Genomic DNA, 137545 nt, shown 5'->3' on the forward strand with positions numbered 1-137545 from the left:
GTCTTAATCACCATACAAGTGATCACCTCTACTGGCCATTTTAATCTATAGTCTGTATATCTACCGCGAGTCACCGGCACTAGCTTCAGCGTGCCCGTGTTGGCTTAGCATGATTTCTTGCATGTACATATGCGGCACGTTGATCGCGTGCATAAAAGTATGTACACGCACCAAGTAACTCTAGGCTAACGCAGAACACGCTGAACTTCAAAGCTAGTGCCGGTGACTCGAGGTAGATATATAGACTGTACCTGCTCTTATTCTTGCATGGTGATTCTATCTGAGTCTCCGATATTGACAATAGGTAATATCTATTAGACAAACTATGGCAATAATATTCAAGGTGTAGACAGTGATTAAAAGCATTAGCTGTTGTTTGGTAAACATTTCCTATGCTTTAACTCTTTTCAATATATATTATACTTAATGTGTTGAATTGCTCAGACACCAAGAACAATGACAAGATGACATGAAAACTAGGAAAGGGCAGGGTTACCCTAAATTTTCAGTCTGAATCAAATGATTAGATATTCACTCATTTTTTCTCTTTAACCATTGGTTTCTATGTGTCATGAAAGTACCAAAAGTTGCAGGATCCAATGTCGTAAAGTTGTCCAATTGTGTTCTTACATGCATTTAAGAGTGTTTTTCGTATGCTGTGACAATCAAGCCCAAAAACTTGTACTTAGACTAGTTTCAGGTTATGCACTCAAATTATTGGGAAAAAACATTTTCTAATATCTTTCATAAAATATTATCAAAATTAATATAAAATATTAAAATGACGAGTTAGCCTATAGAGTTGCCTTATAATTTCCGCCTTCCAGCCATTGATGGTGTTTTGGCCCAGCTAACTCTCATCTGTTGTTTTCTATGAGAGAAGTCATAATTATGGATTTAAAGTCATAATTATGACTTTAATTCAAACTTGCTCTGTTGTCCCAAAAACACAATGAATTTGGCTGAATCCAATTGCCAGCGGTGACTAGCGGCAAGCAGGCAGTAAGTTGGGACATGTGTAAACATTACAAATATGCCAAAAAATCAATAATTGTTCAATAACTACAAGACAAGACAAGGTATTACAACTTATTTCTGTACCAAAGTTTTAAACCAAACCAAGAATAATGTTAAAGCTAGGCATGTGATTCGATTTTACAATGTATTCATAGTACTATAGACTTTTATAATGTATTTGATTAATATTTCTAAAGCATGACATGCATGTATTTCAAAGAAAATGTTATTTAAAAAATGATGTAAAATTTTTTCAATAAATAGTAATTTATACATAACATGTTGATAAGCATTTTGATATAAAAATAATAATGAAATGAATGGAATGAAATGTGTTTATGATGATTACATTATGTGGTTTGTGATTTAATTTCAATCTTGGTTTATTCATCTGTTTGTTAATCAGACAGTGTATTTTGTCATAATGTCAAATTATGCTGGTTTCATACTTTCTGCCGCTTGTCGCTGAGCGGCATGACGCTTTATCATGCTGCTTGTACTTTTCTGCAAGCGCAGCGGGACACCGCTGAGCGGCAGCAGCATGACTCTGAAAGCCAATGTTGCTGTTCTACGCCGCTCTAAAATCGTAATTTGTTCTAATATGTCAACTCGGAGTTGACTTGAATTCAACTCCCAGTGATGCTGCCATTTGGGCAAAGCAGTAGTGTGATAGATACATTGCCTTGCTGCTAGTCACCACTGGCATTTTTGCGCAGTGAAGCAAATTTGTCGTCAGAACGGCAAGCGGCAGGAAAGTATGAAACTAGTATTAGGGCATCACTTGGATTTGGTTGAGTTCAGTGTTCCTGTAAAGGCCATATGGGATTGAAAAGGAGAAAAAGAAAATAATTAAGACATTTATAGTTACTTTTAATTACTTACTGGGCCAATTTTGTCAGGAAATTGCTAAACTGGTCTAACCTCGAAAGGTTGGTTACTTTCTAATGCTGGAAAGTGGATCAGAGATTTATGCATATTTATCTAGCAGAAATGGCATAATGGAGAGAAAGTTATACTTTGGCCATATATTGTCATCAGGAAAGATGGTGGAATAGAGGAACTATGGACGATCAGCATGGGAGGTGGATGTCCAACAACACCTTGGACTGATGATGTGAAGCTAGTTTCTAACCAGGGTGTTACATACTTTGCATTCAGTTAGATGGTGTGCCCTTGGTGAAGATCACAGCAGTGCCATCACCTAACAGGAAAGGAAGAGGAAGAAAGAGCAGAAAGTATTATAGGGTTTAATATTCAAGTCGCAAATGATTTGGTCAATTATGAAATTCTAATCCAACATTTCCAACACATTGTAAAGTTACAATCACTCTTCACTCATTGTAACTCTATGGTTGATGTACCGGTAAATACATATCTATCACTTGCAGAAGCTTAAATGACATATCATTGCAAAGTTACCATTATTTTTCACTAGTTGTAACTCTTATTTTGTTTTCCTTTTTTTATGTACCTATACAATAATGCATGTTAGTTATCTATTTACTTAGCATATCAGTCGTAAAACCTATTCATGAAGTGGAATAATTTACAATGCTTCCAAAATGTGATGAAGTTACACATTTGATGTAGGTTGTGAGAAATTAAGTTGATTTTCCGCCATCCCAGCAAACACAAAAATTTTTCAAACATTTGTGTGGTCACATTTTTTAAATAACATTAAATGTTGGGTTATATAAAGGTCAACCAAAAACACTACACCGACAAAAAACACTACAGCAACAGTTTTGAAATGTTGTCAAAATGTTATTGTAAAATATTTTCGGCAAACACCAAAATAATGTGTTAGTGTGTTTTGCAGCAAATTACAAAAAATTGAAATGTTAGGCAAGTAATTTAATCCTTTGTCTCAAAGCCCTTCCCAAGTTAAAAACCCAATGTGCGGAATGCATTTTTTTTTTTTACTTTTCAGTTGTTTTTTCATCAAACTGTTGTATAAGCTTTTTGACAAGAATAGACCACCTTTCATCTCTCAAGGAGGTTTCACTGTGAGTAAGATGAAGAATTTCATTAGTATTTATCATTATTTTATGTGAGATTTTTGTATGGTAGATTTGGAAAAAAAAAAGAAAATTTTCTCATTTCTCAAATTATAAAGTTACAAGTGTTTTTCATTTGCTGTAACTCCACTTTCAATTCCTTTTATGTATGTAAAATAATACACAATATTCTCTATTAGAGACTGTCATTCCTTATTTTAAGCATGTAAGTATGAATATTACCTTCATGTAAGCATACTTGATGGATTGTATGGCTTATGGAATAAAGCTGTCTAATCCCTCAATAAAGTCTTGACAGGAGGCTAATTAATGTATGCCTACATTGAGGATAGACCTGAATGTGTGTTTCACTGTAATATTAAGCAATCACAGTTTCTTCCTAATGCATCCATTATTAGTAATATGCTCAGTTGTATTCCAGTAATGTTGACAGAAGCATAACTTCCACACAGTACTTCTTATTACTATTTATTTAATTCATTGGTAGAATTATTTAGAATTATTCTTTTACTTGCATGTTTATTTTTGAAACACTCAATAACAAGCATGTTTTTTTTTAATGTCTATTTCTTATGTATTGTGTGTTCTGATTCATTTTCATGTAAATGCAATTATGTTGCAATATTTAAAAATTGAAAGATCTTATATTGATGATGTATAAGTTAGAGAACAACCCAAAAGATTGATGAAGGCCTATGAAAGGAACAAATTTTGTTAGGGAGGAGGGGCATTTTGTGATCATCCACCACTTTCTTCAAAAACATTGAATTTTTTATACCACTGAAAACATCTGGCTACATAATGTTTGTGTGCAAAATATTTCTTGTAGATTCATTTCACTTAGCAAAAATGTTGACAAATTTGTATTTATCTTCTGTTAAAGCCATATGGTAACATTTCTATAAAAAATAGATTAGTATTAATTGTTTTCCATAAAATGCTAGTTTTTCCTGTCAGATATGTCCCCTTTTAATTTTGAGCCGAACAACTGAGGTAAACAAAGAAACTTGCTACCAGCGCAGACAAGCCAACGCATGTCACTGTGTCGGTCATCATGCTACAGTCCTTTGATGTGTATATGACTGTCCCACACACCATGTGCATACTGTGTTATCAACATTGCATACAGGTTCGATTTATATTTCCATAAACCGTCTTGTTCAGACAATTTACTCAAAATCTCAGATTTTGACAAAACTACAGAACAGTAAAGTCTTGATTTTTGCAGAGTATATTACATCAAGTAAAAACAGAATTTTGAAAGATATTGAGGGCGTCCTCCTCAGCATATCAAGTTACGATATGGCTTTACAGAACAAAATTACAGCACAATGGTCTATGGAGCAATGTAATATACATGGATATCTACTCAAACATACCGTAAGGAGGATGCTAGAATCACAAAATACTCCCTTTCAAATCATTTACATTTTTCCTATGCTCTTGAAAAACATCAATGTTATTTTGACCCATGCATCCAGTTTTATTCCAGACAGGGGTCAGAATTTAAAAAAGCATCGAGTGGCTGCAAAAGCTGTGTATACCAACCAAGTGGCAACCAACCATGTAACCAGAAGTTGGTAGAATAAATGTATACAAAACATAGCAAGAAAAAGAGTATCAACCTCGGGTATCAACAGTCAAATATTATTTTATAACAGAAAGGTGTAGCAACAAGTTTTTCACACGGAAGTGACCATTTAAATTATAGATCACTTATACAAAATGATATATAATTTACATGAAACAGCCTCTGAATATTTAAAGTGTACCATGAAGAAACCTTTCAATTAAATCTATGTCAAATTTTGATGAAAAGGATATAGTTTCACAAATGTGTGTGGCTTAATCTTGAACCTTACTAGACTTAATACCATACTACTTAATAACCAATTATTTCAATATTGGTAAGTATTAAGCAAAAGATTTCAGGCATTAAAATGCCATGACAAGTTATAAATCTGTTTGATAAACTACTATTCTTTATCCAACTTATAAATGGCAAATTTCATAACATCATGGATTGATAGAATGGTGTGTGCGCAGCTGGCGCAGCACCTGTAGACCTGTAATGCTTGACTGTCGTGAATTTACATGAGTGTAAAGTTTGGACTTTATTGATGTGAAGTACAAAAACCAAATAATTTTTGCCATTTATAAGTCGAATCAAAGACAGGTTATCTGTACAATCATAGAAAAGTGTAATTTTTGACATATTTGATAAGCAATATCAATATATTTTATTTTGCGAATTGTCTGGTGACATCTAGCAAGAAGCATCAAAATTATTAAAGTCCAATATGTTGTTTGTCTTCTTTCTTTAACACAAAAAATGTAGACGACACATGTCAATTATATCACGTGTGGGTCTACTTTTTCGGCATAGTTGTAAAAACCTAACAATTGCCGCTAATTAGGAGCTGATCAAACAGTAAGACACTTCAATTCCTACTGTACCACCAACGTCAGCTCTGCCAAGTGAAATATTCAATCAGAGAACACAACAACAAATTAACTGGCTAATTGGTGATGTCATTTGACTAGAGTCAGAAGTTTTCTGTTTTTCGGAAAACAGAAAAAAATCATGGAATCGGAGGTACAACACGGAAAATGACATTTTTGTATGCTGTGACAAAAATTGTTGAAAAATAAGAGAAATAAATTTTAAAGACAATGAGTTGTGTGTGTCAATTTTTATGTTCAAACTGTTTAATAATACCGAAATAAAGGTAGATTACTGGCATGAACCCCCTATATGCCTCTAAGCATCGTAACAGTCGGCCTATTATCGTGAGAATATTTCAATCAGAGCATATTGATCGGGATATTGAACACTTTATTATGACATTAATATCATTGTTTATACATTTGAAGCTTTATTCATGAAACACGGATTTACAATTTTACAACACGGATTACAACACGGAAAATGGATTTTTGAAAACGGTAAACTTCAGACTCTACATTTGACCCAGTTTCTCACATTTATTATCTTTTTATTTTATTTTGTTTGATTTCCTGTCTATTATCCCGGGTCATTATCTAATGTTTATTTTCTTTTTTTAAAGACGACAGATGTATGTACATTATTAACTTTGATAGATTTGTATTAAATCTAGGCTTTGTGCAGGTAACTGAAATAATCTTGATATGCCAGCCTATTCTTTTGTAGTCTCAATACTGGTTAAACTGTAAAATGCAGTCAGCCATCCAATTTGACACACACCACAACCCCCAAGCCCCCCCCCCCGTTGCACACACACCCCACCGACCAGCTACCCACCCCACCCAGACACAAACAACACACACTTCCGGGACACACTCCATCCATAAAACATGAATTTTGTAAAGACTATGTGGTCTCTGCACATAATGTGTTCAGGAGCGAGTTTACACAATTTGCTGTCTACTAAAGATAGCACCATAACAATTTGCTATCTACTGAAGATAGCACCATAACAATTTGCTGTCTACTAAAGATAGCACCATAACAATTTGCTATCTACTGAAGATAGCACCATAACAATTTGCTGTCTACTAAAGATAGCACCATAACAATTTGCTATCTACTGAAGATAGCACCATAACAATTTGCCGTCTACTAAAGATAGCACCGTAACAATTTGCTTTATATATACTACAAATAGCTTGTTACAGTTAGCTATCTACTGAAGGTAGCATCATAATAGCTTTTTTTCTACTGATGATAACTTAGTATAAGTTTGCTATATGTTGCATATAGCACCATAACAAATTGATATCTACTGAAGATAGCTTGTGTCAGTTTGCTATAATGCTGAAGATGTCCTATAACAAGCGGTATAACAAATTGCTATATACTGAAGATATCATCATTCCAGCTTACTAGCTACTGAAGATCACAATCACAATGTGCTATGTACTGAAGATAGTATCGTAACAACAGCTATCTACTGAATATAGATACTTTCTAGTGCAATAAATATTTCTACCGAAGATGGCATCATGACAAATTTTGCAGCTTTGCTAGTATTATTTCAATTTACGATCTTCTGAAGATAGTGTCATGACAATTTTGCTATGCCATGCGAAAAAATATTTTCAGGTAAAACACGGCCAAAAAAGTAAACAAGCATTCTAGGTAAATGTCATATCCGTAAATAAATTCATCAGGATTCTCCATAATTCATCATTTGCAAAAGTTCTTCAAATCCAACAGTATTTGGGTATAAAGATGTTAAATATACCTCAATGACGTTTCATACTACATCGTTACATACAGAACTTCTTCATAGCATCACTGGTCAGTCAATTAAGAAAGTACTACGATGTGGTATGAAATATCATTAAGGAATGCTCCAACATCTTTATACCCAAATATTGTTGGATGCAAGAACTTTTTCCAAATTATTAAAAAGCACTGAAAACCATTCTGTGTTTAATTAGAACAAATTATGACTTGCAATATGTCTATCAACACTCACCTGAATATCAATTTTACAACATTGTAAATAACTGCACAATCAATAATTGTTTTTGCAATAAATATTTATTTCATAAATTAAGTGATATTTTACACTCAACCTGCAGGGAGAAAGCAGGGAATAAAAATGCCGTTATCACATCGCTTCAAATAACAGCAAAAAAATAATTCAGATTACTACATCAACAAACTTTTTACAAATTTAAACACAAAACTTTGGAAACTGAAAAAAAATTGCTTGTGTGCTTTTTATCACATAACGAAATGACTTCTTTCTTCATAATTCATTTTGTTTTTGTACAAAAATATATATACATGCGGAATGAAATGGTGTATAATGTACTTCTTTGTTGGCGACTTTGAGGAGGGGGGTAAGATCCACTGATGGATTGGCTATTCCAGTTGAAGCCCACACAACATCTATGGGAGATATGACATTCTAATCTCCTACACAGGGAGTGTATATTTCAAATGGAGTCACCCAATCAGGTAACCCCATTTCAAATTCACACCTGTGTGGAAGGTAATATCTTCTTCAGTTAATTTAAATCTTGCCAACCCTGCTTTGGTGAATCTCTAACTTCTAATTGATCTTTCACCTCATACATTTACTCTGCCAAAACGATGTTAAAGATGACAGCTTTGATAAAATCTATCAAATTCGTTTGAAATCGAATAACTAGTTATGTCAGAGTGTTCTATAAGTTCATGATGCACTTTAACATTTTTCAAGAAAGTACCAAAGTCAAAACCAGCAATGAAGTACACTAAACGTGCTGCATGCCAACAACAAAACTGACAGTGTGCACTATGATTTTGGATATAATTGTGTATTACCAATTATTTGAATTAATGTAGTTTTGGTTTTAGCCTTGTAAACTCTGTAAGCATATTTGCAGCAAGTTGTTTAATGAACCAGTAGGATCAATAGGATAAATGGGCACTTTCCAGATGCCATCATGTATCAGTACTCTTTAACAGTCATGCGAAGATGTGTCACAAACGTGTGTGCTACACACACTGTGACTGTTCCATGGTCCAAAAAGTACTAATTGGAACAAAAACTATGCTACTGGGCTAATTAATTCATCTGAAATCTGCACTCTCGCTGAGGATGGCTTTGGAATTCCAACTTCAACAGTTTAAGGGCTCAAATAGCGACATTTTCACATATTTTTTGAGGGACCTGAGAGCACATCAGACATATCAAATTGAATATGAGGAATGTCCTTCTGATATCAAATAATTTTGATTTTTTGAAATTTGTGATGTTATACACATTTTATGGCAAATGATTAAAAATTTAAATTTACAGTTCTCGAAGTAAATTGTATAAATCTCATGAAATAGTGTATGAAGCTGGGATGAAAAGTCGTCCCTTCATATGAAAATTTCATATGAAAAATCTTTTGTATTGAAGATATAGATTTTTTTTACCAAAACACCAAAATTTTTGGGGAAAAATGTGTATCTTCAACATGAAAGGTGAAAATTTTCAATTGATGGTTGGCTTTTCATCCCAGCTACATACACTTTAAGTACATATCATTATATTTATACGGACTGTTAAATATCAAAAATATTAAATTTGAATAATTTGCCATAAAATTTGTACATGTATCATATCACAAAATTCAAAATTATTTGATATCAGAAGCACATTACTCATATTCAGAATGCAATTTGATATGTCCGATGTACTCTCAGGTCCCACAAAAATACTGTGCAAACGCTGCTGTCTGATTTCCTTAAATAATTCCAAATCCCACTATATAATTCCAGATCCAAACTGTGTACAATTTAACTGGATTTTAACTGCACTTTCTAGCTGGATTGAAGGTGCGACTGGTATGTGGATTTTAAATCAAACATCCCATTTCTGCCTTGGCTTGTAACAGCATTTCATTCCTTATACACCACATTTCTTTACATCATGAGCCCTACATGTGTGATATTTTTGCAACAGCATGTATCCATTTCACATGCCATATGTGTGTTAAATCTACCATATTTGTGTTAAATCTACCACATTTGTGGTAAATCTACACTATTTGAGGTAAATCTACCATATTTGTGGTAAATCTACACTATTTGAGGTAAAACTACCATATTTGAGGTAAATCTACCATATTTGAGGTAAATCTACCATATTTGTGGTAAATCTACCATATTTGTGGTAAATCTACCATATTTGATTGTCATGCATGGGACCAAAATAGTTTACCTCCAGCATTTATTGCCAAAGGCCCAAAATCATCAGAAAATTGGCATCTTTTAGCATGTACAGCATATTTGCACAGATTTTCCACTTGCAAGCCACAACACATTTGCCAGAATCATAGAAGCATTCACTTGAAATCAGTTTGCTAGGTGCATGATGAACTACACTTGTGCATGGGGTACACTATTTTATCCTGGCAATGGCTGGGCTCTCTATATAACCTCTTTGAGATGGTTTTATCTCACTCTGGACTGACTTGTCCAACCTTACCCAGCCAAGAACAGAAAGAGTGAATAAGAAAACAAATGCCTTGGTAGAAACAAAATCACATTCTTGCAGCTTTGTTTCCAAATTTCAAAAACTGTACAATAATAAATTGTTAAATTACATTTTAGCATAAAAGTTAATTACAGTTGGTACAAAGGTATCTTATATTTTTCTTCTTTCTGTTTTCAGATAAAAAAGGAACATTTCTTTGTCAAAGTACAAATTTTATAAAGTGTAATCAAGAATTTGTGGATTCAGCTGGTAAAGCTGAACATGCAAAATGATTTGAAAATCAAGAAATGGAACAAAAATTCAGCACCTTGACAGTTATTAAAATGTACATATTGAATCACTCTCTATATATGCAATACATACAGTTATGTTAATAACAAAAATGACTACAATTAATTCTTGAATTTCTGGTATCAAAATGCAAACAAGATGTACAAATATCATCAGTAATAGAAATAGGTCATCCAAATTTACAAACAATAAAAAACTGGGTTTTTTGGCACTCACACCACAACACAATAAATATACCTAAAATAGATATCTAGGTTTTTTGAATTGAGAAACATTTTTGAAATTGTTGTAGCACAAGAAATTATTTGCCAATTTTACAGTAAATTCAGAAAAAAAGCCGACATGAGGCAAAAACTGGATATGTCAATTTAGATAGTTTTTACTCAGGTATACATAATGGCTTATATCCCTCAAACAGACATTATGAAGGTTGGCACTAACTAACAAAGACAGGAAATTCATCCCAAATTGGATTCTTCGTTACACCAAATAAGCCTATTGTCACGATTATACAGCTTTATTCTGTAAGCTGGATCCCTGTTTTGATACTAATCTAACTCCGAGTACCTTATTTCGTCAAATAAACGCCCCGGGGGCGTTACATTTTCCAAAGGGGGGGGGGGCGTTTATTCAAGGTCAATATTAGAACGACAATTCCCGTTAAAATCATTAGGTAAACTTAAAACTCACGCTAAAATGACGAACTATGAACTAGAAACACTGACTTCTGGTTCACTTCCGGGCTTCCAATCGAGATTTTTGCCAAAAAGTGATGCTATTATCGACCATGTGGGCAACTTACTACACAAGATAGCATGGAAATATCTGCATTTTTTGAAACATCTTGGTTGAAAAAAGTGGTGGGGGCGTTTATTTGAGGAGGCGACTATTTGACGAAATACGGAATGCTTATGTCACATTTTGACAGCATTATAACTGAAGCTGATCAAGCTGTAAGATAATAATGCAAACATCTGAAAATGGACTTTTCATGATACTGTCCTCATTTCACTTGATCAGGTAACATAAATTTAAGATGTACTCAGCACAGCACAAGGTGGATTGAATTTACAAAGTTTTTCACCCATGGAATTGAAACGTTTTATCCACCCATTTTTAAGGGAACAACCCAAAAGATTAATGACATCCTATTAACATATGTGATGTGGTATATTGAAAGCAGACACTTTTGGGCAGGATCGTAAATGGAGAAATAGCTTGGGGTGATTTTCTCACAATTTGGGGTTTTTGCAAATTTGTGATGCTAATAATGTTTAAAATATTGTCTGATAGTTTCAGACCGGAATATAACTGGCATCTTGTATTTTTTCAGACATTTTTCACTGTACATATGCATGTACATAATTGTCAATAATATTTTTGAAGGCCGATATCTCAATTTCCAGTTTTATAATACCATAACTAACAAACTCAATATCTTCACATATATAGGAATGTCCGATTTTATTAACAGCGTTGTGGAGCAAAATAAGATATGTAAAAACCTCAAAATTGATACCTGCCCAAAAGTGTTTTTGAAATGACACATCACTTATTTTAGTTTCAATTCAATTAACACACTGTGGACCTACCCTACACACACCCAACAACTTCCTATCCAGCCATCAACTGCAAATGTATTTTTACGTTATATGCGCTGTCCTAGTTATATCCAGCAACCGTGGACGTCCACGGTTTCAGGCATGTTCACGTTTGTGATGTGTGCATTCTAATGTAGATCCACATTCAGGTAATTACAAACGCAGAGTCTGAACACAGGAGAGCATAATTACATGTGGTCAACATTGGACTCGCATACTCATTACTTTAAAAGTGAGATTTTTCATTGTTCCAAAATGAAAATAAAACAAAATTCTGACCTATCCCTGAGTGTATAACAACAGATTTGTCCAATCATATCAATATTGGTACTCTTCTAATAATATTATGAGAACAGGAAGTGGGGCAAACTATATAAATTGAAATTGCAGCATTTTGTGATAATAAAACATGTAATCTTGACATTTTGTGGGAGTGTTCTTGATGGTACCAAATGGCAAATAGAGCCTCATTAGGAGTAACAGCTCAGCATTTGAGAAAAAGTCATTACAGGGCTACCACAACACCCCCTTTTGGTCTGTACAATCATACAAATTTTGACACATTTTGGCCCTCTTGGATCTTCCCAATTGAATACTGCCTCTCAGTTTCCAACCTCTCCTGTTTCTGATTGACAAGAGTAATATTAATATCAACAATAAACCTCTTCAAGCCTTTTTTCATGAAGTTTTATATGATTTGTTTGTTGTCATCCATTTCAGTTATATATGAATATAGGACCAAGAGGTTAGGGCTTGCATTAGGCAAAGGTAAAAATTGTTTCCAGTGGAATTTTTGGGGTGGTCAGTAGGTTGGCCGAGTTTGTTTTCTTTTTAACTTTTATCACATGGAATGATATGTGAAAGAATACATGAATCAAACTCATGAAAAGCAAGCTTAAATCTTGTCTCTGTGATCGAAAAATAAATAAAGATTTAAATATTGAGGGAACTGAATTTCTTTAGTATTAAACGCATAAACATTACTAGATAACCAATATGGTTGAGGAATACATCAGCTATCCCATATTTTTTTAATTTTGACACTTGACCGCTCCGTTTTTGAAATAATAGTACTTTACAAAACTGCCTCATTTTCAATCCGTTCCACTGAGTCAAATATCTATCAATGATAATAAACCTTGCATGCGCTGTTTGTGCGCAGTGATTAGCACTCCGAATGCAATTCATCGATTGATATTTGAATCTGTGAAAAGGTGTCAAAATGATGGACTCTCATAAAATTCTTATATTTCAATAATGGTGTGGTCAATTCAAAAAGTATGCAATAGCTGATATATTCTTCAACCACACCAGTTATTTTGTTATGTTTAGTCAATTAGTTGTAGCGTTAAAATATCCAAACAATTAAGTTTCTGACGATACAGCTCTTTTAGGGACATCCTGTATAATTATCTGATCCTGAGTAAAAGCTATGTAGTTTCTTTTTCTGTGTTAAAATAATTTTTTGGAATGGGAATTTATAGCAATGGAATTCCCAGCTACTCATGTGTTATCAAGATTAACACTATTCCACAAAACCGCTGCAATAACAAAAAGTCAAAATTGACACTTTAAGATTTCAGTACACAAATCATGACACAACGATACAATTTATTTCAATTTCACAGGCAGAACCTAGCAAGATTGCCCATTTACTAGAAAACAAAAAAAAATGGCAGAAAACCAAAAACAAAGAAAATGTGAGGAATTTCTTTTTCACAATAGTAATTTCTACAGGACTGACTGATACAAATCAACTTAATATCTACAAGATCATAATCAGATTCACTTATGTACAGCAATATTACAGACAAACAGAAAAACAAAATCAAAATGAAATCAACAGCTTTTGACTGTACAATTGGAATTGCGTATTATTTCCATACAGTTTTACTTCAGAACCACTTCATGCTTTTATGAAACAGGATTGCATACAGAGGAGGGAAAAATCTAAAAGAGATAAAGAAAAAAACACATCGGAAACTACAGTAACATACATTTTGTCTACTGTACTGATCTCGACTGCCAGGTTCTATATACTGGGTCTCAAATCTGGGGTATTTGTATCCGAGTATGGGCTAGTATATAAAAGACAATGTGTGCATTTTGCGCTGCGACAAACACCTGTGTGTTCTATTCATCGCTGAGTTTATCAGTCTGGTAACTTCCGCTGCTATTCTCAGCTCAAATTATCAGCTCTTTTTCTTATTGAGCACTGTGGCACATTTATGAAATAAGGAAATATGCTGGAGCACAATTCCCGCTATGTTTGTCACAACACAGAATACACACAAAATGTCAACTTAAATTTGGTTCACCTCAAGTTTGGTAGTGACGTCAATGCTACTTCACAGTTGCGCAACAAGCGTGCTCGATTTGATACTGCGTCAAGCGAAATACCAAACTTGAGATGAACCAAATTATAGCAGCCTTAACTGGAATCAACTCAATGAAAACAAAATGCTGTTCAACAAAGGTTTCAATACATAATGTGTGAAACAAAGAAAACTTGAATTTAGCCAAAAATTGTGAAAAATAATGAAAGAAAAACAAAAATCAAAGTGCTACAAAGATGATTTCAACTTATTGTACTTTCTTGTTTCAGGACACCAGTATAGGATCTGGCAGAGAATGATCAACTCATTCCTTAATCACCAACTCTTTCCTTATCTTCCCTTGGGAATATTACTGCCTTATATTGCACAATTATTCTATCAGAACAACAACATTCCCTCCAATAATTCATGAGAGAAAAATCTTTAGGAAATATATGTACAAGAACATTACATACGCCAACGAGATGAAGAACGAACAAACAAGGACGTGAACAGCAGTCATTCAATGTTTACAAAACATGAACTTTTGACCTGCAATATATTATAAACAAAATCTAATAATTTATGAAAAATTATACATAAGTCATATTTATGTTAATTTCAAGTATCAAAATTCAGCAATTTCTTTCTTGCTACCTGGATAAGTCTTCTTCATAAGAGTCATTTCTAGGAAAGCTCATATCTACACATGATTATGATTTTAAATCATCTAAAATATGTTTAGTGTCAATTCTTTCAAAAAAAATCACAAAAAGGTAGGGCAATAACCATGTTTTGCCCTATAATTCATTTTCAATCTTAGCATAAACTTCAGACTATACTTACAGAATTCTTTCTCTTATTAACATTTCTTAAAAATCCAATTAGAAAACAAACAAAAAATGTAAAGAAACTGATGTTACATAATATCAAGTTTGATGATATCATTCCTGATCAATTTCCGATATATCTTAACTTTAGACTTATCATGTTACACACTATGGGCTATTCCATTTGAATAAACACACCCCTATGGAAGACATGACCTTATTCTCCCACACAGAGGGAGTAGATTTCAAATGGAGTCACCCATTCAGGCAACCCCATTTTAAATTCATGCTGTTTGTGTGGAAAATTAATGTCATGTCTTCCATAGGGAGAGCAGATTTCAACTGGAATAGCCCAAAGTTAACACAAGACCATTTCTGTTGCACACAATCTTTATACATTGCTATTAGAGAGGTATTTGGATTCCTGTCAGATTAAGGTATCCAAGTGACTACAATCCCAAATTCAGTTGTTAAAAGCATCGCACATCCAAGCTTTTTCATGTTTGTTAGAAATTTTTTTATCAAAGCAATTAGAAAATGACATTCCTAGAATCTTCAAAAAGCCTGGCAAAACCAACTCATCTCAACACAATGCATGGTATGTCGTATGCATGTGTCACTTTTAGGAGTTTTTAAACCCTTAAAGATTATTTGCTGCATTTCAAGTGTGATGTTCAATCACGGTTAACTGAATAGTTAACGTAACAACAACAAAAACAGTTCATCTTACTCATGCACATTAGAATCCCTGACGTGCATGCATTGCTGCCTTGTTTAAGAACACCACACTTTGGTAACTCAGTCATGACTAATGCTGATTAGATGATCTGTGAAGGATTTTGATAATTACTGTAGTTATACCATACATCTTTGCTAGATGAAATGTTTGCTTTCGATAATGTGAGGTGAACTTTCATAAATGTTACACCCAAGTTTTTTAATCTTAAAAATTGCAGCATTATGTGAGGAAAGCTAAAGGGAAAACTAACCAATGAATCAGTTTTTTCTTTTCCCATCTAGTTTTAACATAATACACTTGCTGGAAGAGAAGAACAGCGCTTGTTTAAATTTTGAGAGTGTGCACAGCATAAACACAGAAGTGGGGTTCTAATTACCTCACAATCATAACAACACACCGATAATCTGATTGGCCAATTACATGTCAAAATGTTGGTCGGTGCAGAGCAGTGCTCATGAAGGGAACACAAAGCCCCATGTATCTCGTTCATTAACAGTGGGCTCACATTGATCGGAACAAGAGAGTGCTGTTCTTTTCCGAAAGCTAGTGTAAATGTCATTTAAGCTTACATGACATATGTTCCACCCCTCTGTGTACCAGGACATTCGTGACCCTAGGACCTAATCAAACAAAATTGTAGACAAAGTTCAGTAAACTTCCAATTTTGGCATACGAACACTTTATCATCTGCATGTTTTGTTTGATCAAGTCACATTTATTTCTTATAAGGACAATAGTGCAAACTGGATCGATAGGATTGACTAAGGTTGCAGCCATTGATATCAATGCTAGAACCTGGGCAACTTCACCTTCAAAATCTCTAGTTTGCAACATTTTCCCATTAGGCCACACAAAAAAAAGGTTAGTCTCAAAGCTCACGAGGGTTTGAAAACAAATGCGAAATGCGATTTTTTTATGATATTTTGAGAAGAAAAGTCTGATTTTCGCCTAATTTTTCCAAAAAAAAAATATAAAAAATTTCTGCATTTCTTTTTTGTCAAATCACGCGATTTTACAAATGCGCGCGCAAGCTTTGAGACAAACCCTTTTTTTTTTTGGCCTTATATATCAACTCATTTAGATCAACAGTTTGGAGGATGGATGGATGGAAGGGTGGGTGGGATAATGTTTCACATTATGGTTAACATGGGTGAATAATATTTCATCTACCAGGCACTGACTGAGGTATAACAATGGGGGAAAGGAAACAACAGATCATTTTTATTGCTTTAAATATGAAAACGACTCTTTATGTTATCATAACATACTATTTTATAATTCGTATCAGAATAATAATAAAAAGGATATCTTAACTTATTTAGAAAATACCTGAAGATTCTTTTTCACCCATAAATATCTGATCATCCAAAACATAGGATATATTGGTATAAGGTTTTTGTAAAGCAACTTAATTTTGCCAACTTTTCTTCTTTGGCATATTTCATAAGAGGCTTTGATTCACAAAACATAATTTACTTATAATCAGGGCTCTTACATCACAAGGCCTCACTTGTGTGAAAATTTCTTGCGGTCAAAAATTAGGAATTTGTCAAAATCGCATCAAGAGAGTTGCAGCAAAATTAAGTGATTTACATTACTAACCACTGTGTATTTGATATAAAGTCACATATTTTCTTGTAAATTTTCAAATGTAAACATAAGACATTTTGCAAGAATAAAATGAGGACAATCGCCTTTCAAACAGCATTTCCAATTGGTTAATCACAATTTTTTCAATTGTGAGTGACCAATGAAAATACAGCTTCTAGATATCTAAGCTCAATACTCTTTACCCCTACCACCATTCTTACAATGCTGGTGATTGGCTCAATAAATAATAATTTTTCTTCTTGTAACCAATCAGCATGTAGTAGTAATGGGGTTTAATAATGTTACCATGTGACAAATCATGCTTCTATTGTTATTTACCAAATCTTAGCATTTCCTCCCTACTTTCTCAAAATTAGGACAGAAAAATGTGAAATTTCATATTCCTGATTGATATTGGTCAGCCACAACGTCAGTTTTAATGAAGATAAAGAATACAAAATATGGATGGAAGTTGTTCATCACATGGTACCAATTTGGTACACTATATCTTCCTTGTTATGTTGAAAACTTCAGTTTCTGTACTTTCTAATCTTGTCAACAATTGAACAAAAAGAGTTGCATCCTCCATTTTGAAGAGATCTATTTCAAGTACAATCTTTTTGGAATCAATCTTTAGAAAGAAATTTTCTAGCTTTTCCACACTCCTACCAAGATACAAAAACATTTCAAAGGATTTACATAACACCACAGATGTAAGCCTAACATAATCTTGCCACACTGAAGCAAATATCCCACAATGCTGTTCTACATGAGTCTTCAATCCCATAATGCCACACTCAGGCAAATATTCCGTGTTGCCAAACAACAGCAGCTACCTCAAAATATGGGTTTTCACACTCCGTAAGTCACGTTTTCAATGGATAAATGCAACTTGTGTAATCCAACTACAAAAAGTGCCATTTAGTGATTTAAAGTAAGGTATTTTGCTCCATGAATTGCTTTATCAGCATAAAAAGGTCACTTTGATTTTAATAGCCAATGCTTATATCATAACACTCCAAATTCAACTCTTTTGGTTGATTTTCAAATTTTGACTGCTTGTGTTGGTGTCAAGCAAGATTTCTGAATTTGACTGCCTTGCTTGTACAAACAAATTGAAAACAAATTACTCAAATTTCATATTAATTGTCAGATCTTGTCTCTTACATTACATTCACATTCATCACTTGCAAGGCTTATAAATAATGTATGTTTGATTAAAGTGAGAATTTTGATTAATTTCAGGGTATTCATTTTGGTCAGGTATATACATACTAAATTCAACTTTTCCCGTTGCAATCCATACACCACAGTGGAAGCTATCACCTTAATCCCACACAAGGGGTGTTGATTTGGGGAATCGCCCATTCAGGTAACCTCATTTGAAATTCACATTCCCTGTTTGGAAGAATAAGGTCATGTCTTCCATAGGGTGGGGGTGTGTGGATTTCATCTAGAATAGCCATTGCACTTTCTGAAGTTGAATCCACTGAGCTCCTGGTCCGAAGTGTGAATACCCCTAATTTGATCTAGGCAGCTATAATCAAAAATGCTGAGCACAGGTGGCTTGCATAGAACTATGTGTATGTGAAAAAACAACAAAACATTTTTTCATCTTTTTCTTATCTTTTTTTTTTAATCCAAAAGAACGGAACAATCACATAAACAGTAAAACAACTGTACATATTGAGAAAGTGTAAACGAAAAAAAAATTACACAGGGCTTATAGTATCAAAATATTCATGTTGGGTGAAATGATTGCAGCATCGGTAAGTTTTGTGTCTTCACTGGAGAGCTTCCTTTGTGAGCCTTGTGTCATGTGTTCTTCGTTTCGCTCTGAAAAGGATGAAAAAAGAAAAGCATTATTCATAATGAAGTCTTGTATTTTATTCTCAGTTCAGTGCAGTTTTTCTACCAAAAGGAGTAAAACTAAAATTATTAATCACTCCCAATTATCCCCTGCTGATCCCCTATTGATAGAGCTATCAATATAGGTGTGAAAATAGTGCCAGCAAATTCCATCATTATTACATAACATGTTTTTATCAGTTTGTTTGTCCACTTGTGGTTTATCATTGGGGTGGGTGTGGCCAGCTAGGAGTGAAATTGGTCACAGAGGGAAATTACCCGTAATTGCATGTTGAGCATTGAATCAATGTAGTGCTTTTGCCAGTTACTGTGTATTCTAACCAACCTACACAATTCAAAGTATTAAAGGACCAGCCTTATTTATTAGCATACTCATTTATCCTGCTATGGTACTTCCACAATCATTAAACTTCTTTGCTGGACTGTTTCATCCATTTAAAAAAAATAAGAATTGTGAGCTTACCTCCTGTGCCATGTAAGTAAAATCATCATAAATCTTCATAAGCTCCTCCAGTTTATACTGTTCTAATACAACAAATCCGTCAAAGTTGCCGCTGGCCTTGCGCGCGCAATCCTGGCAGTGCACTTCATACTTCTTGTCTTTTTCTGTTGTGTACAATATGTTGAACACCTCCACCTGCAAAGCACAAAAGTATTATGTTAGTTTAAAATGTGGTACCGTGGTGCTAGTGGTATGGACTCAAAATCCAACGGTTGTAGTTTTGAACCCTGATGGTGCTATATTGTTGTGCAATTAGACTGAACATGTTGTCTCTCTCCACCCAGGTGCATAAATGGGTACCCGACTACCAGCATGTATAGTACTGTGGGAGTTTGTGGTCCAAACACTAAGAAAAAGAAATGGGTACTTTGGCCTGTATTGCTGCAGTATGACTTTACCTTATCTGTAGCTTAAATGTAAGCCATTTTTAAAAATCAGTACCATGTTCTATCAATGAAGCCAATTTGTCTCCTCTGAATATTAGTGAATTGTTACATTCGCACCAGGTCATATATTTTGTCTCTATATGATAGGTGAATTTGTATATTCGTACCAGTCACCTTCATTGGCAATTTTTCTATTTGCTGCATTTATGGAAATTAAGCTTATGCAGTTACGTGCAAATATATTTTACTTTTTCGTTCAAATTGTCATTAACCAGATCAAGCTATCATTAGCCCAGGCACAGCTAAAAAAAAAGAGAGTATTATTTCATTGTGTTGATGTCACTACAAACACTATACTTGAAGCTATATATCAATTATCATTGTCCTTTTCTAGTTGAAATCCATACACCCGCTATGCAAGACATGGCCTTAACCGCCTTAACAGGGGTGTGAATTTCAATTTTAATCAACACAGGGAGTTTGAATTTCAAATGGGACTACCTGAATGGGCGATTCTGTTTAAAATCTAAACGCCCTGATGCTTGGGAGATTCAGATGAATGCCTTGCAGAGGTTGTATGGATTTCAACTGAAATAGCCCATTGTCCGTCCCAATCAATCCTCTTACCTCACAGTTGACACAGTAGTGAGCCACTTCACTTTTACTTCTGCCGTGCCAATGGACCTCTACACCCACCTCTTTCAGCATATCATGAGTAAGTTGTGTCTGCTTCAGTGTACGAATCAAAGTATATCTATTGAAGGAAATCATGGGCAAAAGGAAAATGCAGTTAGGGTCTGGGGTATAATAGTGCAATGTTTCTTTCAACTGCAATTTGATGTTTGAAAAATAACCTGATTTAAAAATACGATAAAATTGTAACCATTCATTATATCCTATTGACTGGAACACTAAAGAAAAATAGGTACTTGTATATAAATCAACTTGGTATATTCATTTCAAACTGTTAAGGCAAAGACAGAAATTCTATTACCATCTTTCATGAGTTTATATATCATTATTCTTGCTGCAACTCAGTCATCACCAAACGGCACAATCAGACCAAAGTTAGTAATAATGAACAATACTAAACATAAGAAAATGGACATATAAAAAAATCCTAACTTTGCATCCAAGTACACCAGGGATGTGGCTATTATGAAGCTTGGGTACTGAGCAAGTTAGTAATTTAAAAAAATCCAACTGTAGCTTCATAGATGCTACTGAAGACCCACTTACTTCATCATTTCAAATAGTTTTGGATTGGTGACCTTGATATTCCTGGCAATACTCCATGACAGATGTATCATAGGCACAATAGACTTGTAGGTCTGAAGCTTATTCCACTCGTATCTCTCTACAGCCAGTTTGTACTGATTAGGACACAGTGGACCAATATTCCAGGCAATGTTATTGCACCAACCCTACAAATACAAGCAACACAATAGAGAAGTAGTCAGTCTTCTTCATTGAAAAAAGATTTGTTAACATTTTCAAGGGAGGGCTAAATTGGCTATCTCTTAATAAGACGAGTAGGAGGAGCATCAGCTAGTAGTGTTTGCATTCAAATATTGAGACAAATAAAGCTGACATACAAGAGGAATGGTATGGGTTCTATAATAGGAGACCCTAAGACTTGATAACAGGTGTCATTTCTGCCTCATTTGCATAATTTTCTAGTGAGGAGGAAAATGCCACTTTCATTTCAACATATTGGCCATATCTCAAGAACTGCAAGACCTATGGTAATATAAATGTGATTATGTGATTATTGGCTTCCTTGACTCATTTCCTATATGATCAGTGTATTAAGGGTAGACGAGGAGTTGTTGGTCGAAGCAACCAAAAAAATCGATTTTCATTCTCTAGATCAATAAATTATTGACAAATAACACCTTGATGTTTTGCAAAGGTTCATTCTTCAAATTATATAATTTGAAAACTTGCTTAATTTATTGATGTTAGTGAGTTATGTACATTTTACAAAAGTCTTGGTGTTTCAGCCCTCTTTACAACATAACTCAAGAACCACAGGACCTACAAAATTATTTCTGTGATATTTGAATTCTTCTACACGCTTTCATAAGGAAATGAGCAATGCAATTTTTGCCAAAGCTCATTACCATTCGCAAGATGTTGTGAACTACCAAATCGCAACACTTTAAAATAGTGTATTACCTTAATATCAAGAATACACTGCAAATGGCTAAAACTGGACAAATATGGCTTATTCCATATTAAAAAAACATGACAAGTTTGAAAAGGCCTGAAAGAGTGTGTGTGAAATTAGGCTAAACATGCCAAAAATAGGTTGAAATTAAAAGAAAGTACAGAAATTTTGGCAAAAAAAAAGCTTGAATTCAGGCTTAAACTTGAAAATTCTCATGCCTGTCCATCAAGTTGACCTCATTTGCTACTTTACAAAATTATTTCAACACTGTCTTCATGGGAATAATTGATAGTGTCTGTTTGTATTATGCCCCACCCCCCATGAAATGCAATAAACACCTGCCAGCAAATCTAGATTTTCTTGTTGTGTGTATGTATGTTTTAAAACAATCAGTGGTATATAGTGATATACAGAAAAATGATTGATGAGTTACAGAAAATAAGAGGGTACTTACCACAGCTTGTACCCAATGTACAGCGCCAGCATTGACCCATACCAAGTCCCCCGGTCTCTGAATAAACCTATACACCGGTACATTCTCTTCATATAAATCCTCTAATACAGGCCACCAAGAACCCTTCAGGTAGTTGATGTTACTCCTAAAATGTAATAAATGATGGAACAAAAAATAAAAAATAAGAGAACTTGCAAACAACACATTTTCTCACTCACCAAGATTTACAATATCAGCCATCATATATGTGATGTGATCAAGCAAAATCAGTCGGAAGTTGGCAATATTGATTTTGAGATATAGCCAAACGAAGGAAATATTTCATTTTGTTTCCTATTATTTTGGAAACTCTTTTAACTGTTCATATCTTTTGCACTGCTTGTCCAATTTCAATGGGGTTTTCTGCAAAATGTAGCTTTGCAAATGCTTGTTACAATCCAATAATAAACTGAAAATTGAATATGACCGACTTCAGACTGATTTTGCTTGATTACACCACATTATTTCAAATAAAAGCAGTGAAATTATGGGACAAAAAACAGGAAAAAGACATTGAGTGTTGATGGAAAAACCATTTACCTTGCACAAAGATTGTAGATAACTCCCCAATGGCTATTGGGCACAGCAAACCATTCACAATCCCCAGGTCCTATGTTGATGTTTGCAGAACAGAATTGGTTATTTTCTTGATGACCTATAATATAAACAATAACAATTTAATTTGACGGATTGTTTCCCACATCATAGAGCGAACAAATTCATTGTTTCTTTCAACAATATCAGGATGTAAATGACACATTTTACCAAAATAAGTACTGTGCACTAATAATAAGCCCAATCGCCATTCTAACTTCCGGTTTTTGAGAGCAGTTTTGGGACACTTTGACCTCTGACATATCGGGAAAATTGACGTAATTATTATTAATTTTCTTATTATTGTCATAATTTTGATCATTAAAAATACCAAATAATTAATTTATAAAATACTAATATTTTTTTTTTTTTTTTTAAATATTGTAAAACATTTTAGATTATATTTTGTACGTACAAAAGCCCAATATTTCTGAATTTTTTGAAAGGTCAAAGGACAAAGTGTCCCAAAACTGCAAAAACTGTCCTACAATGCATTGCAAACTTCCAATGCCGATTGGGCTTATTAGCACCTCTGTGTGGAATTTTCTAAGTTGCATCTGTTTAAGAGCCCCTTTTAAGGAAACTTCCAATTTTGAAATCAACTGAATCACAACAAATCATCCTGATATATGAATAGCTGTGACACTTGGTCTATACACATCTTGTAATAGGTCATTTTCAATGGAAAATAATCAGTGTCCAAATCATGTTCTTACCTGGTGTTCTACTTCCCGGTACCTTCATGTACAGTTGCACTGTGTTCATTCCCAGTATGGTATGCCCTACGTGGCTAAGCATGTTACCCGCTGAAACCACACGTACAAATGATGGCAATTTGGTGAGCTCTGATAACTGCTTCTTCCACCTGAAATAACACATGCAAATTGACTAGTAATATAGGCTCATGTGAGTGATCAGGACATTTCTATACTTTGTCCCAACTCATAATAGGCAACAATTATTTGCTCTTTTATTAATGCATGCATAAATAAATTTGCAACTGTTACTGCGCGTAGAGCATTAAAAGATACAGGCCTAGGGCAACGTAAAATCCCCTGTTCTACAGGAAGACAAGAGTGTCCAAATCAGAATTTTTTTTAATCTAAAATTTTTGCAAAATATTTTGAACTTTTCAATTTTAAAATTTCAATCAAAGGTAATCTTTTGTGATAATTTGTGAGAAAAAAATCAGGTAATACAAAAATACAAAATTTTAGTTGGTTGGGCTCGTAACAGAAATCTTGCTAATATTTTCACTATATTACAAATACCCAAAACTGTGCCATAAGCTTTTCTGGAATTGAATTAGAATATCACATTCACATAAAAAAGACAGAGTTTCCAAATCACGATTTTGTTGTTGCAAAATTCAGATTGGAGATTCTTTTCTGAATTTTTTTCATAAAATTTCAATCAAAGTCAATCTTTTGTGAAATTTTGTGGAAAAAAAGATACAAGGGTAAAAAAAAAATTTGGTTGGTTGGGCTCATAAAGGAAATCTTGCTATTTTCACTATATTACAAATACCTAAAACTGTGCCATAAGCTTTTCTGGAATTGAATTTGAATACCACATTCACATAAAAAAAGAATGTATAGATATTGAATTTGCTTTCATATAAGACGAATCCAACAAGCCAAGTCATGGTCAGGATTTGGTCGGCCATTATTGGGTCCCCGCAGCACCAAACTGGTGTTGTGAAGCTTTGTGACTGCCCAATTGGGTGGATTAAAGCCGCTTAAAAATTGATGTTAGATTCTATTGTGTTGTAAACTGTCATCATTTCACATTTTAGGTGAAATGGAGCCGACGGGGACCCAGCCATTGAGGTGTAGGAATGCGTGAAATTGGATTTGTCTATAAGCACAGACATTTACTTACTTCTTCTCATCTGATAAATCCACATTGGTGCCAAACTTGAGCATCTTGAATTCCCTTTCACCAAATCTCTTTTTCCTGAAATTCAAACAAAAATAGTTATTGTAAGTATCAGAGGTGTAAGTGAGGTAACCTCACCAAATTTCCGGAAGTGCAAGGGCGCTTGTCCGGGGAATAGGCTGCAGGGTATCACCCCCTTCAAAAAATAATTGATTGAGGATTGAATAGCATTATTATTACTGACAATTCCATTGTATTTTGTGTCATGCTAACAAGGCTAAGCCAAATGTCACAGATATGACTGCCTGAAAAAAAAACCCAATTTTAATTAAGTCAAAATGTAAATACCACACTGTTATTATATATAGTTCCCCGTCCAATTCTACCTTAGGCCTAAAAAAAAAAATTTTTTTGATTGGCGTAACATGAAATTTTTTATTTTTTAAAATTTTTTTAACACACATTTTAAGCTGAAAATCGCTAATTTTTTCTTTTTTTTTAATTTTAATCTTTTTTTGATTTTTTTTTTGCAAAAAAAATAAGAAAAAAAGTCTAGGGTCGGGCCTATTTTTAGGGTCGGTCAGGTTACGCCAATCAAACAATTTTTTTTAGGCCTTATAATCACAACCACTGTACTTCCCCATCTCATCCACTTACTTTTTAGCCGATGGCGATGACAAATCCCCATCCGAGTTATATTTTGAATTTTTTTCGGTTTCTTCCCTGAGAGACTCTTGGAATGAGGACGCCTGGTACTGGGCGTACTTGGCGATCGTCGTAAAAGACCGACTACTGTCGCATTTCCATACCTTCACCTGTCCTAATGCATCCCAGTTCTCATCTGGAGGCTGTTGTCTCTGTGTACACAAGCAAAGCAAAATCAGGTGTTATGCTAATCATACAAATCAATCATTTTATAACCAAAATTGCATCATTCTATTTTTCTTTTCAATGATAACAATTTCAATTAAAAATATCCTACTCCAAAATTTCATGATTGTGCCCATCTAAGATACAAAATATTGCTTAAATTCGGCTTTGCAAAAAAACTGTTATCACTTTTGATTGGTGTGCCAATCACTATCAGTGCCTGGTTAGGTACCGAAGACTCTTGCTATCACACCCTGGCGATATATTAGGAAATTGTATCAAGCATAATAATTAGCATTGGCTTGGTGTTAGCATTTTTCAAAATTAAAAAACAAAAGCGCTATGAAAATGTTCAGGGTACGATAGAAACAGCCATCGGTACCTATCAGGGCACCAATAGTGCGGTATAGGATTTTCGTGATAGGTGTTTGTTTGTTTGTTTTTATTTCGTTGATGGTAACATTTCTTTGTTAAAGGGGGTGACTCCCTCTGGCCTTACTGGCCTTCTGGTCATCCCCTCCATAATTTGTTGTTGTTTGATATTGCCCTTGTTTATTTGTTATTTAAAATTTATACTTGATTATTATGTGACTTGTTGTGAATTATGGGAATTTTTTAAAAAAGAAATTACAAAGAAATAGGACCAAATGTGTCTAACATCTTTATCAGTTAAGATGACATGCATTCACTCACCTGTGTCCTGATTTCCACCGGATGCTCACTCTGTGTCTCAACCAGTGTCTTGGTAGAAAACAGACCCAAGTCCAGCTTGAGAGCTGATGCCAAACCTCTGATCACTGTGATGGGTTGATTTGGGGATATGCAATACTCAGCTAGTGCTGGGGAATATGCATCAGCCTTTGTCTCCACCTGCAGGTCAGAGGTATACAGAAAGATTATTCAAAATTACATCACAACTAATTGATAATCTGGATACACTAGCAAATGGAAAGACACATATACCCATTACAAATACCATTATCTAGGGTTTTGCATTAATGTATCATTGTGCACAGCCCTTTTCAGAGCCACTGACCCAATTCAACAGTTGAATGCAAGAAGGATGCTAGTGCTTAGCTAGTATTAAGCAGGGGTTGTAAGATTTACTGGAAATCTATCACATCCCTGTCTAGGTGGCCTACAGCTTGTATGCAGCATTGAACATTTATGAGGGCTCGTCCAGGGAATAGGCTACCACATGTGTAAAATGAATACTCCCCTCATTTTTTTGTTGTTGTTGTTGCTCATTTTATGTTGAAATACCACATCCAGAAATGTAAAAAAAAAATGATTATGCAATTTCAACCTTCTTGTTTTAAAAGAGAAAGCGTACATACATATTTTAATGTGATGGGTTGATTGGTGGATTCTTGAGTTATTATTTTAAGAGTGCACTTGTAAGTGATCCTATGAAACCATTAACAAAGAATAGCAACTGAACCACACTTTGTATGTCGGACCAAAAACTTGTAGATCAAGATTGTCATAATGACCCGTATCAAAAGAGAGACTGTACTTACATGAACACTTGGCGTTGGTGGATTGAGTTGATGTTTAGGGAGTGGAGGAAAAGGTGGCGTTGGTGGTGTCGGTGGTGGCATCTTCTCTAGGAGAATGCTGCTATGGCGGAGACCATTCTTGCCCAACTTCCGACAAGCTTCCAGAACCTTAGCAGAGCTGGAGTAGATGGAAATGCCAGTTGGTGACGGAGTGGCGGGGCTCTGTTTGCCTGAGGATGTATTGATGCTCAATACCTACAAATTAAACCATAATTTCATTTTATTTAAATTCCCGATGGTGTGGATGTAAAACAAAGATAAGAGTTAAGAATGATGAAATGAGTGAAAATAAGATGAAAGAATCATTTACATCTGAATGAGTGCAGTGGTGTCTGGGCTTTGTGATCCTCTACGCATTTTTTTATGTAGAGAACAGCTAATATATACGAGGGGGTATCAAAATGTTTTAGAAATCGCCCAGAAGTGAAAGAGCTATGAAATTTTGTCAGTGCAATCACTGGAGTGGTCCTTATGTACACACTATGGTGCAAACCTGGTCTCATAAGTATGTTTACTTTTTTTACAGGAGCTAGATGTCACTACCTGCCTATGTAACTGCATAACCAGCAAAATGGAGAAAATTGAGGCATGCAGCATGATTAAGTTCCATTTAAGGGTTACAGTGCCCAGAAAATCTGTGATGAAATAAAAATTCCTTTTCCAAAAAGCGACAGTGACATATCACAATCACCACCGAAGATAACTTTCATTTCATCATCAATTTTCTAGGCACTGCAACCCTTCAAATGCAGGATCTTAATAATGCTGCTTGCCTCAATTTTCTCAATCTTGCAGTTTATGCGCAGTGACTGGGGCAGCAGGTTATTGGCATCTAGTGCGACCTGTAAAAAAAGTAAACATACCTATGAGACCATTTTGGACCATAATGTACATAAGGGCCAGTGATTGCACTGACAAAATTTCATTGATATAGCTTTTTCACTTCTGGGCGATTTCTAAAACTTTTTGATACCCCCTCGTAGGCTATCTGTTTTAATCTGCTTGTCTCACAAAATGATTTTTGTTTTGTTTGTGTTATACATGCAATCAAAATTAGTGTCTCAATATAAGTACCAGGCTGGGCTGTTTACCGATATTGAAAATTACACCTTGTGAGTATATTGCTAACTTCTGCATACCTTATTAATCCTTTCTGGTTTCAAATAAGCCCTGTAAACAACACTAATTTTGATAAAAAAAGTTCCTGGTTCCTGAAACTCATTACCACAAGTTACATTTGTCACGAGAAAAGTTACGTTTGTTAAGAAATGGAGCCCCTTTGTTACAAACCTCCTTTAAATTTCACACAGTAAACCTCATGACTTGAGTACAGTATTTTCAGGAACATTCAATACAGTGGTAGTGGACCCACTGTATAGTGAGCAACTTCCACGGTGGGAGACAGGGGGCTTGTTTTTGATGCTTTGAGGCCTTTTAGCTTTATAAATTTTACAATTAGAAACCCCTTCACATAAATTCCTGTGAAATTTTGCTTTAAAATGGTAATCATCTACTTACCTGGTCAATGCCATTCACATGGTGATTCTCCATTGTCATATTTGTTGTAATTGCACTGTTGACCTGGCCACCCCCTGTCCTCACAATATTCGGCTTACATTCACCAGTTTCCCCTGATGGGCTTCCATGCGCAGCAATAGGGCTGCCATCTAGCCTTGCAGTTCTTATTTCATTAACTGAGGTTTTACTGGTATTCATTGAGTCAACAGACTGGAATGTGCTGGAAGCTGGGGAAAGAACATCGTCTACAGTACCCGCCGAGGTCTGCACACCACCTCTGCTTGCTGCAGGGGTAGCTCCTGCTATAGTACTGTATACAGAGTTATTTGCGGAGCTCGGCCTCGGGCTCCCTACAAGTGATGCAGCATTAGAATTGGATGGTGTACCACCAAACGGCGGACTGGCACCTTTACTACTAGCAGTGTCTGTTTGGGAGAGTTGCGCCAACATTGTGTCGGCTATCTCTTGCGGAGACATAAGACTCTTATGCTCTCCGCCACCAGTTCTAGATTTGAACTCTGCCAGTTTCTGGTTCATACCAGGGTTGTGTGGGGCAATCACATTTGGTGCAGCTGGAAAGTCCAATGGGCTGTGCAGAGGTTGCCTCGGACTAGCCGAGGCATTACTTGAGGGTGTTTGCTGTCCTTTCAGAGTTTGCAACGGTGACGGAACACCTGAATAACCCTGCACTGTTGCCATAGAGACATTGTTAACAGGACTCGCCACTTTCTGAGGTAGGTCATACAATTTGGCGAGGTTAAACGGAGAAGCCACTCTATTTTGAGAGTTCGACCCTTGAACCAGACCAAATGCTGGTCCATTGCTATTCACCACTCCAGCTGCTGAAGAAACCGTAGCTTGCTGTTGCATAGCAGAATTCACAACCAATGATCCTACACTGGACACTGGTACTCCACGACTCGTCAAACCAACATTATTTTGTGCATCACTGCCGAGAGCACTGGCAAAGCCAGCCATATTTTGCAGGAGATGTGATGAACCAGCATCGTTTGCCTGCACAGCATTGCCCAATTGTGGCTGACCCGAAACTTGCTTTAACATCTGTGTGAATAAAATTAAAAGATCAACATCAATTCTTATGCAAAGATCAATCAAATACAAAAGCTGTGTAATGTATCAAATGGTTACACCTTACCATCCTGTACCATTTTTAATCATAAAAGCATCCCATCTGTCACCACTTATAACTATAAAACTTCACAATCTTTCACCATCATAAGCTTAGCCTGTTAGCACTTCAAGGTGTATTTTGCATGGCTGACATCTAAAAATACTCCAATACACAATATCTCCCATTTTCCCAAGTGACTGAACAATGAATGTATATTCAAAGTTAAATTCATTCAGCAGAGCAGAGCATAAACATCATGTTTTTAATCTGGTTTTTAAACTGTATTATAGTCTCTTTTTCCCTTTGTAGTATTTTGGTGTGTTTTCATACCTTGTACATTAGTTTGTAAGGCTCTCAGATCTGTGAATATATGTAGTTGTGTGTATAATCTACCTGTCATATATGTTACATCTATTATATCATATTTTACCTGCTGTTGTTGTTGCATTACCCAATATGCCTGCTGCAACTGTTCCATCACAAGACTCTGTTCTGGTGTCAAACTTGCTCGATTCTCCTGAAGTCTCTGCAGCAGCTGTATCTGCTGTGGTGTCATCACAATCTGCTGCTGCGGTGGCTGCTGTTGTTTCAGCAACTGCTGTTGTTGGTGTTGCTGCTGTTGTTGCTGTTGCATACTGAGTAGCTCTGCCACCGATGTGGAAGACTGGAAAGATGATGATATGATAGGAAAGGCGGAATACTGGAGATAATAATGAGTGATGAAATGAAGGAAGAAAATAATGAGAAAACATAGCTTACAGTCAAACTCACGCATGAGCTTGATACCACACGGGGTTAGTGTATCATTCCATTTCAGCGAGCTAGAGAGTGCTAGTCGCATGCAACCAAATGAACACCACCGATATCTGTCTGCCTGCCTGCCTGCCTGTCTGTCTATCTGTCTGACCAATCTCAGGTGTTGAAATATCAACAAGATCTGCAGTAAACAACCATTTGTCAATGTGACAAAATGTGCAGATCAATTCAGACCTGGGGAATGTTCAGTTGATTTGAATTAATCAATGCAGCACACTTATTTATTTCATTCTGGTTAGTCTGTGCTGCTAATTGAATGCTGTGACTACATCATTAGTTGTCTATTGTTACACTACCAACTCATACTGTCAGTGGTTCTCAATAGGTGTGTCACATAAGACCTACCCTTTGGTTCAAACTATTTCACCCCTAAACAAACTGTTGCCAAAGTATAATAATTGGAACGAACACAAGTTGGGCTTAAAACAGTCTTCATACAAAATTGTGTTTGGCTTATACTAGGTATCATTGAGAACCACTGGTCTACAATTCAAGTTTACTGCAGTTAGCATTCTTGCCTTATTGTTACTGTGCACAACAAAAAAATTCAATTAAAATACTTTTTACACTGTGAAGTTAAACATTTACGTTTACTAGTTCTATTCCAATAAATATGTTAGAACCCGGTCCAGTGTTTACTAGTTTTGATTTACTACTTCACTTTGTGGTACACAAATGATATGATAATGTGACCATGATATTTGAAAGTTCAACAGGTGGAATTAATGACTAAATGGTCTGGTTTCAATTAAAACCACATAATGTTAATGCTTTTCCAAATAATGATTTGCATGATTATGTACACGCAGTAGACCAGTGACTGTGAAAGCAATGAATATTATATGAAAAGTGCATGTGGTCCTATACTTCAAAATTAGGCTTTGTATAAATGATGCTGCCATTATATAATGGATTGCAATGTATCAAAATATCAAAAAAAGATGATCATTTTTGCTTCATATAGTTACAGCAAATCCTATTTCCCATTTTCAGTGGTATTAATGTATATCTCTTCTGCACTGTAATCAGTATCAGTGCTGATATTGCAAAACCGGATTTTGGGTTGAACAAAAACGATTCCAAAAGCATAGCATTAATTACTGAAAATGCCCCCACGAAAACCATGTGAAGCTGAATCAAGCATTTGCATAAGATCCTGCATGTAAGCTTTGAAACCATTTGCTGTATGATTAGTTAGCAAGACTTTTGAATAATTGGGCGCCATCCCAATAGATTAGGATTAGATTAGGTGTCAAGATTAAGGTTAGGATTAACACACATTCATTAGCGTTACGGTTAGGGTTAGGGTATTTGGTTCCGGGTGGCGACCACTATTCAAAAGTTCTTCTGATTAGTTTGTCAGCTTGATTAACATGTTATGATGCACAGCATTCATGCAATATCAATTGTAAACTCAAGTCCATATTTCTTGATTACACATTTCCAAAACTGTGGTAAGGGGTCTTACTGAAATGCCAGTGCAACTTCTTGGGATCAGAATTCATTTCCACATGGCATGGGTAAGTCCTGGTGATTATAGTCATACTTATTGTCTACGCACAGGTAGAGGCAAGGAACCCCCATCTTTCATCTGACGCATGACAAGAGGGAAGATTCCCGGCTCAGCCTTGTGTCAGGTATTTCAGTAAGTGCCTTGAAAGGTATGGATGGTGAGTAATTGCAATGCAACATGACACTATGTCACCTGCATGTTTATTACAGCATATGATGCAGATTGGCATTGAAGTACATGTATGAGTTTCAACCATGTAAACCAGTGAATCTTTACAAATGTGAATCCAATATACTGGTGAAGCAGCTACTGTCATAATATGACAATCAAATAAGTTGATGCAAAGACTCATAGATAACTATAATTCAATCAAAGTTGTAATCATTTTGGTAACATTGATACTGTCTCTATGGCTAATTTTTTTTTTTAAATTGAATATTGTCTTTGCATCTGGTATGGTTAAGTGTCTATATGACAGCAGCTTGCAAATTGTGCAACAAAAAAAACCCAACAAGGTTTTTTGCACAATTTTTTTTACAAACTTTCAAAATTCTCACCGATATAAAAACCTATAATCTATTGCTACAGTAACTGTAAATTGCTGTAAACCTCTAACAAGATCGCACATGAACTACTTCTGCTATGTTGACAAGGTGCAGCTCACAATGCGTACGGTGGCAGAATTAACATCGCTTTCGAGACGTACAGTACAGTACACTTTCGTCAAAGGTTTACAGCAAAATACTCCATCATTACTTTTTATTATACACATGGTGGACACCCAATGCTACAGAATAACTTTAATATGTGTGTGGGGGGCGCATGTGTGTGCAATCACCTTTAAATGGACATTCATTCACTTTTTCTAACACCTTGAGCTAAGAACTAATCTTCAACTAAAGAAGGCCTACAATCTCTTAAGATATGGTCTAGAAACACTGTAAAATTATATTTGAGTCCTATCTACCCTGTAATACACAAAAAATAGCGTAAAATATCCATGGAATGTAAGTACTATGATGCGATACTCTTTGCACTTGCATAGCTCTATACACCATCTGCAATGTGTGTGTGTTCTGTGTAATTCATGGAATTATATGTAAGCATACAGTATGAAACTTATTTGCATAAAACATGTTATTCTAAACATTAAGTCATGTGATCTATCACAAACAATAAGCAAAGTGAGCAAACTGAAGCCTCTCGATGTATGAAACACTATCTGGACCAACAACATTACCCTTGAGGTACACCTGTAGCACACAGCACTAACCTTTTTCTTGGAGCCAGTAGATTTTCTCCTCTTTGGGGCACTAGTCTGGGTTGACATAACAGGTTGTGGCAAGCAGTTGGCAGTGCCTGATGACAGAGAGATTTGGTTTGGAAGTACACCACCGGGATACGGGGGAGGGGGAGTTGGTTTGCTGACAGCATGTGACGGGTGGATCAGACGAGCCTACGGAGAGAAACAAAATGTTGGGTTAATGGACAATTCTGATTCTCTATGTACTGATAATACGAAATTAAATCTTACAGATTATCTCCAGAAATATCAGAATACACAAGCAACTCAATAGAATGCTGCTGTTATAATATGGTCAAACTTACTGAAAATTATGATGATTGAAATGACAGGCAGTTTATGTAGAAATCATTTGTAGTTTCACTGTAATTCAGAGGGAGTGGGTGCACTGTGCTACATACACATTCAAGTTCATCAGTAACACTTTGATAAGATCAAAACTCCTACACCACTGAACAAGACATTTCATTTTAATTAACCTTTTAGTATCTTCAAGTGGGTTTTTTCAACTTCCTGCTTCTTCTCTTTAAATATTGTCACCATAAAAAAACAATAATCAGTGTGTAGGTAAAGAATTACCTATCCTGATTTACAATGTATCCTAGCCTGTGGGTAGTACACACACACATCTTTCACAATTCAAAATATCAAAAGTCTACCGCCGCCTACACACAAGTTATTGACATGCGCATTTACAATCCTCATCAAACACACTGATGGTTTAATATCTTCCCAGAAGGCATCACAAATTGATTCTAGTGATTCTAGCAACAAAGGAAGTGTGTGGACACAATTCCTGCCATTTTAAGGTCTATTTTCTGTTTTGATTTGTTACACTCTCGGGGCGGGTCTAAGAATTAGAACATTTTCTTCAGATCACAATTAATATCATCCCAGAAGACATCACAAGTAGTGATTCTAGCAACAAAGGAAGTGTGTGGACACAATTCCTGTCATTTTAAGGTATATTTTCTGTTTTGATTTGTTATGCACTTGGGGGGTCTAATAGAATTAGAACATTTTCTTGAGATCACAACAATTAAAATCATCCCAGAAGGCATCACAATTAGTGATTCTAGCAACATAGGAAGTGTGTGGACACAATTCCTGTCATTTTCAGGTCTATTTTCTGTTTTGATTTGTTATGCACTTGGGCAGTCCAAGCATTAGAATTAGAAAATTTTCTTGAGATCACAACAATTAATATCTTCCCAGAAGTGTGTGTGGACACAATTCCTGTCATTTTAAAGTCCAATTTTCTGTTTTGATTTGTTATGCTCTTTGGTGGGTCTAAGAATTAGAACATTTTCTTCAGATCACAACTATTGAATATTGTTTCGCAAGACAACACTTGACATCACATTACAATGTCAACATTTTTCCAGCTCCCTTCCATCCCTCCATGCACAAATGACAAATGTAGTATCTGTTTAAAATAACATAGTTGATACTGTCACTTTCTGACAGCTCTTTCAAAATAAGTCTGTACCTAGTAAAACAGCAGTATTTACAAGTAAATAACATAGCAAATACTGGTTTATAAATTTTGTTGGGTAGCCAATATTGTTGAATAAGGAATATTGCTTATTGGCCAATGACAACATGCTGGGATACAAAAGGAAGCAAGCATCTACTAATAAACAAACAGACGGTGTGCCAACAGGGATGATCTGTTGTTTATTGCGGATGCTTGCTTCCTTTTGAATCCAAAGCGCAAGTTTGGTGATTAGCAATGTACATTATGGTTTTGAATCATTTCAAAACAAACTACTACCTTATAATTAGCAGAAAGTGTGTTTTTACTTTAGAGAGAAGATCTGATAAGTATAGTGTATCAGTATTGACATCTAGAGTCTGATTGGTATCCATAAATCTATATCTCTCTTTGTATCACATTCAAGATGGGACATGTACAAACTTGAAATTGTTAAGTAATAGTTCACAATTCAGCTTGTGATGCTTGATCATTTCTTCCAAAGGTATATTTTGTGGCATATCAGTTGTAAAATTGTATCCAATGTTTGACAGTAATGACTCCCGAGTAACCCCCACACGACCCTTTGAACCAATTGTGAAACTTGGGTAATGAACTCTTCTGTTATATATCTTAACCATAACTTCAATAAATACCACAAAATACCACAGGGTGGGTGCCTCCCCACATGGCACCTCCAATCACCCTCATCAGAGAGGTATGGTTAAGTGACAGCATTTATGTTACTAGCCAAACACAACCAACTTATAGCTTTTGATAAATGACCAACATAGTTGAATAACCTACATTAAACAATCATGGCCTAAAAAGTTAACCTCAACATGATGCGAGTTGTGGCTATTCATTTGTATGTACCCAATGTATTCATAGGTCAGTCCTTGAGTGCACAAGTCTATTGGGGGTTAAGAACTGTGCCCTGACAGATTGTGTTATAATTTAGTTCTCACCTGTTGAATGGTGTTCATATTACTCTGTCTGGATGTTAACTCTGCTGGGATGGGAAGACTCCACGCTTCCTCTATGCTAGGTAAGGTTTTGCTTCTATACAAATTCAAACATCAAAAATGTAGAGATTAGTGTTGCGTTAAGGGTTAGTTGTTATGTTATGTAGCTCCTATGTACAGTCACGTTCTTGTGTATTTCATGAACACAGGCAGAGGGAGAGACCCCAAATTTAATTGTTTATTTAGAAGCGACAAGTTTAAATAGCACAAAGGGGAAAAAAAGAATCTTTGTATTGCCAGACCTGGTGGGTTTTCTATCAAATGATTCTATATTTGAATACATCACAGTCTAATTCAATTTGGATAGAATTTTAAAGATAGGTTCCACTATGTCTGGCACTAGTTGCTATGGTTTAGATAGGTCACTGAGCCCTCTTACAGCTAAAATAGGATGAAATTGAACACAAGTGACTTCTGGAAAGTTACAGCTGCTATACAAAATAGAAAAACATGCAGAGTCTCATCATCTCATGTGTACAAATACTTTTCTTTCAAATGTTACATTTCTTGATTAGCAGAAAAGGTTCTACACCTTGCGAATTTAGTGCCTATTTTAGCATTTTTCAAAAAAAATATAGCACATTGGTGACAAGTAAGATATGTATATTATAGGGGCAAGGACTACAACTACTGTACTGAAAATTCAGCAACTCAAAGCAAGTAGTTATTGATCAAATATTGGTTTTCCCTCATTTTTGACTGTAACTCCACAACTGTTGTCTGTGCTGAAATAAAATTTCCAGTGTAGTAGTTGTGGTCCTTGCCCCTATAATATACATATCTTACTTGCCCCAATGCACTATAATTTTTGAGAAAAATGCAAAAATAGGCACAAAATTGGGCAGGGGTGTAGTACCCCCTTAAGCTTATTAGTTACTTAATTTAGGTTATTTTCAGAAAGTTAAGAAAAACATTAGAATTTTTACAATAACCACAAAGCGTCGACAAAGGTGTAGTATCTTGAGTGAACTACCCTTAATAGTTATATTCAACACTGGAACTGATAACCATGACTGATCTACATCTAATTTGAGTACAAATAGAAGTATCTTTGCAACACTTGAATTGCCATGAAAACAAAAGTACTGATTCTACATCTGTGATAATTTTTACAGACACTTGATTATGATGAAAACACTAATCTAGGGCAATCTTCAGTTTCCACAGTTAAATGCTCAACTTAACAACGGCTCCATGTTACAACTACCATAACATTTGGCACACTTACAAGCAATTATTTTTGTCTCCACTGATCATTTTAAAGCATCATTAGTTTGTTCTACTTTCCTTTTTCAAAACTTTACATTTTTAAGCATTAGTCCTCATGTATACAAGCGTGCTGTCAAGCATGTGCATAGGACCTTGCGCAAAATAATACTTGCTGGACGGTTAGCAGTATGCAGACCTTGTCAAATGAAATCTGCAAAACATTTTGAAAGTGACTTACTTGTTTTGCATCCGAGATGATGGCAGTGAGTTTGTCTGTACTTGTAATAATTTAATTCGTGATGACAAGGCAGTTGTCACGCTATTCTTGGAGCTTTTGGAAGCATTCAAATAACAAGTCAAAGCATCCCTACAAAAGAAAACAACAAAAAATCAATATTATCAATTTTTGATTAACAAATGCTGTATTTTTTTCAGGGCAATATTAAGGTATAGCAATCTTAATGCTCTGCGTGCTAGCCATACGCTTCAACAGAAAAAATTCAAGTTTTGAAATTTTTTCTCAAAATATTAAGAGCTATCTTAAGAACTACTGAACCAATACTAGGCTTGTTTGTACTCATTTTAATGCATTTTTCAAGCTGATTCCAAATATGGTCATGAAAATTCACATTTCTGAAATTTTTGAATTTTTAAATTTTTTTTAAACATGTCGTCTGCAGTTGACACCCGCGTGAAGAGAGTTAATATTTCTTCTTAAATGTGAATTAAGACAAGACGTTTAGTTGGTTAAATATAGCAAGCAAACTAACTGACCTGTACAATTATGTCTGCTCTAAGTAACAGATAAATAAAAATAAAATAAAGCATAGGGACTAATTGATTGCCCTATGCTGTGATGTGAAAAAACCTCAGGGTCATTGATGGTCTAAAGTTAGAGTTGCACTGCCATGCAAAAGGGCTTCAAACCTTACAGAAAGTCGCTGATCATGGTAGCCCAAATCATTCCATAAACCATTCCTAACTATTCCATAAACCATTTCAGAATGTGGTCATATTCAGATACACTTATTGCTAATTTAAATCATAACATACTCTGTCGTCTCTAGTGGGCATCTAAAAGCTATTGGTATGGGGAAAAGTTGATCAATTCTGACACAAATCCTTTGGCAGAATCAAACCGTTCAATGATCGCTGCTCCTATGAGGAAATTTCCTGTGTGAAGGGGTTCTATTAAAATATTTATCAAAAAAATCACATATTTTACCCTGAATGCACATACTTTGGCTGACTGCAAGCCTCGTAGAGAATGCCCAAGTCGGTCCAAGCCGCTACGTGTGTCTTATCTAACTGTACTGCACAAATGTACGCTTGCAATGCGTCCATAGGCTGGTTCTGCTGTTGATAGAGAACTCTGTAAATAAAAATAACACATTATCAGAGACGTATTCACAGATATATCACAAGGGCTGGTAGCTATCCGAGTTCCTGAAATGTGCCCAAATATGGTCAGACAAATGTGTGGTACAAATATACTGTTAAATTATGCTCACATAAACATATTAACATGAAATAGACTTGGGATCTGCAATGGGGGGTTCGTGAGTGCACCCCTTCATACCTGCCAACATTTGAAACTCAGAGAACGGGACACCTCCAGCCACAATATTTATATTATCTGCACACTCGGCAAAATGCAAAATTATTCCCCTTGCTCGATTCAGAAATGCATGGAAACTGCACTTTATAATCAAGCATTTACTTGGTTTCTGTGGAGTTTCCATATTCGATTTTGCCTGTATTAAATTCAAGAATCCACCATAGAAAGATAGACTGCACCATGAATCAATGCTGCCAACAAATAAGGTTCGTTATAAACATTGTTACCTACATGTACCATGAGATGAGAAACTGGACAAATCCGCGTAAAATGGGACAGTTAGCAGGTATGCCGCTTTTGGCGCATTATCACATTTCAAACGGCACATGTTGGCTAGGAGGGTGAATAAAGATGTGTTTATACTTCCCCCTGGACCACACCTGAGAGTTGCCCATAGACCCATCAGGGCCCATGGACCCCACCAGATGTCCTAAAGCAATGTTCCCCACCCATTTAGCCAAACCTCTCTGCTCGTGTGGATATAGTGGCGCTTTGGAATTCTCTACATTTTGAAGTGACACTTTAAGGAATTAAAGTTATGTACTGAACGGATGCTGCAGCCAAACAAAATTGTTTCGCTATCCCAAGATCACAATAGTTGGAGAAAGCTTGTAGTCTCCTGCTCCACAGCCGACTGATGATGATGATGAATCAAAGTTGTTTGAGGACACAATCGATAGTAACTATCACCAGGCAATAGTCGTAAGGCACTACCGCTATTAGTCACGACTAAAACTTTGACATTGATTATAGTTGGCATAGTCATGCAACAATATTTCAAGCCACTAATTCTTACCCTATGGAGCACCAAGTGTCTGCATTCGCTTCTGATTTGTCAATTGAATGTCTGTAGGAAACAAATGCATCATGAACTTTGCTGATACTAGAATAACATCTGCCCAAGAAGTACCACGCCTGACCGCTGTTCGGATCGATTTCCAATGATTTCAGAAGATACTTGATTGCATTTGCCTCGTCACCGTCTTTGTTGAGAAGCTCAGAGCTGTGATGCAACCATCCTGTAGGTGGAAAAAAACAAATGGTGTCAAATTTTGGAGTGTTTTTTTATTTTTGTGTTTTACTCAGTTCAATCCGGAAACAAATTTAAGGAATGGCAAAAATTTTATTATCCATACAGTAATAACTAAGTGTAGGGTGGAAAAATCCCGAAGCAATTGATCAGCACTGTTACATTCACACAAAAATAACATCGCTAACATATCTCGCTATACAGCCGCCTGAATTTTGTATTCTTTTCCAAGATATTTCCGGTAAAATTATCTTGCATCAAATCTGAAAAACTAGATCTACTAACATGATTAGTCTATAAAAAGAGTGTGTAAGGCGTGATAATTTCTATTTCAGTCATGGGCAAGCAATGCCTTTTATTCCAGACATAACAGTTGCAAAATAGGTTATAAGATTATCTTGTTTCTTCAGAAAAACTAAACAATAATTTTCATTGATTTAAACACAAAAAGAAGGATGATGTCCTAGAAACTAGTTTCATTACGGAGGGAAGGGATTTAAAATGTTGATGACGTCTATACAATGCTCTTAGAAAACATCCCTGTTATTATGACCCACTTACAGATGGAGAGGTAGGGAGTCAGGTGCGAAACTAAACTAGTTATATGGATCAGCAATCTTTTGATGCTCCCTAATTGACATGATTTGCTCATATATTTGTCTCATAAGTATTAAGTTTGCATGTGCTCATTAAAATGTACTTTTCCAGAATTAATGAATAAATAAAATTCACTGAATTGATAATTATGGAACATATGATCAGGATTCATACTTTTCTTGGCTGATACTTCTTTATCCATTTCAACATGAACGTTCTACTTCTTCAGTTAGTCCGATTAGATATTTAACCTTTGAAAAAGGTGCAAATAATTTAGAATTCAGTCAATAAAAAAATTCACTAGTTCCTAATTCCTAAATAATGTTTTTTCATTATATGCAAAATGAAATTGTTAGTTCTTCTACAAATAATATTAACTTTCAGAAATATGCAAATAGTCTAGATCCTTTTGTCAATATAAAAAAAAGTAAACAAAAAGCTGAAGTTTTAGATAGACTTTACAACAGTATCTACCAGTTCATCTCTACTACATTTCACTCCCTAGTGCATCCTCAGGCCCAGTACCTGATCAGCATTTTTTGCACCGCTTGTTTTCTGTTCTTCCACAGACTATTGCCTAGTGGGCTACTTGTTCAAGTGAACTGGTACAATACTTGTGTTTTGTGCTACCCACATTGCCTATGAGAGACGATGAAGAAGGATGCCCAACTCCCTCCCAATGGTTTTCTTTCCCCTGTCTTTTATGTTTCTAGTACTTACCTAGCTGTCTGAGTGAGTTGGCTTTAACTAAATCTGGTAGAGGTGAGGTGGTTAGGATCGCCTCGTATGCACTAACTGCTGATTTGATGTTTCCCTGATGAGACAGAAATGAGAAAAAAAACAATAAAATCATGCGGAATTGTGGTGAGATTATTCTAGTCATGCTCACAAACATTTGCAAGAATAGTACACAATGAAAATAACTCAAAAAACCTCAATTTCATATATGAATTTAATTGATTTCTTTTTTAAAATGCAATTTTATAATTTATAAACAAACCACCAAGCATGCACATACACACAAATACTCCAGTGTCAGAATTTTGTTGTTACATATTTCAAGAATCCATTTGAATTCTGGCAATATAATTTTATAAGATTTGGATTCACCCCCATTCAACAAGTGCATAAACCTAATTAGGACCGTCAACTTGAGATTCTTGCAAATCTAGTCAGGAGAATATTTGTGACACAATCTGGTCCATGGGGGCCAAAGGAGGCATTTTTTAAAATTAAGTTATGGTAATTATTACATTATACATACAATATGCTATCATTTACTGAAAATACCAAAGGTCTAGCATCCTTGGTTTTAAAGTTATGAAGTTTTTTTTACTCCATATTTTTGCCTTTACCTCAGTTTCAAATTTGCCCCCTTTGGCCCCCATGTACCAGATTGTGTCACATTTGTGATAATGGTTCCTCACCACATTGCGGACCTTAGAGTTACACTCGCACAACCACCCCTATGTGTGACCACGGCAAATGAGGATTTGAAAAACACAATACAGTTTTTACTATCCTACCATGGAAACACATTTTTTAATTTGTTCACTTTACTGTATGATGTATGTGGTGAAGTTTTTACAATCCAAGTGTGGATAACTTTGATCATTAGTTGTTTATGCTTTCTTGTGGTGTTTTACATCTAGAAACACTTGTCTTGGTTTTGGAACCGTGGATATCCATGTTTGCTGTGCATCCACTGTTGTGTAGATTTCTCATGTGTGCGGTGTGTCCTTGTTGGGTGTCTTAAAAACACACCCACATACATATAACACAGACATTTCCTCAACACATTATGATACTATCAATATCCTACAATTTTGTTTCAACTTGTTTATCTAAATTTAAACAAAAACACATTAGTCTTACCTGTATTTCACTGAGATGGGCTATGTGAAATTTTACTGTAAGTAAAGAAAGAAAAAACAAAAACACCATTAGCTATTCACACAGACACAGTCATAATACTAGAGCTCTGCTAATTATCCTTCGCCACGATTAAGTATCTGTGACAGCTTGCTTACATGTATAATGGGGATGTGATGATCGGGCAAATTGGGTCGGAATCAGATGTCGCCTATGTTCAATTTGAAATTTTTGTACACTGTTTAATTACACAATGTGAAGTCTATATTTTAATGAAACAAAATAATGATTTAGTACAAACATTATAAATTTCAATGTTTGTAAATTTCAAATGTTTGCAACTCAAAAAAAAAGTATTTATAATGAATAGCGTTTGGTAGACAAACAGAACTAGACATTTTGCGGCGCGTCGGTTGCAATGCCTCCAATTTAAAACGCTTCATTTAACAGAAGGCGATTTCACTAAAGAAAGAAAAAAGAATAATTAAATAATTGGGAGTCCATTTATATGTACTTAGATCCACCAGGTTTCGCTACCATTTGCCTTTGCAGTTCCTAAACACTCATGAGTTAAGCAAATGATACTGTGTGTGTGTGTCTCGTCTCAAGTTGAGAGTATGGTAACGCCATATTGGATTTCGCAGTGGCAGATTTGAATTAGTGCGTTTACGCGGCTGTCTTGCCAGCGTACAGACAAATCGCCCTTCTACATGTATGTATACGCCCGCAGCATTAGGTTAGCGCACACGACTAGAATCTGCCACTGCAAAATTCAACATGGTGTTACTCTCCACTTGAGACAAGATGGACTATAATGAGCATATTTTGCGATGAACATCTAATAGAATTTGAAGACTGCCAAATTCCACCCCTCAATATATGTCTAACTAGGAGAGTTTTCTCACACGAAACTGCGTATGTTCACAAGCTCGTACAGACAGAGTGACGGATAACCAGGAAACATGCTGCCTTCGGTGGAGGCATAAAAACAGCCAAATTATATTTTTGAATGTTCTCACATAAATAATGGCATACTTCTTTTGGCTGAATCTCAAAATAAATTTTCCTGACATGTATCTCTTTGTGCTTGATTACATCACAGTTGCCCTTTCTTTAATCAATGAATTGATTCAACAAATTTGCAAGAGGTGCATGTATCACTACAAAACACTCTTTGAATTTACTTAAACTTTATACTTACTTCCAATTTGTTACAAAACTTTATCCACTCTCTTACAACATTATAAGTATAATAATATCTTGTATAATAGTAACATCACCCAGGCAGGAACATCAGACTTTCTAAACAAAGCATCTACATGAATCTACATCCTTCCATGACAGCACTAGTTGTAAACTAATAGTGTATCAGTTTGAGGCGGACATATACACTTCCCTGTTACGTAAATTACAAAGACAATCAACAACCCATTTCCTAAATCAGTGTCTATCACTTGAATGTCTTGCTTCCTAGAACCGAATATTATGCATTATGTATCTGTGTCTACGACGACTAAATGTTAATTTTGTATCCTTTTAATTTCATAAAATTCTGAAAATGCTACAAAGTACAGACACACAATATCCAATGTTGATCTTGGCTTCAAGCAAGCAAGCAAAAATATAGGAATAATATTCATTATGTACGAATATTCCGAAAGAAATAGGACAAATATACAATGTAGGACAGCGGAAGTCAAATACAGTGGGCACCAGACACCACTATGGTTTAAAGTTAATTTTTGCATGACGTGTGCATTGCGCATCATTTTGGACATTGTATTATTTCTATAAATTTTATGGCAAAAACTAAAATAAAAGGAAATAAAAAATGATTTTTCTGTTTCAGCTGACATGTACGCGCAAAGAAAAACAAATGCGTGCGACGGCTTTTCTTCATCCACAGATGTCAATACTTCAGTACAGGCCTAATTGCTAATCAACCCTTACCATGTACCAATCATTGGATCAACACAATTACCAACATTGAAATGATAAACCCTTGACGCTGTTTAACCCTTTATTTTCTTAGCATGGGTTAAAAGCAGAAAAGACAGAAAGCCAGAATAATTGGGAGTAATGAATTGACAGGAATTAATGTTTTTTGCTGTTTCAGTGTGCAATGTGCATGTTCTCATCATTGATGGTTTGGTGGACTGTCATGTAACATGGATGTAAGCGTGATCCTAAAAGTTGCCTTTCACAGTGACCCAAACTAATTACAAGACCTCTTCTACATTGAGGCTGGCTTTCCTTTTTAAAGGGATTTTTTATTAAGGATTTTTTCCTCCCAGAACCATGCACACAAAATAAAGTTGCTACAAATAACCTTGCATAGACTCTGAAACCACTGCACAAGCCGAAATTTTCATGGTGGTTTTATTTTTGCATATTTCATGGTTTGACATAGGCCTGTGAATTCAACACCCCACAAATGAACACGATAACAAAGCTTAAGTTATATAATGTACTAAGCCTAATTACTTGGAAATCTACAACCGCAAAATCATCACCTTGAAAAAATATCAAAGCTCACAAATGCAAAAATATCTGTACGCAAAATTAATGGCTTACAGTATGTTATCAATGCAAGAATTGATAAGGCTAGTTGATATTTCCCCTCACTATCTACATTGATACAGGCTTTTTAATACAATATAAGGCATAAGGCTGAGCTGTGTAAACCAAACAGGCTCTAGTTTCAACTCCCTAAAGGGAAAGCCCCAAAATAGTAACAGCACACAATACACGTACAACACCACAGCATAGTAAGTAGTAAAGTCACTGCATGCACAGAGTACAATACAAAACAAAGCACAAACTTCCTGGATGGAAGATTGGAAATGTACACCCAACTGACGCACATGCCTGCAATAAATAGAACAAGGAGGCACAGAAAGTGCAACGGGATTTCCCCAAACTTGCATACCGCACAGGTATATCATCACTTCCAGTGTCATTAATGAAAAACCACATGTACTGACTCATGTGAAATACTAGACAACTGCAAGCATGCGTAACATGGGCTTGCATCCAAACCAGAAATTTGGGCCAAGAAACTGCATGTTAACCTGACTGTCCACCAACACGAAAAGATGTGCAGTTACAAACAAAATTAGGTTGAAAGTAGTTGAACTGCATGTCAATACAATTAAATGAAAACCATTATTTCTTCAAATGAATGCCTTCAAAGCCACACTTAACTGTGGATTTCAGGACATCACTAATATTGAGAATTACCAAGTCATACTACTGACAAACAGCGAACAAGGCTTAGTGTCACCTGACACGGATTCATGACACTTATTATAATAAATTGTGTTAATGACTACAAGGTTTAAATCAGAATGGCTGCCCCTTGCCTATTTATCACATGAATTCATACCTCGTCTTTTGATGCAACTCATTGCGACTATAGTTTGAAAATCATCAATTTTTGAAAAACAATTTGAAATTTGTGTTTGTAAAAAAAGTTCACCATATGTAGCCCGTCTAACCATAGACCATGGAAGATATGGTCTATGGTCTAACGTAACTATATACATTATGTTCAATACAATAAATTAGGACACTTTGTAATGGTATCCCCTTGTCCATTTCTTTTATCACAATTATTGGTTGTCACACAAAGGCCGCCAACATATTTTCCACTTTACTCAATCACTAAAAAAGTTCAGCTTTTCAACTTATTACGGTCTCCATGACAACCTCAAACTTGAGTGGGTTGCAACTTTTGGCAGACAATTCAAATACTACAGATAGTAGTGTATTCATTAGGAACAAATGAATGGGTATACACAACTGCCAAATCAAGGTCAATCGAGTTCCCGATATTTGGATCAGAGGTAAAAAAACCCGAAACAACAAACACACCCAAATTCCAGATCAATATTAGCTTTGATTGCAGTTTTAAGTGCTATTTTTGCCAAATGGTTTGTGCTTTATTTTTCAAGTTTTGTGTACCTGATCAGACAACTGACTCTTAAAATTGGTAGTCTCAGTCCCATATACTGTAAATCATGTAAAGATTCACATGAAAATTGCAATTCAGGTTTAAGCACTCAAGATTTACTTCTGGAGTACATTTCCAAGTAATTAAGCTTCTTGTAAAAGCAAAATCTGGGTTAAATACTGAGCATACTAACACAAAAAGTTTTTCTCATACCTGTATCATACTAACACTTACAGCAAACAAGAGACAAAGATGCTACCAGTGATTCAAATGTTATATATAGTCTGACCAGTATAAAGTTTAACCTGACCCATCTGTCAACCTTTGTTATCTCATATAGGTCATGCTCCCCGTTATACTGGATGGACTATAGCAGCTTTGATGTGTCGCTGTCAAGTTCACTTCACTTGTAGCGATTTGGCGCTGGGAAAATTAGAGACTTCTGATCAATATATCGGTGAGTTGCTTATTGTGACAGAGCGACCCGGAGACCCAACATGTCACCAAAACGCTACAGTCGTAATAAGTAACTGCTTACAGCGTTCGAAATTTTGGTTGTCCGGTTGCCCGGGACAACTAAAAAAGTCGCCGGACAACCAAAAATACTGATTCGGTTGTCTGCGGACAACCATAAATCTAGCCAAAAGTCACATTTGTAGGCCTCACGGACAACCAAAAACTTAGACGGACAACCAGAAATTGTAATCTGGTTGTCCGTGGGACAACCATTTATTTTTCCTAAATTCGAACACTGACTGCTTAGCATGGTACAACCTACATGCATACATAAGCAGCAGCCATTTGTTGCTAGTAATGTAAGTACATTCAGCTGACAGGATGCTTGCCGATGAATTGTCTAATGTTGACTGACATGAGGGATGAGTGATAGCTCAAAACAGGGTGTGATGAGCTCTTTGCTACAAGCACCCTATACATACAAACCCCTATGCCAGAACACAGTTTGTTACCCCCAATAAGCTTTAGAATGACCTTTCATGAAGATGAACATACATGTACAGCTTACCACTTTAAAGCATTTTATAAACCTATAGAATTCTTGATACTTCTACTATAATATCTAGGAATTTTAAAGTCACAATAATCAATAATACCAAATTGGCATACTTACTCTCTGCTTTAGACAATGAGCATGCACTAGAATCTATTAGTGCTAACTGATAGTGTTTCAAACTGGAGTCGTAGTCCGAGTTAACTTTGAACATATGCCCCAGCCTTAGTTGAACTTCATTGGCTCTGCTAAAGCCTGGGTCTGTATACAACACCTGCTGAAATGCTCTGATGGCCCTGCAAACAAACAAACAAAACAAACTTGGTTAAATTCAACAAATAGGAACAATCAAAACATGTTTATAAATAGCAATGTTGTCCTCTGCTGGAAAAAAAGATTGGTTCCATAGAAAATACCGAACTGTCCATTCTGCAGAATGGTCACATAAGAATTTCATACAAAGAGACACCTCCTTTTGTGTTCTCTATTTTGTCAAGTTTAACAATGACATTTGACATACCTATGAGGAACCCTCACCCAAAGATCATTTCACTGAAGTTACATCAAAATCCATCAAATTATGTGGACAAAAGAGCATTTTTGAACAATTTTGGGTAATGACCTCAACTGACCTTTGACCAAGAACATAGCTTACATAAATATACACCTCACTACTCATGGGCACCAAGTTTTATTGACAGGGAATCATACTTTGGCAGTGGGAGCCATTTCTGAACCATAAACACACATGTATGTACTACACTACCTGTCTGCGCCAGCAATAGTGAACCTTGTGTATTGTTATCAAAATGAGCACATCTGAATCGACATACCGAGGACCAAAATGGCAGATTTTGTGTGTGTATAGCTAGTATGATGATACAAAGGCAGTATTCAACAGTATATAATGTAAAAAGTCTTGTACATGTCTTCATTTACAGGCAAACACTGACATCCCCCACCCCCACACACATCCATACAGACAGCGTTTGGACTGGTCAGTGTCTCCATGCATATTCGCTCAAAAAAACCAACAAACTTAAAATCATTCACCATAATGTCCAGTCAATGACATAACATAATTACATAAAAACAGAAATTACGTCTGACGAAAGGAAGAAAATCCATTCATAACATATAAGGTTTCCCCCATTTCATGAATGAGTCATTGTGGTTTTAAAGGAAATACCGATATCGAGCCAAAAATATGAACATCATTCTAACAATAGTGTTATGTGTAAAGTGCAACAAGGAAGTGGTTTTGGATTGCATCCCACGTGGATGTGCTCATTACTACATTTAAGCAGTTTAATACAGAAACACCCTTTACTTTCAAATACAAGAACTTGCTTGTAAATATGACAATCTCATCAGACAGAAGCGACATTTTCCAGTACACATCTTTCCCTACTGTAGCAATTCATTTTGCACTAACTTGATTAAGCATTCATTTCTCATACATCTATTTACCTATAAAAAGCAATGAATCTTGTGATATACATGTAAGCAACAAACCTTGTGATAAGCAACAAACCTTGTGATGAACAAATACAATCAATGATTTGTTATATTGCATATAATTCAAATATGTTGATTTTATTACCACATTTCAATCAAGCAAATACAAAACCTGGAGTCTCCATAGAGCAGTAGAGCCCCCTGCTGTAGATAGACATTATAAACAACAAAATACATCCCTGTGTTTGGCACAGCCAGAAAGCCAGCCCGAGAGCGCAGAGAATCTCGGTTGTGAACTCCAGATGAACCCACTGCGCAAGCTAGCACTAGGTCAGTTTAAATGCCAAGGCATGTCTATGCTCCTCTCTCTGTCTCTCAACAAGCTGATGCCTTGCCTGTGCAGTGAGCACCAAGCAGAGCCTCTGAAGCAGAGCAGAGCAGTGTAGCAAAAACACTGTATGTAATACCAGTGCACCATCAAAAAATTTCAAAAAATAAAAAAACAACTAAAAAACCACTGTGGTTCACAAATTGATTGACATTAATTCAATTATTCTGTTATTGCGATGAAGTATTTTAATTTAAATTGCATGGCATGTTAACTGGTTGTCAGTCTTAACATGTTTGATAAAGTAACAGATTTCTGTACTAAATTTTGATGAAAATTGACTTGGATAACTCCTCCTATTATACCTTTGTACAGGAACCAAACATTGTTAACCGGTGATGAATCAACACTTTTCCAGTAGCGTATCATACATGTACGCAAATGCAAGTTAACAGAAGCGTGCATATACATGTATAATTATGAAGTGTTTGTACTTCCACCATGTTCTTCATAAAGAATTATATCATAATTGTCTAATTTGTCAAAATAAAACATTGATCTACCAATCTGGTCGTTGGGGGTATATGTTTCCAGTTATCTTGTTTTTTACCACCATTACATGTACAAATAACTACTATCACCCAGCATAAATAATGTGCATCTTGATGATGAGCGAAGTTAAGACTAGATAGAGTCTCTGAAATTACAAGTAAGCCAATATTTTTTTGTTTAAAATATTTTCATGATTTGAAGCATGATGATTATTTATCGATTGTTAATTTTGCGGTTGCCTAATACAGTACGTGCAAGGCATTATTGAGCAGTTCCTACATTTTTGCGGTGGTGCCTGGATTAGTGAAAATCACGAAAAAATAAAACCTTCACTAAAATAAACACTCACACATAGTAAGTTTTTTGTAACCCAGAAACTCATTTTCTTCAATGCTTATCAGCCAATGCTCTAAACAACTTCAAATCGGAACATCTCAGAGCGCACTACATATAGCTAACGGTACCCGTGTGTGCCTAGCTGCAAGCGTATATGCAACATGCGTGGGTGGGTATGAGGTACTCCGCATATTTGAATTTTGACAAGACTAGTTATATAAGTGAGCAAATCAGTCTATCATGATGATAATGCAGAATCCAAAAGAAGAAACCATGTGTCTGTATAGGACTGATCTCCATGTTAACATAAAATTTTAATGCAAGTACAGTGTAGCCCACAAAATGGGGAAAAGAAAGGTACTGTTTAGAATTAACACTACCCCCATGACAAAGTTGTGTTTTCCTTGCATGCATAGATTTGTCTGTCACAGTTATCTGCATGCTTCTTAAACAGTAGTGTAGCCAGCAGGGAGGGGGAGGGGGCAGAGTGTCCATTGTCACAGTAAAGCCCTTTTCATCCTGATCAGGGGCAAAAATAGTATAAAATGCAATATAGCACACACATCTTCTCTCTAAAAAACAAAACCGGTATTGTATGATGCAACTGCAATTTTTTTTGTCTGTGCCCCAAAATTGATCCCCCCCCTCGACCAAGAAAGCTGGCTACGCCCCTGTTCTTGAATCTATTCTTCCATCCTCAAACATTGACAAAAGGGGCATGTTTCCGTTGTGACACACAGTGACACAGTTGCAAATTTTCCACAGCAACAAACTTCTTGAAGAAGAGCCAAGTCCACAGCAAAAAATAAATAAAAATAAAAAATAAAATAAAATAAAATCATTTCACTCATCGGAACAATTGCAGCGGAGAACCAAAATTGCCGACTCAAAAGTGAAAAATGCCTGTAAAAAATATCATTTGGACTAAATACTGGTCTAATGAGACAAATGTCATATTCAAATGTGTTAACAAATATCATGATATTGTACCATCCCTAATGTTGTATTTGATGAAGCTATTCGTATAATACAGTATTGTCATACTTCAAGGTCATCAAGTGGGAGTATAAAATGTAGATGATCATTCACAAGATCTTGCTCAAAGAACCAGACAGGTGTAACAAAAAGGGGATTCCCCTCCTCCTACATGTATGCATCCCAGGAGTGTCATATCAATTGATTATAATCTAAAACATGTATTATTGCAGATGAAAAAGAGGGTGGCATTTTCAAAGGTCAGTAAATCAACTGAGATATTCTGGTCTCTGAAGAAAATGTTGGTCAATTATAGAAATCTTTCAATTGTCAAAACATTTTGTTATAAGAGGTACCAGCACATCTGGATTTATTCATAAAATGTTACACAAGCTTAGCATTTTATAGCATAACATAATCCATGATAATAAAATTGTCCAACTCGCCAAGGTCCTGACCATCTAAAAGAACATAGTGATATGTAAGGACAAGGTTACTTGCCCAAATCCTAGTATAAACATTTAGTAATTGTTGGTATTTAGTTCCTGCATAAACCTGCCAGTTGACCAGGCCAACAACACTATGTCAGAATGTTTTATTTGCAGAAAGTTTTCAAAATGTTTCGAAATGTTAGTAACTAATAACATGTTTTTTACATACATTTTATATAATCCTCCATTTTAAATGTTTTTTGTAAAACCTTTCATGTTTGCTGGGTATGTCAGATTGTCAGGAGTGTAAAGAAAAGTCCTGAAGAATGGTTAAAAAATTCTGGAAATCAGCTTTCTCCTAAAATCATATATTTGTAGGTAAGGAGAAACAAAAAATCATGAAATCTTTAAAATCCTGGAAAATTATTCCATGATTCCAGGAGAGGGTGAAAATCATCTTCGCACTTGAATTTGCTAAGTAAATGATAAAAACTGACAACAAATTATGTTAAAGAAACTTTTCCGAGAATAAAATCTTCTCCAATTTCAATGTCAAATTAAATTGTCTGCCCAACAGTAGAAAATTTCTTGACTCTCACCCACAACAATAACCTATGTTTCTGTCAACTCATCAATCCAAGAATAATATGAATACGTTGAATACGTTGATGCTGTAACCATGGAAGTGTCCTCTCACTGGATTCACTAGAATTCATCACCACTTGACTATCCTCATCCCCATCCATCCACCCACACATACGCATGCTCACTACGCTGTCTGTGCCAGATATTAGGGAAACCAGAGCAGCTGGTCTCTTACACAGTACTAGTCTCTCACCAGTTTTTTCAACTTGCAGCAGTCTTGCAGGTGACACAGCCCCTCAGCTATTTCACATCAATTTCTAATCAAATCTGCGGCATTTTGTACTCTCTTACACAACACGTCTCATCTTCACTAACTTCTTGCTGTCTTGTGCGCACTAAGCATGCTACATGTAAGTATGAGTGGTACCTTGTTCCAGAGTAGTACCTTGTTCCAGGCAGCTGCAGTCAATTTCAGACAGAATGAAATGCCGTTTCTTACGCTAGATCAATTCATACTTATCCGACTTCAGATTCAGTAATAATGGATGTGTACAGTGCATCAGCAAGCTGTGCAAAACTAAGCAAGCTAGCTGGCAATAAACTTATGAAAAGAACGTGCTGATATTATAATTTTACCTGAGCAATAGTATTCCTTCTGAATTTTTCATCATTTCACTAAAGAACAGCCTCCGTTCACTGCTATACTTGCATAGCCGTACATATATCGAATTTCTTCAAAAATAGATATTTATATTGCAAGAAAATAATGTAATTTTATATAAAATTAAAATTCATTCTATTTTCTTTTTTGTATAATTTAAGCAACTTAGAAATTTAACGAAAAACTAACAACATTTTGACTAATATCAATTTTTAATAATTTGCCATAAAATTGGTATTATATCACAAATTTCAAAAAATCAAAAAAAATCAAAATTACTTGATATCAGAAGGATATTTCTCGTATTCAGTATGCAATCAATTTGGTGTATCTGGTGCTTTCTCAGGTCCCACAAAAATACTGTGTAAACATCGCTATCCGATCCCTTAAATAATGTCAGAAGAAAAAGTAAACAGCTGCATAACAAAATATTTACCAAAAAAAAATATGTAAATCGTTTCCAAATTCATTATATGGAAAAGTAATTCACATTGATAAAATTAATACATTTTTCTACCGAAGCAGAAGCACAATTTTATGCAATATTTTATTATTTAGTATACATAATTTGCACTATCTACACATACCCATAAATGAATTCATATCATTTGAAACATGATTGCAGACCATTTATTGATTTTTTCAGCAATGAAAACCTAGCAAGCCAGTGATGTGGAGTAACCATGCCATGGGTCAATCAATGGGTCAGCTATATGTCAATCATCTGTCTCAACAATATTACCAAGAATGAATGCACACAATTCATGAAAATAAATGATCTGCATGTGAAAATACCTGGACAACAAATTTTCACCACAAAAAAATTATTATAATTTTTTCTTCTTTTGATTATCGCAGTTTTAATATTGGTAGCTGAAATCAGTAGTAGTAGACAACTAGACATGTACGAGAAACTGGGGAAAAGTGTTCATTTTTCATTGGCCTTTTTAAGAAATGAAATATTGTAAAATTTGCACATATTTTCAAATTTTTGTTGTTGCAAATTTGGCTTCATTTTTAGAAAGAGAAAGTACGGGTCCAAAACTCTAGGTTTTGGGTCTCTTCTTCATCCAATTTGGCTACTCCCCACACATCCCCACTTGAACCAAAATCTAGATTTCCCCCTCCCAAAGTTCAATGTACTATTTATTGGTACAATTACCGAATAGGGTGTAAATTGCTAGATTTGAGTCCAGTCCTTGTTTACAGAGTTTAGGTTGGGGTAGGGCAGTCTTGTAATAAGACTTGTTCATTTGCACCCTATTCGGCAATCGCTCTGTACTATTACATGTACCGATTGTACAAGTGATAGAATGAAACTTTATTATAAGGGGAAGGAAAATCTAGTAGAAAACAAACTTGAAAAATTATCGTGTGTCTGCAGCCCACACAAAAACCACACATGTGCCCCTTGTTTCTAAAATAAATTCAGAATGTCCTTATATAAAACCTCATTTGGCAAGTGTTTTCACACAGCCAAATATAGCCACAACTTCCTGGGCTTGTTAACAAGGGGTTAACCCCTATGGCACGTGGTCACAACCATGAACTTGGTTTCAAAGTTTTGTTCCTTATTACACCCCAGTAGAAAGGTTATGAGGAACGAAACTACGTAGCATGTACAATGATGGTGTAACAACAGCTCCTGGTACATATAATGCTGAACAAGAAATCAAAGATGTGTAAAAATTAAGAAAAGAAAACACAACTTGTTTTTCAGATCAAGAGTTCCATGAATATTTCATCATACATACACAAACATATAGTGCAGACACCCAACTAGTGAAAAGGAAAAGCAAACGGATAAAACCCGAGTTAAATATAACTCATGACAAGGTGCTAACTGCTGAGTATACATCCAAAGTTTTGAACGGAAAGTGAAAGTTATTTGGGAAGTTACTTCTTGCAAGACATTTTTGTGTATATGGTCTGTGGACACAATAATTTTAGTCATCGTACTACAATGTGCATTCAACAAGAACACAAAATTGACCATTCTTCCAGATTGCAGAGTATTATGTAAAGCTTTATCATTATGTATATGTACATCAGGAATATATGAATTAATGAATGTGAACACAATATAAAAAATATGCTAGTGGCCTCAAAAAGCCCTTACAATATGAATTGAGATCGAAATCACACAAAGAAAATTATTTTTCTTTATAAAAATACCCATGTATAAATGTAAGTCTTGAGGTTTAAGTGCAGGACTCAAGCAGTGCTGTACGGTGCAAAAACTGATTGAGGAGCCAATGTCTCCTAACTTTATAAATTTAGGCTCCCAAATTTTGCTCAAACTGAGGCGCCATCTCATCATATTCCAACCGCTCAAAGTCATTCTGCCACAATGGTTTAAATCTATGTTCAATTTAAAGTTTTTTTAGGCTTACTTCCATTTCCAGTTCTATGACCTTACATAACACCACTAGTACTATTAGCTTCATTAATAGTATCAATAGCTGTTGGATTCCCTGATTTTATTGTTTCATCACCCTTCTCCTCGTTCAAAAAGTTCATCAAATTCAAAGTTCTTTTTGACTTTGACACCATCTTGAGTATTTAAAAAACAATCAAAACTTTTAACCTATCCTATTCTATTTGCTGGCGATTAAAAGCTTCAAAAGTTGGTCGCCATTGGCGCCAAGGATTGAAGGTTTAGTCGCATCAGAAAAAATCTAGTCGCCAATGCAACTAAAATGTTTGCACCGTACAGCACTGGACTCAAGGAAACTGTTGTGACTTCTTACATGTATTAAGTGTAGTTGTAGGAAAAAAAATTTGCACTGAGAAAAATTAAAATGTCTGCAATTCAATGTAGGCTCTACATGTTCCAAGGTAAAAATTAGCCGCAGTCTGTGGCCCTCACGGACTTAGCGAACGTGTAGCACGAGGAACCGAGCGCGTAGCGCGAGACATTCAATTGAGTGCGTCAGCGCGAGACGCAACCTCTCTGGATAGTATACTACCGTACTGACGCGAGTATAGTCCCACCCCGTTTTTGGGTGAACATTTTTCAAAATTGGGGGGTGGGACTATACTCGAATTTAAAAAAAAAAAAAAATTGAATTTGAATGCATTTTGAAATCATTAATAGAGTATGACATGAATACAAGTTATCAATTTTCATATTAAAAATACAAAACATCTTGAACAACCATGAATGATCCTAGCATTTAGGTCTAGGTGCTGGGACACTCCAAAGCCGAAAAAATAAATAACACAAAAAAAAAAAAAAAAAAAAAAAACTTTTTTTTTTTTTTTTAAATTCTGAATTTTTTCAAAAACTTGGGGTGGGACTTTACTCGAAGGTGGGACTATACTCAGCGTCAGCACGGTAATAGCAACAGAGCCCGAAAGTAGTGCTAGGTAAAAATCTGACCTAGATTGCTGGAAGACCAAGCAATGTTTATGGAAGTAATAGTATGGTTACATGCAGCATACATGTAGTAAAAACTTGAAAACAATGGAAACTAATTAAAGCACTGTACAATGTATTTCAACCTAATTAATGCCCTTCTCAAATTACATGCAGCAATCCCTATGGAGTTTTCTTCTATCTGTAGCAGCACAGATACATGTATGTTCCAATATCTGTGGTAGAAGCATTCCCTTTCTTTGCACTTTCAGCATGAAATTGAGTACAAAAATGTGAAATAAATCAAATTACAGTCAATAATCAAAAATCTTTTCCAGAGTTTCAATATCAAAATTGTGTCACAGAAAACAGAAAATGTCAATTTTGACCTTACATATTAAATAACTCCCATTGTGGCCTGTACATCATCCGCGATAATCAACTTTTGAAAGCAACCCTAAACACGGATTTAACCTTTGGCTGAAATGATACCCTAAACAGGTAACACGCGCCTGTTTTCACACCCTAAACAGGGATGTTGCTTCAAATTTCATACCGTAAATTTCATTTCCGCATATTAGCAATTGCAATTTTGCTACCCTTTTTTCAAATTTGTTCATGTTTTTGACACCCTAAACACGATACACGCATATCGTGCCTACCCACGAAAAACTACCCTTTTTACGCATTTTTATTATCGCGGATGGTGTACAGGCCACAATGGGAGTGACCCCCTGGGAATAACTCAGCCCCCTCTCCCCGCGGTTTGGCTTCAAGCACCCCCGGTCAAAGTTGTTTTGGCACACCTGTGTGTATCTGCAGCATTGTTCATCAAAACATTAACTTTTAACTTAGGATTAAATTCTGGCACCAGTGCAGTTAATCTCAAAACAAAAATCATGACGTGTGTACACATTGTGCATAAGATTCAACTTTGAATGATATCAATTTTCAACCTTTGAAGTTTGATAATATGAAAACATGATTGTTCAAACAGTGCACTAATTTTATCTTTTCCCTGGAAAATCATGAAAACAACTTTCAGAATCTGCACGTAGTCCCTGATAAAGTCTGATATAGTGTGCTTCAGGATTGCAGCAAGCATGTCATCGCTGCCCCATTTTTGGGTTAATTTAATGTGTTTTCTTCACAAAATCACAATCTGTTGAAACTAAACTGTATTTTGGACACTCAAAACAAAGCAAAGTTATGACCTTTGCAAACTGTTATGGCAATATACATGTACAAGCTCAAATAATGTGTGTTTATTTGCTGTTGTTGTTTTGTTTTTCTTTCAGTGTGTGCGTAGGGAGGGGGGAGAGGCTTGCAAGTGCTCATGTAAATGTGTGAACACAATTCCACATTCATACATGTACATACTAGCCTCTATGCTTAGTACAACAATAGATATCAGCAAAGTTGGACATATATTAAAAAAAAAAAAAAAAAAAACACATTAGGCATTAGGTTTTCAATTTCTCTTTGAGACTCGGGATTTAATTAAGGCGGCCTAATCAGTGATCATCAATGTACAAATTCAATGGAATTTACTTGTAAATAATATATTGATTGTGTTGTCTAGTCAGTGTAATCTAGTAAAAGATCACTGAATGCTTTCATATACATGTGTATTATGTAGGTGACTGACTGGAACAAATACAACATCAACAAACACAATAAAGTCCTTCCAAGAGGAAACGTCAACATCATCAAGATTGGCCCCCCCCCCCACTCATTTTACCTCGCTATCATGGGTGTCAAGTTCTATCTAATGATATTTAAACATTTTGAGAACTGGAAAATGCTACAAATTGTATTTACAATAATAGTATACACTCAAAGTTGATAGTTAGGCTATCCTGGAGGCAATTACTTGTCATTGACATTTGACAACAAATAAATTTAGCACTTGAAGTGAACACCAAAACAAATGTTGTATACGTCAACAAACTTGCATTTAAAAAATATTATGTAAGTTTTACGATTTTGTTCAATTCCATAGCCTGTCCAGAATGACAGAATGACCATCTTCAAAAAAAATTAGAACACTCACTATGCACAGGTTAGTCAACTATTGACCTTGCTGAGCTGTACTGCGGTTTAGTGGTCTACGTGCAGTGCACATACCATACACACAAAGAGTCTATTCCTCACTCATTGAAAGAACCCAAAGAAGAAATCAATGGTATTTATGAATAATAAAGTGCTTCACACAATCCTCCTTCATGATGACTTTTTTTTCCAATACAACATAACAATTTTCTCTACTAACGAAAAAAAATCTATCATACTTACCACTATGTACAGTTACTTATGTTCCACAACAAGTTGAGACCAAGAGAGCTAAGCCGGCTGGGCCGGTGGAAAATCAGCCAATCAACAACACCGCGCAGCGCTTCCCTTTAAATAAGCCTGCCTGCTCGCCAGACGTATGACCTAGTATACTCGCTAGCACATTACATGTATATGGAACTCAAAGACTTGGCACTGTTCCATACAACTTTGCTGTATAAATATACCAACAGCCAAGTTCACTGTGTGGGCTAGTGCAAGTTGGTGGTGTTGTCAAGTGGGTTGTAAGAAAGAAGATGAGAAAATGCACCAGGTATGATGAATCAAAATGAGTAGGAAGAGATGGAAATCAAGCAGCTTGTCTACATTATAAAAATCCTCTTGATCAAATACTCCCAGTTACTACACACAGTGCCTGTACAATGTACATGTGTGTATAGTATGTACTCAGCAATCTACCATGCATGCATAATCAGCTGCTTTCCCATATCCTCTCTTTGTACTGTAGGGTACAGCACACAACACATAATGGTACAGTCCAGTAATAGGGGAAGGTCATCCACTAGCGCCAACACTACTTGAGGGGCAATTTTCTGAAGTGACAATTGAAAATGATCCCACAGTTACACAGGCCCCACACTCATCACAGTTTCATATCTATTCACATCCTTAATTTGCAAGTTATCCACAAGGGAATTATGTGCTTTTGACTTTCAGTAGAGCTAAAAAACAACCAAAGAGAGATTCACAAAAATACCCTGTATACCAATGGAATATCCTGTTTTAGCGCACAGCTTATTGAGCTCACAGGCTTCTATTATGATAAACACAGGCATACAGACACACACACATACACACCCCTCTCTAGTACTGGCTGTATACATAAATTACTTGACAACCAAAATACATTCTTATCAGTAAGGACTCTGGACCCAGGTCATTAACACACACAATTATTATTGACAATAAATATTAATAATAATGCAACATTTCTCATCCTCACACTTTTGTCCAAAAATCAACTGACACAATTGTTTTTCAGTATTAATAATATCTTGACATGACCTTAACATGACCTTATAGTAATACAGGTGGGCACTCTACTAATTGGAAATCCTGTCTAATTAACCTTCAATATAACCTTATTAACACTATGAACTGAACCCCTTTGTTTAGTAATACAATGGATATGTAGCACATAGCAAAAAGGTTAAATACATTTTCATTGCCACATATTCTTTCCACCCCAGTTGTCTCAAAACAAATAAACAGAATATTATTAAGTATAATTTATGCATTCAGTCACTGTACAAAAAACTACAATATACCTTTAAAGCCATATTGAAACATTTGCCGAGGAGATGCCGTCAAGTTATGTCAAAATTCTGATTTTAACATGACTGCAATAAAGTTAACTAACATACCCTGCACAAATCATGGCGCTACATTGTAGGTGCTGTAGTTGTGACAAAATCCGAGATTTTTAATAAAACAACTGAATACGTAGTGTAATTATTGTGATTGAAATAATAGTCAAACGCAAATGTGATCACGCCAGCGCTGCGTGTCTTCGCGTATACACGATAGAGCGTTGCATGCTTTCGCGATAGACCATGAAAATACGCGGTAATTACGTAGCAGTCTCGCCTGTTACATTTCATGGACTAATCGGATGATGCGGAGACTTTGACTGGTGGTACGGGCTCTGTTTTCTCTCTCCTCTGTGCGCACAACATTGGTGACATTATGCGAATTTCTTTGTTTTGCCTTATCTGTTATGGTCAAAATTAAAAAATGGACATATCTGATGGTGAAAAGAAACATAATCTACCAAGTTACAACATAAATTTAAGTCCAGAGGGTTCTCAATTATATTGGCTGGGAGGCCATCCATGGAGGGTCAAACACATTTCAAAGATGTTTGAGGTCCAAATACACCTTGTTTTGCTATGGGCCGGCCCGTGAGCCGCCTATTGAAAACCTAAATCAACACAATGAACCAATATGTTGAAATTTAAATATAAAAATACTTTCCACATTCAAACGATGAAGTACACAACAATTATGCTTCACAGATATAGCATAAAAACTATTCATGTCCAAAATCACTTTTTTTTCGCTGCTAATCTTTTTTTTTTCTTCATTGCCGCACCTTATGTAAAGATCTTCAAATCTCCATCAGGTCTAGCACCTCACTTGCACGTCTTGCAGTGGTCAAAAAATCTCTCAATTTTTGTTTGCAAACTAATTTATTTTGTTTCATTTGCTTATTTTTTATGTTTATTTTCTTGCTATTTTCTCATTTCCCATGCTTCAGCATCCCCACCATGCTGTGGATGAAATAACAGGTTTATACAAATTTACTGAATGCATTTATATTTATTTTTATCTCATTTCTATTACTTTGAAGTTTATTCAAATATGTCCAGATGTACACTAGGGATTTAACAGGAATCTGTGAATCCATTAGAGCAACGATTCTCCAAGGAAGATATTTGTATGAATTGGCTACTTCTTATAAATCTTACGCAGTTAGCAATTAGCAAGAATCAAAACAATTCCCATAATTGTTTTTCTGCAAGAATCAAACTTGTACTGTCCAAGGAAATGATATGGTGTAGTACCAGGTAGAACCTTAGTGTCTGTAAACTGCATAATTATTTTAAAGAGAGAGTCTTGAATTGTACAAAGAATAAGACGCCGTTTACACAAAGCCCGAAGTTTACTTTAGTCAAATTTGAACTTGACTCCATTTGTGTATAAACAGGGTCGCTGCGTTTTGGAACTCGACTTCAGCAGTCGACTTCTAATGTCCATTCAGAGCAACTTTTGTCAAATTCAAACTCGACTTTTGCAGTGTAAACAAACACGCAAGTCAAGTTTATAATGATTATAAATTATAATGGGTTATATATTGAGCAAGTGAATTGATGTTGCAACTGAAGTTGACTCCTCTCTGTGTAAATAGGGTATTAAATGATACTCAAATCATTTTTAATCTCTTTTATTCACACAAGTTGAGTTAAATGTGTAAGTTGTAAGTAGTATATACACAACTTGACTCTCGAAAGTATTGATTATGTAGAGACACTCAATATTAACTACTTGCTGCTACTTGCAAGTTAATTATTAATAATTATTTCTCATGTTCAGCACTTTACACAAGTTAAATATAAATTATAATGTATACATTTGTTATGTAAACTCTTGTATCCATGAATCTCCAAATTATCTGTCTAAATCATTAATTTATCAGTAAGACAACAACATGCTCTGAATTATCTGATTTCTGAGATTCTCCCCACGTACAATGTGTTTTGCACATATCTCTACAGAAAATATGAAATGAACTCATAATAAATGTGACGTACGGTAGTCCATTTTATGGAATAAAATTTCATCCCTCTTTCCACCCAGATTTCTTAGCATGGCTTATCATTTATGAGGAAATTATGGCACGCACAACTACAATGAAGTAAGATTTCAGATAAATCACAAACTTGTATGTCTTCTCCGGCCTTGGGGGATCAGTCTCAAGACAACTGTTGACGTAGACTTAAAATCACATTGATGTACAACTGCGTAACCACTACATTATACGACATATGATCACGAAATAATACTTTTCTTTGAAAACAATACTTAGTTATTTAAAGAGATAATAATTTGTATTGACTATGGAACAATCATCATGCAATAACTCTATGGCAACCATGGATTTGATTAATCATGTAAATAGGTTTGATCAAGTTGACTGCACTTTAAGTCAGAAAATTCAGGGAAAATATTGTAAACTTGCATACTAAGCCCTACTTTGATAATTTATTGCACGTTTTACAAGGCACTGTCAATTTGCAGTTCCCATTTCAATCAGAAACCAAGAACAAAATTGTGTGGAAGGTACAAAATGACTCGGATATACTCAACGTACATGAAACACTGAAGTGATCGAACCGTTGAGAACCTAGAAAAAAATTGTGTCAAGGCAACAAAAAACCCTGTTCTATGGGCGGGCGGACCTTTGAAGCAGGGTCGGTCAGGCATTTTTTTAGCAAATGACTCTCATTAAAACATTTTCCTTCACATCGCTCAATTTTTTCCAATTAAAATATATCTACATTTTGCATACAGCAAATTGAAGAAAATCCCCAAACATAAAATCTGGGTCAGTCAGGACCGTAAAACAGGGTTTTTTTAAGGTGATTCGGATATTCAGATGGACATTGGACATGAAACATTGAAGTATGAAATTTAAGTGCGCATGGACAAAATGATGGATCTTTTCAAATCTTGTGCCACAAAAATAATGTATTTTAAGGTACTTAGGACTGAATTGGGAGTGTATCAACTTGATCTGAGGAACACCATGACCTATCAACAGTTAAATTTGGAAGTTCATGTGAATTTTTTAATATTTTATTACATTTATTACATTTATTACATTTATATATGAAAAACATTTGGAGTTTGTGCAACTATATTACTGATACAGGCTGCTCTACAAGCATGCATTATTGTAAGACCAATATACTGTAATGTTTATGTGGAGGATTGTCTGCCTTTCGTCTCTTTCGTAAAATAAGCCTAATTTACAGGCATTATGGTTTTAAGTTGGAATTCTACAGCAAGTTTCATTTGGATGGTCACTCTAAAGTAACTACAATTTAGTACTTGATTTCAATCCCTGACTGGACCCCAACACAGTAACACTACTACTGTAAAACCAGAAATGTTTGCGTGCATTTTAATTTCGCGAATTTCGCGAATGATGTTGAGTCGCGAAAAATTTTATGCCGTGAATATTTTCATAAAAGTTTTAAATCATGCCTGTTTAAAACACCAGTGCAGTAAGCTTACATGTAGTATTGGCATACCTTTGTAAAAAACTAAAGCTAGAAGATCAGTTCTGTAATATTATAATACCTTTGTTTTCTTTGAAAATAAATGTTGAAGTTCATCAGTTTGATAAAAAAAAAATAATACCCCACCTTCTTGCGGTCGCATGTTGAGATGTTCCGACCACGACCGTGTGACGTGTCATCCGGTATCCACATCTGCCATTTTGTACCTATACCACTGCGAATGTGTGTAGGGGTCCAAATGTTGAATACATAAGTTTTTATTTTTCATCACAAATTTGCATAGAGTAAGTATTCAGCTTTAGAAGATCAGTAGACATAGAGAAACCCGATAAATGAAGCATTTAATCATATTTTGAAATCCATTTTGTCGAGTTTTAGCAAAAAATAATTCCCCATCTGCCACCACCCCCGTAAGATGAATGGAACATGCCAAAACTTTTCATTCATAATTATGCTAATTAGAAACAACAAAACAGAAGGATATGATAGTAAACAAATAAAGTAAACATGTAAGGATGTTTAGTAAATAATATTAAAACATTTTAATGACACAGGTTAATTGATAATAATTTTTTTTGACCACTACCGATGTGATGGTTACTTACTTTCAGAAAATGTTAATTTTTATTGCTAAAACCAAGATGGCTGCCAGCCTGCACCTGTTCTGGTGGTGGTGGTCTCACGAGGCAAATTTTGCGATTCGGAAAATATTTGAAAAAAAAATTTTGTTGCTCAGAGGTGATACCACTATGACTGCTGCCCCATGGAATATTACTCTAATAGATCCCAGTGGAATTTCGACATGCAGGGTCAGCATTTACAACAGAATTTATCCAAACATGTCTGAAGTAAGCTTAAATTTGCTATAGGCAACATGCACTATAATGTACATGCAATGCTTGAACTTGACAATCGCGAAATTTTCATGTCATGAATATGGCTTATATGGTTAATTCGCGAAATTTTAAACCCGCGAATATTTCTGGTTTTACAGTAATCCATACAAAACAATACAGCACAAAGCGACTGCAAGATCATGCATCACACATGATCCAATTGACCCATTCCATGTCAACTCCAGGGATGTGCACCGCAGCACCTCTTCAATTTTTGTCTTTTTCTGTGTGGTGGTAGATATTGATGAGAAAGTAAAATCCTGAAAATTTGAGCTTCATACTTCATTTCGCTTTTCCCGTGGCATCAATTTGAAATTTAGGGGGTCAGCGTAAAAAATGTGTCGCAACGCGAAAAACGACGTTTGGAGGTCCATAAATGTATAAAGGGAACCCTTTACAACTTTGAAAAGTATGTATCATGGGGTACTTATTTGTGTAGAATTCAAATCTGGCATCAGAAAACTTGTAACTCTTTTACTTTAAAAGATATAGGGCCCTCAAAATGCAACTTCGTCCACCCAGGACCAACTTTGGGGGGTCAGAACTCCAAAAGTAAAAATAATTCTATGGTCCATTTTTTTGCCAGTCAGAGCCCTTTGGTAGAACATTACTCTTTTCCAATATTGAGCCTATTAGAATACTTTTAGCTGAGATATTACCCATGCAAAACCCCAATTGTACATTTTTGTACATTTTGAACCCCCTGAAAACCAATGTCAGACATTTTGCCCCACCATCAACTTCAGGTATGTTTAAGGTATGTCCTTGGACAACATTTCTAAGAGATATTGGCTTGGGGTCTTGATGGCTTCAACTCTGACGTATGAGTGGCAAGAGTGGCTTTCAGAGTCATGCCGCTGCCGCTCCGCTTGCAGAAAAGTACAAGCGGCATGATGAAGCGTCATGCTGCTCAGCGGCAAGCGGCAGAAAGTATGAAACCAGCATTACTCTTCATCTTCTTTCTTTCTTCCTTCCTTCTTTTCTTCCACTTGGGCAAAAAGCAGGTTGGGAGTTGGGGTTAAGTTTTCCTGGTTTTTATCTCATAATCATACAAGAATAGTACCGGTTCAATAAAGATTTAAAATTCTTTTGTTTATGTGTTCGAAAATAATCGGCATCTTCACAAGATAATGGAGTTTGTGTCATCGTCTTCTTTTGTGTTCATCACTACTTTCAATTGACAGGAAACTACACAACAAGTTATGATATGCTGGTCCTCCTGGGAGATTAAGCACTAGCCACTAATGCATCTAAAGAATCTTCCAGAATAAAGATAGAATCTTCTTGTTTACATGTTCATTCTTACACCAGTCATTAAATGGGCGTGGGTCCAATCTTTTCATGTTCTGTTTTTTATCTCACATATGAGAAGCAAAAATGTGTATAACTAGAAACGTCATGGTTTTCAACATGTGGCATCAATTGGGATTTAAATGTCAAACTATATGAGTGGTAACCAAACAAACAAAACCTCAAATGACCTTTGACCTCCGTAAGTGACCCTGGATACCACCAATCACAGACTACTACAGACCATCTATCAACAGTCAAGGTCCCTGTGCATTGTATGCTGTGAATTCTCACATATTCATGAGGACCGATTGTTCGATTGTGCCAAGTCCAACAATCATGCCAGCGTTGCGTGCCTTCGCAATTACAAGATAGAGCATAAAAATATGCGATAAGCGCATAGCAGTTTTGCCTGTCGCATTTCATGGAACAATCGGCCCTCATTATCGGTATGGAGACTTTGACTGCTTGAACGCAGTCTGTTATCTTTTTCGTCCATGCCACCAATAAATGAAGGTACCCATAATGCAGCTACATGTATGACCTAAATTTGATATAAAATTGGATCGTTTGAGCCCATATTTATTGGTTGAGCTATGAGTTTTAAAATATTGGACGAGACGTAGTCGAGTCCAATATTTTAAAACTCATAGCGAGACCAATAAATACTGGGCGTAAAGCATCCAATTTTATCATTATTATGCTTTGGATCCAATATTTTCACACACCTGGACTCATCAAAACATAATAATGGTTGCATGAGGATTTAAATTGTTCATATGAGATTAGATTTTTAGTCTTAAATAATGATATTTTTACAACTTGACCTCAAATGACCTTTGACCTCAGTATATAACCTTGAACACCACCCAAAAAAAAGCAGCCCGAGTTCTGATCATAACCCACCAATCCTGAAAAAGTCAATCCGCCTATTCATTCAAGATACCTACGGAACCATTATGAGCTATGAACTTGTCCAATGAAAACCACTATATTTTACTTCCAAAATTTTTTTAAAAACTTGACATAAAGTTTTGATTTGTCATGTTTAAAATCAAATTTGTATCATCAAGAAAGATGTACCAACTACAGCTAGCCCACTTTAAGCTGTGACATCCACTTGTTCAGCATGTTCTCTTCTGAATAGTTTTAATTAACCGTTTCACTGAGTTCACTAATGGTGCCAGTGATCCGGATCCGCATGATCAGACTGGTAAATTCTAAAGCACATGGCTGGGCACAGGTTTCCTAATTTGTAGCTACAGATTTTCCAAAGCAAAAAACATCAAACAAATTTGATTTTTTTGCACCCAAATATATAACACATTTTGAGGACAAGCAGAATCTCAGGACAATCTCCATTTTTTCCTTATTTTGGACACTGTACGGAAGTATGTACAAACAATGCAAAAACAGTATGCCTCGCGGTGGAGGTATAACAATGCCTCACAGGATAGATTGAATAGTACATACACTTTATAGTTAGTTAAGACAATTCACCTTGTTTTCTTCCAATACCAAAATCTTATTTTTGATGAAGAATATGGGGATGAGGCTGTGTCAATTGGGTCACGCCCCTTTAAGACATTTTGCACTCTCAGAAAGTTCCAAAATCTTTTTCATTCTGAGAATGCATTTATAGTATAAATGCATTTATAAATACAAACACATTTTGCGTACAATCTTTAGGACATCGCCTGTAATAATTTTGTGTAAATTTAGTTTGAACATGCTCCATGTAATAATCAAATGTGTTACTATTACAAAATCTATTACACTTACAGAATTTAAACAACTTGGATTTCAAAGGTTGTAAGAGTGAGATTGTTTCAGTGGGAACAGGGAAATATATATGAACAGAAAGAATAATACTTTTCAGCCCTATCTTGAACAGTCAACATGGAACAACTTACAAGATGGGAGCCAAACGAGCCATCCATATCCATGCGAGGTGATTTTTTTATTCAGATTTTTACAATCTTCACATCAAAAAGGAGCCTAAGACAAGGTTCGAAATGTCACCCCGGTTTGACTGACAAATTTGCCAAAAAGTAAAGTTATTGCTAAAACAATAAAATACACTTTTTCTACAGTGAAATTTTGTGCAGAATCTGAATCTGAAGTCAAAAATACCTACAGTGCTTTAGTTTTCAAAATCCAAAATTCCTATGGCAATTTCCTATACGAAAAAGTGTGTCCAGGGCTCTAAAATGGGCATATCAGATTGTTAAAAAAATCCAGGCTTTTTAAATATACACAGTGAGCACCAATAACTCAAACTTGTTGTAGCCAAGTATCTTGGGCACATCAAGTTTGAATTTTAAGTCCATAGGTCGATTATTAAAAAAGCCTGGATTTTTTTAACAAACGCATGTATTTTTTTCACGCCCTTGAAAATTAAGGGGTAGGGGTAACATTTTGTGCTTTTTCTGAATATTTATAAACAATAATAAATACAAATTTATTATCAGCATTTAGCTTATTAAATGCTGAATAAAGTGAGGGGTAAATCTTCTTTGTAGCACCTTCTGATCAAATTTTATGAATGTTACAAGCCGTTTGTCATCCGGAAATTGAGTTTTTTCGTGAATCTTTTGTCACAGCAAATGTCAATTTCCAGTGACCATTACAAGAAAAATAAATGATCAATATGGCAAATAATGGTTTTGACTCAATGGTACTACCCTAAATTAATGAATACAAGTGATAAATGGATCATCATTAAAGGTTAAATGGGTATAATCAGTGATTCTAAATGAAGGCTCCAAAATTTTGTCACACGAAAATGGCGTTTTTTTGGACAAAATTGACCCAAAATCAGTACTTTCCTCAAAAATTATACTAGATACAAGGTTTTAAGTGGTAAAATTAGAAACTACAAACAATTTTACCCCAGAAATGACCTATAAGCATATGTTTTATTGTTATTTTCACCCTCAAATATTTTTTTCACGCTCGTGTCAGTCAAATCGGGGTGAGTTCTTGAATGCTGTCCTAAACACATTTAAACAAGCAAAATATATAGAGAAATTAATGAAAAACAAATCTTCATTATCTTCACCATTCATATCTTGAAAGTTGAAAAGCAGATCAGTTTTTCAGGCACAAGCTATAATTCTTTTTTAACAATTGATGTCAAATATGTTAAAATTTCATTTGGTCAAAATCGGCTAGGAATTGCAGTGTGATTTGATGCAACACATCGCATGTAAATCCTCCAGCCTTAAACTGACAGAAAGAAACTAGATACATCTTCTTTTCAAGCCAAAAACAAATTAGTTGTGTTGTCCTCAGCAACAGACCCTAAATCTTGAAAAATCAGGGTCACATTTTTTTTTTTTTTGAATGCCAATTTTTACACTTAAAATTGATATTTTATTGAAAGACTAGTCTTAAATTGATTATCTAACAAGTATCCAGTAGTCAGAATTGACAAAATGTCCCTAATGGAAGAAGCATTATTTAATATTTTGTGGGTATTTTTCAAAAACTGAAGATTTAGAGAAAAAAAAGAAAAAAGAAAATCGACCGACCAACCGACCCAACTTTCCATTTTTCACACTTGAGAGCAACACAACATTTTTTTTTTTTTTTTTGGCCTTATTCGGAATACAAGAAGCAGAGGTACGGTAGCTCTACAACTAAATTAACTACATGCGTCCCGTATGCCTGCCTGCCGTGTGGGGCAGTAAGTCTGGTACTGATTGTCTTGTATACAGAGTGATCACATTATGTACCTATATAAATTATTTATCATGTGTGCTACCTTGCATGTGGGCTTACAAAACAAGCATAGAAGGCTCCTGGTAAGAAGCACAAGAGGGCTCTCCTTACTGGTGACTGTAATCAATGATCAGAGGTTGTATGTCAGGGTGGTTGGTATTAATGTCAATCTTGGTAAGGCACTAATGCTGAGTGACCACATTGAATAAGAACCGTTTTGTTTATGAGCTGTGCTATCTGAGCTTAAAGTGTTAAATTAATAATCTGCATTAATATTTTGAATTGCTGCACAGAATGTAGACCTCCTGCCTAAAATTATTTTTTTTTTTTTTTACTATTTTTTTCCTTTTTTGTTACTTTACAAAATGAACAGAATAGACAATCCTTTAAAATTGTGACCAAGCCACCACGGGACCACGTAATTATGGGAGACAGCCCATTTCAAAGCTTCTCTTATTAGGAATTTGTAATTATTCTTCATTACTGAGTATCTATAAAACTACAGTAGGTAGGCTATAGTTTGTTCAGCTTGTAATTGGTAGGAATACTTAGGATTTTACCGCTACGCCGAAAAATAGACCGACGTAAGAGTGATATGGTTGACCTGATTGGTATATATATTTTGCATGTTGAAGAAAGTAGACAAAATATAGGACGTCAATTAATAATTGATGACGCTTCTGGCGAGATGTCGCAAGACAATTCTCAGAATAAAATATATTGATATTAATCAGCAATGTTATAAGGCCCGCAGATTACGAGCTGATCAAACTTTATATAGGTCACATTTAGATGTCACAATTTACTTGTCTAGGTATTGAAGAAAATCAATCAACTCTCTCTTGATCATACTGATTACACCACCAATGAACCCTGAAAAATGAAACCGGAAAAAAGAAGAACAAAAACGTCGGTTTTTGAATTTTTTTTACTAGTTTTTTAATGTTTTTCCTACCCGTACACAAACTCTAACCCAACCAAACCTTACAACATTATACAAACCCACCCAAGCCCAACTAGCCTAACACCCTTGCCCCAAACCCCAAAATGGAATTAGGGGTGATTACACCCTAAAATCAGACCTATGTTTAGTAAATGCATGAATATATATTAATAAAGTTTCAATTCCTTTATTTAGCCTCATCTCATCATTTTTTATGGCTGCCGTATTCGTTCCATTAACCGCCCATGCCCCTATAAGCGGTGAAGCGCCCACCCAGTGATTTTATAACAAGCAAACTGATATTACTTTATTAACTGCCCATGCAAATCTGAATCATGATCTGAAACATAATGACACACAAATGATGAAAGATGAAAATTTTGGGCCTTTTTTACGTTTTGTTTTTTACCTTATTGTAAAAAATAAGCGCCCACCCAAAATGATTTTCTTAAGCGCCCTGGGCGGTTAATGGAACGAATACAGTAATTATAGGAAAGAGAAACCTTTCAAATAATTTTGGAAATTTAAAAAAAATCTAAAATTCTAAAAATTGGGAGTGCAAAAGCTTTTTTTTCTGGGTAAGAATTCTTTTCTTACATGCAACAGCCTTTTTCTAGCAGGTTAGAAATTTGATAAATAGGTCCATGCATGCATTTTGTATATGATGACCTATTTATTAAATTTCTAACTTGCAATAAAAAAGCTGTTGCATGTAAGAAACAAATTCTTACCCAGAAGAAAAAAGCTTGTGCATTCGAATGTATTTTTTTGGTATTTTTAGAATTTTTAGAATTTCCAAAATTATGTGAAAGGTTTCTTTTTTATTTTATTAGCAATAAAAACAACAATGAAACAACAATGAAATGAGGCAAAATAAAGTAATTAAAACATTATTAATACATTCATGCATTTTAAAAACATTAAATATAGGTCCGATTTTCAGGTGAAATCAATTTCTCCCCTAATTCCCTTTTGGGGGTAAGGGCAAGGGTTTTGGGTTAGTTAGGTTAAAGGTTAGTTTGGGCTTACATGGGTTCGTATACATGTAGTAAGGTTTGGGTGTGGGTTAGAGTAACATTAAAAAACTTTTTTAATCAATTTTTTCAGTAAAAACAGATTTTATTTTTCATATTGCAAAAAGCGGAATTCCGCTTTAAAGCAGAAGACTGGCATCTCTGATATTAGAAGTCCTCCCAAGTTGGCCGGCGTTGGCTGCTTATCCAAAATACATGTTCTCTCTATTATTTTGTTAAACACAGCCTCACTGATATAAACACTCTTGCATTCAAATTTGCAAACACATTGATATTAAGCAATTTAGCCTAATTATTGATCTTTGTTATAAAACCATGTTGCACACAATGCTATCTTCAGAAGATAGCATAATATTAGGGATGCCCACTGTCCATACAGATTCCACTAGAACGATTTTTCATTTACTGTGTGCGTGCACTCACACACGTATTGTCTATGGAGAAACTGATCGATACAAGAAATCCCAGGCCTGTTAAATGGCGTACATACTTGTTTTTGATCCAAATGTAGGCCTATATCAGGGTGTTTCAAGAAATTCCTGATTCCACCAGAAAACATTAACCAAACTTTTTCCTGATTGGTCAGTAAATAGAGAGGACCTTCCTCCATGCAGAGATCAACTTTATTAAATGAAAAATTTAATGAGATGAGAACTACAACAGGTTGAAGTGACACCATTCCGTGCATCAGGTGTTCAAACGCAATTATTTCCGAATTTGGAGTGAATCAGACAAGCAAACTTACATAGTCATAAAATGTAACTATTTTTGAAGACAAAATGTACAGGATGTTAAGAAATTTAAGAATGTTTAAGCCTACATGGCCCATCTCAAATCATGCACTTCTCACTACCATGTCCATTTCATATGCTATCCATCATGGCTTCCATGCACACACAGTGTATTGCTCAATGTATAAAGATAACCTTTGAGTTGGAGCAAATTTCTCAAAATTGGTAGTGATTAATATTACCAAACTTATGCCATGATGAAATATAATAATTTTTGAAGATAAAATGTGCTGACCGTAAAAGATTGAACAATGTTTAAGACTACCGCCATTCATTTGAAATAATGCACTTATTGTTCATCTCCTCTATGGAGATATTTTCCATAAGCATGCCATCTATGATCATGCTTATGGTTTCACCAAACAAACCATGGGTTTTGAGGTCTTATATTTTTTGTTGTATGTCAACAAAATGGATTAAATTTTCAGGATGATCTTATTTTCATGTTGTTATAAGCAAATATAATGTTCCAGATAACGCTAGTTAATAAATACATTAAGAAAAAGTACCTTAAAATTGCACTTTCTGTTAGTAATCCTTTTTGGACTTTAACTTTTTAACATGTTCTAGCAGCCCTATATAAAACCGTAACACTCAAAAGGCCATATCTCTGGAATGAAACGTCCGATTAAGATTATTTAAACGCCAAAATGTTTCTTTCATCAATTCCCAGCCAATAAGTTAGGTCTGAATCAATTTAAAAGTACTTCAATTTTTAGTGGACATGTCTAATAATATATATATATTAAAGCCCTCTCTGCCAAGTTGTCCATGACCTAGCCCTAATTTTAACAAAACAAGCCCCCCCAAAATGTGATATGTACATCTCTCTAAATGTGATGTATTGCAAATTACTGTTCTTGCCTTTCTTAAGAATAAGATTGTACATCACTGTACTTTAGTAATAATATGCAACTACTGAACTACAGCCCTCGAATTAAGGATCTGAAGGGGCTCAGCAACTTTTTTAGGGCAAGTTGAAAATTGCCTTCGATTTTCACTGAAAAGGCAAGGCAACACGGTAGTTTGTAATATTTCAAGAGGGCATCATGGCAACTGTTGAAAATTTGAGAAGGGCACCAAGGCAATTTTTCAAAAGTGAAGAAAACACACACAAACATAGATAGATGATTTTATAATGAAGGGGCAGGGCTGGGGCACCGACGGCAACTTCATTAGAGGGCACGGCAAGTGACTGCCTTGGGTAAAGGACATATTTTGAGAGCATTACGGCAGTGGGGATGGGCACCCACGGCAAAATGCCAATGGTGCTGTGGGTTAATTCGAGAGCTGCTGAACTATCACTATGCCAGATATAGCAAAATGTTTTAAAAGACATTTAAGGTTTGCTTCACCAATGATCAAAACATCAAAACTACATAGAACAAATACAGGCTTATAACAACTGAGAGAATTAGGTGTACATTATTCTACAAAACATTATGTTAATGGACCAGTACACAAGCATAGGTTTAGGCTAATGATCTCCCAGATTTTACAGTTTTTCCAGACCGGACCGGACCAGACCAGAACTGGGGTCAGGAAGGCTATTTTGCTTTATTGTTTTGTGCGGAAGTCCAGTTACAGGTTGGTTACATTTTCGGGGAATTGTTGAGAGAATTGATTCTTGCCGAATTTGCAGCCTACATCTATGTCAGTACAGTTGAATCACAAATATTTCCATCATACATAAAGGTAGGTGGTCAGGTTTTTTTAGGCCCGTAACTGCGTTTATTAAAAACTCCTAATTTACTGTAATTAATTTAGCACTTATTAGTCTTTCACATGGCATTACAATCTTGCAAGAAGTAGAAATTCTAGATAAATTGAAGGCAACGCTGTGACCAAATCACAAATTATAAGATTTCGCTTGATTCTTAATTTTGCTAGACTCTTTTCATAAAAGTTCTTTTTCCAACGAAAGTAATGAGTCTTTGAAAATGAAGTTTTCCTGATAAAGTAAATGTGGTTTCAAGTTTTAAAAAAAGCTTTTGAGCCAAAAGTTTATTTTTCTACAAATATGCACTTCCTTGAAATGAGAAGTTGAATCTTGGAAAGGAGACATAAAACATTAAATAAAAGTTCTTTTTTTCCAACAAAAGTAATACGTCTGTGAAAATGGAAAATCTAATTGCCAAGCCACTTGAAGCTTTCCTAATAAAGTAAATGTGGTTTCAAGTTTCATGTCACAAAAAATCTGATTGCAAGAAAAACAAATGATAGAAAAGTAAGTATTCAAAGAAGTTCGGATACAATCTATCACATTTCACTTTATCCTCTGCCTAATGACACTTCAGGGATGATAAATCACCATACAATGTACATAATTTACTTGATTTCAGCGAATAAGCTCAACAAGAACGTCGTATCAACATACATGTGTTGTTGCTTCTGAAGTTCTGTTTCTAGATAAATCCATCTGTTTGCTGGAATACTGTACAACTTCAAATTTGGCTGACCTGATCAAAACAGATCATGCATATTCAGTTCTTAACTGGAAATGAAACAAGCTCAGTTTCGAGTTCAACTCATATTTTGATCGTGAAACAAACCCAGGGGATCCCCTGTGTTTATTAAAAACTCCTAAGTTACTGTAATTAATAAAGCAATTAATAAAAATAACTCGTCACACACAGCCAGTTTTTGATACCACCCAATTAACTTTATTGTTTGCGGAATTAGCTGAAACGGTCAGAGCACCACACTGATGCACGAACAAGTAGGACTATCTACAGAGATTTCCCATTGATGGGGAACAAAAAGGTGGGAACGGATTCTGGACATATTATTTGATGATTTGGATGGTGGATCCCACTTGGGGCAACACACCTCCAAATATTTCCCGGACACGACCATTGAAACTACCAAAAAAGAAACGGTCCAGACCCTGATCCCCCTGAAAAACATGCCATACCTGGCTGAGCACACGCTGCAAGATATCTTGCCAGCCCACCCCCACATCCGGGAACGGGGACTGTGCATAGACCTGGCCAGCTACCCCCAAACACCACTGGTCTGGGACGACCCACCGAACCCTCCCCCAGCTACAAAACTGGGTGGGTTAGGCGGGATTTTCAAACGAACCTGACCGCTTCAGCCGAAAAAGTGAATGAGGAGGAAAGGGAAAACCCCGCGAAGTACCCGAGACTCGCTAACAAGAAAGAGATCTGATTGGTCCGAGCCTGGCAAGGTCGTAAGGCAGCCAATCAAGAAGGGGAACAGCCCTGCCGCAGTTACTACCTCTCAAGGGTGACATTACTGATATGGCTTGAGCTGGGGCAATTAATACAAACTGCCTTACTCCCCGAACAGCGAGAAAAATCCCGGCCAAAACAAAACCAAATAGGGAGACCCCATCGAGACAAAAATGCTTTTGAATAGACAAGCTATTAAAAACCGCACGTATGGCATTACAATCTTGCAAGAAGTAGAAATTCTAGATAAATTGAAAGCAACGCTATGACCAAATCACAAATTATAAGATTCGCTAGATTCTTAATTTTGCTAGACTCATAAACAGTACAAAGCTTTTGAGCCAAAAGTTAATTTTTCTACAAATATGCACTTCCTTGAAATGAGAAGTTGAATCTTGGAAAAGAGACAGAAAACATTTTAAAATTAAAGTTCGTTTTCCAACGAAAGTAATAAGTCTGTGAAAATGGAAAATCTAATTGCCAAGCCACTTTAAGTTTTCCTAATAAAGTATATGCGGTTTCAAGTTTCATGTCACAAAAAATCTGATTGCAAGAAAAACAAATGATAGAAAAGTAAGTATTCAAAGAAGTTAGGATACAATCTATCACATTTCACTTTATCCTCTGCCCAATGACACTTCAGGGATGATAAATCACCATACAATGTACATAATTTACTTGATTTCAGCGAATAAGCTCAACAAGAACGTCATATAAACATACATGTGTTGTTGCTTCTGAAGTTCTGTTGTGTAGTTTCTAGATAAATCCATTTGTTTATTTGCTGGAATACAACTTCAAATTTGGTTGACCTGATCAAAACATATCATGCATATTCAGATGTTAACTTGAAATGAAAGCAATATCTGAATTACCATATGTGTTGGTAAACTGCAGATTCATCCATTATTTGTCAAGTCCACTACTTTTGTTTACATCCATGGCTTATGTATAGGACATGGATGTACAAATAAGTAGCCCAACTCATCAATAATTACACATTTGAAAACTTTTTGAAAAATATTTAATATTGTGGAATTCAGAAAATATAAATGTTGTGGAGAGTTTGCAAATATCAATATTATGGAAAATTGACAGTGATGCTGTAGTTGAAATGCATTTCACAATTCCTGATATAGACGAAGGACATATATTCATCCTTTCAACAATACAATTCCAAGATTTCTTGTACAGCATCATCAATTTTCCTTGTAATGCATTGACACATTCATGAATACATGGAAACAATATGAACATATACTTTTCCTGTATACATGTAATTGTGTTTGAGGAAACAGATTACCATCAATACTTGTGTACCTCCAGAAAGACTTGTGCTGGAACCAAGTTCAGCATGCAACTGGCAAAGTATCCAGAGTCTTAAATTTCATCAGAAGAAATTTTTATCAAAGTTTATCCTCAACATTGACCATCCTCCATCTGGGGAGTGTATATGACTCTTGCTTGCCCCCACTCCACCTTGATTACAGATTGGCAGCCCTGGAAAAAATGGCAATTTGGCAATCACCTTGCCGGGAAATTTGGTAATTTGAGGGAAATTTTGCTTTTCTGGATAAAGAAATACATAAGAAATGGTGGGAAATCCTGCCAAGTTGGAAGGAAATTTATCTCTCTTCCCGGGAAATAAACATATTTTCCAGACCTGCGGAGTGGCAGCATGTGAACCATACATAATCAGTATGTCCAGGGCATTGAGAAAGTCCAGAAAAGAGCTGCCAGATTTGTCATAAACACATATGACACTAGTATCTCTTCAATCCTGCAAGATCTTGGATGGACATAATTGAATGAGAGACGCCACCAATATTGTGTGCTCTGCTTCTTCAAGATCCGATCTCGTAGACTTCCCGACATTGACCAAGACAAGTACATCAACCTCACCCCAGACAGATCTCAATGTGGACATGACCAACAATACAAACTTCACTAAGCTAAGACAAATGTGTATGCTTCCACCTTAAATAAAAAAATAAATTTTAGCATTTATATAGTGCCTTTCACAAAGTGCTTTACATTTAACTCCGCTGTTGTTAGAATATGTCAGCTGCCATATACAATGCCCAAGGCATGCTCATACTTTTTGGGGCGGCACTCAATGGACAATATTCATAACAGCTCCCCATTTGCCCCATGGGTTGAGAGAGACATGCGAGGTTAAGCGCCTTGCCCAAGTTCACAACACGATGGCATTGCCAGGGCTCAAACCCGCAACATCCAACTGTGAGGCAGAGCCCGTACCGCTGCACCACCCTCCCCCGAAGAACAGTAAAGTAAATTAATGTACAGGTCATGTAAGAAACTGTGAAATGAAATAACACATCATGACTGTCTATCTTGTAGCTTCAAATTTAGCTCACTGACCCACACAAAACATTTTATCACACTTATTTACCCTTATGGCTCAAAGAAATGAAGCTGTACATGTGAGTTTCTTGTAGCCAGATGAAGCCATAAACCCATTATTTTACATTAAAATTCTGTTCTCCTCCCTCCCAGTGTGAAATAAAATCAGGGGTGGGTTAAAATAACATTGATGTCTCTAAAGAGCAAGACTGAGGATAAAAAAGGTTGGTGCCAGGGAAGCTCTGCCCGATCACCACTTAACCAGAGCTACAGGTACTACCTAAGAGCTACTTAAAGATTCACTTCATATTCAAACATCTTAACAATACATTGTAACCTCAAAGTATACAAGATGACAAGGCCACTGCCACTTGCAAAATCCCTGAAACAACACTTCCCCTACCTGTACAACTAGTCTGGTTCTTTGTTCAAACTTCATTACACTAAATTCAATATGGACTACAGCTATGCTCCACAAATATAAATACGCTTGCTGCAAAATGAAAATGCATGTAAACTACTAAGTATGTTATAGCACTGCAACACTCTATTTGTACACAAAAGGCAAACAGTCAGAAACAAACCGCAGTTGCGGTCAGGTGGGGGGTGTCATTATTTTGAATACAAAATACAAGGGTGTAATATCTAAAGGATTTAACAAAACTTATGAAGAGCCTGCTCCCTGGTTTCACCATTTTTGTTGAAATGATAAACCTACTTATCATGAACAGATCCTTGCTATATTTTGTGCACAGGTCTTGAGTTCACATTACCAATACAATGATGCTCGTATACCACCTGCGCCCGGTCAAAAGGAACTCTCGGAATACATCAACCACAAACAACTACATCCCCATATCCTGTAACAAGAACTGTTACAAATACTCATTTGTTCCACGAACCCTAATTGACTGGAACACCCTGCCACAATCAATATCAACAATCCAAGACAAGAAATCATTCAAAGCAGCTGTTCAGCACCATCTACTACAGTAACCAGTAACCATACCAGTGTCAAGATTCAAGAAAGATTTGCATGCGCATCGCAATCCTGCCCGGTTGACCCGCTGTTGAAGTGGGTGTTGGGCAGTACTAAAGACAAGACAAGACAAGACCTGAACAATCATCGGCAACTGGGAGATCTTTAGCCCATGCTTGTGTACTGTTTCTATAGGATAGACTTATTGTTTGATTTTGATTACCTGTTGCCAGGCAAATCACTGCAATCTTAGGCTCACAATCTCAAAGCTCACGAGTGGTTTGAAAACAAATGCGAAATCGATTTTTTTTTTTTTTTTTTATTCCGACTTTTTTTATGGTATTTTGAGAAAAAAAGTCTGATTTTCGCGGATTTTTTCTGGAAAAAACTAAAAATAAATAAATTTTGAAATAAAAAAAACTTCTGCATTTCTTTTTTGTCAAATCGCGTGATTTTACAAATCGCGCGCGAGCTTTGAGACAAACCTTTTTTTTTTTTGGCCTTAGTTTATTTACACATCTGAGAGTGCGGTAATGAATTGTAGTAGCAACTGCACCACGATGAAAAGTTACAATTTTTTCAGTCAAATCGTTATTTCAATATTCTCATATTACATATGAAAAGGTAATTTGAGATCACAACGGCACTCATTCTTGACCAGAGTCTACCATTGGTTATACCTATAGATCTACTTAATATTATTCAGGGAACATCCATGCACAAGCACTGATTGGCTAATTGAATCACGTCATCATCACATCGGCACCTCATTCGCTGGTCCATCGTGTGACCTAGTTCTTTTTACGCGATAATCAGACCGAGCAAAAGGAACACAGCTGAAGTAATTTGCTAAATTTATGGTATAGTGTAAATTCAGCTTTAATGACAAGTGGCTACCTTGGGTTGATGCATCCTACAACCATCTACATGTAAGCTTACACCATAACACCATTTTTATACCTGGTTCCATGGGATAAATATTTATGTAATATTGAATAGCTTTGAGGGTGACACAAGAACATATTGTTCTAAGTAAGATAAAAAGTATTGTGTGAGTCGCATTTGAGGACAATATTTATAGTGCAGTATATTCTTACCCTAAAATAAGTCATTCAATATTATTATCATTTATTAAATCAGGCTTACTCTATGCAGTAAAATAGAATGTTACGCTTACCTAGCCACTGATCCTCACCAATTTATGCAAGCTTATCTTATCAAAATATTAATTTAAGCCCCGGAAGAAAATACAATCGTAGTATTCGCGACCGCAATTGTGTTTTTTAGGTGCAATTGCATTTTTTCAAAAAATTTCATTTTCACTTCTTTTTTTTTTTACAAATTTTTTTTAAATACTAATAATACTGCTACTTAAAAAAATCTGAGGGTTTTTTTAAAGCTGGATCAAGTTGTACATTTTAATTACTTTTGCTTCTATAGAACAGCTAGCAATGCATGTTAATTCAATATGTCCATGGCTTTTTAATAGAAGCAACATTAATTAAAATGTACAACTTTATCCAGCTTTGAAAAAAAAAATCCAAATTTTTAACTCTTTTGTGCATCAGTGTTTGCCTGCAAACGAGGACACACACAAGATTTTCACTCTAAACTGTGGACTTACCTGCAACCGAGGACAGTCCTCGGTCTCAAACTGCTGTAATAGACCTCAAATGCATGCTAAATGCATTTGAGCGATACTTGCTCAAAACCGCAGACCATGTATGTAAAAAAATACAGTCAGCAGTTGATGGCTAAAATTCCCTTTTCGTATCACACACACAAAAAATGCACCATTTAGTCCACGGTTAGGCAATGAAAACACGATACACGCGGAAACACACCCCGGGTTGTGTGTTTGTTTTCACCTACAAACATTGACTTCGAGTCCACACTTGTGGACTTTGAGTCCAAACTTGTGTAGTGAAAAACCGATCCCCTGATGACGACACAAAATTGTTTTCAAATAATGTACCATCATCTCTGCCCTTCACAGAAACTATGCAATACAGGTTGATATGCACCGGTAATACGCCTGGTATATATACTAACAATTTCTGGAGAAGTTTCGTCCACCGAGATGCCCACTTTCAGTTTCTTGTTAATCAGAAACTTGGGTCCGGGCTCAGGCATATTGCTCAAGCCAAGCTTAAAAGCTCATATAGTTGTCAATAATACTGTTCTTATATCTATCTACTTACCACTGGTATGCATCAAAGTGGAAATACACCATTCCAAGTCCATAAAGAAATGTGGCATCCTGAGAGCAAAAATAAAGTTGAACATAAAATTATTACCACAGAACATTAACTTACTTTAACTTTTAACACATCGCTTGAATGGAAGAATGTTGGAGTGCTTTGTTATTACTAAACATAAAACATCCTTGCATTCAACTGATAAATTGATTTTAAACTGACCAGATTTGACTTAAATTTTGAGTCCGGACAATGCCATGTTTGAGTGTCATTTATATGGTGAGCGAAATGCGGATTATTTCACCATGCACCTGGCTTAACTTTATTTTACAGTGTGTGCTTGTTTGTATTCTGTGTGTAACATGCTGTGCCCATAACACGCACTAAGCACTACCTGTAAATGTACAAACCTTAAGCTTAAAGACCACAATTATCAATATCATTTGATTGGGGTGATTTGCCAATAAATGCTGGAGATTCACTATTTTGGTCCCCCATACATGACAATCAAATATGGCAGACTTTTAAATACCACAGCCTTATGCACTGTGCTATTACCAGTACCTCCTTGTGCTTACGCCTATATACTTGTGTGCTGTGAATGAACTTTTTTGCAAACCAATTTGTCTGCATTGTGGCAATATTAGGTTGGGTTTGGGTATATGAACACAGATTAGGTCATTAAAAGCTGGGTACTTTTAGTTGATATGGCCAGGGCCGTGACACAAAAATTGTTGTGTTCCACACCATGACTATTCTAAAGGTAAGGTATGCAGCATGGATGACTTATATTGAAAAACAGACTTGTTTGAGCTCACCTATTATTATTATTATAACTTATTCCAACCTCTGACACCTCTGTATCACCCTTTATTTCTTGTCCGTTTTCGTACCAGGGAGGGGGGTAACCTGTGTGGTTCGTTCACTGTTCCACTAAAATGCTGAAGAAAGTGATCAAATGCTTCTATGCAATTGTAGGACCAAAATATTGATAACCCTACCTTACCTGGGGTAGAGTATGCTATCAAAGTCAAAGGGTAATAAATCTCGCCTCTTTCACTTCGGTAAATGGTGTTGCCAAAAAAGGCTGGGTAAGATGAGTGTTAATTCAGCTTCACATTCATTTCCATCAAATCCATACCCTGATATATCTTTGTTTCACATTGTGGCTGCCTGCACAGGTACACCATTACCAAGGATCCTGACTGGTACACACAGAGTACATACACAATTCCAAAGCTGCTACTGTACAGAACCCACCAGCAGTGGCAATGCACTGGTACTACATTGGTACTCCCCTGGTATTGCACAGTACCAGCCAAGTATCTTGGCGATGGTGTACCCTTGCAGGTAGCCCCAATAGGAATCTTGTACTTTACATGTTTACAGCAACCTTGATCTTGAAACCAAAATCTAGATGTTTACGTTCAGGACTGAATGAACCTCAACATCTCTGGGCACTCACCAGTTGGCCTGGCAATTTTGAAAAGTTACCAGCCCAAACATTTGACTACTTACAGTGCCGGTAATCTAGAACCTGCTACCTGGCATTCAAAATGTTACCTGGCCTGACAAAATATTCACCATCAACTGGCAGGTAAGATTTTTTCATATTCTGTTTTCTATCTTACATTGAGGCCTACCATTAAAACAATATGTTTTTAAATGCTCACACCATCTAAATGAAACAAATCTTAGGTGTTTAATTTTACTGGGGCAATGAGAAAAATATGAACTTTCTCCTGATACCAAAATCTCAGTTTTGATGAAGAAAAATGAGAGATGAGGCTGTTGATCAGGTCACGCCCCCTTTTTGTTGTGTTAAACCAGGAATAATGGACCAATGGGATGGGCATCCAAAATGATGTAACCAAACCTGAAGATGTAGCCTGGGTCTAGACAATAGGCGGATTAGCAGCCATTTTGTTCCAACATGTTATTCACGTGTCGTTATACTTTAGTACACAAATATATAAGTTAAGGGGGTACTACACCCTGTCCAATTTTGTGCCTATTTTTGCATTTTTCTCAAAAATTATAGCACATTGGTGACAAGTAAGATATGTATATTATAGGGGCAAGGACTACAACTACTGTGCTGAAAATTCAGCAACTCAAAGCAAGTAGTTATTGATTTATTGATCAAATATTGGTTTTCCTCATTTTTGACTGTAACAACACAACTGTTGTCTGTGCTGAAATAAAATTTCCAGTGGTTGTAGTCCTTGCCCTATAATATATATCTTACTTGTCCCCAATGCACTATAATTTTTGAGAAAAATAAAAAAAATGGGCACAAAATTGCGGGCAGGGGTGTAGTACCCCCTCAACAGGTTTACAATTTTTTAATTATATTTTAAGCATACAATATATTCTGTAGTAAATCGATCAAATGACGGTGATTGTTCAGGTATTATATGCTTGATAGAATTAAACCGTCTGACCAGCTAGTATTCTCCTCCACCGTCAGTGTGATTCCAGTCACTCTACATACCGTGTTGCGAAGGTGGAGGAGACTAAAACTGTATTGACGAACACGCATGCGTTCTAAAAATGATGTAGCCTAGGTCGAACAATAGCGTGACGTAGTTCCCGACATTGCCCCTATGAACTCTCACCCTCCTGGTTAAACTCACCTTCCAATAGTCTTCCTCTGCTGAGAAGAATTGCTGATATGCTGACAAAGCTGAAAACAACAAGATGAAGAACATGTTAGTTCTAGTGAACACATGTCAACAAAATTTTGACAATTCAACTAACAGGTTCTTCTGGAAATGTGAATCACATCCTGGATTTCCAACAAATTGCATCTCATCTATGATCTTTACTTTCAAAAAAATTTTTTAAAGTTTTCAAAGTTTAAATTTCCACACCATATGGCAGAATCAATCTTAATTCCTGCAAAGAAATTTTGCTGTAATTATTTTTATTCTTACTACTTACATACATATTATACTTTTAACAATTTAATTACAAGAATTAACTCTGATTCACATAAAATTGTTTTACAACAATCTTATGAGACTTGATTTGCAGATTCAAGGTGAAATTCTAAATACTACACAGTGTCATCATGTGGTCTTGGAACGTGGAAACTAGCATTGCGATCAGAATTTAATGCAGTACACTACTCTTTACAAAATTTAATAATGAGATGCTTTACTAAATATGCTTGGTTAGGAGTGTTTGGTCTATTATAGGTAGCACACAAATCAGGGCTTCAAAATCTAAACTGAAAAAAAACCTAGGCCTACACTGTTAAAATATATGATCAACATCCTTGAACAAGTAATTAACAATTTAACAATTAACAAAGTATGATAAACGAAACTACTTTAGCAGGTATTATCTCCCATAATGCATGCAGCATGGTATCTTGGACCTGCCGTGTGTCTTTATGGAATGTAGGAAGCTAATTCTCATGAAATTTTGGAACTTGGAGGGAAAATTATGGGAAATTTAGCTATCTTGGACCTACATTTGCCTGATCTTTCTGGGTAATAAACATTTTTTTTCAGCCCCACCTCTCACAAAGTACACAAAAACAAAAAGGCTGGCCAACACAAAAAAGTGGCCAATGCAATGTCTAAAACCCCAAGTCTCCTTCAGGGAACAGACAATTTAATGTCCCAATATTTTCTCAAGCAAATGGCTTGAAAACAAATATAATGGCCCAGTTTACCAACACCCCTGGAGAGTTCCATCCAGGAAAGGCTAATCACAATAATGGCTGACTAGGATCACCTTACTCCCAGTGCTCATCCTCCAAATGGATTACTTTCACATTGTTTCATTTCATTCTCATATTCTCAAATTCTTTAATTAGTCAGCACTTGTTTTGCCAACAAAATGCTTGTCAGAATTTATATTTAATTATCACTTGTCCGAAAATTAATTCTGGTACAGGTGGAAAAAATGTGCTCTGATAATATAATATTATCCAATGATGTACGTAACATGATGTCTGTAACGCTCAAAAATTAGCAAAGACACTCAAATAGATTGCCTTTGGTACCTTGGGGTTCAGCTACAGGGGTTTGGGATGTTTGCTTTTAATATTTTTTGCTTTTGTTAAATTATTTGCTTTGTTATGTTTTTGGCCCAGGTGATTGACTAGCAATTCTCCGTGTCAAAAATGAAAACCAAATATTATATATTTTTAATCTTAAATCGATTATGAAGTAAACACAAATTATAACTTTTTTGAAACAAACTGTTTAACTTGTAATTTTTGGTGATTTATTTTCCAACCTTTTTTTAAAAATCAACCATAAATGATCCCAGCAATTGACTCTATGTCCAGGAACTCTCCAAATCGCGTAAACTCTCCAAAAAGCGCAAATACAACCCAAATGTGTGATTTGCGGCATGAAAAAGCCTTAAACATGCACCAACAAAGTAGAATTACCTTTTGTATATTCAGCTAACAATAAATGTAGGTGACCTAGCTGGCAGTATGTCTTGGGATCCACTGCTTTGCCTTTTGTCTTGATCTCTTCTTCACAATGATTCACACCCTAGATGCAAATGAGGAAAGAATACTCATCAATGAAAGAAGCATAACATCAGAGTTAGAGGAAAGAGATAAATAAAATATAGCATGGGATCATGAAAACATCCCATTTGTGTTTACACCAGTCATACAAGTTGATCTAAAAAAAACCAATTTCACATTTTTGATCTGAGAAAAAGATTAAGTTCACATTGTTGATCCTTTTTTAAATTAAATGACATGTGAACTGTTCAGATGCAAAAGCTGGTTAATACCATTTTTAAACTTCTTATGTTAATGCCACCAACATCTACCCTATAATACTAGCTTTTTAATTGACACCCTACATTAAACACCAGAAGAAAACACGATCATGGCATCTGCAGTCGCAATTGCATTTTTTGGGTGCAATTGCTTTTTTTTTTTTTACAAAATTGAAAAAAAAAGTTATAGACCCTAAATTACAAGTTTGTTATTCAAGGTTGGACCCAGAGAAATACTGCTTAAAAAGTTTTTAAAAAAATTCTGAGGGTTTTTTTTTCCGAAGCTGGACATTTTAATTAATTTTGCTTCTATTGTACAGCTAGCAATGCATGTTAAAAATTCAATATGTCCCTGAATGTTCAATAGAAGCAAGCAACAGTAATTAAAATGTACAACTTTATCCAGCTTTGAAAAAAACCTCAGAATTTTTAACTTCAGCTTTGTGGTGGGCACTAGCATCAAAATGAACCTTAAGTGGTGGGCTCCAGGAGTGAGCGGTGGGCTCTATCCACTGCTGCCGGCCCAGTGTAGCTACTGTAACAACCCTGCCAATATATATATATTTGAGACTATGATCAAAAACAAATTTAAATTTTCTTTATTTTTGACCAGTTATATTTGTCTCTTATACATGTATGTATCTCAAATTGAGGAAAATGGTAAATCAGTTATTGCATCTGGACTCATCACATGCACCTGTTATGACCTAAATAATAACAAAATACAAGAAACTAACATTAATTGACATTGCAGTTTGTGGATTCATTTTAAAAGTATAAGCAATGATTGAAATTTCAATTCTTGACTCAGACCTATTAGGCTATTTTGCATCTACATGTACCACCAGCAAAAAAAAGAAACATTTTTACACAAAATCTGCAGGCAAAGTAATAAATTTGTACATATTTACTGCTCTGCTTGTGGAGGTGTGGGGTGCTTTATCATGGGCCTGGAAATCTGGTTTTATTATTAAATTCATTGACTTTCTGTATGTAATTTTCCAGGTAATGCCTTGCAATTTGCATACAACACTGGTTGTAGCTGTAGTGCTTCATATGGCCCAAATAATCAAAATACAAGAAAATTACATTGTATGCTCTACCAAAAATGACAGCAATACATTTTAGTGGGTTCTAGATGCATGACATTCTTTTTCTTCTTTCAAATACTAATAATTTAAATGTAGTGCGAAGCTTTGTATTTTAAAAAGCAATATTGTAAAAATTTCCAGAAGAAATAGAATTGTATAAATTCTTTTCCACAAAATGTTAGTTTTCACTGCCAGATTAGATCCCCTTTAAATTTTAAACAGAACAGATGAGGCAAAACGCAAAAGAGAATCGCTATCTAATTCCAGCACATATGTCGGGAATGCATGTCACTCTATCGATCATAACTAAGATCGGTTCTTTTGATGTGTTATTTCGATAATAATTTTATAGTAAGTATTCAAGTTTGAAAGCCATAGCAAAATTGCTACATATGCAAATGCGTACAAGTCCTCTGGAACAGATCAATATGTACGCCAAGAGGAACACAACCAGAGGTGTAGCTAGAGAATTTTTAGTGCAGGGTGGTATTTGAGGAAATTTTTTTATGAAATTGCCTAAAATTGGCCTAATTCTATGTGATTTTGCAATTTTTGAGCGATCTTTTCTTTTAGACCACCCGAACTATAAGGTTAAAATTTATCAAATTAAACATTCGCATCAAGATTAAACATGTTCTTAGGCCAAAAAAAAAAAAGGTTTGTCTCACGAACCCGCGCGCATAAGTATGTGAAAGCGATACAGCGCGTTTGTCTACGCGCTGACCGCCTTTTTAAAGGTTTTTTTTTTTCCCCGATTTTTCCGGTTCCCGATAGTTCGACCAACGTAGTAAAAATGAATTCCTCAATGTCAGAAAACCATCGAAAATGTCAGGCAGCGCAGCGTATGCCATTAGTGTTGCAGATAGCCCGTAACCCACACCGTAGCCTCAGTCTCGCGAGTTTCACGCCATCCTTGCAACCGCACGGAGCGCAAAAAGCCGACGACGCAAAGTGGATGCAATATAAAAGTACTTAGCCTACGGAGAACTCTGCGATCGAGTGAAGCCATGTTGTTTTCATAAATTTTGTATTTTTTGTAGCTGTTTTTAACGAATTTTTTACCGTTTATTTCAACATGATTGTTCAGTATTCAGTATAGTTAAAACAGGGGGACTGTGGTGAGGAATTGGGCACTGCATCGGTGCGCCGATTCGGTTACTCTGAATGCCCTAAAAAATGAGTTGGTGTCGGGGCGAAGCTGTAACTCGTATTTTCCGGCAATACAGAATATTAACATTGTAAATTTGTTGCTTCTCTTTCATTGTAAGACCACTTGTAGTTTTCCAATACCTGTCTTGTGATTTTCATTTGTCTCAGGCTAAAAAAAAAAAAAAAAAAAAAAACAAAAACCAACAAAACCAAAAAAAAAAAAAAAAAAAAAAAGCATAGCACTTAGCTTTTTTGGCAAATGTTCGTGAGACAAACCTTTTTTTTTTTTTTGGCCTTAGCTATACAAACATACCTTTTATTTCATCGAACAAGCTTTATTTTGTTCCAAAATCGATTTTATCCTAATTTTTGACGTAAAAGAGCCGAATGCAAAAAAGGTAATCAATGCAAACTGCAAAACTTTCACGTAGCACAAGCGTTTGATGTACGCTCATTTTGACGGTGATTTACGCTTGCGTATCAAGCATTTTCAAGCGTGTTTGACAGTATTTTACTGCATGACGCAATTTTGCATTTATTCAAAATGGTGAATTTCTCGAAAAACATGATATATTTTTCTTTAAAAAAAATTCCCTCATTGACTTCAAAGTGTTTGGCAACTGTTTAACCTTGATGCAAAGTTAACCTTGTCAATGCAAAAGTAATAATTTCTAAGTCCCTATAGCTGGTCTAAAGGAAAAGATCACCAATTTTTGACACTTGAGTGATTTAATTTGAGAAATCAGTTGGGAACAGTAGCATTTGTAATCATAATCCCTACAAATTATGTGAACCCCTATTTTCAAATGGACCCTGGAGTAAATATTGATCAGTCCCTTATTGATGTCATTCACTGCATATTGTTAGTTACATAGAGCTCACAAATTGCTGAACACTTTTAGAATTTTTAGAATTTTCATTAACTACATTTTCATCCACTACATGTACCGGTACATGGAAGACAAAGATTTTATACTATGAGATAAGACACTCCGTACAAAAAACGGTACAATTAACGTGCAAACTGCCTATACCGATGTGAGGACAGAAAATGTGACTCTCGTGCTAGTCTCGGGCGCGGGCCAGACTGTATGCGGTATGAACGATGAGTGTCAGGACCACATAATTAACTGGTTTTGTAGGAGACCAGCACAAGAGTCACATTTTCTGTCCTCCGGAGTGTTGCACAGTCCAATAAGTTTAGAACTGAAAAAAAAAAGACAGCCCCTGTCATTGCCATGAATCCACGATTGATTTGATTCTTCTTCCATTTCTCAGAAATATCTAGCGGTACCACACTTCCAAAATTAAAGGTGCACAAATAGCAGTGAGCTACATTGTATGCAAAGGTACAATGCCTAGAACATTGATCCACAAGCCTCAACACACCTCCGACCACTACAGCCCCATATCATTCCATAAACCCTTAACTTCACTATCTTTGGTTTTGATTTTATTAATGGGTGCATAAAATGGAAAATAAAAAGCTTTAACATGATGACACAAATTATTTGATCATGTTCAATTTCAAAGGCCCCCCAACAGGTTTTTTTTGTTTTTATTTTTTATAGTTCTTTCACATTTTGCATTCTTTGAGTAAATATTACATGATGTATCATTTACGCAGTTGTCATCCCTAAATTAGGTTATGGGAAATTAATTTCTTGATCACAGTTACATAGCTTGCATCCAGAGTTCAAAAGGTAGGACCGGTGATCCACAAATCGGCAAGTACATTTGATCAATTCACTGACAGTGACTGCACATGGAGTACCGTAAAGTGGGGTGACTTTGGACAGTGGGGTGACTTTGGACACGCATATAGGACAGGGTTGCTCAATTTAAATCCCTGATTTTTTTCTAAAAAATTATTGATTTAAATTTAAATCAATGATTTTTTTGAAAAAAATTGTGATTCAAGCAACCCTGTCCTATATGCGTGTCCAAAGTCACCCCACTGTCCAAAGTAACCCCACTTTACGGTACATGCATGTAGTCAATCCAGGGGTGGGATGTCCAAATGGGTATAGGGGAGCAATCCCCTTCGTCTAATGGCCATGGATGGAGGGAATGTCTCCTTTTCTTCTTCTTGCCCCTCCTCTTTCTCTCCCCTCCGTTTTGTCTCTCTCCTCCTCTTCTCCTTCTTTTCTTTCTCTTTGCCCTTCCCCTTCCCTCTTTTTTTTTGCATATCCTAGGGGAGGGCACCCCCTTGCCCCCTATGGTGCCACCCCTGAACAGTGTTGGAATTAAGCATTTGTTTATGCATGTAGCAAAATTTGCTTTCATTACTTTTCTCTTGGTACATTCACATACTTCAGTGTGTAACTCTATGGCATAAAAATGCTACTCAACTCCAAAATTGTGTAGCAAATTGATAAAATTGTGTAGTATTTTGCTACGCGATACCAGCTATTTCCAACGCTGCCTCTGAGTCAATCAAGTGATTCAATCCCTCCCGCCTCAAAGGCAATTTTTTTGTATTGCTTGAAAGTGAAGGATAAGTCATTATAATTGTCAATAAGTATCTTTGAAATGAAAAATTTGGCCAAAAAACCAAGGAAAGCAGTAGTATTGACAAAGTTGAAGTACCATTCAACTTTAATAGAACTATTACAGCATCATGAATGTAAAATGTCCTTTTTTATCTCTTTGATCAAAGGCTTTAGGCTAAACTACCAGCAGGCTTATATGGCCTACTATGTGTGTGTACCGGTATATATCTGAAAAACTGAATATGGATGATTTTTAAAATGAGCAAATCGCCTAAAAGTAAAAGGCCTAATAATAATGATCATATGCAGGGTTGCCAAACCTGCAATTTGGTAGACCAATTGGGCGACTTTTGAAGATTTTCCCAGCAACTTTTGACAAATTTTTTTTGGGGGGGGCAACTTTTCAACATTGGCCCACTGTGACTTCCTGCCCAAAGAAACTTGCTTGAGAAGTCTAGCCACAAATTTGTTCACTGATAGCTACAGACCATTGCATTCAAAATCAGATTCGCTGAAGCATGACTCCGTGTAAAGCAATGGAAGGGTGATCGCATCAAAAATATTGCTAAAATTGCACTTCAACCAAATTTTAGACTCAACTTCAAATTAGGCAAATTTAAATCAAAAGATATGTACGGTACTACTAAACGCATCAAAATAACTTTCATCCAAATTTCAACATTAACACAATAAATAACATCCGGTGCAAAAAATGTCAATGCTATCCAACCGAAAAACGATAGCAACGTACTCTAGTCTAGTATCGAATGCGTAACTACATGTATTGTGTGCAAGTTAGCGTAGAGTTCTTGAGTAAATAGAAACCAATGTTACGAGAAAAATTTGGTGACTTTTTGAATTTTGATTATTTGACCCGGTATTCAGACTGAAATTTTTTGGCAACCCTATAAATTGATCATCATATTCATAATCATATGGTCAGAGATCAAAATTCAAAACTTACTCAATTTCAAGTGGTCAGTACTTTTGTACATAATTACACATTGTACATTTATGTCAATGACAGGTCATTTTTAAATTAAAAAAACCAAAACTATAGATACTGGGAAATGAATAATACAACATCCATCAATTCATGCCAGGCCTAGTAGTATTATTTTAAGCTTACTTAAAATTATTTTTTTAAGCTTGTAGTAATTCAATGGAAATAAACAACTAAGAAGACTTCAAGAAACGTCCAGAATAATTATTTTTCAAACACAATCTAATATCCGTGTGACAGAGTATATCATCTGTCTATGAGGATAGTAAATAATCAGGAAATACCAGGTTAACTTCACGAATGAACAAAGAACATGCACCCAGTTCTGAAAATCCAGGAACCTGGTCCGCCATTTTGAATCGCTATACCACAAAACTAGTGGCGTACGTTTTACTCACATGTTGCTATTTAACATTGGTATTACCAATCACAGATCAATGCAATTCTAAAACCTTTGATTTTCTGTGTTTAATAAGTGTTTCTGATACTTATTATGGAAGAAATTTTTGTCTAAAAATCAAAACAAAGCGAAAATCGACAAAATCCCAAGGTTTATTTACGTTCGCAAGAACGATGACCTCACCTTCGTAAGCAGCGCCTTGTTCTGTTCTCCCTCTTCACCTTCTAGACGCAAGAAACCAAAGAGTCGGCTGTTAAATAAACAAAAAACAACAGATTAATTAAAAATAAAATGTTATGAGTCGATGTATACAATTTTGTACATAATAAATATTGTTAAGAGTGTTTTATTTGGTTCGGGACATACCTATCGTACGTCTCTGCCAGTAGCTCCAACTCTGCTGGGGTCACGGAAGCCATTGCCTCGCCAGCTTGTTTTGGTGGCTTGCCTTTTTCTAAATATAGTCAACCAAACCTCTCTTTGAGCCGACTGTAGATTCGAACGAATCTACACATTCTGGACAATCTAAAAGCTTTGAAAAATACCCTAGCTGCATCAACTTCCTCAACCAGGGTGTACAATTTGTTGTTTTACACGCCGATGAATGTAGGACTCGTAAACCAGTGTGTATATGAACCAATGGTTGTGCGAATCCGGGTCACGTGCTTCAGGGACCAGTCATGAAAAATAAAAATAATCATTGAGGAAATCCCATATCACAGCATTGTTTAACGTGTGTCAAGTAACTGAACCACCCTCCCGTAATTTTAATGTTCACAATACAGGTCAACGACCTCTAACGCATTTATTTTGTTTGTTTTGTTTAGGTTTCAACCTGCTATCAATTTCCGTCAGATTATTTACTGATCATATTGATCGATTGATCCGGCCCCGGATCCGGTTGATTGATCATCGATCAAGGCTCAGGCCTGATCAATTTGACTGATGATTGATTTATGTGATTGATTCATCTCCCGGATTCATCTCATAGGCCTATTCATTTTAATCATAGACCATGGATGAAGACTTGATCCATGATTGATTGATTGTTGATTGATGGATTGATTGATGGTTCATCGATAGGCTAGGCCCTATATTGTTTGTTTGTTTACCCAGGTTGGTCCGTGAGGAACACATGCTAATCCATGAGAAATCCATGGACCGTTCCAAGCTCATAATGATCTATATGGCCTATTGATCGTTTGATTCAATAATTCATTCATTGCTTCAGTGATTGATTCATTTATTCGTTCGTTCATTTATCGTAAAATGGGGGTAACTTTGGGCACTTTTCAGAGTTTTTAAACCACTGCTTCCAAACAAAACCAATTATAATTATTATATTACCAATGAACTCTTTTTTAAGACATTAGGGTAGGGTTCCCTTCTACACCTTGAAGTTGAAAAAGATTTTTAAATAATTTTGTAAGGGTGCCCTAGGGGTTAAAAATAGCCTGACCAAAGTTGCCCCGCATTTGGGGCAACTTTGGTCAGAGTATTACATTCCATGAAGAAAAAATATCAAAAAAATTGATCTTTGCTGTATATGGGCAAGTTGTGGTTTTTTGTGACAGTTGACCCCTTGCAAAATTAATCAAGCACACATCCTTGCTCACAAATATCGATTTTTATTTTTTCTGAAAAAAATGTAAAAAAATGCTCATTTTTGGTCAAATATTTCGAGGAAATTGGATATGAGTGACTATTATTTCTTCCAAATATATTTCTTAACAAATTGACACCAAATATGACTCAAAACAATATTGCTGTACTTAAATATGACCATTAAAAAAAATATATTTAACCGACCAAGGTTACCCCGCTGACCGAAGTTACCCCATTTTACGGTAACAATTCATTCATTCATTCATTCATTGCCGGGTTCATTTGTCGTTCGGGTAGATTTAGAGGGGAAAAGTCCCGGGCCGGTATATGTAAGAGATCAAAGACAAAGCTAAAATCTATGATCTACCGTAAAATGGGGTAACTTTGGGCACTTTTCAGAGTTTTTAAACCACTGCTTCCAAACAAAACCAATTATATTGCTAATTATCTCTTTTTTATGACAATAGGGTTCTCTTCTACACCTTGAAGTTGAAAAAGATTTTCTAATAATTTTGTAAGGGTGCCCTAGGGGTTCAAAATAGCCTGACCAAAGTTACCCCGCATTTGGGGAAACTTTGGTCAGAGCATACATTCCATGAAGAAAAAAAAATCAAAAAAATTGATCTTCGCTGTATAAGGGCAAGTTGTTGTTTTTATTACATTTGACCCCTTTCAAAATTAATTCAGCACACATCCTTGCTCACAAATATCGATTTTTATTTTTCTGAATTTTTTTTTTTTAAATGCTCATTTTTGGTCAAAAATCCTGATTTTTAAATAAATTTCGAGGAAATTGGACATGAGCGACTAATATTTCTTCCAAATATATTTCTGAACAAATTGACACCAAATATGACTAAAAACAATATCGCTGTACAAAAATATGACCATTTAAAAAAATATATTTGACCGACCAAAGTTACCCCGCTGACCGAAGTTACCCCATTTTACGGTATTGTTCAATGGGCTCAGGTATTTTTGCCCTGTTTACATGGGCCCTATTAGGTCTAGCCAGTAACATAAAAAAAGAGGCCTGATAGGCCTAAGGGGTGGTGCAATAATTATGTGTAGGGGAGAGCGGGGAGTGTTCGCCCTAGAGGCAGGTTCGCCCACCCCTTGTTTCTCAGCACATCGGGGAATTTGGTGATGGCAAAATTAGGTGACATAGGTCACTACTTCTCATATTAGCTACGCGACATATAGGGACGTGTTCATCGAACTGCAGCCAAAACAAAAAAATTACACCAAAACGTAATTTTTTCTTGCATTCATAATGTTGTATTATCATTGATACATAAATACAGATGGTTTTAATGGAAATCTGTATTGGGCACATATGGGATTTGTCAAAGATTGAATGCAGTTATAAACTCCTTATTCGATTTGTGTTTTGCATACCCCGAAGAAAATACAAAAATATGCACAAGGGGCTCGTTCGCCCTTTTGAGGATGGGGCATGTTCGCCCTATATCTTCCCGCCGGGCGGACTTACCCCAAACTGGGGGGGCGGACCTGCCCCATCAGCGTATTATGCAAAATATTGATAATTAAACCATTAAACAAGGTAAAACTACTGAAAACATGGTTTTTTTTTTGTTATGTGATATCGGTTTTACTCATACCACCGTTTATGTCCTAATCCATTTCTCCCCGAAGTTGTAAACATGATACGTTTAAGCTCACTTTGGACCCCTACATTTTACCCTGACCCGACCCCTGCAACAAATTTAGTGACTCCCCAGAAGAGAATGAATGCCCTGTATACTCTTGCTAAATGTTTGCATTGAATATCTTATTGTTATGCAATGTTTAAACCTTTTTTGTGATTAGGGTGAACTTACCCCACCATATGGGTGAACCTGCCCCAATATGGGGCAAGTTCGCCACTTTGCAAAACTTTTTTGTTTGCTCTATCCTGTTGCTATAGTAAGGCCTATAGTTCTGGGATTGTGGCCGTATATAGCTAAGACATAGGGCTTTCACATGGGCTAATCAGGTCATCCCTAACCTTAAAATTGACATCGCTAGACTGGTCAGAAAAAAATAGGGCGAACACTCCCCGCTCTCCCCTACCCCGGGGTGGTGAATTCTTAAAATGGTCTGCCAAAATCGCTTGCCCACCCCCTTTGACCGTGCCAAAAATCTTTGCCCCCCCCTTTCGACGTGCCAAAAACCTTTGCTCCCCCCCTTTTGACGTGCCAAAAATTCTTTGCCCCCCCCCCCTACACATGCAAGATTTTGGGGAACCCGAATTTAAAACCTTAAATTGTCTTATCATATAATGCGAGCGCAGCGAGCAGGAAATTTTGCATATTATTTGAACGTGTTCCTAACGTTTTCCTACGCCTTTTTAGGGCGTATATAAAATGGTACCCAAAATATCTGTGCCAAAATTGCTTCCCCCCCTTTCGACCTGCCAAAAATCGCTTGACCCCCCCTTTTGACCTGCCAAAAAATGCTTGCCCCCCCTTTGGCCTGCCCCCCCCTATAATTCACCCCCGGGGGGTACACATAATTATTGCACCACCCCTAATTATGTGTAAGCTGGGTGAAAAAAGGGGGTCATTTTTGTGGCAGATTTGCCTCAAAAAAAGGGGCTCTATTGACATGACAGGTCCATGGCGCGTATCTAGGCCTATACCAATTATATTGGAACCCCTCCCCTCCCCCAACAAATTTAAAATTTTAACCCTATATTTAACCTTTAGTGTCAGTTTTCCTCCAAAACTCACCCATGATCCCTAGCTTAGCGTATAACAGGAAAGTTGAGAAAGATAAACTTTAAGAGTATATAGGCCTACTCTCTTAAATTGGTCGATTGAAATAATGTCAATCTTTTAACGATTGGTGTTAGAAAGCAATCTAAATAGATTTAAAAATAGATTGAATTGGGGTTTTTTTTCACTCTAACTCTAAAATTCAAAAACTTTAATCGCTAAAATATTGTAAAAGATTGAGAATATAACTCCTTTTGATTGAAAAAAAGTTTTAAAAATTCAAATCACCCGACTGAATATACAGTCGAAAACGATTTGTCCCTAATACGGGACGGCGAGATTGAAAAGAAAGAGCAAAAAAAAAGGGGCAAGGAATCCCTTTTCCAACAAAACTCACCCCGATCATGGGCCAAAATATTGTAAAATTCAAAATGTTTGCACATTGAGCCAATTTCATCCAAATCATGGGCGAAAATAGTTTAAATTACACAAAATTTGCGCACATTGTCCCAGTAAAGCCTTTGTTGTTGAAGCTTGTTGAAGCTCGAAGACATGTACAGTATCTCTAAAAACAAAATCGGTACAGGCCTATGCTATGTATGACGCAACTGCTCATTTCACAAATTTTCGGCTTTTTAAACTAAAATTGTACACATTAATAGTGCCAAAATGGTCCACCAAATCGCTTCAATTAGGTCTTCATTTTGCAAAAGTTTCTTACTTCTCAGGGACATTTTTTAAATTTGATTATTTTCTTCTAAAATTGCCCCCCTTCTGACTGCTCTATATCCGCCACTGCTCCAAAACAGTGAAAAGTCTTGCCCCCCCTCTTGCCCCCCTGTGGGATGATGGCCGCCCGACATTTAAGACTTTTTTGTGTTTCTGGCCAAATTGACATTATATTTTGCCATTTTAACATAAAAAGTGCCAAAATGTATTCCCTTTCTGTACCATATTTCACCACTAGCTTCTATGCCAAAATTGTTGGTGTAAAGTATATAAAAGTATACATATTTAGAATGGCAAAGACTTGATAAGTTCATCTGTGAGGTCCAATTTGGGACAAAATGCTCATTTTTGAATTTCGACCAACTTCGAGAAATTTGCACCAAAAATGGTCAAAAAATGCTGAAATATTTTTGGTGAAGTTGGTCAAAATTAAAAAAAAATTAAAAAACGGCTCCTAGATATTTTTATCTAGTTTTTAAAAATTAATAAAAAAAATAAATTTGGCCAAAAACCGTTTTGGGGGGGTTTTGGGCCAAAAATGAGCATTTTGGCCCAAATTGGACCTCACAGATGAACTTATCAAGTCTTTGCCATTCTAAATATGTATACTTTTATATACTTTAGACCAACAATTTAGCACTTATAAGTCCCGAAAGTTTCCATAATTCCAGGGTTCAGACCAACCTTAACTGATTTTGTCGCCAAAAGGTGCCCCCGCTTAAAATTTGTCTTTAGTTTGGAAAGTGTACATTGCTTTGCAAGATCATTCTTAGAATGGCAATCCTTAGTTTGGAAAGTGTACGTTACTTTGCAAGAATTTTCCTACAATGGTAATCCTTAGTTTGGAAAGTGTACATTGCTTTGCAAGATAATTCTTAGAATGGTAATCCTTAGTTTGGAAAATGTACGTTGTTTTGCAAGATAATTCTTAGAATGGTAATCCTTAGTTTGGAAAATGTACGTTGTTTGCAAGATCATTCTTAGAATGTTAATCCTTAGTTTGGAAAGTGTACATTGCTTTGCAAGATCATTCTTAGAATGGCAATCCTTAGTTTGGAAAGTGTACGTTGCTTTGCAAGAATATTCTTAGAATGTTAATCCTTAGTTTGGAAAGTGTACGTTGCCTTGCAAGAATATTCTTAGAATGGTAATCCTTAGTTTGGATTTGGAAAGTGTACGTTGCTTTGCAAGAATTGTCCTACAATGGTAATCCTTAGTTTGGAAAGTGTACGTTGCTTTGCAAGAATATTCTTAGAATGGTAATCCTTAGTTTGGAAAGTGTACGTTGCTTTGCAAGAATATTCTTAGAATGGTAATCCTTAGTTTGGAAAGTGTACGTTGCTTTGCAAGAATTTTCTTAGAATGTTTATCCTTAGAAAGTGTACGTTGCTTTGCATGAATATTCTTAAAATGGTAATCTTTAGTTTGGAAAGTGTACGTTGTTTTGCAAGATAATTCTTAGAATGGTAATCCTTAGTTTGGAAAATGTACGTTGTTTGCAAGATCATTCTTAGAATGTTAATCCTTAGTTTGGAAAGTGTACATTGCTTTGCAAGATCATTCTTAGAATGGTAATCCTTAGTTTGGAAAGTGTACGTTGCTTTGCAAGAATTTTCTAACAATGGTAATCCTTAGTTTGGAAAATGTACGTTGTTTTGCAAGATAATTCTTAGCATGGTAATCCTTAGTTTGGAAAATGTACGTTGTTTGCAAGATCATTCTTAGAATGTTAATCCTTAGTTTGGAAAGTGTACATTGCTTTGCAAGATCATTCTTAGAATAGTAATCCTTAGTTTGGAAAGTGTACGTTGCTTTGCAAGAATATTCTTAGAATGGTAATCCTTAGTTTGGAAAGTGTACGTTGCTTTGCAAGAATATTCTTAAAACGGTAATCCTTAGTTTGGAAAGTGCACGTTGCCTTGCAAGAATATTCTTAGAATGGTAATCCTTAGTTTGGAAAGTGTACGTTGCTTTGCAAGAATTTTCCTACAATGGTAATCCTTAGTTTGGAAAGTGTACGTTGCATTGCAAGAATATTCTTAGAATGGTAATCCTTAGTTTGGAAAGTGTACGTTGCTTTGCAAGAATTTTCTTAGAATGTTTATCCTTAGAAAGTGTACGTTGCTTTGCATGAATATTCTTAAAATGGTAATCTTTAATAATTATTTTTAAATGCAATTTTGCATGTTTTCTTTCAATCGTAGTCACAAAATTCCAAGGCTTGGCACAAGTCTAAGCATTCAAAAATCTTGAATCTAGTCTATGAGTTTGCTCATAAGTTTAATATTTTATGTTATTTTTGCTAATTGGATTACATGTTTTTTTAATCCAAAAAAAATTAGTGCTGTGTTTTTCTGGAATGGGGAGTAGTTTGGAAAGTGTACGTTGCTTTGTAAGTTAATTCTTAGAATAGTAATTCTTAGTTTGGAAAGTGTTAAGTGTACGTTGCTTTGTAAGTTGATTCTTAGAATGGTAATCCTTAGTTTGTAAAGTGTGCGTTGCTTTGCAAGAGTATTCTTAGAATGTTAATCCTTAGTTTGGCAAGTGTACATTGCTTTGCAAGAATATTCTTAAAATGGTAATCCTTAGTTTGGAAAGTGTACGTTGCTTTGTACATGTTGTAGGCTGATTCTTATAGAATGATTGCATAATCCTTAGTTTGGAAATTCATTCTGAGAATGGTTCTGATTCGGTAATCCTTAGACTGAAAAGCTTAAAGTGTACATTGCTTTATAAATTGATTCTTAGACTAGTTCGTGTACATTGCTTCTTATATAGAATGAATAGACTATGAATCTTAGCATGATAATCCAGAGTTTGGTAAAAGTACATTACTTGCATGTTGATTCTTAAATACAATATAATACAATACAATTCAATACAATACAATACAATACAATACAATACAATACAATACAATACAATACAATACAATACAATACAATTCAAAGAGTATTTGCGCCATTTCCATAAGGCTCAGAGCGCTTACAAAATACCTTAATACTACAACTTAAAACTGGACATATGTCCAAATTGAGGGGTTAGTAAAATACGTGGTCTTCTTTCTCCCGTATTTCATTTTTGGGGTTGCTCGGGGTCCCTAAACCTCCGGGGCCCATGGACTTCGTCCACCCTGAACCCCCCCACCCACCCACCACCACCACCACCACCACCACCTTGCCATGCCCCTGCAAATACCATCGGACATCACCAGGTGACTGATTCAGGCCTGGAGCTAGTACCGTGTAGTGACACCAGCATCAGCGAAGCTCAGCGACGACGAGCATGACGAGGAGCTGCGGAACTCAATCACATCTACAAATCGCTATACCCGCTGTTACCCGAACTGGGCCTTCCAGAAAGCCGTTAAGACAAAAAAGATCAGACCTTGGCTAAAAACGTACAGGATACCAATCAAATCACAACTCAACGCAACGCATGTTAACGCATCTTACGTTGCTGGGCTTTTAGAAAGGGTTAAGAAGCCATGACCCTGTCAAAGTATACTGTGGCATTAACTCATCGATCAAGCCCATTAACACTCTCCACGGCAAATTAGTTAATGTCAAAGATAAGCCCAAAAGGACAAACGCAGTAACATCTTTTTGGTATCTAATGTGCGGGGAAAAGTTGAAAAAGACACTTAAAGGTATAATTGATCTCTTAACGACCTGAACCAGTCACTGTCAGTCACCTGGTGTTGGAAAGTGTACATTACTTTACAAGAATTTTCTTAGAATGTTAATCCTTAGTTTGTAACGTGTACGTTGCTTTGAAAGATACTCCTTAATAATTTGTAAATTGTACGTTGCTTTGCAAGGATAATTCTTAGAATGCTAATCCTTAGTTTGGAAAGTGTACATTGCTTTGCAAGGATAATTCTTAGAATGGTAATCTTTAGTTTGAAAAGTGTACATTACTTTACAAGAATTTTCTTAGAGAATGTTAATCCTTAGAATGGAAAGTGTACGTTCGTTGCTTTGCAAGATCATTCTTAGAATGGTAATCCTTAGTTTGGAAAGTGTACGTTGCTTTGCAAGATAATTCTTAGAATGGTAATCCTTAGTTTGGAAAGTGTACGTTGCTTTGTAAGTTCATTCTGAGAATGTTAATCTAGAGTCCGAAGTTTACCGGCTTGTAATCCGTGTTGTAAAATTTGTAAATTCGTGTCATGAATGAAGCTTAAATGTATAAACAATGATATTGTTATGAAGGTAAACTTACACGAAATCCACTAGCCAGTTATTTGGTTTTTGAACTCATACCAGATACATGACCAATGGATCTCACAATTAGACGGGGAAAGACTCTCTGAATACTCGAACAGAAATAGACGGATTACAAAATATAACTTCACAATAATCTTTAATTCCGCATCATCAAATCAACAAAGTATCACAACATAATATAGAGTACGGATTGAATACTCTTGCGGTCCTTCTCCTTCAGTGACTGGCCAGAGGATGATTTAAGCACTTCCCAGCAAGTCTTGCGGTTAGCACAGCTGTGTGAGTGAACATGACACCACTGCCCGCCCACTGCATACACACGTGCATGGTGAAATTTGAATTTTGACAGATATATTTACAATAAAAACACCTTCAAGAAGTCGGTCGATTTCACATTTTATGTAATCTACAGAAGGTGTGAATTATCCTTCATGCATACATCACTTTAGATCTGAAATCGACCAACTAATAATGACACACGGGCAATTCTAAAACAACATCTTTTGCACAGAGTTCAATGGGATTTGAAAAGTAAAGTGGCAGTTGAAACTCTAGTGATAACACTTTTACAGTGCATGATGGGGCTTCCTTAAATCATCCTCTGGTGACTGGCCATCGACTACATAGGATCATAGGCGAGCATGATTGATGAATGAAAGACCGCGGAGCGATATATTTAAATGATGAAATATAGAAAGAAAATAGCGCCATAACAATATTAATGTCATAATAAAGTGTTAAGTATCGCGATCAATACGCTCTGATTGGAGTATTCTCACGATAATAGGCCACTATTACGATGTTTAGAGCGATATAGGGGGTTCATGCTTTGCATATGGCTTTATTTATACATACATTCATACATACATACATACATAAAAAAGATATTTAGGACGCAATTCGCCCAAGGCAACATTGCGTTTACTAATACATCAAAGCAGTAAAACAAGATAAACAAACAAAAGATCAGAATAAATGAGTTTTTAACAGTTTCTTGAAAGTGTTTGTGGATGTTGCACCCCTGATGTGCAGTGGCAGATTGTTCCAGGCTTTGGCAGCAGTAGCAGTGAATCTGCGTTCTCCCGCAACAGAGTTGTATCTATGAACTATATACCTGACGTGAAGGATCATTGGAAGATCTGAGAGGGCGGCCGGGAACATAATAAGAGAACAATTGAGTTATGTAAGCTGGTGATTGGTCATTCAATGCCTTGTATACATAGAGCAGGATCTTGTAAGTTACTCTTTGTGCTATTGGAAGCCAGTGCAGTTTTGTGATTAAGGGTGCAGCTTCAGTCCAACGACCTAAGGCATTATGACCCGTGCGGCTTTGTTCTGTAAGCGTTGCAAGCGAATCATATTCTTGGATGAAAGGTGAGTGAAGAGTGCATTGCAATAGTCTAAACGTGACAGGACCAGCGCACGGACAACATGATGGCATGTGCCAGAATCAATATATTTTCTGATTCTCCAGATGTTCCTGATGTGATAAAGGATCGAGCGTCGAAGACTATCGATATGAGAGGTGAGTGACATTGAACTATCGAACTAGATGCCAAGATTTCTGATGACCGTGGAGGGCGTGATCTTCAATGAACCAATTTCAAGTGTAATGTCATTAAACTGAAAATTTCTCATGTTGTAGATAGAGCCAGCAACAAAAAACTCAGTTTTTGCATCATTAAGCTTTAAATAATTCACAGTCATCCATTCTCTGATTTCAGAGATGCAGCTTGAAATCTTGTCAAGAGTGTTAAGCACATCGCCAGGAATCCGAGGGTTGAAAGAAGCATATAACTGGCAGTCATCAGCATAGATATGATAGTTGATACCATGTTTCTGGATGATCTCACCAATGGGAACAGTATAAGCGGAGAAAAGCAATGGTCCCAGAACGGAGCCTTGTGGCACACCAAAATCCATTGAGATGGGGTCGGAGAGGTGACCATTGATGCTGACTTCAGAACTCCAACCTTTCAGATAAGATTGGGCCCATTCCAGTGCAGAACCAGTGATGGCAAAACGGTCCTGCAGACGATTTAGGAGAATTGTGTGATCAACAGTGTCAAATGCGGAGCTTAGATCTAATAGCACCACAAAGACAACTCTCCTAGAATCAATCTCACGGAAGATATCGTCACTCACTTTGATTAAAGCACTTTCAGTGCTATGTTTGGGACGGTAAGCAGACTGGAATGGGTCTGAAAGCTTGGTATTGTTCATGTGATCAACAAGCTGCGAAGCAGCGCATTTCTCAATCAGTTTTGCAGTAACAGTTAAATTACTGACAGGCCTATCGTCTTTGTCTAGGGATGGCTTCTTAAGCAGTGGTGTTACAATTGCTTTGTGAGCCGCCGTAGGGGAAACCCTTGTTTGTAAAGAGGCATTAACAATGCTTGTCAGAGCAGGTAAATTTGCGTCCAAATAATGTTTCATGAGCCAGGTTGGCTGAGGATCGAGGATGCATGAGGCATTGGATGCCTTTGAGATAACATTGTGGACCTCTTCTTCAGTCATTTGGTGAAACTCGATTAGAGGTCTACAGAAAGGTGAGCAACTGTCAACGAACTTGGAAGCATCAATTTTGGTACTATTTGACTCAATGAACATTAAGTCGCTAGCAACCTTCCTGGGAGTAACACAATATCATCCATAAAACTGTCAAATTCACCAAAGAAATCTGATTGCTTAAACCGATTTGTTTTTGAAGGAGGGGGCGACATATGACAACAAGGTTCAGACGACCAACATGGTCAGTGATACAGGCATGTTCGAAATATGTTGTGTTGCGTGGACTTGGTCTCAGGCGGAGCTGAAGTTGGTTCTTGAACAAAACAGCTATAGGGACCTACCACCTCCTCTAGTAACAGACTGTCTAGGAATGTATAGTAGCCGGGCGGTGTACATTCACCAATGATGACATGCTCATCATCATGTAACCAGGTTTCAGTTACACACATGATATCTATATCATGCTCTAGGACATATTTCGGTATTATTAAACAATATTTTTATAATAAAAATTGACACACACAATTTAACTTATGGTTGTTTTTAACATTTATTTCTTTTATCTTTTAACATTTTTTGTCACATCATACAAAAATGTCATTTTCCGTGATTTTTTTTCCGTTTTCCGTAAAACGGAAAACTTCAGACGTATAGACGAATCCAAGTAGCCAAGTCATGGTCAGGATTTGGTCGGACATCTTTGGGTAGCCGATAGCACCAACCTGGTGTTTTGAGCGTCCAATTGTGCAAATAAAAGCCGCCTAACATGATGCAAGGACGAGGAGGGTTAATAGAATAATAGCTAATAATGTTTATAATGGAGATAATTCCGCAGGTAATCCCGTCGCATCTACATAGTCCTTTTGTTCGCAAATCGCAAGTACATCAATGCATAGATACCGCGTATAGTTAATCCGTCATGATTATGTCACTTCAACAGCGAATAGACCATGCTGTGTGTTTTGTCGAAGGGAACTGTAGGCTATAATTGTGTTATTCTTTTGTCTACCTGTGTTTTCGCGGAAGGTGTAAAACGGGTGATGGAATGCAGTTTAAAATTTCCGCCAAGGCCGAATCATTTCACATTTTGGGTGCATTGTAGCCGACGGCTACCCAACTAAAGGCTGCTAGTCAGGTGTAGGAATGCGTGAATTTAGATTCGTCTATAGGATCTGATTTATGAGCAGGATGATGATCGCCTGTCAAAACTGTTGAAACACTCGCCTGCTAAGGCTAATCAAACTAGCAGGCTGCCCCCACAAATCGACTTTACCTTGAATAATGATGGCTCTGTTTAAAAACGCCAATCCGTTATCTAATACTAAAACGAATTCGACCCCGCCAGCGGAATCAACTGGAATCACATGGACTGGTTTTTTTTATTCAGAAAAAGTAGGCCTATATTTTGTCATTATTTCATGTTTGTTTGTTTGTCTGTTTGTTTGTTGGTTTTTTTTTATCTACTCAAGATACCATTTACGGTGCAATTTGCAAATCACCCGTTGCGACATCCATCCTCTCCTATATAGTCTTCTGTGAACATGGTGAACACGCGCGAGCCCACTTACGACTTGCATCATTTACGATCTGCATCATTTTCTCGTAACGCGCGCGAAAACGGCTATCTTCTGAAGATACGATAGCATTGCGGACTTGCGGTCCTAATAGAACAACAGAAAATATTTCACAAATTTAGAAAACATCTGTTAGGAAAGTTTGTTTTTGATGTTTTTTGTTTGTTTTTTGTTTGTTTTTTTCGCTCTACTCAATATAGTATTTTTGCTGAACCATGAAATGGTATCAGCCTATATGAGTGAATGTTACTTACTAGCTTACTTACTAGCTTACTAGCTTACTAGCTTACTAGCTTACTAGCTTACTAGCTTACTAGCTTACTAACTGACTAACCATTTGGTCTGAAATGGACATATCTCTAAACGCCACGAAGGTATGACCCCATGAGTGGTGTCATATGAAAGAGGAAAACATAAAGAATATAATAAAAATATTTCCAAACGTCAGAGGTCATCCTGGGGTCACAGGGGTCAAAAAAGGTCATTTTAACCGAAATTGCTCCGATTGAGCTCAAAATTAAATGCAATGATCCTTATGACATTCTTAACATGTTTAAAACATTAAAAAATTTATTTAAGGTCATTAAGGGGTCATAAAGGGGTCAAAGGTCAAGGTTTTCAAAATGCTCCAATTGAGCTGAAATTTAAATGCAATGATCCTTATGACATTGTAAACATTTAAAAAATATTTTAAAATTCATTTAAGGTCATTAAGGGGCCATAAAGGGGTCAAATGTCAAGTTTTTCAAAATGCTCCAATTGAGCTGAAATTTATATGCAATGATCCTTATGACATTCTAAACATTTTAACAACATTTTAAGATTCATTTAAGGTCATTAAGGGGTCATAAAGGGGTCAAAGGTCAAGTTTTCCAAAATGCTCTGATTGAACTGAAATTTAAATGCTATGATCCTGACATTCTAAACATGTTTAAAATATTTTAAAATTCATTTAAGGTCATTAAGGGGCAATAAAGGGGTCAAATGTCAAGTTTTCAAAATGCTTCAATTGAGCTGAAATTTAAATGCAATGATGACAGTGGTACCTAGGCCTACCACAATATACTGCCGAAGCCACATGGTTCAGCTATGGTGCGGTTATCGCTCTAGTTTTATTAAATACAACGAAAGTAAGTAAGAAAGGTTGACAATATTTTGGTATCTACTGATAATACCATTCGGAACCGTATGAACTAATTAAAAAAATATCATAAAGGTCAGAAATTTCATTTGGTATATTTTTTTTTGTTACTACATGTTTGTTGTTTGTTTGCTTGTTTGTTTGTTATCTACTCAAGGTAGAATTTACGGCGTGATTTGCAAATCATTATAGGCCCTTTGCGACGTCACGCATAATCTGCTGTCAAAAAACGCGCTCAAAGCCTACTTACCGGTTGCGTCATTTTTTCGGAACTCTCAGACGGCTTTACGGGCCTAATAAAACAACAGAAAATATTTCACAAATTTAGAAAACATCTGTTAGGAAAGTTTGTTTTTGATGTTTTTTGTTTGTTTTTCCCGCTATCTACTCAAGATAGTATTTTTAATATAAAATACAACGAAAGAAAGTAAGAAAGGTTGACAATATTTTGTTATCTACTGATACCATTTGGAACCGTATGAACTAATTTTTTTAAAAATCACAGAAGTCAGATATTTCATTTGGTATATTTTTTGTTACTACATGTTTGTTGTTTGCTTGTTATCTACTCAAGGTAGAATTTACAGTGTGATTTGCAAATCATTAAAAGCCCTTTGCGACATCACGCATCATCTGCTGTCAAAAAACGCGCTCAAAGCCTATTTACCGGCTGCGTCATTTTCTCGGAACTCGCAGACGGCTTTACGGGCTTAATAAAACAACACAGAAAATATTTCACAAATTTAGAAAACGTCTGTTAGGAAAGTTTGTTTTGATGTTTTTTGTTTGTTTGTTTGTTTATTTGTTTGCTTGTTAGTTTTTCCGCTGTCAACTCAAGATAGTATTTATTTGTAAAATACAAAGAAATTGAGAAAGGTTGAATATATTTTATTAGGCCTAACTACTGATGATAGCATTTTTAGCATTTTTAAACCTAATGAAATAATACAAAAAAGAAGGAAATCATAAGACTTAGCATGGAAAGAAAGATCATTTGGTATATTATTTTGATATTTTATGTTTGTTTGTCTGTCTGTCTGTCTGTGTTTGTTTGTTTTTATCTACTCAAGATACCATTTACGGTGCAAATTGCAAATCACCCGTTGCGACATCCATCATCTTCTGTGAACACGCGCGAGCCCACTTACGATCTGCATCATCGATCTGCATCATTTTCTCGTAACGCGCGCGCAAACGGCTATCTTCTGAAGATAGCATTGCGGGCCTAATAAAACAACAGAAAATATTTCACAAATTTAGAAAACATCTGTTAGGAAAGTTTGTTTTTGATGTTTTTTGTTTGTTTTTCCCGCTATCTACTCAAGATAGTATTTTTAATATAAAATACAACGAAAGAAAGTAAGAAAGGTTGACAATATTTTGTTATCTACTGATACCATTTGGAACCGTATGAACTAATTTTTTTAAAAATCACAGAAGTCAGATATTTCATTTGGTATATTTTTTTGTTACTACATGTTTGTTGTTTGCTTGTTATCTACTCAAGGTAGAATTTACAGTGTGATTTGCAAATCATTAAAAGCCCTTTGCGACATCACGCATCATCTGCTGTCAAAAAACGCGCTCAAAGCCTATTTACCGGCTGCGTCATTTTCTCGGAACTCGCAGACGGCTTTACGGGCTTAATAAAACAACACAGAAAATATTTCACAAATTTAGAAAACGTCTGTTAGGAAAGTTTGTTTTGATGTTTTTTGTTTGTTTGTTTGTTTATTTGTTTGCTTGTTAGTTTTTCCGCTATTTACTTAAGATAGTATTTATTTGTAAAATACAAAGAAATTGAGAAAGGTTGAAAATATTTTATTAGGCCTATCTACTGATGATAGCATTTTTAAACCTAATGAAATAATACAAAAAAGAAGGAAACCATAAGACTTGGCATGAGACGAGTCAGAAAGATCATTTGGTATATTATTTTTATATTTCATGTTTGTTTGTCTGTCTGTTTGTGTTTGTTTTTTTGTTTTTTATCTACTCAAGGTACCATTTACGGTGCAATTTGCAAATCACCCGTTGCGACATCCATCATCTTCTGTGAACACGCGCGAGCCCAATTACGACCTGCATCATTTACGATCTGCATCATTTTCTCGTAACGCGCGCGCAAACGGCTATCTTCTGAAGATAGCATTGCGGGCCTAATAAAACAACAGAAAATATTTCACAAATTTAGAAAACGTCTGTTAGGAAAGTTTGTTTTGATGTTTTTTGTTTGTTTGTTTACTTGATAGTTTTTCTGCTATCTACTCAAGATAGTATTTATTTGTAAAATACAAAGAAATTGAGAAAGGCTGAATATATTTTGTTATGCCTATCTACTGATGATAGCATTTTTAAACCTAATGAAATAATACAAAAAGAAGGAAATCATAAGACTTAGCATGAGACGAGTCAGAAAGATCATTTGGTATATTTTTTTATGTTTCATGTTTGTTTGTCTGTCTGTTGTTTGTTTTTTATCTACTCAAGATACCATTTACGGTGCAATTTGCAAATCACCCGTTGCGACATCCATCATCTTCTGTGAACACGCGCGAGCCCACTTACGACCTGCATCATTTACGATCTGCATCATTTTCTCGTCAAACGACTATCTTCTGAAGATAGCATTGCGGGCCTAATAAAACAACAGAAAACGGCTATCTTCTAAAGATAGTATTGCGGGCCTAATAAAACAACAGAAAATATTTCACAAATTTAGAAAACGTCTGTTAGGAAAGTTTGTTTTGATGTTTGTTTGTTTACTTGTTAGTTTTCCCGCTATCTACTCAAGATAGTATTTATTTGTAAAATACAAGGAAATTGAGAAAGGCTGAATATATTTTGTTAGTGATGATAGCATTTTTAAACCTAATGAAATAATACAAAAAAGAAGGAAATCATAAGTCTTAGCATGAGACGAGTCAGAAAGATCATTTGGTATATTTATTTATGTTTCATATTTGTTTGTCTGTATGTTTGTTTTTTATCTACTCAAGATACCATTTACAGTGCATTTTGCAAATCACCCGTTGCGACATCCATCATCTTCTGTGAACACGCGCGAGCCCACATACGACCTGCATCATTTACGATCTGCATCATTTTGTCGTAACGCGCTCGCAAACGGCTATCTTCTGAAGAAAGCATTGCGGGCCTAATAAAACAACAGAAAATATTTCACAAATTTAGAAAACATCTGTTAGGAAAGTTTATTTTGATGTTTTTTGTTTACTTGTTACTTTTTCCGCTATCTACTCAAGATAGTATTTATTTGTAAAATACAAAGAAATTGAGAAAGGCTGAATATATTTTGTTATGCCTATCTACTGATGATAGCATGTTTAAACCTAATGAAATAATACAAAAAGAAGGAAATCATAAGACTTAGCATGAGACGAGTCAAAAAGATCATTTGGTATATTTTTTTTTTTTTTTCTTGTTTGTTTGTCTGTCTGTTTGTTTGTTTGTTTTTTATCTGTTCAAGATACCATTTACGGTGCAATTTGCAAATCACCCGTTGTGACATCCATCATCTTTTGTGAACACGCGCGAGCCCACTTACGACCTGCATCATTTACGATCTGCATCATTTTCTCGTAACGCGCTCGCAAACGACTATCTTCTGAATATAGCATTGCGGGCCTAATAAAACAACAGAAAACGGCTATCTTCTGTAGATAGCATTGCGGGCCTAATAAAACAACAGAAAATATTTCACAAATTTAGAAAACGTCTGTTAGGAAAGTTTGTTTTGATGTTTTTTGTTTGTTTGTTTACTTGTTAGTATTTCCGCTATCTACTCAAGATAGTATTTATTTGTAAAATACAAAGAAATTGAGAAAGGTTGAATATATTTTGTTAGGCCTATCTAGCCTATACTGATGATAGCATTTTAAAACCTAATGAAATAATACAAAAAAGAAATCATAAGACTTAGCATGAGACGAGTCAGAACTAGAAAGATCATTTGGTATATTTTTCTTATATTTCATGTTTGTTTGTCTGTCTGTTTGTTTGTTTGTTTTTATCTACTCAAGATACCATTTACGGCGCAACTTGCAAATCACCCGTTGCGACATCCATCATCTTCTGTGAACACGTGCGGGCCCACTTACGACCTGCATCATTTACGATCTGCATCATTTTCTCGTAACGCGCTCGCAAACGGCTATCTTCTGAAGATAGCATTGCGGGCCTAATTAAACAACAGAAAATATTTCACAAATTTAGAAAACGTCTGTTAATTAGGAAAGTTTGTTTTTGATGTTTTTTGTTTGTTTGTTTACTTGTTAGTTTTTCCGCTATCTACTCAAGATAGTATTTATTTGTAAAATACAAAGAAATTGAGAAAGGCTGAATATATTTTGTTATGCCTATCTACTGATGATAGCATTTTTAACCTAATGAAATAATACAAAAAAGAAGGAAATCATAAGACTTAGCATGAGACGAGTCAGAAAGATCATTTGGTATATTTTTTTATGTTTCATGTTTGTTTGTCTGTCTGTTTGTTTGTTTTTTATCTACTCAAGATACCATTTACGGTGCAATTTGCAAATCACCCGTTGCGACATCCATCATCTTCTGTGAACACGCGCGAGCCCACTTACGACCTGCATCATTTACGATCTGCATCATTTTCTCGTAACGCGCTCGCAAACGACTATCTTCTGAAGATAGCATTGCGGGCCTAATAAAACAACAGAAAACGGCTATCTTCTAAAGATAGTATTGCGGGCCTAATATTAATAAAACAACAGAAAATATTTCACAAATTTAGAAAACGTCTGTTAGGAAAGTTTGTTTTGATGTTTGTTTGTTTACTTGTTAGTTTTCCGCTATCTACTCAAGATAGTATTTATTTGTAAAATACAAGGAAATTGAGAAAGGCTGAATATATTTTGTTAGGCCTATCTACTGATGATAGCATTTTTAAACCTAATGAAATAATACAAAAAAGAAGGAAATCATAAGTCTTAGCATGAGACGAGTCAGAAAGATCATTTGGTATATTTATTTATGTTTCATATTTGTTTGTCTGTATGTTTGTTTTTTATCTACTCAAGATACCATTTACGGTGCATTTTGCAAATCACCCGTTGCGACATCCATCATCTTCTGTGAACACGCGCGAGCCCACATACGACCTGCATCATTTACGATCTGCATCATTTTGTCGTAAATTAACGCGCTCGCAAACGGCTATCTTCTGAAGAAAGCATTGCGGGCCTAATAAAACAACAGAAAATATTTCACAAATTTAGAAAACATCTGTTAGGAAAGTTTATTTTGATGTTTTTTGTTTACTTGTTACTTTTTCCGCTATCTACTCAAGATAGTATTTATTTGTAAAATACAAAGAAATTGAGAAAGGCTGAATATATTTTGTTATGCCTATCTACTGATGATAGCATGTTTAAACCTAATGAAATAATACAAAAAAGAAGGAAATCATAAGACTTAGCATGAGACGAGTCAGAAAGATCATTTGGTATATTTTTTTTTAATGTTTCATGTTTGTTTGTCTGTCTGTTTGTTTGTTTGTTTTTTATCTACTCAAGATACCATTTACGGTGCAATTTGCAAATCACCCGTTGTGACATCCATCATCTTTTGTGAACACGCGCGAGCCCACTTACGACCTGCATCATTTACGATCTGCATCATTTTCTCGTAACGCGCTCGCAAACGGCTATCTTCTGAAGATAGCATTGCGGGCCTAATAAAACAACAGAAAACGGCTATCTTCTGTAGATAGCATTGCGGGCCTAATAAAACAACAGAAAATATTTCACAAATTTAGAAAACGTCTGTTAGGAAAGTTTGTTTTGATGTTTTTGTTTGTTTGTTTACTTGTTAGTATTTCCGCTATCTACTCAAGATAGTATTTATTTGTAAAATACAAAGAAATTGAGAAAGGTTGAATATATTTTGTTAGGCCTATCTAGCCTATACTGATGATAGCATTTTAAAACCTAATGAAATAATACAAAAAAGAAATCATAAGACTTAGCATGAGACGAGTCAGAACTAGAAAGATCATTTGGTATATTTTTCTTATATTTCATGTTTGTTTGTCTGTCTGTTTGTTTGTTTGTTTTTATCTACTCAAGATACCATTTACGGCGCAACTTGCAAATCACCCGTTGCGACATCCATCATCTTCTGTGAACACGTGCGGGCCCACTTACGACCTGCATCATTTACGATCTGCATCATTTTCTCGTAACGCGCTCGCAAACGGCTATCTTCTGAAGATAGCATTGCGGGCCTAATTAAACAACAGAAAATATTTCACAAATTTAGAAAACGTCTGTTAATTAGGAAAGTTTGTTTTGATGTTTTTTGTTTGTTTGTTTACTTGTTAGTTTTTCCGCTATCTACTCAAGATAGTATTTATTTGTAAAATACAAAGAAATTGAGAAAGGCTGAATATATTTTGTTATGCCTATCTACTGATGATAGCATTTTTAACCTAATGAAATAATACAAAAAGAAGGAAATCATAAGACTTAGCATGAGACGAGTCAGAAAGATCATTTGGTATATTTTTTTATGTTTCATGTTTGTTTGTCTGTCTGTTTGTTTGTTTTTTATCTACTCAAGATACCATTTACGGTGCAATTTGCAAATCACCCGTTGCGACATCCATCATCTTCTGTGTACACCCGCGAGCCCACTTACGACCTGCATCATTTACGATCTGCATCATTTTTTCTCGTAACGCGCTCGCAAACGACTATCTTCTGAAGATAGCATTGCGGGCCTAATAAAACAACAGAAAACGGCTATCTTCTAAAGATAGTATTGCGGGCCTAATATTAATAAAACAACAGAAAATATTTCACAAATTTAGAAAACGTCTGTTAGGAAAGTTTGTTTTGATGTTTGTTTGTTTACTTGTTAGTTTTCCCGCTATCTACTCAAGATAGTATTTATTTGTAAAATACAAGGAAATTGAGAAAGGCTGAATATATTTTTGTTAGGCCTATCTACTGATGATAGCATTTTTAAACCTAATGAAATAATACAAAAAGAAGGAAATCATAAGTCTTAGCATGAGACGAGTCAGAAAGATCATTTGGTATATTTATTTATGTTTCATATTTGTTTGTCTGTATGTTTGTTTTTATCTACTCAAGATACCATTTACGGTGCATTTTGCAAATCACCCGTTGCGACATCCATCATCTTCTGTGAACACGCGCGAGCCCACATACGACCTGCATCATTTACGATCTGCATCATTTTGTCGTAAATTAACGCGCTCGCAAACGGCTATCTTCTGAAGAAAGCATTGCGGGCCTAATAAAACAACAGCAAATATTTCACAAATTTAGCAAACATCTGTTAGGAAAGTTTATTTTGATGTTTTTTGTTTACTTGTTACTTTTTCCGCTATCTACTCAAGATAGTATTTATTTGTAAAATACAAAGAAATTGAGAAAGGCTGAATATATTTTGTTATGCCTATCTACTGATGATAGCATGTTTAAACCTAATGAAATAATACAAAAAAGAAGGAAATCATAAGACTTAGCATGAGACGAGTCAGAAAGATCATTTGGTATATTTTTTTAATGTTTCATGTTTGTTTGTCTGTCTGTTTGTTTGTTTGTTTTTATCTACTCAAGATACCATTTACGGTGCAATTTGCAAATCACCCGTTGTGACATCCATCATCTTTTGTGAACACGCGCGAGCCCACTTACGACCTGCATCATTTACGATCTGCATCATTTTCTCGTAACGCGCTCGCAAACGGCTATCTTCTGAAGATAGCATTGCGGGCCTAATAAAACAACAGAAAACGGCTATCTTCTGTAGATAGCATTGCGGGCCTAATAAAACAACAGAAAATATTTCACAAATTTAGAAAACGTCTGTTAGGAAAGTTTGTTTTGATGTTTTTGTTTGTTTGTTTACTTGTTAGTATTTCCGCTATCTACTCAAGATAGTATTTATTTGTAAAATACAAAGAAATTGAGAAAGGTTGAATATATTTTGTTAGGCCTATCTAGCCTATACTGATGATAGCATTTTAAAACCTAATGAAATAATACAAAAAAAGAAATCATAAGACTTAGCATGAGACGAGTCAGAACTAGAAAGATCATTTGGTATATTTTTCTTATATTTCATGTTTGTTTGTCTGTCTGTTTGTTTGTTTGTTTTTATCTACTCAAGATACCATTTACGGCGCAACTTGCAAATCACCCGTTGCGACATCCATCATCTTCTGTGAACACGTGCGGGCCCACTTACGACCTGCATCATTTACGATCTGCATCATTTTCTCGTAACGCGCTCGCAAACGGCTATCTTCTGAAGATAGCATTGCGGGCCTAATTAAACAACAGAAAATATTTCACAAATTTAGAAAACGTCTGTTAATTAGGAAAGTTTGTTTTTGATGTTTTTGTTTGTTTGTTTACTTGTTAGTTTTTCCGCTATCTACTCAAGATAGTATTTATTTGTAAAATACAAAGAAATTGAGAAAGGCTGAATATATTTTGTTATGCCTATCTACTGATGATAGCATTTTTAACCTAATGAAATAATACAAAAAGAAGGAAATCATAAGACTTAGCATGAGACGAGTCAGAAAGATCATTTGGTATATTTATTTATGTTTCATATTTGTTTGTCTGTATGTTTGTTTTTTATATACTCAAGATACCATTTACGGTGCATTTTGCAAATCACCCGTTGCGACATCCATCATCTTCTGTGAACACGCGCGAGCCCACATACGACCTGCATCATTTACGATCTGCATCATTTTGTCGTAACGCGCTCGCAAACGGCTATCTTCTGAAGAAAGCATTGCGGGCCTAATAAAACAACAGAAAATATTTCACAAATTTAGAAAACATCTGTTAGGAAAGTTTATTTTGATGTTTTTTGTTTACTTGTTACTTTTTCCGCTATCTACTCAAGATAGTATTTATTTGTAAAATACAAAGAAATTGAGAAAGGCTGAATATATTTTGTTATGCCTATCTACTGATGATAGCATGCATGTTTAAACCTAATGAAATAATACAAAAAAGAAGGAAATCATAAGACTTAGCATGAGACGAGTCAGAAAGATCATTTGGTATATTTTTTTAATGTTTCATGTTTGTTTGTCTGTCTGTTTGTTTGTTTGTTTTTTATCTACTCAAGATACCATTTACGGTGCAATTTGCAAATCACCCGTTGTGACATCCACCATCTTTTGTGAACACGCGCGAGCCCACTTACGACCTGCATCATTTACGATCTGCATCATTTTCTCGTAACGCGCTCGCAAACGGCTATCTTCTGAAGATAGCATTGCGGGCCTAATTAAACAACAGAAAATATTTCACAAATTTAGAAAACGTCTGTTAATTAGGAAAGTTTGTTTTTGATGTTTTTGTTTGTTTGTTTACTTGTTAGTTTTTCCGCTATCTACTCAAGATAGTATTTATTTGTAAAATACAAAGAAATTGAGAAAGGCTGAATATATTTTGTTATGCCTATCTACTGATGATAGCATCTTTAACCTAATGAAATAATACAAAAAAGAAGGAAATCATAAGACTTAGCATGAGACGAGTCAGAAAGATCATTTGGTATATTTATTTATGTTTCATATTTGTTTGTCTGTATGTTTGTTTTTTATCTACTCAATATACCATTTACGGTGCATTTTGCAAATCACCCGTTGCGACATCCATCATCTTCTGTGAACACGCGCGAGCCCACATACGACCTGCATCATTTACGATCTGCATCATTTTGTCGTAACGCGCTCGCAAACGGCTATCTTCTGAAGAAAGCATTGCGGGCCTAATAAAACAACAGAAAATATTTCACAAATTTAGAAAACATCTGTTAGGAAAGTTTATTTTGATGTTTTTTGTTTACTTGTTACTTTTTCCGCTATCTACTCAAGATAGTATTTATTTGTAAAATACAAATAAATTGAGAAAGGCTGAATATATTTTGTTATGCCTATCTACTGATGATAGCATGTTTAAACCTAATGAAATAATAAAAAAAAGAAGGAAATCATAAGACTTAGCATGAGACGAGTCAGAAAGATCATTTGGTATATTTTTTTTTAATGTTTCATGTTTGTTTGTCTGTCTGTTTGTTTGTTTGTTTTTATCTACTCAAGATACCATTTACGGTGCAATTTGCAAATCACCCGTTGTGACATCCATCATCTTTTGTGAACACGCGCGAGCCCACTTACGACCTGCATCATTTACGATCTGCATCATTTTCTCGTAACGCGCTCGCAAACGGCTATCTTCTGAAGATAGCATTGCGGGCCTAATAAAACAACAGAAAACGGCTATCTTCTGTAGATAGCATTGCGGGCCTAATAAAACAACAGAAAATATTTCACAAATTTAGAAAACGTCTGTTAGGAAAGTTTGTTTTGATGTTTTTGTTTGTTTGTTTACTTGTTAGTTTTTCCGCTATCTACTCAAGATAGTATTTATTTGTAAAATACAAAGAAATTGAGAAAGGCTGAATATATTTTGTTATGCCTATCTACTGATGATAGCATTTTTAACCTAATGAAATAATACAAAAAGAAGGAAATCATAAGACTTAGCATGAGACGAGTCAGAAAGATCATTTGGTATATTTATTTATGTTTCATATTTGTTTGTCTGTATGTTTGTTTTTTATCTACTCAAGATACCATTTACGGTGCATTTTGCAAATCACCCGTTGCGACATCCATCATCTTCTGTGAACACGCGCGAGCCCACATACGACCTGCATCATTTACGATCTGCATCATTTTGTCGTAACGCGCTCGCAAACGGCTATCTTCTGAAGAAAGCATTGCGGGCCTAATAAAACAACAGAAAATATTTCACAAATTTAGAAAACATCTGTTAGGAAAGTTTATTTTGATGTTTTTTGTTTCTTACTTGTTACTTTTTCCGCTATCTACTCAAGATAGTATTTATTTGTAAAATACAAAGAAATTGAGAAAGGCTGAATATATTTTGTTATGCCTATCTACTGATGATAGCATGTTTAAACCTAATGAAATAATACAAAAAAGAAGGAAATCATAAGACTTAGCATGAGACGAGTCAGAAAGATCATTTGGTATATTTTTTTTAATGTTTCATGTTTGTTTGTCTGTCTGTTTGTTTGTTTGTTTTTTATCTACTCAAGATACCATTTACGGTGCAATTTGCAAATCACCCGTTGTGACATCCATCATCTTTTGTGAACACGCGCGAGCCCACTTACGACCTGCATCATTTACGATCTGCATCATTTTCTCGTAACGCGCTCGCAAACGGCTATCTTCTGAAGATAGCATTGCGGGCCTAATAAAACAACAGAAAACGGCTATCTTCTGTAGATAGCATTGCGGGCCTAATAAAACAACAGAAAATATTTCACAAATTTAGAAAACGTCTGTTAGGAAAGTTTGTTTTGATGTTTTTGTTTGTTTGTTTACTTGTTAGTATTTCCGCTATCTACTCAAGATAGTATTTATTTGTAAAATACAAAGAAATTGAGAAAGGTTGAATATATTTTGTTAGGCCTATCTAGCCTATACTGATGATAGCATTTTAAAACCTAATGAAATAATCATAAAAGAAATCATAAGACTTAGCATGAGACGAGTCAGAACTAGAAAGATCATTTGGTATATTTTTCTTATATTTCATGTTTGTTTGTCTGTCTGTTTGTTTGTTTGTTTTTTATCTACTCAAGATACCATTTACGGCGCAACTTGCAAATCACCCGTTGCGACATCCATCATCTTCTGTGAACACGTGCGGGCCCACTTACGACCTGCATCATTTACGATCTGCATCATTTTCTCGTAACGCGCTCGCAAACGGCTATCTTCTGAAGATAGCATTGCGGGCCTAATTAAACAACAGAAAATATTTCACAAATTTAGAAAACGTCTGTTAATTAGGAAAGTTTGTTTTTGATGTTTTTGTTTGTTTGTTTACTTGTTAGTTTTTCCGCTATCTACTCAAGATAGTATTTATTTGTAAAATACAAAGAAATTGAGAAAGGCTGAATATATTTTGTTATGCCTATCTACTGATGATAGCATTTTTAACCTAATGAAATAATACAAAAAGAAGGAAATCATAAGACTTAGCATGAGACGAGTCAGAAAGATCATTTGGTATATTTTTTATGTTTCATGTTTGTTTGTCTGTCTGTTTGTTTGTTTTTTATCTACTCAAGATACCATTTACGGTGCAATTTGCAAATCACCCGTTGCGACATCCATCCTCTTCTGTGAACACGCGCGAGCCCACTTATACGACCTGCATCATTTACGATCTGCATCATTTTCTCGTAACGCGCTCGCAAACGACTATCTTCTGAAAATAGCATTGTGGGCCTAATAAAACAACAGAAAACGGCTATCTTCTAAAGATAGTATTGCGGGCCTAATAAAACAACAGAAAATATTTCACAAATTTAGAAAACGTCTGTTAGGAAAGTTTGTTTTGATGTTTTTTTGTTTGTTTGTATACTTGTTAGTTTTTCCGCTATCTACTCAAGATAGTATTTAGGGCCTATTTGTAAAATACAAGGAAATTGAGAAAGGCTGAATATATTTTGTTAGGCCTATCTACTGATGATAGCATTTTTAAACCTAATGAAATAATACAAAAAAGAAGGAAATCATAAGTCTTAGCATGAGACGAGTCAGAAAGATCATTTGGTATATTTTTTTAATGTTTCATGTTTGTTTGTCTGTCTGTTTGTTTGTTTGTTTTTTATCTACTCAAGATACCATTTACGGTGCAATTTGCAAATCACCCGTTGTGACATCCATCATCTTTTGTGAACACGCGCGAGCCCACTTACGACCTGCATCATTTACGATCTGCATCATTTTCTCGTAACGCGCTCGCAAACGGCTATCTTCTGAAGATAGCATTGCGGGCCTAATAAAACAACAGAAAACGGCTATCTTCTAAAGATAGTATTGCGGGCCTAATATTAATAAAACAACAGAAAATATTTCACAAATTTAGAAAACGTCTGTTAGGAAAGTTTGTTTTGATGTTTGTTTGTTTACTTGTTAGTTTTCCCGCTATCTACTCAAGATAGTATTTATTTGTAAAATACAAGGAAATTGAGAAAGGCTGAATATATTTTGTTAGGCCTATCTACTGATGATAGCATTTTTAAACCTAATGAAATAATACAAAAAAGAAGGAAATCATAAGTCTTAGCATGAGACGAGTCAGAAAGATCATTTGGTATATTTATTTATGTTTCATATTTGTTTGTCTGTATGTTTGTTTTTTATCTACTCAAGATACCATTTACGGTGCATTTTGCAAATCACCCGTTGCGACATCCATCATCTTCTGTGAACACGCGCGAGCCCACATACGACCTGCATCATTTACGATCTGCATCATTTTGTCGTAAATTAACGCGCTCGCAAACGGCTATCTTCTGAAGAAAGCATTGCGGGCCTAATAAAACAACAGAAAATATTTCACAAATTTAGAAAACATCTGTTAGGAAAGTTTATTTTGATGTTTTTTTGTTTACTTGTTACTTTTTCCGCTATCTACTCAAGATAGTATTTATTTGTAAAATACAAAGAAATTGAGAAAGGCTGAATATATTTTGTTATGCCTATCTACTGATGATAGCATGTTTAAACCTAATGAAATAATACAAAAAGAAGGAAATCATAAGACTTAGCATGAGACGAGTCAGAAAGATCATTTGGTATATTTTTTTAATGTTTCATGTTTGTTTGTCTGTCTGTTTGTTTGTTTGTTTTTATCTACTCAAGATACCATTTACGGTGCAATTTGCAAATCACCCGTTGTGACATCCATCATCTTTTGTGAACACGCGCGAGCCCACTTACGACCTGCATCATTTACGATCTGCATCATTTTCTCGTAACGCGCTCGCAAACGGCTATCTTCTGAAGATAGCATTGCGGGCCTAATAAAACAACAGAAAACGGCTATCTTCTGTAGATAGCATTGCAGGGCCTAATAAAACAACAGAAAATATTTCACAAATTTAGAAAACGTCTGTTAGGAAAGTTTGTTTTGATGTTTTTTGTTTGTTTGTTTACTTGTTAGTATTTCCGCTATCTACTCAAGATAGTATTTATTTGTAAAATACAAAGAAATTGAGAAAGGTTGAATATATTTTGTTAGGCCTATCTAGCCTATACTGATGATAGCATTTTAAAACCTAATGAAATAATACAAAAAAGAAATCATAAGACTTAGCATGAGACGAGTCAGAACTAGAAAGATCATTTGGTATATTTTTCTTATATTTCATGTTTGTTTGTCTGTCTGTTTGTTTGTTTGTTTTTATCTACTCAAGATACCATTTACGGCGCAACTTGCAAATCACCCGTTGCGACATCCATCATCTTCTGTGAACACGTGCGGGCCCACTTACGACCTGCATCATTTACGATCTGCATCATTTTCTCGTAACGCGCTCGCAAACGGCTATCTTCTGAAGATAGCATTGCGGGCCTAATTAAACAACAGAAAATATTTCACAAATTTAGAAAACGTCTGTTAATTAGGAAAGTTTGTTTTTGATGTTTTTGTTTGTTTGTTTACTTGTTAGTTTTTCCGCTATCTACTCAAGATAGTATTTATTTGTAAAATACAAAGAAATTGAGAAAGGCTGAATATATTTTGTTATGCCTATCTACTGATGATAGCATTTTTAACCTAATGAAATAATACAAAAAAGAAGGAAATCATAAGACTTAGCATGAGACGAGTCAGAAAGATCATTTGGTATATTTATTTATGTTTCATATTTGTTTGTCTGTATGTTTGTTTTTATATACTCAAGATACCATTTACGGTGCATTTTGCAAATCACCCGTTGCGACATCCATCATCTTCTGTGAACACGCGCGAGCCCACATACGACCTGCATCATTTACGATCTGCATCATTTTGTCGTAACGCGCTCGCAAACGGCTATCTTCTGAAGAAAGCATTGCGGGCCTAATAAAACAACAGAAAATATTTCACAAATTTAGAAAACATCTGTTAGGAAAGTTTATTTTGATGTTTTTTTGTGTACTTGTTACTTTTTCCGCTATCTACTCAAGATAGTATTTATTTGTAAAATACAAAGAAATTGAGAAAGGCTGAATATATTTTGTTATGCCTATCTACTGATGATAGCATGCATGTTTAAACCTAATGAAATAATACAAAAAAGAAGGAAATCATAAGACTTAGCATGAGACGAGTCAGAAAGATCATTTGGTATATTTTTTTTAATGTTTCATGTTTGTTTGTCTGTCTGTTTGTTTGTTTGTTTTTTATCTACTCAAGATACCATTTACGGTGCAATTTGCAAATCACCCGTTGTGACATCCACCATCTTTTGTGAACACGCGCGAGCCCACTTACGACCTGCATCATTTACGATCTGCATCATTTTCTCGTAACGCGCTCGCAAACGGCTATCTTCTGAAGATAGCATTGCGGGCCTAATTAAACAACAGAAAATATTTCACAAATTTAGAAAACGTCTGTTAATTAGGAAAGTTTGTTTTTGATGTTTTTGTTTGTTTGTTTACTTGTTAGTTTTTCCGCTATCTACTCAAGATAGTATTTATTTGTAAAATACAAAGAAATTGAGAAAGGCTGAATATATTTTGTTATGCCTATCTACTGATGATAGCATCTTTAACCTAATGAAATAATACAAAAAAGAAGGAAATCATAAGACTTAGCATGAGACGAGTCAGAAAGATCATTTGGTATATTTATTTATGTTTCATATTTGTTTGTCTGTATGTTTGTTTTTTATCTACTCAATATACCATTTACGGTGCATTTTGCAAATCACCCGTTGCGACATCCATCATCTTCTGTGAACACGCGCGAGCCCACATACGACCTGCATCATTTACGATCTGCATCATTTTGTCGTAACGCGCTCGCAAACGGCTATCTTCTGAAGAAAGCATTGCGGGCCTAATAAAACAACAGAAAATATTTCACAAATTTAGAAAACATCTGTTAGGAAAGTTTATTTTGATGTTTTTTTGTTTACTTGTTACTTTTTCCGCTATCTACTCAAGATAGTATTTATTTGTAAAATACAAATAAATTGAGAAAGGCTGAATATATTTTGTTATGCCTATCTACTGATGATAGCATGTTTAAACCTAATGAAATAATAAAAAAAAGAAGGAAATCATAAGACTTAGCATGAGACGAGTCAGAAAGATCATTTGGTATATTTTTTTTAATGTTTCATGTTTGTTTGTCTGTCTGTTTGTTTGTTTGTTTTTATCTATTCAAGATACCATTTACGGTGCAATTTGCAAATCACCCGTTGTGACATCCATCATCTTTTGTGAACACGCGCGAGCCCACTTACGACCTGCATCATTTACGATCTGCATCATTTTCTCGTAACGCGCTCGCAAACGGCTATCTTCTGAAGATAGCATTGCGGGCCTAATAAAACAACAGAAAACGGCTATCTTCTGTAGATAGCATTGCGGGCCTAATAAAACAACAGAAAATATTTCACAAATTTAGAAAACGTCTGTTAGGAAAGTTTGTTTTGATGTTTTTTGTTTGTTTGTTTACTTGTTAGTTTTTCCGCTATCTACTCAAGATAGTATTTATTTGTAAAATACAAAGAAATTGAGAAAGGCTGAATATATTTTGTTATGCCTATCTACTGATGATAGCATTTTTAACCTAATGAAATAATACAAAAAAGAAGGAAATCATAAGACTTAGCATGAGACGAGTCAGAAAGATCATTTGGTATATTTATTTATGTTTCATATTTGTTTGTCTGTATGTTTGTTTTTTATCTACTCAAGATACCATTTACGGTGCATTTTGCAAATCACCCGTTGCGACATCCATCATCTTCTGTGAACACGCGCGAGCCCACATACGACCTGCATCATTTACGATCTGCATCATTTTGTCGTAACGCGCTCGCAAACGGCTATCTTCTGAAGAAAGCATTGCGGTCCTAATAAAACAACAGAAAATATTTCACAAATTTAGAAAACATCTGTTAGGAAAGTTTATTTTGATGTTTTTTTGTTTACTTGTTACTTTTTCCGCTATCTACTCAAGATAGTATTTATTTGTAAAATACAAAGAAATTGAGAAAGGCTGAATATATTTTGTTATGCCTATCTACTGATGATAGCATGTTTAAACCTAATGAAATAATAAAAAAAAGAAGGAAATCATAAGACTTAGCATGAGACGAGTCAGAAAGATCATTTGGTATATTTTTTTAATGTTTCATGTTTGTTTGTCTGTCTGTTTGTTTGTTTGTTTTTTATCTACTCAAGATACCATTTACGGTGCAATTTGCAAATCACCCGTTGTGACATCCATCATCTTTTGTGAACACGCGCGAGCCCACTTACGACCTGCATCATTTACGATCTGCATCATTTTCTCGTAACGCGCTCGCAAACGGCTATCTTCTGAAGATAGCATTGCGGGCCTAATAAAACAACAGAAAACGGCTATCTTCTGTAGATAGCATTGCGGGCCTAATAAAACAACAGAAAATATTTCACAAATTTAGAAAACGTCTGTTAGGAAAGTTTGTTTTGATGTATTTTGTTTGTTTGTTTACTTGTTAGTTTTTCCGCTATCTACTCAAGATAGTATTTATTTGTAAAATACAAAGAAATTGAGAAAGGCTGAATATATTTTGTTATGCCTATCTACTGATGATAGCATTTTTAACCTAATGAAATAATACAAAAAGAAGGAAATCATAAGACTTAGCATGAGACGAGTCAGAAAGATCATTTGGTATATTTATTTATGTTTCATATTTGTTTGTCTGTATGTTTGTTTTTTATCTACTCAAGATACCATTTACGGTGCATTTTGCAAATCACCCGTTGCGACATCCATCATCTTCTGTGAACACGCGCGAGCCCACATACGACCTGCATCATTTACGATCTGCATCATTTTGTCGTAACGCGCTCGCAAACGGCTATCTTCTGAAGAAAGCATTGCGGGCCTAATAAAACAACAGAAAATATTTCACAAATTTAGAAAACATCTGTTAGGAAAGTTTATTTTGATGTTTTTTGTTTACTTGTTACTTTTTCCGCTATCTACTCAAGATAGTATTTATTTGTAAAATACAAAGAAATTGAGAAAGGCTGAATATATTTTGTTATGCCTATCTACTTATGATAGCATCTTTAAACTAATGAAATAATAAAAAAAAGAAGGAAATCATAAGACTTAGCATGAGACGAGTCAGAAAGATCATTTGGTATATTTTTTTAATGTTTCATGTTTGTTTGTCTGTCTGTTTGTTTGTTTGTTTTTATCTACTCAAGATACCATTTACGGTGCAATTTGCAAATCACCCGTTGTGACATCCATCATCTTTTGTGAACACGCGCGAGCCCACTTACGACCTGCATCATTTACGATCTGCATCATTTTCTCGTAACGCGCTCGCAAACGGCTATCTTCTGAAGATAGCATTGCGGGCCTAATAAAACAACAGAAAACGACTATCTTCTGTAGATAGCATTGCGGGCCTAATAAAACAACAGAAAATATTTCACAAATTTAGAAAACGTCTGTTAGGAAAGTTTGTTTTGATGTTTTTTGTTTGTTTGTTTACTTGTTAGTATTTCCGCTATCTACTCAAGATAGTATTTATTTGTAAAATACAAAGAAATTGAGAAAGGTTGAATATATTTTGTTAGGCCTATCTAGCCTATACTGATGATAGCATTTTAAAACCTAATGAAATAATACAAAAAAGAAATCATAAGACTTAGCATGAGACGAGTCAGAACTAGAAAGATCATTTGGTATATTTTTCTTATATTTCATGTTTGTTTGTCTGTCTGTTTGTTTGTTTGTTTTTTTTCTACTCAAGATACCATTTACGGCGCAACTTGCAAATCACCCGTTGCGACATCCATCATCTTCTGTGAACACGTGCGGGCCCACTTACGACCTGCATCATTTACGATCTGCATCATTTTCTCGTAACGCGCTCGCAAACGGCTATCTTCTGAAGATAGCATTGCGGGCCTAATTAAACAACAGAAAATATTTCACAAATTTAGAAAACGTCTGTTAATTAGGAAAGTTTGTTTTGATGTTTTTTGTTTGTTTGTTTACTTGTTAGTTTTTCCGCTATCTACTCAAGATAGTATTTATTTGTAAAATACAAAGAAATTGAGAAAGGCTGAATATATTTTGTTATGCCTATCTACTGATGATAGCATTTTTAACCTAATGAAATAATACAAAAAGAAGGAAATCATAAGACTTAGCATGAGACGAGTCAGAAAGATCATTTGGTATATTTTTTATGTTTCATGTTTGTTTGTCTGTCTGTTTGTTTGTTTTTATCTACTCAAGATACCATTTACGGTGCAATTTGCAAATCACCCGTTGCGACATCCATCCTCTTCTGTGAACACGCGCGAGCCCACTTATACGACCTGCATCATTTACGATCTGCATCATTTTCTCGTAACGCGCTCGCAAACGACTATCTTCTGAAAATAGCATTGTGGGCCTAATAAAACAACAGAAAACGGCTATCTTCTAAAGATAGTATTGCGGGCCTAATAAAACAACAGAAAATATTTCACAAATTTAGAAAACGTCTGTTAGGAAAGTTTGTTTTGATGTTTTTTTGTTTGTTTGTATACTTGTTAGTTTTTCCGCTATCTACTCAAGATAGTATTTAGGGCCTATTTGTAAAATACAAGGAAATTGAGAAAGGCTGAATATATTTTGTTAGGCCTATCTACTGATGATAGCATTTTTAAACCTAATGAAATAATACAAAAAAGAAGGAAATCATAAGTCTTAGCATGAGACGAGTCAGAAAGATCATTTGGTATATTTATTTATGTTTCATGTTTGTTTGTCTGTCTGTCTGTTTGTTTGTTTGTTTTTATCTACTCAAGATACCATTTACGGTGCAATTTGCAAATCACCCGTTGCGACATCCATCATCGTCTGTGAACACGTGCGGGCCCACTTACGACCTGCATCATTTACGATCTGCATCATTTTCTCGTAATGAGCTCGCAAGCGGCTATCTTCTAAAGATAGCATTGCGGGCCTAATAAAACAACAGAAAATATTTCACAAATTTAGAGAACGTCTGTTAGGAAAGTTTGTTTTGATGTTTTTTGTTTGTTTGTTTACTTGTTAGTTTTTCCGCTATCTACTCAAGATTTGTAAAATACAAAGGAATTGAGAAAGGCTGAATATATTTTGTTATGCCTACTGATGATAGCATTTTTAAATCTAATGAAATAATACAAAAAAGAAGGAAATCATAAGTCTTAGCATGAGACGAGTCAGAAAGATCATTTGATATATTTATTTATGTTTCGTGTTTGTTTGTACTTTATTGTCTGTCTGTTTGTTTGTTTTTTATCTACTCAAGATACCATTTACGGCGCAATTTGCAAATCACCCGTTGCGACATCCATCATCTTCTGTGAACACGTGCGGGCCCACTTACGACCTGCATCATTTACGATCTGCATCATTTTCTCGTAACGCGCTCGCAAACGGCTTTCTTCTGAAGATAGCATTGCGGGCCTAATAAAACAACAGATAATATTTCAAAAATTTAGAAAACGTCTGTTAGGAAAGTTTGTTTTGATGTTTTTTGTTCGTTTGTTTACTTGTTAGTTTTTCCGCTATCTACTCAAGATTTGTAAAATACAAAGGAATTGAGAAAGGCGGAATATATTTTGTTATGCCTACTGATGATAGCATTTTTAAACCTAATGAAAAAAAAAAAAAAAGAAGGAAATCATAAGTCTTAGCATGAGACGAGTCAGAAAGATCATTTGATATATTTATTTATGTTTCGTGTTTGTTTGTCTGTCTGTTTGTTTGTTTTTTATCTACTCAAGATACCATTTACGGTGCAATTTGCAAATCACCCGTTGCGACATCCATCATCTTCTGTGAACACGCGCGAGCCCACTTACGACCTGCATCATTTACGATCTGCATCATTTTCTCGTAACGCGCTCGCAAACGGCTATCTTCTAAAGATAGCATTGCGGGCCTAATAAAACAACAGAAAAATATTTCACAAATTTAGAAAACGTCTGTTAGGAAAGTTTGTTTTGATGTTTGTTTGTTTGTTTGTTTACTTGTTAGTTTTTCCGCTATCTACTCAAGATAGTAGGCCTATTTATTTGTAAAATACAAAGGAATTGAGAAAGGCTGAATATATTTTGTTATGCCTACTGATGATAGCATTTTTAAACCTAATGAAATAATACAAAAAAGAAGGAAATCATAAGTCTTAGCATGAGACGAGTCAGAAAGATCATTTGATATATTTATTTATGTTTCGTGTTTGTTTGTCTGTCTGTTTGTTTGTTTTTTATCTACTCAAGATACCATTTACGGTGCAATTTGCAAATCACCCGTTGCTACATCCATCATCTTGTGAACACGCGCGAGCCCACTTACGACCTGCATCATTTTCTCGTAACGCGCTCGCAAACGGCTATCTTCTAAAGATAGCATTGCGGGCCTAATAAAACAACAGAAAAATATTTCACAAATTTAGAAAACGTCTGTTAGGAAAGTTTGTTTTGATATTTTTTGTTTGTTTGTTTGTTTGTTTGTTTACTTGTTAGTTTTTCCGCTATCTACTCAAGATAGTAGGCCTATTTATTTGTAAAATACAAAGAAATTGAGAAAGGTTGAATATATTTTGTTAGGCCAATCTACTGATGATAGCATTTTTAAACCTAATGAAATAATACAAAAAAGAAATCATAAGACTTGGCATGGGACGAGTCAGAAAGATCATTTGGTATATTTTTCTTATATTTCATGTTTGTTTGTCTGTTTGCTTGTTTTTATCTACTCAAGATAACATTTACGGTGCAATTTGCAAATCACCCGTTGCGACATCCATCATCTTCCGTGAACATGCGCGAGCCCACTTACGACCTGCATCATTTTACGATCTGCATCATTTTCTCGTAACGCGCGCGCGAACGGCTATCTTCTGAAGATAGCATTGCGGGCCTAATAAAACAACAGAAAATATTTCACAAATTTAGAAAACATCTGTTAGGAAAGTTTGTTTTTGATGTTTTTTGTTTGTTTTTTCCGCTATCTACTCAAGATAGTATTTTTTTAAATATAAAATACAACGAAAGTAAGTAAGAAAGGTTGACAATATTTTGTTATCTACTGATGATACCATTTGGAACCGTATGAACTAATTTAAAAAAAAATCATAAAAGTCAGAAATTTCATTTGGTATATTTTTTGTATTACATGTTTGTTGTTTGTTTGCTTGTTTGTTTGTTATCTACTCAAGGTAGAATTTATGGTGTGATTTGCAAATCATTATAGGCCCTTTGCGACATCACCTGCTGCAGGACTAATTTGGTATAGTTTTGAAAATGGTTGGAGCAATTTTGAAATTTGACCCCTGTATGACCTTTTCCAAAAAAACTACCTTTCCGCCCAGTACATTTTTAGTATTATACTTTTTGTACGCTGTTCAGGAGACAGACACCTCTGAACCCCACTTTGCCAGTCATGACAAAATTGGGCTGAGTATACATGTTGTCAAGTTGCCATTTGTTTGCTATGGCAATAGGTTACTCTATTTGAAATGTTACACCCCCTCTGTGAAACATGTTTGGAGAAATTATAACACATGCAATGAATAACAGAGTAGTCTTAAACATGGGGTGTATGTAAATTTCAAACAGAACAGCTGATATAAATCATTTGTATTAACTTGGAAACAGATTTTTATTGATTTGAAATTTATCTAGTGCACGTAGTCTCTTTCGCCAGTCTTTGTCGTGTACGTTTGCGATTGAACCACACGTAATGCTGGGTGTTCCCATTCAAACAATGTCGTAGCCAAGGAACAGCCCCTCCCCTTCCCCTGGATGCCCTGATATTGACGATTTTAGGCATTTGTTTTTACATTTAACCAATGTTTGACCATTTTTGTACATCCAATTTTGCCCAGAATATGACCTCAAACAGGGTCTGGTATTAAGATAATACATTTTTTCTTTCCCCAAAAAGACCTAAAATTGTTAGGTGTTTTGGGGGGAAAAAATCTATAAATATATCTTTGATACGAAACATCAAACTTTTCAAATGATGGACGGCTTTTCCTCCCATCCCAGGTAAATACACTTTAAATACATATCATTAGATTGAAAGTTTACTTCGAGGGCTATTAAATATCAATATTTAATCATTTGCCATAAAATTTGTATTATATCGTGAATTTCACAAATTCAAAATTATTTCATATTAGAAGGACATTCTTCATATTCAGAAGCCAATTTGGCGAGTCTGATGTCCAGGAATGAACATAAGATGAAAAACACCGAAATCAATAACAAATAACGCTGAAATCAGCTAAAATGCTGAAAATTTTCATGCCTGCATGCCCCATAAAAATACTGTACAAACGTTGCTATCCAATCCCTAAGCTTTTCCAAAATGGATTCCACCCTTTTTTATTATGTGTTACTTTAATTTTCTGATAAGCTGTTCCTGTATCATTCTCTGGTCTTCACAGATACATTGTAGATCTTGTAATTTGATACACACACACACCCCTACACATTATGTCACTTTTTTCAGTAAAAGTTTTATTCACTTTTCAAATATAATTGTATATATACATGATGCATAGGAAAATGATAATTTTGTTAAAATATTATTTAAATGTTGGGTTATACAAGCTGATTCAAAAAGAAGTAAACTCATGTTTGAGGAGCTTTAACTACATATGTGACTCCTCGCCACAACTGAGCCCGGATGTCGCCAGTGCCACTATTGAGATATGCTCCATCGAACTTAACAATAAACAATAGGAAAGAAAGGATTTATTGACTGTTTTATTGATTTTTCACTACTTAAATGTCAAGTACTATAGACATGATATACATCATTTTAAAGCTAATTTCAAGCAGAATATTTTGGTTGAATATCTCAAAAATGATGATTGGCGACATCCGGGCTCAGTTGTGGCGAGGAGTCACATATACAGATCTATTTAAGGGTGGGGTATGAACGTTTGGACAGTATTTATTGTGGGACATTAGAGCACATCAGACATATCGAATTGCATTCTGAATACGAAGAATGTCCTTCTGATATCAAATAATTTTGTTTTTTGAAATTACGCAATGCACATTTTATGGCAAATGATTAAAAATTGATATTTTTGATATTTAACAGTACTAAAAGTAAACTTGATAAATCTGATGATTTATACTTAAAGTGTATGTAGGTGGGATGAAAAGCCGACGATCAATTGAAAATTTTGACCTTTCGTATTGAAGATATGGATTTTTTCCCAAAACACCCAAAAAAATAGGTCTTTTTTGGGGAAAAAAAATCCATATCTTCAATATGAAAGGTCAAAATTTTCAATTGATCGTCGGCTTTTCCTCCCAGCTACATACACTTTAGCAATATGTCATTAGATTTATAAAATTTACTTCGAGGACTGTTATATATCAAAAATGTGAAAAATATCAAATTTTAATAATTTGTCATAAAATTTATATTACATCGTGAATTTCAAAAAATGAAAATTATTTGATATCAGAAAGACATTCTTCGTATTCAGAATGCAATTCGATATGTCTGATATGCTCTCATGTCCCACAAAAAATACTGTCGAAACGCTCATTCCAGATCCCTTAAGGGATCACAAAACTAAATCAAATTCCTCCTTTAATCCTATTCTTTTATGTGTTGAATGGTACAGAAGAATTCATCATTTTCTCATTGTGCATTCAATTTGAATGCACAATGAGAAACTGGCGATTCAAAACACCATTTTGCCAAAAGTTTATGATATATTCTACCCTAGAACCAGCATTTTTTGGTAGTTGAGCAGCTCGATTTTTCCCAATGGTGCATCAAACATGACATTATGCAATACCAAATTCTACAGCACAGTTTCTCTACAGCCTGTCTCAAAAAAAATCAGGGGGGGCCGGCCAAGATTGGCTCAATTTTGACGTTGTCATTGGTTTTACACGTAAACACAAAAATGTCTCAAATTATTCCAAAACTGTACGTATGTTATTAAGCACTATTTTATCAGTCTAAATCCGTTGAGGTTAGCCAGTGAACCTCATTGTAAGTACTGTTTTTTTTGAGTTTTTTGTATGAATAACGCATGATATGTTACGATATATACTGAAAATTTCCCCTACGTTTGTCAATGAGAATACGTAGTGTAGCGGTTACTTAGCTCGCCTCCCACGCATGAGGTCCCGAGATCGATTCTCCTCCCCGGCGGTGAATAAAAATTTTTCTTCTTCTTTTTTCTTTGAATTTAAAATTATTTATTTTCATGTGAAAATGTATATATTGCACTGGGAAATAATATTTTGTGCTTTTTTTTCTTTAATGGTGCGACCCGGCCAATATAGCTAAAACGGATCTTGGCTCCGGGAAAAAATAATTGCGTCCATCGTGCAGGCAGTGTTGCCGTCATATTGTCTGTTTTGTTTACGCTTTTGGCTGTTGCCACATTGAATAATGTAGTCCACCATCGTCTGAAAAAAATTGTGCAAGTGAAAAGCGCCCTCTCTGGCAATTAGAAAATACCGTTGTGACATAATGCTTACAACAATGTCAAGGGTGTAGTCTTAGCTCGCCAATGCCGTTTGTTCTGTTCAATTTGCTTGTTTCAATCTCGAGATATGTTTAGTTAAAGACGAAAGGGTAAAGTCACAATTGTGCCACTTTTACTAGGGGAGAGGGCTCTACATGTAACAGTGATAGCATCAAGTTTATCAAGAGTTCCTTCGTGAAATCAAAGGAATGCATCAATTACATAATACCAATTTTTTTTGACTGTTTTTACTGTTTTATCATGATGCAGGAATGATGATTCTCTTTTTCCACTTAAAAGAGATTAAAGGATAAATAAATATTTCACATTCTGCTGTAAAACTTTAAAAATACATGTGCATGTCAATGATTTTATCATGGTAATACTGTTCTCTTAGTCGCTTAAGACATAAAAAAGACAAACAAATATTGCGCACTTATACATGTTATAGGTTACTGAACGCGTATTACTTGTTGGGAGAGATATTATACAAAATTAGGTGACGCAGCGTGCTGATGTTGATGCGTCTATAAATGCATGCGCCCGAAAGGGGAGTGCATTAGACGCATCAACATCAGCTATCGTTGATTTACATGTACAGCTCTCTTCCCTAGTAAAAGTGGCACAATTGTGATTTTACCCTTTTGTTGTTAAATAAACATATCTCGAAATTGGAACAAGCAAAGCAAATTGAACAGAACAAATGGCATTTGAGAGCTAAGACTACGCCCACGACGTTGATGTAAGCATTATTTCACAACTGTATTTTCTAATTGCCAAAGAGGGCGCTTTTCACTTGCACAATTTTTTTGAGACAGGCTGTATGTTGTGACATGATTTGGTCAACTGAACCAAAAAACTTTCCTAAAATTTCAGAATTGTAATATTTTTCATCTTTTTATGCTTACATAAATTTGCAGATAGTGAGACATGCATCTACAGAGCACAACTACATGTATCACACCAGCCTTCATTCTAAACTTTTTTCCCATTAAAATCAACCAGGTGTGGTCAGTGAATGGAAATACTGGCTGTCAGTGTTATTTGTTTAGTCAGATAGGCAGGGACCTGATTTGGTGGTGTGATCTCATTAAATGAAAATGTCATGGAAAGGAGCAGATTTTCAACGTTTAGATAAAAAAAAAAAAAAGAATTGTATTATTTTTGCTCATAGCACACCCAGGTTACACCATATTTGAATAAAAACACTCACTTTAGTAGCTGCTCACGGCTGATTAATTTTCATCCATTTTGCTGAATCAATTAAAGCGTTTGAGGATTTATTTACCTCAAGTTCCAGGTATATTCTCGAGTCTCACATCCAAGAATATACCTGGAACTAGAGGTAACATCATGAGAAATAATTCAGCGGGGTCAGAACCTTACCAATCAATTAGAAAGTGAAACCGTGTACAGCTACATACAAAAATGGGTGGATTTATTCAAATGAGTATAACTTGCTGAAAGCAATTACAACATGTTTTTTAAATTTTATTTCGAAGACGTTTAGAAATTTATCATTCCAATGATATTTTCAGCAGATTCCTTAGTTACAGCCCCTTGAACATGAGGGTTACTTGTTTTTAAATCAGCTTGTATTTGTCATCATAATTGTCATGAAAACGTTTTATGAAAATACTTAGTCCTACAATATTTAAAAATGTTGCTATAAAGTATTTTTTGACAAATATTTTTGCAAAATATTAGTCAATACTTAAATAACATTATTACAAAATAATGTTATGCAGCCATTAAAAAATGTTTTTCACTGGCATGTCCAGGATCTGTTCCTGCGGGGAGCTCAGAGGGGCTTTCAGAGTTAGGGGGGGGGCCTTAATGGCTAAAATCACCAAAAAACGGCTGATTTTACATGATTTTTAACGAAGTGTGGGGGCTTCAGGCCCCAAAGTCCCCCTGGACATGCCACTGTCTTTTGAACATTTTAACGTTTTATACCATTTGCTGGGATGCTTCAACTGCCTGCCGATTATAATAATTTACACAAAAAAAAAATAGACCTACATGTACAACCCATGATCTGGCAAATGCACAATGACAGAATAGTGATACAAATAGGAGACAATGCATAAAAATCTACTTACCTCTGACTTTGTTACAAGTAATAATGCAGCAGCATTATTAAAATATCATGTGGAGTGATGTGATTTGTGAACATTATCAGAAGGCTGGATTACAATTTGTATTATGCTGAAGGAAAACAACACAGTCATAAAGCCTCCCGGCAAGCGGCAGGGCGTTTTAACCAATGACAAGCCTTGATTGTGTCCGTTTGTCTGCAATACGCGTGCGCCACGCCGCTCAGCGGCAGGGTAGTATGAAACCAGCATAATACTACCACTATGTTAAATAAGGTCCACTTGTACAATGAAAACCCATACACTACCAGATTCCTATTGCTGTCACCCCAGAGGTACAATGCTTTCCAAGGTACGGTACTTTATTGGTACTCTATACCTGTGTGGGAACTCTGAAGTACACTCATTGGAATCACACATACATAAAACACATTGGTACTGCACTGGTACTCTATATGTCTAGAGTAGCCACAAAGTATACAGCAGTGTGCCTCTGCGGTGGCATCAACAGGATTCTGGTAACTAGTGTATTCTTCTAGTCTTAAAGATTGATCAGGTATGGTAGTTTAACAATCATGGACACACCCTTCATTATAGTTATCACTTAAAGCCTCATATCCCTACTTTACCCCATCAAAATGCAGATTTCATTAACATATATATTGAAATTTAATTTTGGCGTTCCAAATCCGTATATTTCCAAAGAAATCATCAAAAAACTGATAATAGTCTTAAAGGAGTGTTTCGTGATCCTAGCATCCTCTTTTTATGACATTTTTCAGTACATATCCACGAAAAAAGCCTATTCCCAAAATTTCAGTTGATTCCGATTTTGCGTTTGCGAGTTATGCATGATTATGTGTATTACACTGCTCCATAGACAATGCGTTGTAATTTCGTTCTGGTGCACCAGAACGAAATTCAAATTTCACGATATCTTTGCAAAAGCGAATTTATCTGCAAGAAATATTTTGTACATAAACATTATGTAGCCAGAGGTTTCCAGTGATATAAAAATCTCAACTTTTTTTGAGAAAAGTGGGGGATGAGGCTGTGGATCACGAAATGCCCCTTTAACTGTGGTATACCAAGTTTGAGACTAATTCAACAGTTTTTTGATGATATCATACACCGATTTGGAACTCCTAATTTCAGTATGTTAATGAGAAAAATAGGATCTCTCATTTGATATTAATTTATTACATGAATATCAGTAATAAAATCACTGCAGGCTATATTATCATGATTATCACGTTGTATAAATGTCAGTAATTCCAGAAGTAATTAGTCCCATTTACAAAAAAACATTATGTGAATATGTGTTCTTTTTATGAACGCTTGAAAGGGACGACATTTTATGTTACACATCAATTTTAAAGAATTCCAATTTCAAAATATATCAGGTCACCTTCCTTTAATATCAGCAAAATGGTCAGAGATCAAATATTCATACAGGGTTGCATTAAGCACAGTATGTATTGTAAGATGGTATTTAACCATTTATGCTTGAACTCATGAATGGTATGCCTCAGATACATGTAGGTTAGGGTGGGGCGAAAAACACCTTTAGCAAAAAAGTAGGGATTTTGTGAAAATCTACTGCCTGGGCGAAACATGCTCCGATATTACTGATATTTCAGCACAATACTAGTATGTACCCCAATAAAATTCTCCGAGAGTTCCAAGTCGATCCGAGAAAAAAAGTGTTTTTTGGCCTACCTACATTGTAGGTCTATACATTGTTTTGAATCCTTACAACTACATGATGTTGACAACCACTTTGAAATTGGAAATGAACTTTTAGGGCAGGACCATATCTCTATTCTAACCCAGGGTGGGGCCTTCAGCTGAAAAAAACCCCACTTATCCTGAGTAAACTGGCAAGTTTTCTAAGAACAGTACATTTCTGACACTAAAGTGTTTTTGGTATTTCAAGATCTTCAGCAGACCTATAACTTGGTTGCAAGTTAAGGCCAATGAAAGTCGATTTTGAGTTTCCCGTCACCTGCCCTCACTTCATTTTCTGACCCTCACTTGAATTCATTATTGTGATTTTCCAAAAAATACCGATAAAAACTGGTTATATTTGCAAAAAAAATGATGAATGCATTTATTTTTTGCGGAAAAATCAAAATAAAAAAACATACATTTTGCTGTCAACCTTGCAGACTCTTTTTATATACTTTTGAATCTCATTTGGGCTAAACATCCATCTTCAAGTGAGTGAGCTGACAAATAACAACACATTTCTACAAATAATGAATAATGAAAAAGTTACCTCACTTGTTTTCAGAAATTGTGACGGGAAACTCAAAATTGACTGTTAGGGGCCTAATCTAAGTTCAATCTGGATGAATACAGAATTGTACAACCTGAATTCAAGATACAGCTGTACATGTATGTATCTTTTAAAATAGGTACTATGTGCTCCCTGAAGACATAATGCTGTAGACAGAGACAACATCAGTCTGATCAGCAACATAAAGGAGACTCTTATCATCACTCTGGAATGGACATATCCAATTGACTTTATCACCATGATCTAAAACATGTCTGATGTACGAAGACCCTGCAGCTTCTGCTTCACCAGTACTTTCATTGCTATCACCAGTACTTTCAATGCAGGCTGAGCTTGATGCTTCATCCTTGTTCACATCTGAAACATTGGGGTTATTACTTTTTCTCTCATCTGTGGAACTACCAGATGGCGTATTCCACAGTATGATTTTCCCGTCATTACCAGCAGATAATAAGTCATTTCCAAGGAAAATTACTTGTGACACACCTTGTGTGTGCCCTTTGAACGTTCTCTTCACACCAATATCATTCCTCTTCTTAAAGTCTAATAAATGTATCGTGGAATTTTCTAGCCCACAAGCTAGATCCCCATCGTTGGAATAACTGACTGAATGAACTAATGGCGGATTGAGAGTATACGATGATGGAACTGAGGAGCTTTCGTCTTCAAAGTTCAAGTCTTGCGTACTCAGGGAAGCGAACACCCTACCTCTTGAAAAATCCCAAGTGTAGATACTACAATCCAAGCCACCTGATGCTAGATGCCACGGTAGCTTGGGGTGGAAACTCACAGAGGAACAAATATTAGTATGCCTTCGTAAAGTTTTGTATAACTTCCTCTGGTTTGTATCTATAATTCGTATATGACCAGAGTCGTCGCAAGCGGCGAGATAAGTGTCTTTAGGATGAAGCGCTAATTGATTGATTTCTTCTTTATTATACTCAAACTTTGCCATGGGTGAAGCCATGTCACAGCGAGTGTCATACAAGTAAATGGCAGTATCTACCGCACAGTACAAATTGTGTGGTTGGGTTAATGAAAAGCATAGGCTTGTCACATCGTCTTCTGAATTCTGTTGAAGAGCCGCCACGACGAA

At 35.5% G+C, this 137545-nt stretch overlaps 2 protein-coding genes across 6 annotated transcripts in view; both read right to left on the reverse strand.

Annotated features, from left to right (window-relative positions):
* Positions 1 to 16760: 16760 nt before the first annotated feature.
* LOC140155623 (histone demethylase UTY-like) lies at positions 16761 to 92528 on the reverse strand. Of its 5 annotated transcripts, none has more exons than XM_072178539.1 (26): positions 92259 to 92528; positions 92076 to 92142; positions 85411 to 85519; positions 83639 to 83688; positions 81006 to 81064; positions 47873 to 48048; positions 42795 to 42829; positions 41640 to 41733; positions 40089 to 40311; positions 38915 to 39046; positions 37913 to 38041; positions 36409 to 36502; positions 33937 to 34119; positions 30765 to 30998; positions 29203 to 30264; positions 27646 to 27879; positions 26819 to 26995; positions 25913 to 26112; positions 25259 to 25333; positions 24094 to 24242; positions 23324 to 23438; positions 22745 to 22889; positions 21360 to 21544; positions 20748 to 20874; positions 19696 to 19869; positions 16761 to 19199 (listed from the first exon to the last, which is right to left on the reverse strand). In XM_072178539.1, exons 1-26 carry the CDS (start codon positions 92309 to 92311, stop codon positions 19179 to 19181), a joined length of 4302 nt encoding a protein of 1433 aa, XP_072034640.1. In that variant the 5' UTR covers positions 92312 to 92528; the 3' UTR covers positions 16761 to 19178. The 5 variants fall into 5 exon arrangements, with proteins under 5 accessions (XP_072034640.1, XP_072034638.1, XP_072034639.1 ...); XM_072178537.1 differs by having other exon boundaries at positions 30765 to 31034; XM_072178538.1 differs by having other exon boundaries at positions 38900 to 39046.
* A 41877-nt stretch (positions 92529 to 134405) lies between these two features.
* The window catches only part of LOC140155624 (WD repeat-containing protein 53-like), a 12775-nt gene continuing 9635 nt past the window's right edge, over positions 134406 to 137545 (reverse strand). Inside the window, 2 exon segments of the mRNA XM_072178541.1 lie at positions 134406 to 137542; position 137545. The exon segment at position 137545 is cut by the window's right edge and continues 225 nt beyond it. Of these exon segments, the coding sequence (XP_072034642.1) occupies positions 136571 to 137542; position 137545 (973 nt within the window). The 3' untranslated portion in view covers positions 134406 to 136570.

The sequence above is a fragment of the Amphiura filiformis genome, chromosome 6, assembly GCF_039555335.1.
Source record: "Amphiura filiformis chromosome 6, Afil_fr2py, whole genome shotgun sequence".
Lineage (NCBI taxonomy): Eukaryota > Metazoa > Echinodermata > Ophiuroidea > Amphilepidida > Amphiuridae > Amphiura > Amphiura filiformis.

Bases quoted from the DNA above. Each gene is read 5' to 3' on its own strand.
- LOC140155623 (XM_072178536.1), bottom strand. From the start codon at position 92,311: ATGGCTTCCGTGACCCCAGCAGAGTTGGAGCTACTGGCAGAGACGTAC. The intron at 39,047-40,088 runs GTAAGAATTAGT...TTTTATTTACAG, and splicing joins GACACTTGGTGCTCCATAGG to AGTTCTCTATCAACAGCAGA. The intron at 27,880-29,202 runs GTAAGTAGATGA...TTTAATTTGTAG, and splicing joins ATGTGAATGGCATTGACCAG to GTATTGAGCATCAATACATC.